This window comes from Schistocerca serialis, chromosome 10, assembly GCF_023864345.2.
Source record: "Schistocerca serialis cubense isolate TAMUIC-IGC-003099 chromosome 10, iqSchSeri2.2, whole genome shotgun sequence".
NCBI classification, from domain to species: Eukaryota; Metazoa; Arthropoda; class Insecta; order Orthoptera; family Acrididae; genus Schistocerca; species Schistocerca serialis.
The window spans coordinates 62,786,584-62,921,448 of NC_064647.1; the positions used below are offsets into that span (position 1 = coordinate 62,786,584).

General features: G+C 42.3%; 1 protein-coding gene and 1 non-coding gene across 2 annotated transcripts; both read right to left on the reverse strand.

The window, feature by feature from the left end:
* Positions 1-55,234: 55,234 nt before the first annotated feature.
* Positions 55,235-121,673, reverse strand: LOC126425190 (D-erythrulose reductase-like). The gene is made up of 5 exons (XM_050088144.1): positions 121,517-121,673; positions 104,246-104,510; positions 73,051-73,165; positions 72,753-72,963; positions 55,235-55,438 (listed from the first exon to the last, which is right to left on the reverse strand). Exons 1-5 carry the CDS (start codon positions 121,566-121,568, stop codon positions 55,335-55,337), a joined length of 747 nt encoding a protein of 248 aa, XP_049944101.1. The 5' UTR covers positions 121,569-121,673; the 3' UTR covers positions 55,235-55,334.
* On the reverse strand, positions 99,061-99,135 carry Trnat-ugu (transfer RNA threonine (anticodon UGU)). Its single transcript has one exon. It is a non-coding gene; the product is annotated as a tRNA-Thr (tRNA).
* Positions 121,674-134,865: the final 13,192 nt, after the last annotated feature.

Genomic DNA, 134,865 nt, shown 5'->3' on the forward strand with positions numbered 1-134,865 from the left:
ATAAATAACTACAAAATCAGGTTGTTTCACTTTTAAATTACACATATTACATAATGGAGTAATATATTTTCCAGTTAAATGATCATAATGAAATACTTTTTTATTCTTTCTCTATAAGGACATTTACTTACCGTACAAAATCTAGATTTACGAAATATTTTGTATTGATCAAGTGTAAGTGGTTTCATTTCTTCAATTTCAGAATAAATTTTCCTATTTCTTCAACCTCTTGTTTTATACATTTGATAAATTTTTTATGACAATTTGGTCCTCTATAAACAACAGAATCTTGGTAATTTCAGTATATATATTTAATACAATAACAAACAACAGGGAACGAAGCTGATTTTATACCCCACAGAAAACATTATTGATCATTAATTTTCACATTAACACATGCTCTTTTATTTTTAATATTATTTGGTAAATCAATATAAGATGGTCCTCTTAGAGGAACATATTTGTTAATCGCTAATTCTAAACCTATTATTCTATCTAATGACCATCCTGATCCTTATGCTTGAAAATTAGTTAATTTTTTTATAATATGTCATTTACCCTATTTCAATTTTTTATTAAAATCTTTTCCCGGTAAAATAGAATAGTTTGACGTTTGTTGTCAAAATTCTTGAACTTTTTCATTTATTTCATTTGTTTGTAGTTTATATTCACTACATAAATTAAAATTTATCTTTACACCATGATGTACTTTCAAATAGTCTTTAAGAATCTTAAAAATTTTTGTTTTTACTGCTTGTAAGAAATGATTAGGATCAAGTACATCTATATTATTTTCTAAATTTATAGTTTGTAATCTGTTTGCCTTTTCAACTAAGTAATCTTTAACTGTTGTTCTCTCTTTTTGTTTTACAAATATATTTGTAGAAAATGGGAAGATTCTTTTTAATGGTTTATCTTATTTAGTTACAAAAACATCATAAATATCGTAATACGGTAACTTTTTCCAAAGATTATCACCTACTTCGTATTTATTATTTTTAACACTATTTGTTTGATTATCACTTACTTCTTCAGATATATAAATATTAACAGTATTGTTATCTGTTTTACTTAGTTCAGTTGTATAATTTTTATGATTTTCAATTACTTCAGACATATTATTTTCAGCAATATTTGTATTATTTTCACTTAATTCACCAACAGCTGAAGCAGTCTCAGATGTACGATTGATTAGCAGTTGTTCTAGTTGAGCAGCGATGTTACTTTCCATTTGCTCTTCTATTTATTACCAAAAAAATTTATTAGATTTTAAAAAAATTTATTAATCAGTTATAATTATTTAATAGATGGGTAAGGATTATTATTTGATAAATAATTAATCAAAAAGAGAATTAGTTTAACTATCTATTAGTTTTTATAAGAATTAGTTTACTATTTAGTTTAACAATCAATTAATTTGTTCTTCTATTTATTACAAAAAATTTATTAGATTTAAAAAAATATTGTTATTAATAAGATAATAGTTATTTAATAGGTGAATAAGGATTATTATTTAACAACTAATTAATAAAATTAATTTAATCATCAATTAGTTTTACAAGAATCAATTTACAATTTAGTTTAACAATCAATTAGTTTGTTCTTCTACTTATTGCAAAAAAAATTTTAGATTTCAAAAAATATTTTTATTAATAAAATGATAATTATTTAAGGGATGGATAAGTAATATTATATAATAGCTAATTAATCATAAAGGGATATTATTTAAAGATAAAGTTTTCTTATTCTTAATATATTCTAATGTACATTTCTTACATTTATTATTATGGTTATCTTTATGTGATTGATTTATATAAAATCAATTTGAATCTTTAATTTCTTGACAAATATTACATTTCTTTTTTTCTTCACTTATAACTTCTTTGCTATTCATTGTAGATTCATTTTCCATTATCGTATGTTATTCGTTTTTATTTCGTCTTACATGTTCCTTGAAATCATATTTAGCAACGGTTTCTCCACATACACAAGGAATTCAATTTTTATTGTAATGTTCTACATGATATTTATTTAAACATGGGCTATATATAGTTCTATAACTATCTTTTGTGTATTTTTGTAAACTAAAATGAGCAGTTGATTTCTCTGTATTACAATATTTACAAAATTTAGTTTTCAAAGAACATATTGTTGAATTTAACATAGACTTAAGCCTGCTTCAGCTGGTGCTTGCTCCATTTATATAGAAAAAAATTTATTAGAATTCTAAAAAAGGTATTTTTTTAAATTTTTAATTATTCATATAAACTATTTTGAAAATGATCATCGCCAGTAATCATCATCATCATAATCACTATAATAAGCTGGTTTATCTTGAGCATCAAGAATAGTGTAAATATTAGTTATTTCAATTTTTTTTGGTACTTTATTTTTAATAATAGTTCTAAAAAGTGGACAATTTACTTTTTCCTTTAACCATTTATCAGTACATTCTTTATGAAAAATATGTTTGCAATTTGTTTTAATAAATTGATTATTATTTTCATCACTTAAACAAATAGGAAAATCAATATCTTTTTCCCATACCTCAATTAGTTCATAAGTATCTTTTTCTTTATCTTGCATTTCGTTTTGGTTCTCCATTTATAAGAAATAACTTTATTACATTTATAAAAAATAATCATTTAGCTACAATTTCAAAATCACATAATCACATTGATAACTCTATATCATGAAATTCATTATTTCTGTTTTTAAGTTTCTTCATTCCTTTATATTTTAATTTCATTTGTCCTCTTTTAATTATATCAAAATCAAAATCGTCAGTTAATTTAGAAAATCTATTTGGTAAAATAACTATGATATCATTATTAAGTTCTAGACAAAGTTGTTCTCCAAATCTAGTATTTAAATATTCACAGTCTGTAATATTATACAATACATTTATCTCTAGCTCATTTACTTTTCTAATTTCCTTAGAAATACTTAAATTATTTAGCTTCTTGATTAAATGAGTCTCCATTTATATAGAAAATTTTTTATTAGTTTACAAAAGTAAATTTGTAGTTGATGTTAAAAATATTTTTTAAAAATGTACTTTGTTAACTAATTTATTTTAATTAATTTACTTATGTTCACAAAGTAAAATTTGAAAAGTAATTTATTTTTGTATTTATTGATTTACTTACATTCAAAAAGTAGCTGAAATTAAAGTAAATTTCATACATGTCTGATTTAGATTTTTTTAAAAACCAGAGTAAAAGGGAAAGTAGAATCATTTTGTAGGTTCTGGATCTTTAGATCAATCTTATATTAAACAAAAAATACGAGTGTGAACGAGTAATTTCTTATTTTTTATAAGATTGGTCTAGTAGTCCGGAACCTACAAAATGATTCTACCATAGCTGTATTAAGTAATAGAATTTGTATTGGATTGAAAGGTTGAATTCCTATTGGAGATTATACCTGAAAGACTGTAGATTGATGTGCAAATCACTTTCCAAAGTCTAGGCAACTCACAAAATGTACATATACTGAACAGCATCAATTCCAGGTCCCAGTATGATAAAGAAATAACGATAACACCCAATCACAAGATTCAAAATTGACAGCTATGCAACGAAAAGACAAACACCAATGCTAAACGTGAACGATACACAAGCAGGCACCATGTGCTCGGACAAAAATCGACACCTCCACACTCCAAGGGAACACCTATTAGACTGCTCTCACTCTTACCATACTTACCATAGGAGGGGGAGTAAATTCCAAGGTTTGCAACTGAAAATTTCCATCTCTCTTCCTGGGTACAGGGAAAGCCTACAAAATTTTCTCATCCAGCATTTGTTGTATTCTCTGTTATCACAGCTTTGAAAGTCGCTGTTGTAGAACTCTGGATTAAGAGACACTCAAAGCAGCTTACTTGTATGACCGCTGCCAGAGAGAACATCTGTTGGGAAATCTTTTCCGCTGTTGTCAGGATCACAAGTTAATTGTAACTGCAAGGTAGGCCATCGTGGGATGGAGTTCCATTCCTGTTGCATTTGGTCACTTAATACAGGCACGCTTAATGCTGTTTGACTTTGACGCCGGAGTTGTCATCCGATGGTGTGCGAAATGTGCTGGACTGGAGACAGATTTGATGATCGAGTAGGCCAAATTAACATGTCGACACTCTGTAGAGCTATTTGGCTCACAACAGCTTGATGTGGGTGATCGTTATCCTGTTGGAAAAACATCTCCATGAATTCCAGTCCTGAAAGTAAGCACAACATGTCGAATCACCAGACTGAATTACAAAATTTCAGTCAGGGTTTGTTGGATAACATCGAGAGTGCTCCTGCTGCCATATGAAATTGTATGCCAGACCTGAATTCCAGGTGTCGGTCCAGCGTGTAACAGACACGCATATCGGTTGAAGACCCTCAACTTGCCTCCTTCTAACCAATACATGGCTGTCATTGGCACTCAGACTAAAGCAGCTTTCGTCAGAAAACTCAACAGACCTCTACTGAGCTCTTACTTGACACCACTGAAGTCACAGATGGCTGTGTTTTGGGGTTAATGGAATGCACGCTGCAGGCCGCCTGGCTCGGAGCTGTCCTTGAAGTGACTGATTTATAACAGTTCGTTTTGTAACAGTGGTGCCAACTGCTGCTCAAATTGTTGCTGCAGATGCGGTATGATGCTCCAGAGCCATATACTGCAGACAATGTTCTTCCCTCTCCGTGATGTAGCATGAGTGTTTGGAGCCCGGTCTTCTTGAGACAATACATTCTGTGACTATCGCTGCCAGCACTAATGTACAATGGCTACATTCGTGCCAAGCGTTTTTAGAACATCGCTGAACGAACGTCGAGATTCTCCTAGCCCTATTGCAAAACCTCGCAAGTCACCAAATTAAATCTCAAAGACTGCTCACAACACTGCAGCTTGTATTTCCAAACCCGATTTGTATCCTCATAGTAGCACTACTAGCGTCACTCTTATGCGACTGGCGCTAAACTGCAATAGATATCGTCTATCAGACATATGAGGGGCGTTTGAATGAAAAGTCCATGCAAAAAAAAAAAAATACTTACTTTGTTGGGGTAAACTTTTTTTATTTTTCGACATAGTCTCCTTTTAGACTTATACACTATGTCCAACACTGTTCTAATTTGCTGATCCCTTCCGAATAATAGGAATTGTCCAAGTCTGCAAAATAGCTATTAGTTGCTGCCATCATCTCTTCGTTTGAATAAAATCTTTGCCCCGCCAGCCATTTCTTCAAATTGGGGAACAAATAATAGTCCGACGGAGCCAAGCCACTAGAATAGGGGGGATGTGAAACGAGTTGAAATTCTGTTTCCATTATTTTGCGACCACAACTGCTGAGGTGTGTGCTGGTGCATTGTCGTGATCGAAAAGGACTTTTTTACAGTCCAATCTGTAGCGTTGCTCTTGGGGGACAAAAATAAAAAGAATTGTTACTTTTTTTTTTTAATGTCGAAAAAGTGAGTATTTTGGTGGGCCACTTGGCAACAGAATCAGGGATTTATTACGCTATTATAATAACATACGTTGACCATTAAATACCTGAATAAGAGCAGCATATTGATATATATATTTGAGATCGCTCGGAAGAAACATTATCATTTCTGTGCATTTTTATAGTCGCGATGTAGTCATACCCGGATCAACACTAAGGGACCAGAAGATTTATAGACTTTAAAAGAAATGCAACACTACACAATTAAAAAAAAGTTGGTTCAGAAATAATAGGAAAACGATAATGTTCCTTCTGCCTCATGCTGCGTTCGGCCCATCAGCGTGATCGTAATTTCTGATGAAGTAACACAAAAATAATTATCATTCAGTTAAATAAGGAGATGGAATCATCAAGGTTAATTTACGAAAATAAGCACACTTATCTTTAACACACGTTTTTTTTTAATGCTACGTACCTTTTCATATTAAATTACAATAGATGACCATTGTGGTTAAATACTTTATACATAACAGTCAAAATGTCCTCTTGACGCTGTCTGTTCGATATCAGTTACAAGAAACTACATGTTTTCTGATTGGAAAAAATAACAATTAGCATATTCACTAAATATTTTCACATAAAATATAAAATACAGTTGCGGAACGCAGCAAGTCCGCGTCCGCCTCTCATGGAATACAATCAGTAAAAGGTGAGGCGCCAAAAGCCTCATTTGTCTTGAAACAACAGAATTCTTTTTTATACCATTAATCGATACATGTACATAGAGATTTACTGGCACCGCGCAAGAACGGCAAAGATAAAGAATAATAGATTCTGTCGCTGCTATGCGATGATTCATTTCTTTTGCTTTACAATTGTTCGATAACTCTAGGCCATCAGGCGTTTACTATTGAGCGTATATTAATGTTTGTGAGGCGAAAATTACTAATATTACACTGCCTCCCATGAGGAGGGAAGGAATACCGAAGGTATTACTTTCATCCTCATGCCCATTGGAATATTTGTAATTTTCGAGTGTAACATACAGGTTATTAAAAGTTTCATTTTATATTCATTCCATAATAAAAGAATTAACGTTTCAATTTGTAATTACTGACGGTGGATCATTGTGAATTTGTTCTGTTTTCTATCAGTGTTTGCATGGATTCAGTCTTTCTTGGTGATTCTTAAAATTAAGGCTATAAGTACACATATTTACAAGATTTATAAGGAAATAGAGTCACACTTCATTTTTCATCGTTGCAAAAGTAATTTGACTATCACAACTGGTACACAACTTTCTGTTTTGACAGTATTCATTACATTGTCATCGTCTTGTCGATTGATTGCTTTGTCCGTCGTCGCACTTAATTATACATTTATTTTCGTCGCACATACACTATTTATGATAGACTTGGATTGCAGAGCGGCCACTGGTGATGGCTTCGACAAGGAAGTCCATATCTTTCACTTTCAGGGCTCGAGTGTGGCTCTCCGAATTATTTCACATATGAAACAGATAAAATGTCTTATATTAGAATAGCTTACAAAACTAATTTTATATACATGTGGGGTGGGATATAGGAAGGATCGGATCCTTTGACGTATTTTCGTGTGCTTATTTTCATTCGTATCGTGACCGTTCGTTAAAGTTTACATTTCAACAGTGTTCAGAGGTGACCTTGTGACTTGTCTCTGTGTACAATCAGTCATTATAATAATTACGTTAACTTCTCTATTTTAGAGTCTCTCGGAAGGTTTATGATACATACAAAATGTTTTCAGTACTGGGTGTGAATGTTTTTACTACAGAATGTAGCGCACAGCAACTGTGTTGGCGGTTGAACGTTTACATTATTTCGTCACGTGGTGGCTGTCCGCCTCCACTGTTGCGAGCAATCTTGAAATTCAGTCTGTGCGCGCGCACGTGACCGGAGCTTTCTTGCAGAGCGTTGATTTCGCGCTTGAGGTGCCGTGCGTCGCTTTTGTTCGGCGGATCGTGGCTTTGTGCTTTTTTTAGATTGCTGGAGGGAGCTTCTGCCACCGAAACTGCCTCACATCACTTCCTGTCCACTATCCAGTTACGGATTCACAGGTAAGTGGTAGCTACCGCTGCAACTGCATGTGTGGAATGACACTGATTATTACACACTGCACACATCAACGAAATTTTCACACATATGGTGCAGTAGAATACTGCCACTGAAAATCGTCGAACTTTAAAACTTCACTTGCACTGTGGTGAGCGTCTGCGTGAACGGTGTATTAACAGAAATTCTCGCGTCATAACATCACACGGTGTTTACAAGTTGATTTACATACTAATATTTACAAGAGTTAATTTAAATCGATAAATAATCTAATTGACCACTTTGAATCAAAACAATTGTTTCTTAATTAGTCTTTTTTTTTTATTTAAGCCTACGATCACAGGTAGGCTATTATAAGTACTTTTTCTTTGACCAACTCCATTCCAATCTCCTTTACAAATTAATTTCATTCATAGTAATCTTTATCACGCTTGCTTATTCATTTTGTAGGACCAATACATTTTTTTTAGTGCTCGTCTTATTTAATGACTTGTGAGGGGAGCTTCATTTATGTCAAAAGTTTTTCTCGTATGTGCTTGTACTTAAAGAAAGTTCGAGGACAGATTTGAAAATAGCAATTCCGCCTCTGAGTTTCGTGTAGAAATACAAACAGTCGAAAAAAGAAAGGTGGGAAAAGCGGGTCTACTCGCGGATCGTCGACAGAATCTAAATTACTCCTCAACCAGGTCGAAAATTTAATTTACATTGCGCATTACAAAAGCAATATGCGCGTCGCGAACCTACTCATTTTTATATGTAGTGCCTCACTTCCCAAGCACACGTGCATCTTTACAAGTTGATCCTGAGGAGTGGATAGGATCAAGGATCTTAAAGGATTTGCACTTAGGAAAGGGATTCAATAATCACATAATCACAGAGAAAACAATAAATATTGCAGTGCACACTTAAAATAAAATCTATCACTTCAAGCATGTATATCTAATATGTATCTTGCTGCAGCTTGCTTACTACTCTTTGCTCATTTCTTAGACTAAGTCAAGTTTATGCATTACGCATTTGGGTATTAATTATCATTTGTATATATAAGCCTCTCACTAGAGTGTTGTTTGCTGCTGTCGCTACCTGTGAAGCTTGGGCGAGATCCTTATTATATGTGCTGCTAGCTTGTGAATTTGCAGTATCGCTAATGCTCAATAGTACCGTGAAGTTGGCATAATAAACCATGTTACTCATATCTTCTTTGACTCAGCTTGTTTGTAGTCTAGACTCATCTTACTTTGCGTTATACAATAAACTTCCTTTTTATTCCATCACGCTTTTACTTAAGGTTAACGTCAGGCCTTTTTAGAACAATTGCACTGCGTCATCAATCTGTTCATGCTTAATCCTAGGTATCTGTTCACTTCAAAGAGATGTTATTTTATCGCTGGCACAGCACTGTGGTGGAATTTACAAGTTAAATCTACCGACTGTTTTACGCTAACAGGTGGCGCCTTATTTACGTCACATTTGAAAATAGGGAATAACCTCATGGAATCGAATCTTTTCTTACAACTTTCCTATTTTGTCTGGACGTTTAAGTATTTCCTTTTAAAACAGGTAATTAATTTGTCCTCGATTAAATTTCACTTACTAATACTAAGCACATATAATCATCATTTTCATATTACTATTTAGTGAGAGAAGTGCATTATTCGCTCCTTCCTGCTCATTCTCAAATTACTATTTAGCGAGAGAAGTGCATTATTCGCTCCTTCCTCTTTCCTCATTTTAGTACCTCGGGGCTAATTAATACCTCTCGAGTACATCATTTTCCTTACATACTAACTTATAACTAAAATTGAAAATCGCCTCTAGGACATGTCCTCCTGTTTACATAAAGATTATTCATGTAAATACTTGTCTGCAACTTATTCTGTATTTTATTTTCCAGACACGTTGTTTTGATACATAAGGTTTCCTTTCAGCACCGGTTAACGTCCGTAGTCAGTTCAGTTCCGTTCTTGTTACTCATTGGTTAATCCTGATCTCCAATACCTTAGAATTTTCTTACAGCTTAAATTAACTTAATTCCTGGCGTTATAAAATTTTCTTAAACCTTGATGGTGGAACAATCCTTTGATTTTATTCGTGGCAGGGTCAGATAACAAATAGCTACCAATGTGTGGTTTCCTCATTATCACAAAGGGACCTTCATAAATGTGTTGCCACTTACGATTCTTCTTTAACAACAGGGATGGTTTAAAGTGAGTCCTGACTAATAACTAACTCCAAGAAACTTCTGCAGATGCTCTTCAAGAGCCTCTGGTCTCGTTCTTATGGGTACTATAATTTTATTGATTAATGTTGCATCTAGGACTAGCCTTACGTTACCATCTGATTTTAGCACAGACAATAAAGGACTCGAATAAGGTGAATGAGATACTTCTATCACATTCCAGCGTAACATTTTCTTGATCTCACACTTGACAGCTTCGCGTCTCGCATATGGAATGGAATAGCTTGTTCTACAGTAGGTTGAATGGGGCAGGACATCCATTCGATATTCAAAGCCTTTTATTAGTCCAGGTTTCTTAGAAAATACTTGAACGTAATCTGTTAACAAATTGTAAAGCTCATTCTTCTGTTGTTTGGATAATTCAATGGACTCACTAGCTTTATCGTATAATTCATTCTGACCGGGAATTAGGTCTTTATACTCATCGTCATTAACACTTTCAAGATCTGTCATGTCTTCTGTCTGACTGTACTGTTGTCTTTTAGTCCATGGCCGTACTGCTGTTTGAAGCACCCCAAAGTTTGTCTTCACCTTACTTCTTAACAAATTTACAGTTACTTGTTGCTGGCTCGCTACTAGAGTACAGATTCCACACTCGATGTCAATTTTAGCTTTCGTCTGCCTCAAGAATTCCATACTCAGGATACATGGCACTGATAGGTTTTTAACAATAAGAAAAATGCACGTTACTGAAATAGACTCTATCTGGATTTGAAGCTGAGTCTGAAGATTTACACGTTGTGTTAGTGGACCAATTGCTCCCGATATGGTGCAACCTTGAATTGGAAGTGATAAAACTTTGCATACAGAGGATATTTGCTTAAATAAACATAAAGATAAGACATTTATATTAGCTCCTGTATCTACAATAGCTGTTACAGGTATGTTGGCAATTGATACCCTTATGGAAGCTTGAACTTGTTCGTCCCATACGTCATCATTGTCTTTCGTCTCAGTGTCTGCTACTAGATCATCCCGTAAGTTTGTCTCTTTGTCATACCTAATTGCTTTAATTTCGTGTGGACTAAGGGACAGGATGCCCCCATTCAAACCTGCAGCATCCTCTAGGAGGCTCAAAGGTGCAGCTTTTAATTTTCCGCTCAACGCTTACTTTCCTGCTGATTTATATTTCTTAATGTTTCTTCCGTCTGGAACTGGTGTTGGTTTTGTGGTACGAACTCGGTTGGAAACGGATCTTGTTGTCCTGGCGTATTCGCTTGCGCATAATAAATTTGCGTATTATGCGGGCGTTTAGGCTTCAGAGTTCCCGAAGGTCCGTTCGCTTGTTGCGTGAAGTGTATATTTTGTGGCTGAAAGGTATTTTGCTGTGGCTTGTGTTGATTGTAACCGTTACTGAAAGGTGTACATTGGTCTCCACCTTGATTATGCCATTTATTTCTTTTCCACTGACGATTTGAATCGTAAGACTGATCGTTTTGATAATTACCGTTGATCGGTTGCGTGTTTCCATATTGCTGGGGCTGTGTGCTATAATGTGTATTTTCGTACTGAGGTGGTGACGAATTATATATTGGATTGTATCTCTGGCCGTTATTGTACTTATTTTTGTATTTGCTGTTGGAGTACGTAGTGTGTTTATTTTTGAAACCGTTGTGGGGTTGGTACTGGCTGTCGCTGTGACGCGCTTTCGCTCGGCCACCATTGTTGCCTGCGTATTCTGTATTGTGCTGGCCGCCTGCACTGAAGTGGGCGTTGCCAACATCAACTCTAGCGTCCTCGTAAATCAGATCTAACGAGTCTAACACAGATAGGAAAGTGTCCGTATCGTCCTCAGACACGTTTACTAACTTTTCTCTGATCGCAATCGGTAGCTTAGTTTTTAGAATCATAATAACGTCTTTGGCGGTGATCGGCGAATCCCAGAACTTGATTTTCGCTAAATACTTTTCAAAATATCTTCTCAAACTACCGCGCTTACTGTTAAACACTTCGGCGTTGTAAACCTCTTTTCTCAGGCGCTGCTGCACACCAGAACTCCAGAATTTAGCTAAAAACATCTGTTCAAACTCTTTGTAACTTTTACAAGAGTCGACCATTTCGGTTCCCCATAAGGCAGCATCGCCTACGATAAATCCACTAACAAATTGAATTCGCTGGCGGTCACTCCAGCTACTCGGGAAAATTCCTGAAAAATTTCGGAGGAACACTATAGGATGAATTTCTCTTTTCTGTGGGTGAAAGGTCGGAAAAATACGATGTTTGATCACGCTTTCCTCCTGCATCAAACTGACAAAAGTGGATGGGCTGGTAGTCTGGTTAACTTGTGCTTCTATAGAACTATGAGTTTGAGCGTTATCAAATGGTGAACGGTAATGTACCTGCTGTTGTTCATTACTTCGTGGTGAATTATTCCAGTTTCCTGACACGGGAGGTGGGGAATTTTCAACTTGACATTTTAGTGTACGAACTTCATCAACTATCTGTTGACGCCATTCAGGTAAATCTTGAGCTAATGTTCGTCTTATCTGGCCTAATTCTGACATCACCGTGTCTCCTGTTTTTCCAGGGGCTGCCAATATTTCAAAGGTCATGTTTTTGACAGTTTCCCTGAGTTCGTTCTTGACCTTGTTTTCTATGAATCCGTCTTTGTTTTTAATCCACTCTTGGTAGTGATCAGACAATGCTTCAGCATGTGCCTTAACAGTATTCTTTATTTGGTCCTCTACATTAAGAGTCTCAATCTGTTTCGAAAGGTCATCAACAACATTCTCGATCGTGTCTACTGCGGTTTTAACTCCTTTGACCTCATCAGAGATTGCAGTATAATCTTCTTTTAAGGTCGCAGCTTGTTTTTGATATTCTATCACTTTTGAATTTATCTCCCCCTTGGCTGCTTCGATTTTTTCATCTAACCGTTTTGAAATATCTTCTATTTTTGACTCTACTTGTGTGTCAATTTCTAGCCTCATGATCGTGATCTGACTGCTGATTTGGCTTTGGACATTACCCAACAGGGTATTTAAATCAGCTGTTATGTCTGCCTTTAGTTCGGCCTTTACCGAATTTAACCGTGTATTTAGGTCATTTATCTCCGTTTGCAGATCTGTTTTTACTGAATTTATGTCTGTTTTTACCGAATTTATTTCTGTTTTTACTGAATTTATGTCTTCTTTTACTGAGTTGCACAGATTTGTAAGGACCTGATTTTTATTATGCCGTCTTTCGGCCTTCTCTTTTTCTTCGCGGGCCTTTTCATCTAATTTTTCCTGCTTTTCACGTTCCTGTCTTTGCGCCTCTCTCTGTCTTTGACTTTCGAACTTGCGTTCCATTATTGCTTCGATCATTGCAGCCAAGTCATTTTTTTCAAAAGCGGGAATAGTTTGCACACTAGGACCAGCTTCTAAAACTTCGGTCGAGGCTGCTTCTGCCTCCGCTCGTGTACCTATCGCGCGTGATCGTAATGGATAGTGAGGTCCATTCGCATCACCGCTGTCGTCTGGTTTTGTTTGTGTCCGCTGTTTACCGTCAGCCATGTTCATGAATTATTTGTCAAACGTCAAAATGCTACAGATATTGTTTGTCACTGCCGTCAGTCGTTTGTCTGTGACGTAGTGCTATGGCTTACTGGGACCTAAGATAAAATTTTATCTCTGTGTAACAACTGACGTTCATTTACGCCAAGAAGACAAGATGGTTCCTACTAATTACAAACAAATGAAATATCACACGTTTTACCGGTTTTGAGCGTAGTTATCCGCCATATCGTAATTTTTTTTTATGCACTGACAACAATGTTACACTTTCACTGAATTTAACTACGTAAGAATGGACTATGGACAAATTGAAATAAAGCTGTTTCAAGGCAAGGAAAGACAGGTTTACGTTCTGATCAACTCGAAAGATGCTACGTCACTACGAAAGCTTGGCTACTGCGTATAAAAATTTGACTTACTATGGCTGTCTTGATAATGATACAGCTGGATACTCGCGTTTTTTTGGTAATTTCATCAATGGTTCTTCTGAATTAATTAAAAGGTTTTCCCACTTCTCTTTCTCGGTTGAATTGTATCCACATGAAAAAATGAAACAGTTATTAGAACAAGCAAAGAAAATTTTTTTAAACACATACATGAAATGATTTTTTGATCAAGTCCCTGTTCGGGCGCCAAGTGTAGCGTTGCTCTTGGGGGACAAAAATAAAAAGAATTGTTACTTTTTTTTTTTAATGTCGAAAAAGTGAGTATTTTGGTGGGCCACTTGGCAACAGAATCAGGGATTTATTACGCTATTATAATAACATACGTTGACCATTAAATACCTGAATAAGAGCAGCATATTGATATATATATTTGAGATCGCTCGGAAGAAACATTATCATTTCTGTGCATTTTTATAGTCGCGATGTAGTCATACCCGGATCAACACTAAGGGACCAGAAGATTTATAGACTTTAAAAGAAATGCAACACTACACAATTAAAAAAAAGTTGGTTCAGAAATAATAGGAAAACGATAATGTTCCTTCTGCCTCATGCTGCGTTCGGCCCATCAGCGTGATCGTAATTTCTGATGAAGTAACACAAAAATAATTATCATTCAGTTAAATAAGGAGATGGAATCATCAAGGTTAATTTACGAAAATAAGCACACTTATCTTTAACACACGTTTTTTTTTAATGCTACGTACCTTTTCATATTAAATTACAATAGATGACCATTGTGGTTAAATACTTTATACATAACAGTCAAAATGTCCTCTTGACGCTGTCTGTTCGATATCAGTTACAAGAAACTACATGTTTTCTGATTGGAAAAAATAACAATTAGCATATTCACTAAATATTTTCACATAAAATATAAAATACAGTTGCGGAACGCAGCAAGTCCGCGTCCGCCTCTCATGGAATACAATCAGTAAAAGGTGAGGCGCCAAAAGCCTCATTTGTCTTGAAACAACAGAATTCTTTTTTATACCATTAATCGATACATGTACATAGAGATTTACTGGCACCGCGCAAGAACGGCAAAGATAAAGAATAATAGATTCTGTCGCTGCTATGCGATGATTCATTTCTTTTGCTTTACAATTGTTCGATAACTCTAGGCCATCAGGCGTTTACTATTGAGCGTATATTAATGTTTGTGAGGCGAAAATTACTAATATTACAAATCGCCGGCGTTTTTCTTACAGCTTGGTTGTCAAACGGTCCAATAACTATGAATAATATGCACCTGTAATAGTTTTAGCCATTTCTAGATAGTAGATGAGGATTATCCCTTGTGTAGCCCAAAAGACAGCCACCATAACCTTTCATGGAAGGACTGGCCTTCACCTTTTTGGGTGCAGATTCTCCCTTGGTAACCCATTGTTTAGATTGTTCTTTGGTCTCAGAAGTATAGTAATGTATCCATGTTTCATCCACAGTGACGAAACGAGCTTAAAGTCCTGCAGATTCTTCCTGAACAGCTGCAAACCATCCTTGCAACATTTGACACCATTCCGTTTTTGGTCAAGCGTGAGCAATCGCGGAACCCACCTTGCGGATAGCTTTCTCATGTCCAAACGTTTATGCAAAATATTATGTACGCATTCTTTCAAGATGCCCACAGTACTAGCAATCTCACGCACCTTAACTCTTCTGTCATCCATCAAAGAAATGGTTCAAATGGCTTTGAGCACTTTGGGACTTAACATCTGAGGTCATCAGTGCCCTAGAACTTAGAACTACTTAAAACCTAAATAAACTAAAGACATCACACACATCTGTGCCCGAGGCAGGATTCGAACCTGCGACTGTAGCAGTCACGCGGTTCCAGACTGAAGCACCTAGAACCGCTCGGTCACCGCGGCCGGCTGTCATGCATCACCATATCATGAATTTTATCAATGATTTCTGGAGTCGTAACCTCAACAGGGCGTCCAGAACGTTCAGCATTACTTCTGACCATATGGCCACTCTGAAAATTTTGAAACCACTTATAAACTGTAGTCATCGTAATGTTTATCAAGCTTCTCTTTAGTCTCTTGAGGCGTTTTGCCTCTGATAAAGAAATGTTTAATTACCACACGAAATTGTTCTTCGTCCAATTTTTGACAATCAGTCGACTTCCTTGATTCACACGAATGCCAAACACAAATAAATAGACCAATATGGCTGAAACTTGGTGTGCGTTCTTTCCATAGATGCTACTAACTAAACATGACCTCGACAGGCGACGGTGGTGCATCTCTCGGACTTTGCACGGAATTTTCAAATGCCCCTCGTAGAAACACGCTTACCAACTTTCGTTTATGTTCCACAACTCCTTTTTGTTTTTGAGATTTTTTTGCGATTTTTTTGCGAAGTGATATAGTCTCTTAGCTTATAAGCAGATGTCACAGGATGTTTTGTAGCAGTCGTTGGTTGCTTGGTAGCAATTGGCAGATGCCGCTTAGTAAGTGTCAGATGCTCCTTAGCAATTATCAACCAGTGTATAAACACATCTGCAGGTGTCATCCCTACCACATAAAGGGTGAAAAGTATTTAAACCGACAAACTCTGGTAGATTGTAGGGAACATCAAAACAAATATTTTTCCTTCATGTCATTTTTTCCTATGAGGAATATTTAAACCAGTGGAGGCCATAGTTGTTAGAGGCCGTAGTTGTTAAAGGCCGTATTACGATCTTCAGTTGTTAGAGGGCGTATTACGCTCTTTAGTTGTAGGCAACTGTTGTCCACCAGTGTAGTAGTGCATTGTCTCTGTTTACTAACGGAGCGATACGCTTGGAGTGAGTACACTGATATGGTTGGTGCATTCTACGTAGCGCACCACAATGGACGAGCTGCACAGCTGGTTTATCAACAACAATATCCTAATCGCCTACCTTTGCTGCTGTATTCCAACCTCTGCGTGGGACCAGGTCATTTAGCAGATTACCTGGACAGGGATGCCGTGGCACGGTAAGAACGCTGCAATCTGAGGAAGCTGTCTCGCAGCATGTGGAGCGAGATCCTTCAATCAGCTCTTGTGCAATTGAACGTAACATGGGGACGAATCAGACGAATGTAAGAACAGTACTTCGAGAGCAATTGTTAGTCCATTTCAATCACAGCGTGTCCACAACCTGGAACCAGTTGATTATCCACCCAGAGCACAGTTTTCGCAGTGATACCTGGAACAGTGTGAAATTGATCCTACATTTCCGTCCTCTGTGTTGTTTACCGATGAAGCAACGCTCGGGCGTAATGGAGTTTTCAACATGGACAATTCCCATCTTTGGAGTGAGGATAACCCACATGCCACAGTTACTAGCGCTCATCAAGTGCAGTTCTTCGTTAATGTGTGGGTCGGTGTCGTTGGGGATTGTTTAATTGGGCCATATCTGCTAACTAGGCCATTAAATGGGAGGCACCACTACAATTTTATCACCAGAGTATTGCCAGAATTGCTGGAAGACGTCCCACTCCCTACAAGACAACGCATGTGGTTCCAACATGACGGGGTGCCAGCACATTTCAGTCGTCGTGTGCGCATATTCCTGGACCGACGGTTCCCAGAAACGTGGATTGGCAGATGTGGTCCTGTACCATGGCCTGCTCGATCCCCAGATACGTCCCCTCTGGACTTTTTTGTGCAGGGAGGGATGCGCAACCTTGTTTACGCAACTCCTGTTGCATCAGAAGAGGATCTGGTTGCCCGGATAGTAGCAGCAGCAGGAACAATTCAGGATACTCCTGGGGTTTTTGCCCGTGTCAGACAGAACATGATCTGACGGTTTAATCTTTGTTTACGTGTCAATAGCGGTATTTTTGAAAATCTACTGTAATTGAAATTGCGTTGTGTTAATGTGGTGTCTCTTGGTCATAAAAAAATTGAAAAGTGGTTGTTGGTTTAATACATTAGCCGCCAGAGAAACATTCCTCTACCGGTTTAAATGCTCCTCATCGGAAAAAATGACATTAGGGAAAAATATTTGTTTTGATGCCCCCTACAACCTCCCAGAGTTTGTCGGTTTTAATACTTTTCACCCTGTACAGATAATCTTGATAATGTTGGAAGTTCCACGCCTGACTGTGTGCTTACTTGTGTGCCTGTGTGGTTTATGTGCAGGTCTGCAGACCTACATGCTGCACGTGGTGCTGTGTCTGCACACGGGACTCATGAAGGAGCGGCTGCTCCGCCGCCAGGTGGCGCAGCTGCACAGCCAGCTGAACCAGCTGGCTGTCAGCACGGGCTACACCCACCCCCTCACCTACGCCACGCTCAGCCTCAGCCCCCAGATTCTGAGGCCACCAGGCAAAGCGGGTCTCAACAACGGCGTTACCACGCCACCCGTCGGCGATACCGCGCAGTCACCACCTGTCGGTGACACCGGAGAGACACAACCTGCCGCCGAGGTTCTGCGACCGCTCGGCAAGGTGGATCTCGACAGCGGCGTCACCACACCGCCTCCTGCCGACACGAGGCAGTCACCACCTGTCGGTGACACCGGGCAGTCACCACCTGACTCCCCTAGTGCCACACTCCCTGTCTGACGCCATCAGGACTGTGGAATACCGGCTGATGTAGAGACCTCTAGAGTCTCAGCTTCCGCTACTGGCAACAACAGCGTTGGAAAATGGGGACCGCAAAAGGGCGAGATACGCTCTTGGGCTCCTACCTGATGACTCGACCTGACACCTGCTCCAATGACTGGTCATAAATGTAGCGCTCCTGGTGTCCTGTACTTTGCAAGGTTTCTGTTCCAGCTACGTAATGTTCCTCTCACTTTACAGTAACATCGGTGTCATCAGCCACTAAAGATGATGGTAAACATGATCTCAGTTTAACGGATCTGCAATGAAGAAGTAGCAAATGGGGGGAGCCATAATAGAAACTGCAGTGGAAGAATAATTTTGCACTATTCCTAATGAACTAATACTCCAGTGCTTCAAGGAAAGGCCTTAATAACTTGGGAAAGGGTTTCACAAGAACAACATTGGACTTTGTGAATTTCCTACCACCTTCATAGATCACTGAAGAGAATACAAGGACTGCTGAAGAAGACTGCTGAGCCCTTGTTCATGTCTGCAGCCTAGGTCTCTCGCCATCCTGACCATATATAAGACGCAATCTTCAGTATGAGACAACACCCCATGAGATACTAGTAGATGCACATGATATTTATAAGTACAAAGAAATAACAGCATAATTTGCGAATTAACAATTCGGCTACGTGTGGCATGATGGATAAGTGCAATTGCCAAACGAACCTCATAAAAATTTGTCTGATAAGTGGTTTCGAAAGATGAAGCGATGTAGTACAGTGGAAAGTGTTTTGAAATGGCAAAGACAATGTGAATTGCCCTGCTCACGTCGTTTTATATTGAAACTGCTGTACTAAGCAATGTGAAGCCAGATGCTTTCCACTCTGATAATCATTTGTATGAAGCAAGGCAGTACATTATCCCTACCTCTAAATGAGCACTTTGGTGCTGCTCTGTAAGAATCTGGAGATAGGGGGACGTAGTCCATTTAGTGCGAGCACGTTGTAAGTGATTCCTTATGGAGTACCCTGCACAATAAACTGTCCAGTAGTTTCTGGGAAACATTTCTAAATGTGGAATCTCAATCATACGATTTCGCTCGTCTGCTGCTATGTCGATAAATCACCCTGAAAATCACCGGGCGCTGTTAAAGAGTTGGGGTTTAGGTCTGTAGAACATTCAGAGCTACCACGAGGGGACGATAGAAGCTTTCAGAAAATACTTAGTTCTACTCCATACTGGAAATTTAGTTCTGGTGTAACTATTGAAACATCGACAGCCGAAGTACTATGTCAAGAACGGTATAGTGATCTGAAACACAAGGTCTTTCTGAATCGAGCCGTCAGTGCTGAGAGGTGTCTCTCTGATGCCAGCACTTACTACATTGTAGATCTGTCGCTGCTTTTGTGACCCGTTTGTGTATGTTGTACGATTTTCAGAGTAGATACAATCACAGTAAGGAATCGACATCCGCTTCCCTTACTTAGTATCCCCAAAAGAAATTTGGTAGATTGTGAGCTGGTTCCTGCCGTAGTTTAGCATGCTGGCAGAAGAACAGCTGCTGGAAACCAGTTACCAACCATTTTGCGGAAAAAAGGTTATTAGTAAGCGACGCCATCTTTCCTTTCTTGAGCTGTATATAACATGGCCATCTGACTTCGATCTCTGTAGCCATTGTCAAGTGACGATAAAGACCGATGAAACAGAAAGAGAGAAAAAAAAATTAACACCGGTGCTTGTTTGCATGACAATGTCATGGATAAGAAGATTAGCGATTGGAAGAGCACCCTTACATGTGCAGATAACATACGAATTCAGAGAGGACATATGGAGTGAATGCGCCGATGTATTATCGAAATGTCAAGTAAACTAACTGTCCGGAATAATACGAGAAAAGCACCTTTGTTTTTATCATATGAATATTTGTCATAGAGCCACCTACATAAGTAATTCATAATGAAGTCTAATTGGTATAGACACAAAAGAAATTGACAAAGACAAACATTAATGATGATGACATTAAACAAGATACAGAAGAAACTTCAAAAAACATTCTGAAATTAACAAAGTCATTTAGTTTACGTAAGTGGGTTCATATTTTTCTTTTCATTTCCGATGGAAAAAGAGTTAAAGTTCTGTGTTTACTGCAAAATCTGTGGTTGCCGATAATGATGGCATTTACAGTGGTAACTGATACTTCTTGCTCAAAACATTAAGCACTTCTCTTAGCTCACCCTTCCATGCGATATATGGGCGACTAATCTAAATAAATGCCCTGAGAGACAACGGTGGCTTTTGCAACAGTTGGATGTTCGGCACTGTGAAGACAAATTTATGAAAGAAATTCCTAGTCCCCCACCAGCGAGGCGGATAATAAAACTTGTAAGAGAGGGCACTAGGTGGGCTCCGAGAACCCACATGTCTGCATTTGCTTCCCTCAGAAAAACAGCAGTCTGTGTATGCATTGTCTTTATCGTCTGCACACACTTCACGTTCCCGGGTAACACGAATGCGCTGATAGGATTTTAATGCACTTGAGTCCCACTGCAGACTGTAAAACATGTCGCTTTCTGTGCTCTGATATTTTGAGAGTATGAGAGAAAAGTAAATTCTGTAAGGTTACCTTCATTTGTATCTTACTTATGGCTAAGACGAACTGAAAAGTCATATGTGTAAAACTTTTTTCTTTGCATTCACTTTCTTTCAATAAACTGGATATCTACTGCCTTGTTGTGAACAAAAATAGCTTTGTACAAATCTGAAAATTACTGTTGTGCTATTTTCCAAGTCTTAATACAGCATGTAGAACAGTTGGTACATCGATCACAGTATTTGTGCCATAATAAATGTTGTTCTTTTATTACTTATTGTAGATGAGTGATTTACATTTTTAACTGAAGTGTGTTTGCTTGTAAAATTGTGATGTGTAATCTCTTGCACTAACTTTTAAGTCAGTCTTCCCTTGGCCAAATAGATTCTATTTGGCTTGGTACTGCGAAAACCGAATGTCATTCTTCGCCGAATGTTTAATTACGACTAATAGTGGTGCATTTATTAGTGAAGTAGACACAGTCTGCAAGTTGCCGCACTGGACATCGCAACAGTCGATAATGTTTTTCTTTGTCGAAGATGAAAATTTTAACTTACAGGCTGTAAAAGCAGTAATTCTAAGTTCGCTCCATCCCTGGTTCAGAGGGTCAATAGAGAAGTGAGATAAATATATAGCGATAATATATGTTGATTTCACAGTGGGTACTTGATGGACCATTATTGTATGGTACAAGCATACACTTCTTTTTCATTTATTTCACTAAATTTTGTACATGGCTGCCCATTCAGGGACCGTGAATAGTTACAACTGAAAGAAAAACAGCCCTCGGTCACTGTTTTTAACAAATTAACCTGGTTTCAACACAGCTGGGAGTGTCTTCCTCAGAATTAAAATCAAAGAATGGTCTATATTCTATAATATGGTCACAGAATTCTGTGATCATGTTATAGAATATAAACCATTCTTTCATTTAAATTCTGAGGAAGACACTCCTTCTGTGACCATGTTATAGAATATAGACCATTCTTTGATTTAAGTTTTGAGGAAGACCAGGTTAATTTGTTAAAAATAGTGACCGAGGGCTGTTTTTCTTTCAGTTGTTATTTCACTAATTTTTTATTTTTTGCGACCTACTTTTAGGGTTATTAGCCAACACTCTGGCGTTTCCTAGCTGCACTAACCTGCTCCATGTGACTTCCCTTCGCCCGCACATCTTCCTGTTAACCTTCGTAACGGCCGCAGTAAAACTGCCTCATGCACACTAGGAATGAACAGTCTTACGAAAATTCGTAAGCGACATTTTGAAAGCAACTGATATATTGTTTAAATAAACACAGATCGTGTGGCTGTCTGCTCAGACTAACAACCGCTTACTGCTATTAATAGTTGTTGTGGGGCAGTCTGCTGTGCTGCATTCTCGACACTTTGTGTAATTTGCGGAAGTGTTTGGGAACGCTATATCCGTCCATACATACTGGAAATTAAAGTCCCCTGCCGCAGGTTTTCGTCTGTGACTTCAGGCTAATACCAGGAACTACTGTACAGATTTTGAAATGGCTTTCACTAATGGATAGACAGATTCACGCGGAAAGTTTGTGTATATATTTATTACTGGTAACAGGGAGAGGTCCCCAGCTGTGCGATAGACTTTTTGAAACTATCTGCACCGTTATCTAGGTTACTCGTTTGCGAGTAACTGACGAAAAAGAACTGGGAAATTTGTGTGACACTCAGTGACATTAAAAAGTTGCAGTGCATAGTCCGGTAGCGTGGTATATTGGATAGGATAACAGTTATGCATGTAGCAGGTTGTGGATTCAGATCTCATCAACTGTGCAATTTATTTTTTATTTTTAGATCGTTATTGAAATTACTTCGATTACTATTTTATTCAAGTAATTGGTTTAAATGTGCATAATTTTTTATTTCTATTCCTTTGTCACATCAGTTGAATCACAGTATGAACTTTTTCATTTGTTTCATTTTTTTGCTTTATATCTTTTTTTCCAATTGGAATTTTTGTGAATATGAATTTAATGATATTTATGTAGTATAATATTCAATTATTTGAAAATTCAGATCAATCAGTTAAAAAACAAAAGAAATAATCTATTTACGTTTGTGCAATAGTGTGAGGAATGTATTTTTGTCACCAGATGTGCAATTTTTTTGTACAGTAATTGTCAAACATACATTTAAAACATAACCTAAAAACCTATTACACTACAGACAAAATAAAGCATATGACAATTTAAAAGAAAGATGGAGTTGTAAGTAAAATTCAAACAAATGAGAAATAGATATAATGAATGCTATCATGTGGACGAAAAAACAGGATGATATAACAAAAGAAATTAAATCGCAATTAATACATAAAATTAATTAAAAACACACGAAGAAAGATTTCAAGTGGAGAAAGAATGATAAGAGGAAAAATGAGAACAAATGAAGAAGTTGGTATTGTGATTAAAATTGTGTGACAAAGGAATAGGAAAAAGTCAGTTATTTGAATAAAAAGATGATGACGCATTTCGATAGGGAAATAAAAATAAAAATAAACTTCTTTCACCGAATGAGATGTGAACACATGACTTGCTGCACGTAAGAAGCTCTTTTCTTATCCAATAGACTACGCAACCATACTGTATAACAGCGCCTTTTTAACGCTACTGAGTTCCACACAAATTTCCGAATTTTTTCCGTCAATTACTTGTAAATGAAGGCCGACTAGAGCAAATGACTGCAGTGTGTGGTACTTGGGGTCTTATCCTACATCACTGTATAGATAGTTCCAAAAAGTAGATCGCACCGCCGGGACCCTGTGCAGGTAATGAGTGTGTAATGTATCTGTCGCCGTCTGTTGCATATTAAATTGATGCTTGAAGTGACATCTCATGGGAAGTGATGAGCATTATGAGCTAGTCACTTAGAGAGGAGACGGTATCTGGAGGGAAAAGCAGTAAAGCAACAACTGTCACAGCTTGAAAGAGGGCGGAGGGGGGGGGGGAGGAGCAATGTTAGAGCAGCATCTATGTCGAGGCTCGTGAGCCAGCGGTAAATCGCTTGCTTGGACACAGATAGGTCGCATGGGTAAATCTCAGTTGGCACACGGCTGTTAATATATACAGTTTTCGGTTTACGGTACTCATATTCACAACATCATTATCAAAATACACTATTTGGTAGAAACCATCTGGACACCTATTGGTGGACATTTATCTCGGGTGTGTCCACTCTTTGTTGGTTTTATGACTACTTGAACTCTGATAAAGACACTTTCTTAAAATTTATGTATTTGTGTGGATCCACAGCCTCCACATGCTTAATAAAAGTAAACGGTGTCTGTAGTATGCTGTAACGCGATGTTATTTAATAGTGCGATTAGCTAATTTCGACTAAGCGTCATTGGCAACCACCTGTAAAACCAACACGGAAAAGCTTTACATTTTCTGCATTCATCACCATGTATAAATAACACTTTACACACCTCACATTAAGATGAAACATTATTGTACAAATTTCTTACTTACATTGTAACAGTACCCATATTCCGTCATTTTACTTCAGGAATCAGAGACACCTTTTAAGATCGTATTCTGTACCTTGCTTCATGTACAACAGCACAGTAATTGACAGCAGCTGGTAATTTGTTGTCACAGATAGACATTCATCCAAAGTGTGTAAGACTTTCGATAGCACATTACATATATTTCTGGCGTGCCAGACTTACTTGATATCATGTATAAAAACAGTCAGCGACCAAAGAATACATTAATGGCATACAAATGGAAATAAAATATTATTATAGTATATTGAATACAGTACATGGCGTATCACCGGACAAACTATTATTTTAAACACGTCCCCTTATGAAAAATTATACATGACTGTGCTTAAACTGACACACAATATTTTTAGCGCAACGCAATCTGACTTTCAATAATCCCTACAAAAGAATGGCCCTGACTAACATTAACCTATACCTTTCACAAATCGCTTACCTCACAAAAATCTTCGTTACTCGAACTACTGCAACACAGCGAGCGCCACTACTGCCAGCTAAATAAAAGATTCAGCTATGGAAGGCACTAACTACTGATAGGCATAGTTAGCAAATGAAAGATTTTAATAGAGAACAAACAATGTATTTACCTTAATAGTGTTGAAAAATCATAATATACATAGCAGTTCATGACATCCAGTCTTACAAATTTCAAAACTCCGCCATCTCTCTCCCCACATCCACCACTGCTGGCGGCTCACCTCCAACTGCGCAACGCTATGTGCTGTTAACATCCAGCTGCCCAACACTACAATGGCAGACAACAATGCAAACTAGCCACAGACTGCACACAGCACAGCCAGTGATTTTCATACAGAGCGCTACGTAGCGTTACCAATAAGAAAACCTAAACAGCCTACTTACATAGCCCCCATGCTCCCCACAAAAAATTTTACAAATTGTTTTGGGCAGTGGCCAATAATGATTTGATAAAATTTTTCATAATTACAATAACAAAGAAATCAAAGGCACACACTTATTGATACAATGTTGGTCAAAAGCTAAATTTTTTCTCACAGTCTATAAAGACAGTCCTGTTCGTTCATCACAGTAAAATAGCAGTGTTTTTCTCAAAGTCTGAGCAGTAGAAGAGAATGCACACGGAAGCAGTGGATTTCCATGCAGTCTTGAAGAAGTAGTTTTGTCCTTCCAACGGAAAGACAGTGCTGACTCTTGACATGCTGACAGGTAATGGGCCACAACAGAGCAAACCCACAGCAGAGTCATTCGACGTTTTTAAGAATATTGGTAGGTAGGTCATCACAGAGCAGACTCACTGTAGTCCTGGTAGAGAGTATGGTATTGGTGGGCCACCAGAGGTGCAGACCCACTGCAGTCCTTGTAGAAATAATGGTATTGATGGGTCATGAAAGGTGCAAACCCACTGCAGTCCTTGTAGAAATAATGGTACTGGTGGGTCATCAAAGGTTCAGACCCGCTGTAGTCCTTGTAAAGACGGCCAGCAGCCATCTGTTGCGACTGTGCAGGTACACAATCACCATCGAAGAGTCTTACGGAGAATATAGCAAGTCCATCAACCACCACTTGTGCACTCACAAAGTTTTTGGAATTGTCCTCAGAACCAGCAATGCTGCTATCCAGTCCCTTGCTGAATTATTAACACACGTGCAAACACTAACAGTCCCTACTTCTCACATATTGTCCATATACTATGACCAACAGAAAGGTGTGCAGTGAAATGGAACTTACAAGTTACTTAATTTGATGAACTGGTGTCAATTACAATTTTATAACATAAGAATACAATTACAAAGGTACAAAATACATCATTAAAGAACATAACAATACAGATCACATTTGTAGTAATACAGGCTTTACAAAAGAATCGAAATAACATAAACATCAGTGTTACAGGAATTATGACATAAGTTCATACATAAAAGATCAGAATAATTTTTGAAACATCAACTTCACACATGAGCATTAAAACAAAACAGAATAAATAATGTCTAAACATCTTTACAAGGTAAATAACATATTATTGGAAAAATTCTACAACATAAATCTTATTAGCTAGACACATACAGACAGGAAAAACACAAATTCACATAGTGTAATAACACAAAAATACAGGACAGGGTTTGTTTTCAGTGTAACATTCGGTACTGCAGTCCCACCCAAAACTTCATTCCATTGCTCTTTCGCCTTATTTCAACATTTGTTTCCACCAAAAAAATCCTATCCAAGCATGCTTTCTGTATTTATATGTTCACGTATTTCTTACCTCATTATTTATTTTCCATTATCTTACCCCATCATTTATTTTCAAGAAAATCCTACCTAAACCTGTTGTCCCTAAACCCTACTTTTTTGCTCATATCCTCTTTCAAAATACTTTTTTTTGGTCAAACCATTTTCTTATAGCTCCTCAATGCATTTCTTCCAATTCATCACAACTCGTTCTCTCATATAGCCTACCCCATCTTAAGCTAACTTAAATCTACTGAGCTCAGATGCTAAACTAAGGAACGAGGCAATGCAGCAGCACAAACCAATTAACACAAACAGCAATGACAAAAAAATGGAACATTGCAAAGCAAGCTACAGTAAATCTAAATTACCAAGCAATGCAACATTACAACTAATATGAGCCAATGTGCAGCAACAAGAAAAATAAATCAGTAGTAAAACTAGCTTAACAGAGTAATACAAAGTGAAATTTAGTAGCACTATGCCTGGCGTACAGCAGCAGCAAATGCAATAAATTATATCTGAACATGATATAGCTCAAGCAGAAAAAATATTACACTAAAGACAACAATGCAGACAAGGGAAATGTATATTCACATCTTAATGTCTATGTAATTAAAGTGGTGCACCACAAGAAGTTATTCTACCAAAAAAATTACCAAGTAGTTGATAAGAAAATTCCATATGCAATTCCTGTGAAGGGAAATGTTTTTTTAAGCTCCTTCGTTTTTTTGAATAGATCATAAAATTATTTACTGGATCTGTAGGCATAAAATATTTATATTAGTACATCTATTAAATTTTATTTTAACCAATGCTGCTGCAGCTAGAAACTTGATATTAAACAAAATGAGCAAACTCTCAACTAGAAAGACAATAAATGTAAAATGTTTCTCATCATTTCATTAGGCATTTTAGTAAATATCATAAATTAAAAGCTCCACAGTATAATCCTATGTTTTCAAGTTTGAGCGTGTCGAATTTGCGATGCTATCTACAAAGAAATGTCAATAGCGAGGATAATGGCCTCTTTTTTTTCCACCTGTGCCTCTGAAAGGCACACACTAATAGCTTTTTTCCAGGCGACTGTCACGCAGCTGCCCACGACGCATTACGTGCAGGTGGTCACTTAACTTTCTTACGGAAATATTTACGACAGCAGTTTCCGCTACAGTGACAGTCTCATATAAAAATATTTCACAGGTCAAGAATTTGCGTTACAAATCTGTAGAAACAAAATCCTATTGATATAACAGAGTCCAAAAAATTTTCATCGGCATTGTAATATATTCATGCATTTACATACATTTCATAAGTCTTGAAGTACGATTCTTTGTTTCCAACAACCTTTTTCACAAACCAGAGTCCCTAACCACTATTCATTATTCCTTACCTTATTCGTCGACACTTCTTCAATATTTCATCATAACAGATATGTAGCATACTCAAATAACTCATATAGCATCAACTTATTGATCATAAACATACCGCAACAGCATAATACACATAGTCATCGTAATAATAACATCATAACACCTCAGTCAACTCTCAAAATCGTCGTAGCTTCCTCCAATAATTTCAAAACCTAAAAAAAATTCTCTGCTCATGTCAAAAGTGTCATATGCCTCAAATGTACTTTAAAATGGGTCCAAAAAAATATGAACAGTTCACAAAGTACAGACAAAATACAATTTCGTAAGTGTGAAGTTATCCAACTGTGTAATTGTGTAAACATGTGTCACTGATGTAGTAAAAATATGTTTGTTTCTCTGTTAAATAATCAGTTAGCTGTGTAATTCTGTGTTGGAGAAATATGGTAACGATGTGTAAAGTTGTATAAGCAAATACCATATTAGCTAGGGCTCCTTGAGCTTGCCACACACATGGTACACAAAGTAAGCGTGTACCCCCCTGAGGATTAATGTAATTATACCCTCAGGTGTTACAGATTGTTGCAATGGAATGAAATGTACCACGGAAAACTTTCTTTTTAATTCAAAAACCTTTAAAAATAAATGTTTTAAGTATAAAATTAATCACTCAAATACGTGTACTGTAGCGCTAAACTGTGCATCTTGTTGTAAGATAATCTCTGTGGAAGTGTAGTAGTTGTCGTCCTCCGAAAGCTAAGTTCTGTAGAAGTCAATGTACTTACCTCATGATAAACAAAAGTGAAAAGCTTTGCGTATAGATATCTTAGTTATTACGCTTATTGCCATGATGAAGAAAGTACTGTGCTGTAACATATTGTTGTGCTACGGAAAAGGCAGTCTCATTGTAGCTATACCACAAAAGTTACTACTAAAACATGTTTTACTTTCCAGAATAATACAGAAAAACTGTGCAGATATAAAACAGAAACACTGAAAAAGCAACATTGTAAATTGTCACTCATTAGTAGTGTCGTGATAAAATCGTGTAGCTGTCACATAAACTAACCACTGTGTGATCTGGTATCTCACTGAAAGTACTTTATATCCAGAATTTATTTTCAGGTAAACCAAAATGTTGCATTAAAATCTCATTAGCAGTACTGGTATATGTTCTAAGTATGTAAGCCTTATAGTTGCTACATAATCGTACAACTAACAAGCAAGAATGTACACACACAATAACACTGTGTCGTCTGTTCACAATAACAATGCATTCGTAATTTCTGTTTAAAAATGTTCCCTAGGTTCAAGGGTGCATAGTTAACTTCAAAACATTGTTGCATGTTAACAGTTTCTCAGTGTGACAAATTGTACTAGTAACATGAAGTGAAAAAATTTTATAGCAAAGACTAAGTTAAAAAGCAGATTATCTCTCAATAAATGGTTTTACATGTGAAATGTGGTGTAAACCTTTACTCTTGCTAGTACGCAGTGTTTCAACTTCGACGCAATTATCATGTGGTACGCGTCGGTAAAGAATACTGGAATTTTTCTCAATGTTAGCATCCTGTTATTTTTCTCTGAGCCAGCCGGCGCACATGGCTACCTGCGGTGCGAATCATTGTCTGTTTCTTTGTTGGCGCACGTCGTTATTGGGATTTGGAGGTCTAACTTCTACAAATTCACCTTGCCCAGAGGGCCCAGCCCTGTTTAAATTCCGCCAGTTCTGATGAAATTCAGGTCTGTCGTTATGATTATATCGTCTGTCGTCATGTCGGTAGTTCCTGTAGTTTCTTTCTTGTCGGTTAAGTGGTGGAGAATTTCTCCCTGAATTATCACTGCACGGTGGACCGTTGCGTCTGAAGTTATTCTGTCTCCCATGACAATAATTGTTCTGGTTGCCATATTGTCTGTTTCTGTGATTGTCTCTGTCATATTACTACGGAAATGCGATCTTTCTCTGTAACTATTATTCTGCCAATGGTTGTCATACAGGTGGTGTCTGTTTTGGTCACGATTTACGTTGTAAGAATAGCCTTGTCGTGTATTATTTCTGTCATCGCGGAATTGTGACAGATGTGACCTGTAATTGTTGTGCTCCTGTTTTCGCGTTCCGCGATTGTCAGCGTCAATTTCCAGTTCTTGTAAGAGTCCCAGAAAAGCTTCAATGTCGTCTTTGCAACGTCCTGCTAAAATAATATGTCGTAAATGTTCAGGCAGTTTGATTAAGCAAATGCAGATGAGTTCTGAGGGGCTGTATGGGTTAGACAGGTACTGATTCTTGTGCAACATATCTTCGAAATATTTCACAAGACTGGAAAATTCAGATTGTTCAAAGTGTTTCATCATCATGCTGCTATGTTTTACTCGGTCTTGTGTAGCTTGACACCAATATGCTCAGTTGAAGGCATGATAAAATTCTCCTTCACTGTGACAATCGTGAATGACCGATCGCATTCTTACAGCTGGTTCATTCTCTAAGTAGCCACACATAAATTCTAATCTGTGTTCTAACGACCAGTTGGGATGAAAACAATGGGAGAATTGATGGAGCCATGCTTGTGGATGAATGTCGTTGTCAGAATTCTTAAATGTTTTGAATTTACGTGTAGTAATGAACAGCTTATAGCCAAAATCATCGTGTCGGCGAGTCGCACATCGCTCATTGTTACTTCGTTTCGGCGGTTCCATATCAAAATTCAATGCGCCTTGCCAATTTCTTTCATAATTTCCGAAGTTTCCTGTGTTATTATTTTGTGGTTGCTCCGTATTTCTATGTCCCTCTTCCCGTACTGGAGCGCGAGTGTCCTCTTAAATGTGTAATTCTTGTATTACTTGTGCCAACTGATCTTGTACTTCCCGGATTTTTCTTTTGTACTGTGTATTGATTTGATTTTGATTTTGTTTGAATTTTCTAATTTGTTCATACTCTTCAGTGTCAGTGAAGGCTACAGGTCTTGTCATTCAGATCATCATCTACCTTTGTAGATAAGTTAGTGAAGTGATCTGAAAGTTCGGCTGCTTTACCCGATAGTGAAATTATTTCCTCTGTGTGTTTTTCTGAACCAAGTTTCAGAGTGTCCATTAGCGTTGAAATTGTATCTACTGTGTCTTTTAAGTTTTCCTGAGTTTTTGCAAGTTGCGTAACCAAATGGGTAGATGCAACTGAGTCAATTTTAGCTTGCAAGATGTCACGATTTTCATGAGCAATAGTTTGCAGTTCTTTTATGGCTGCTTCATGATTCTGTAATGCATTTTCATGACGCGAAAAAATAGGTTGGAAATGCTCACAAATTTGTGTTTTTACGTCGTTACAGACTTTTTGACATTTCGATTCGATTTTATGTAACTCAGTAGTTAAATCTTCACGTGTTTGTTCAAGAGTTTGTTCCAATGAGTCTAACTTTTGAAGCTGTTGCTGTGTTTGTCTCTGGTGTTGTTCCATTGTGTCTAACTTTTGAAGATTTTGTTCCACTGTGTCTAACTGTTGCTGTGTTTGTCTCTGATTTTGTTTCATTTGCTGCATTAATTGCAATAATAATGCATTAGTGTCTGGAATGTGTTTCTCTATGCTTTTTGGCAGTGCATTTTCACCGGCAACATTCACGTTTTGACAAGCAGAAAATGTGTCTTGACTCATTTGAGAAAACGGTGAGAACCCAAAACCTGAGTCTACAGTATTTGGAATATTTTGTTCTGTCATTCCTGATTCCTAAGGCGAGCTGTTGCCGACCGATCGATCGATAATGCTTCCCTGTTCACTACCTGTTTCACTGTCCACACCATTATTTAATTCATTACACAGTGGTGCTGGTAAGCTACGCCTGTCGTCACTATTATTTCTCAGTTTACTTTGGAGCCTAGTGTTACGTTTTTCACACACCATTATTGTCACAATATTTCACACTATAACACAGAAAAGCACAATTTGAAGAGAAAAAATAAGAGAACACATTAACATAGCACTGAAAAAAATATCTAGTTAGTTGCAAGCGCAGCTGCGAAATACTTGGTGCAAATTTACATGCATGCCACAACTGTGTACAACAATGAAAGACTGCGACTACAAAGGAGATTCTCTCTACAATTACGCGCTAGCAATAAACTAAAGCTACACTAATTACACAAACTACAAGAAAAATCAGAAGATTCCAGTGAGGTATCCTCGGCTAAGGGTCGACATATGAAACGTCCCCTTATGAAAAATTGTACATGACTGTGCTTACACTGACCCACAACATTTTTAGCGCAACGCAATCTGACTTTCAATAATCCCTACAAAAGAATGGCCCTGACTAACATTAACCTATACCTTTCACAAATCACTTACCTCACAAAAATCTTCGTTACTCGAACTACTGCAACACAGCGAGCGCCACTACTGCCAGCTAAATAAAAGATTCAACTACGGAAGGCACTTACTATTGATAGGCATAGTTAGCAAATGAAAGATTTTAATAGAGAACAAACAATGTATTTACCTTAATAGTGTTGAAAAATCATAATATACATAGCAGTTCATGACATCCAGTCTTACAAATTTCAAAACTCCGCCATCTCTCTCCCCACATCCACCACTGCTGGCGGCTCACCTCCAACTGCGCAACGCTACGCGCTGTTGACATCCAGCTGCCCAACACTACAATGGTGGACAACAATGCAAACTAGCCACAGACTGCACACAGCACAGCCAGTGATTCTCATACAGAGCGCTACGTGGCGTTACCAATAAGAAAACGTAAACAGCCTACTTACACATCATATTAACAAAAGTATATATGAGGTATGTACGAAACATCACAAATAATTGAAACAGATTACTCCATCAATTGCTGGCGTACCAGTTATACCAATTGCCTTACATCCTATGTTATCAGTGACGAAAGCTATTTCTAGACACACCGAAGCCAGACCTGACTATTTGTACAGAAAGATAATCCGCAGAACTTTTTATTTTTTATTTTGAGTAACACCAACACTCAATGCGTGAAAGGGTGACAACCAGATGTCACTTGCGTTATAAAATTCATCAACAGATGAGCTAATACATACTACTTATGAAGAATAAAAAAGGTGTCAACAATTGTAAAACGTAGGGAGGACAACCATTGGGTATACAATATAACAGGTATTCTGTTGTTATGATATAAATTCCGTTATAAAATTGTAAAATACTGTAAAAACATTTTGGTCATTTCAATAAAATACATCGTATTGCAAAATGACGTGGGAAACTAGAAATGTTATGAGGCCACATAAATCCAGTTTCAGTGAGGTGTGTGGATTTCTGTGGAGGAATGGCAGTTCATTGTTCGTCAGGAACCAAAACCAGGGAAGATAGTGTTGTTGGATGCTCGGGACTGGCGCAAAGTCTACGTTTTAACTCATCCCAAAGGTGTTCCATTCGGTTCAGGTCTGGACTCTGGGCAGACCAGTCCACTGTAGGAACGTTACTGTCCACAAACCATTGCCTCAAAAATGCTGATTTCTAACGGGAGTTATTGTCATGCTGATACGATCAACCTCACCGAACTGTTCCTCTACTTTAAGCAGAACACAATGCTGTAACATGTGTCCTTATCCTTCCTCATTCAGAATTTTCTCAGCCCAACGAAGAACACCCCCATACTTTAACACCAGCTCCTCTGTTGGTTGGTTGGTTTATTTGGGGGAGGGTACCGATCAGCGAAGTCATCGGTCCCAGCATATTAGGCAACGATTGGGAAGGAAGTCGGCCATGCCTTTTCTAAAGGAACCATCCCACAAATTGCCTGAAGAGATTTAGGGAAATCAGGACGTGGCTTGGAACCGTCGTTCTCCCAAATGCTACTCCAGTGTGCTAGCCACTGCACCACCTCGCTCGGCACCTCCTACATACTTCACTGTTGGCACTACACACGATGGCAGGTAATATTCTCCAGGCGCCTGCCATCGGATTGCCAAAGCCTATAGCGTAATTCATGATTCCAGGCCAGTCCTTTCCAGTCATCCACTGACCAGTATCATTGCATACACTACATTAAGTGTCACTTGGCACTGCCTGCAGAAATGGGTGGATCTTTGGGAGCTGTTCTACAACTGTAACCCAGCGCATTTGTTTTACTCCATACGCACTGTCATTGTGCTAGCTGGACTGCTCGAAGCCAACTGGACCTCACGAGTGATTCCTTCCGCTGATTTCATGCGTCTTTTAACAACTGTCCTCTGCACTACTCAATATTCCCTGTCCGTCAGTACGTGAGGACTACCTGGTCTTCATTTGGCAGTGGTTGTTCCTTCGCGTTTCACAAACACATCATCGACAGCCGAACTGTGTAACTTTAGATGGATTCAAATGTCCCTGACGGATTTCTTACTCAGGTGACATCCAAAGACTGTTGCACAGTCGAAGTGACTGAGTTCTCCTGAACGACCCATGCTGTTGTTACTGCTTCCCCACTGACATCTACATCTATAGCTACATCGTACTCTGCAAGCCACCTAATGGTGTGTGGTGGAGGGTACTTCTGGTAGACAACACTAAACTTCCTGCCTCATTTCATACTAGCGGGCCCAGCCTCTTGCGACATCTAGCGGTCTATTCCGCATTACACAGCGGTGTTCGGGTACGTCTGATCGGCTTCTGTTTCTGTTTCACTCGATCCACAATCCAAAGCTGCCCGCACTGCGTGCTGTCGGCTCTAAGGTAGGCACGGGGGGAGTTCGGGACGAGTCTTGCGGCTTGCGATGTTGTGTTATCTGTTTCAGAAAACGAACCAACGTGAGGTAGTGGCGAGTGCTACTATTCAGGGAGCCGTTCGGAAACAGGTTATTGTCGCGTTTGGAAGTATTATCTGTTTCCACCTTAAGTGGGTGTTCCTAAATAGGCCAGGCTACTTTTACTAGCGAGTTCTTAGGGATACTTACTGATCATGTGACATGACCATCAGATATGACTATGTGAAATCAGCTCATTTCGGGGCCAGCATATTTTCCAATTGTTAAACTGGTAGTCTGTTTTGAAGTTTGAACTTATGTAGTTCGTGCAGCAACTATGTGCTTTGGTGGTGTAATGGTTAGCATTTCTGCCCAGCAAGCAAGAAGACCTGGGTTCCAGTCCCGGCCACAGGACAAATTATAATTCATTTCTTCTGCTTCAATAATTATCGTAGATATGAATGATAACCAGACTGCTCTGTTCTGGCGTCCTGAAGACCTACGCTCTTGCAGAGAACGTTGGAGCAGCGCCTCTGTTTTGCTCCAAAGTCATTATTCTGTCAATGAGTTAGCGTCAGTGCACCTAGCGGTTGTCGCGAACGAACCGGCCAGTTGAAAATAGTTTGGTATCTTCCAGTACCAACTTTGTAAAGGAAATAGTGCATGGTGTACACAGAAAGGGGGAAATTCGCTGTCTTTTCCCCTATTTTTTAGAAAATTTTGCGTAATCTCTCGGCCACCATCTCGGCAATAGTATAGAGTTAGACCCCACATGTGCGGGCAGAAGGAAGGAATTTTTTCAGGAGTCGGGGACTAAGATTCGAGCGGCTTGGATACTTATTATGAGAGACAGTAGCTGTCGGCCAACAATGGCTGTTTTGCACTACTCTTCTAACCTGGAGCCACGATGAGTTTTCGCAGTCCGAGGCAACTTGATCCGAAATGTGAGCAGTTTACTTTTCATATGTCTCAATGTGCAGTCTAAGTTGCTGCCGTAACTGTATTTGGAATTTAATTTCTTTAATGCTGCATTATCGAGCTGTGCAGATAACGATATACTTGTACTGCTGCTTCCCAGTCTTCTTTCCAGAGGCGCCCTCACACAGTGTTACCGTAATCCAGCTTGTTAAGCTAATTCGAAGGTCAATTGATTTATTTCTGTCATTGTAAAAGTTTGTTACATATTTGAGCAATTTAAGAGAAAAATCAGATCTTGCAAAAATTTAATTAACTGTAAATTACATTGCCAATGTTGATCTAATACTTGCTCAAAGTACGGGAAGAATTAGCTTCTGTTTACATGGGAAACACCCCATCGCACCCCTCCGCCCCCCACCCCCGCCCCCCACTGCCCCCAGATTTAGTGGCATGATGATCCAGTGAACAACCAGTCAAAAACTGAACACAGACCTAGCATGAAAAAAGGAAGAGCATCTACTGAAGTGCCAAAAAGAAGCAAAATAGCAACACTGAACGGTCCAAGCTTAAGTTGTGCAACATGGAGCGCATTGCAAGAACCCTGGCTTCGTAGTTATGTGGTCACGCTGTTGGACTGCCCACTTTTTTTTCAAAAATTTATGAAGTGTCCGTCCGGACATTGACGTGTCTGTCCTCCTCCTGTAGCCCTGGCAACTGTCATACTATACATTTGTTACAGAGCGTGAGCCATGTGATAAGAATATATTACCGTCGCAAGGTAATGTGGTGAATAGTGAGAGCAGGCGAGATGCCGCATAGACCTCTCACAGAAATGAAAACAACAAATAAATGGGTGCGAACCGTGTTACAACAAAGGAACTCAAGAGTCAAGACTTCCAAAACTATCAAATCGTGCTTTGCTGTGTTAGTGTTGCCTGTCGTGTACAGCGGCCAGACTGGAGGTTGGGACACTGTTGTCTCATCACCTGATGACGTCTGGTTCGTGTGAAGCTCAACTGCGCGGTCGTCAGCGCCCGTACAGAGTCCCAGTTTTTGCACAGTCCAATCTAGCCACTGTCACGAATGATGATGATGAGGATGAAATGGTGAGGACAAGACAAACACCAAGTCCCCAGGCAGAGAAAATCCCCAATCCGGCCGGGAATCAAACCCGGGACCCCGTGATCCAGAGGCAACAACGATAGCCACCAGACCACGAGCTGTAGACAGAAGCAGCTTGAGCACACGCGCTATACCAGAGCCGTAAATTTAGACGATCCCCCTTCAGTCATTATCTGTCACATCCCAACCAGCAAATGTCTCTTCCTTCAAACAATACAACCTATCTAAGTGCCATCGCTGTCTTACTAAAAATTGATGATTATAAACTGCGTGGACTTACACAAAAACAACATTACCCAAAAAATGCATACATGTATAATGGATAATACAATCTAACTTCCGCCAAATAAATAGTTATGCAAACTTTGTACTCATAAATTACAATCATATGATCTTCAGTTTAACCTTCTGTGCCGTACGGAGGATGGTGCACTGTTTCCGAGCAAATCACTGCAGTATAGCCTTCATCCAACTGTCATCGTGAGGATGGGCGTTATTCTTCTGCAGCTTATCTGAGCTTGCGTGAACAGCTTTGAATATCTTTGACAGGGGAGGGGGGGGGGGGGAGGTTACGTTGTATGTTTCCATAGTTGGCTTTGCTGTTTGCCCTTGGGCTCGAAATGCTGACACCAACGACTGCCCTTCTGCCTCCACTGCAGGGGCCCTCTGCCCGTCCAGTTCTTCCAGTGTGGAACAGCAATCAGTGTGCACCGCTATGAAGAAAGTTTCCAGAAACTGCGACGTGCCATAATGTCAAAATGCCCTGGACTGCTGTCGACAGTACCATTCTGTTGCACAATAATGCCCTCCCCCACACTGCTAATCTTTCAAAAGCTACGCTTTAGCGATATGTCGCTGACATAGAAGATCGCAAACCTTCTTTCCTTCCGGTCCGGGCGACCTGTGCAGTGACTAGGGTACATGTAAAGCTTGCTGGGACAGATTAAATGCTAGCTAGAATGAAGCCGATAATTCGATTGTAATACTGGCTTTTAATTTTTATATTTCCAATAACTGACAAAAATTACAAAAGTGTGTATATTTTTGCGACCACACACACACTACTGAGAATGGCACACTAACTAATTTGTAATAACGCACGCCAATTACCGGCAGCTACGTTGATGAATACTCGGCATCTCGCAAGGATAACTACAAGATCAAGAATACCAGAACAGTTGTTGGAAGTGGTTAAGCGTTGATGAAAATCTCGCTTCTGAGCACACGAAGAGTTCTAAGGGGAGAACTCTGCATGGAACGTGTGTTGGTGCAATGCTGCGATACAGACCGTTTATCTCCTGCACTGAACCTCGTCGTGTAAACCTAAAAAAATGCGCAATCCTAAATCTATAGTGAAGGCAATCACTCAAACTGGCCCTGTGGTAAAGACAGCGATTATTCGGATGGCTCTGCCGTCTCCGAATGACAGCACATCCAGTCTGAAGCAATCTGAATTGAAAGTTGCTTCTCAAACTTGCACCGGTCGGGACACCACAAATCCTGCAAGTTAGAAATCAGATGCCAACTTTTTTTTTGGCAAAAGCCGTAACTCGAATACGAGAAAAATCCCTCTCTGCACTATTCTGCACAGAGGAACAATTCGCGCCTTAGATCTCGCGGGATGCGTTCTACCTAGCCAACGTCCAAGTCGAAGTCCGCTCCCTTCGAAGACGTCTCCAAGTCTGTACCGCTCGATGGCTGAAGGCGAAGTCCTCTTTCTCCACAATTCTCCCGTCTCCCACGCGTACGAAAACGCGGCGGAAGAATCCTCAGTTTCGGCCAATGTCGACCGCTCTAACATCGCCGAAATCCCTCCGACGCCATTTTTGAGATTCTACCCAATGATCGTGTCGGTCATATAGGTAAACGAGATTCCCGCCTTCGCCACGTGCTGCCCGGCACAGGTGGCTCCGGAGGCCGGGCTTCCCCCAAAGGCGGCGTATTGACCCGCGTTTCCGGTGACCGCTACCAGCCGGCCACGGCGGCTCGGCTATATACGGCCAGCTGCAGACTTCGACACTTTGCACCAACGCTTTAAGTTGGTAATTTAATCACGTAGACATGCAGGGAATACTTCTCGATAGTGCCTCATATTCATTATAAGTCAATAAAGTCATGACCTGATGCCCTTGCTAATCCCTTTATTATTAATACTAACGTTGACAAGCTAACGTGTAAGTGCCCAAATCCTGGCACCTTACAAGTAAACACTGCAACATCCTCTGTTCAGTGCATATCTTGCACTGTGCGATTTTCACGTCTTTGGCGACCTGAAGAAAGACACACGCGGACGTCGGTTTCAGTTAGATGATTGGGTGTAGTAGTGGATCCATCAACGGCCAACTATACCCTACAAAACAGGAATTGACTGTCTCGTCTGCCTGTGGGATAAATGTCGTGCAGTGTGTGGTGATTATTTTGAATGTAACCATTCTGTGATCCTATTGTGGTGAGAGTTCAGTTTTCATTTGACCGGCCCTCACAGGACTGTAACATGCGGGGTGGTGCTGCACTGGCATGCCGCAGCAGAGACTCCAGACACAGTACACGGGACACAACGGAGCCCCTGGCACCTGGCATCCACCTGGCTACGGCAGCTCTGCCAGGGGAGCCACTGCTGTGAGATTCTGCCAGCCCGGCAGACACAGCACACGGGACACAACGGAGCCCCCGGCACCTGGCATCCACCTGGCTACGGCAGCTCTGCCAGGGGAGCCACTGCTGTGAGATTCTGCCAGCCCGGCAGACACAGCACACGGGACACAACGGAGCCCCCGGCACCTGGCATCCACCTGGCTACGGCAGCTCTGCCAGGGGAGCCACTGCTGTGAGATTCTGCCAGCCCGGCAGACACAGCACACGGGACACAACGGAGCCCCCGGCACCTGGCATCCACCTGGCTATGGCAGCTCTGCCAGGGGAGCCACTGCTGTGAGATTCTGCCAGCCTGGCAGACACAGCACACGGGACACAACGGAGCCCCCGGCACCTGGCATCCACCTGGCTACGGCAGCTCTGCCAGGGGAGCCACTGCTGTGAGATTCTGCCAGCCTGGCAGACACAGCACACGGGACACAACGGAGCCCCCGGCACCTGGCATCCACCTGGCTACGGCAGCTCTGCCAGGGGAGCCACTGCTGTGGGATTCTGGCAGCCCGGCAGCGCAGCCGGTGGAGTGCACAGCAGCTTACATGCCACAGCAGAGACTCCAGACACAGTACACGGGACACAACGGAGCCCCCGGCACCTGGCATCCACCTGGCTACGGCAGCTCTGCCAGGGGAGCCACTGCTGTGAGATTCTGCCAGCCCGGCAGACACAGCACACGGGACACAACGGAGCCGCCGGCACCTGGCATCCACCTGGCTACGGCAGCTCTGCCAGGGGAGCCACTGCTGTGAGATTCTGCCAGCCCGGCAGCGCAGCCGGTGGAGTGCACAGCAGCTTACAGCTGGTGGTGCACAGGGCGACGCCACAGCTGCCAAGCACTACATGCTACTCACCAGTATGTAGTTTTCTTTTCCCTCATGAGTGCAATGGATACTTTCGAAAGTGAATATTTCAACTGCTAGACTCAGATGAGACCATCAGTTTGGGACTCTTAATCTCGGAGCTCTTCAAACCACAAATTTAAAAAAAAAAGGAGTGTTTGGAATCATGAGCAACATAAATGAATCCCATTTCACATTTCAAAGAAGATGCCACACCACATTACAAGTGTATTTAAACTAGTTACAATAATACTTTTTCCAGGCACTGGCTGGTTGGAGAAACGGCACAATTATCGATCTTCAGTTTCCTCACAGGCTCTTCCTTATGTTCCACTCTAATCACAATTACTTTATTATCTGAGATGTATAAGTTTTCCTCAAAACCTACTTCCTGACCAAAATAGCACAGCTGCAACTCATGGTGCAGCAAGTGATTGGTCTGAGACATCATACACAGCTGTATTATTTTAAGAAATTATATGTAAGTAAATGAGGTTGGTTTCAACCTTATTGTCCAAAATATTTATTTTTAATACTGAATTTGCTTTTATAGTAAAGTACGGGGTGTTCAAAAAGCCTCTACACAGTGCCGTATGATTGTTCACCTGACGTAACGTTAGCGACAGCCCCAGGCGGTGCACAAGTCCCGCCCAATCACCCCCCTCCACACCAATCCATATCCTAAGCTCTGCCCATGGTCTGCCGCATGTTCCAACATAAAAGTTGTTCGTATCACAGATATGCAAGTCATAACAAGGGAGAAAATCAGTTGTTAGTACGAAATACAGTTTTTCCGGTACCATTGTGAAAAGAATTACAAGTATGTTCATTGAATATGCGAGTTGAAAAATCGTCAATAAGAAAGAAAAATAAAAATGGTATCCACACTGTCTTTTTTATTTCATGAGCATTCATCTGCACTGTATCAAAAAATCTGATATTTGTTAACTGCAGTGAGCGCAAATTTCCGTCACCTCGCGTAGTGTAAGAAATTCTGTTGGGAAATATTAATTGGTAGTATTGCCAAGGATGCTGTCCATTATCTCAATTGTCTAAAGTCAATGTTGTGCATAAACAAGGCAAAGTCGATGTCTTGATTTGTTTCTGATTACCTCATTAAGACTAAAGAATATAAGAGTAGGATAATGTAGAAATGCGTAACGCAAGCAGTCAGACATTTATACAGTGACATTCTTCATTAATATTTGCCTGTGTAATGGGTGAATTTTTACTTGTGAACTCTTATGACTGCTTGCTTATAGCAGAAATGAGATTACTTTGAGTTCTTTTTCAGTGTTTGAGAGCTTTAGAGCTGCCTATTGTTAAACATATGTACATAATTTCGTCAGTGTCATTCCAACACATCTTATCGCACTTTAATGTCTGTTAGATATCAGTTTTGACAGCAGTTGGCCACAACAGTCAAGATTAGGTACCTAGTGTATGATAACTTTATTGAGAGTGCATATCTATGTTTCATTTTGACAGTATTACACAAACTGCTAAGAAGTTCTAACAGCACAAAACTGCTAGTATGAACAACAGCGGTAAAACCGGTAAAACCAACGAACAAAAACACGACAGCGACAAGGACCACCAAAGATCATATTGATGCACTCTTGGTTGGTGTGGAGGGGGTAAATGGGCTGGCGGGGGGTAGGTGTGGAGGGGGGTAAATGGACAGGGCTTGTGCAAATGTCCGGGGCTGTCGCTAACGTTTCCTGTTCGCCTGCCTGGATTACTTCCCTTCAAGTGGACTCTCCCAACATTCCACTGTTTCGTTTATCTCAGCCAGCGTCAGTAGTATCGTTGGTGTGTGTCGCTACGTGTCGACGTGAACGTTCAAGTTAAGCTCCTTTGTTCGTTTGTTTCGTTTTTGTCACTGTTGCAATGCTAACCGTTGAAGAACGTATGTTTTTACTCGAACAAGTGTGCAAAGCTGGCGGTAAATACACAGTTTCAGTTCGTCAAACGTTTAATTCATTTTTCCGGAGACAACACTCCCACATCGCGATACTGTGCTCGATTTGATTAACAAATTTCGAAGTACGGGTTCAGTGACAGATGCACCGAGAAGTGGTCGTCCTAGCGTTTTGTCTGAGGATAAACTACTCGATATTTCCCATAAAATGTCCATCAGTCCGAACAAGTGAGTAAGAAAACTCGCCCAGGAAATCGATGTTAGTGTCGGAACGGCCCACACAGCTGTAAGGCAAAAATTAAAAGTTTTCCCATGCAAAGTGACAATCGTGCGAGAACTGAAAAATACTGATCATGGCAAGAGACTGCATTATTGTCAATGGTTCAAAAATTCCGCTCAACAAAATGGAACGTTTTTCACTGATGAGGCGTGGTTTCATTTATCCGGGTACATGAACTCGCAAAATTCTGATATGTAGACTACTGCAAATCCATTGTGTATTCGTGAGGAATCACTTCATTCTGTGAAAACAGAAGTTTGGATTGCAATTTCTAGACGTCGGATTGTGAGTCTCATATTTTTCAACGAAACAATAAACGCACAACGATACTGCAGTGATATTCTGTACCCATTCATAAGAGAACTTGTGTTAAGTGAAATACTGAACGGTTATTTCCAACAAGATGGTGCAACCGCGCATACAGCTCGTGTTCCAATGTCGCTGCTTGCTGATGTTTTTGGTGATCGCATGATTTCACAGGGACTTTGGCCTCCACGATCGCCTGACCTAACACCACCTGACTTTTTCTTCTGGGGTGCAGCGAAAGCAACTGTGTATAAAAACAGTCCAAAACCCATCGGTGAATTGGAAACTCCAATATCCACTTTCACTGTTTCTGTTACAGAAGAAATGTTACAGCTTGTGTTTGGAAACGTGATTAGACGAATTGAATTGTGTATTCAACAACAGGGGGGAGACTTTCAACATTTAATGTGAAAATCTGTAAGTAAAAATTAATATTCAGTAAATTAATAACTTGTATTTCACTGGGTTTCATTTCGGGTATTTTCACTGTGGCATACGGCGCGCGTGGCTAACAATCATAGGCACTGCGGAGAGACTTTTTGAACAGCCCACACTTTCAAACAGAAACTGAAAAATCACTTCTGCACATACATTACAGTTACAACTGATACTGTAAGTAAAACTGTAAACAAATAACGATAAGCTACTGATTAGACAGGCAGTTTGCTCAGCGTCATGAATATCTTTTCTTCTGGTTAGACGACCTGCCTAGAACTGTGTCATCTTTATGGAGTTCATCACATTAGATCTCCACCAAATTTGACAGTATCTCACAATTGAAAATTTGTCGCTATAATTTGTTAGATCATTGTATAAGGTGTGAAATAACCTGTTTATGTCATGATCATCAATAAATGGATGTACCCAGAAGAGCTACTGCTTCTTCTGCATTCTCTTTCTATTTTGACGTCACACACAAAGCGTAGCTACTAGCTCCTCTGCGTTGATTTCGATACTGCGTGGGAACTGAAGAAACTACGCTTGGGGCTCTGCTGCCAGATGTTGCATGGTTGCCACATGAGCTGCCTTGGAGTCCCAGTGCGGTATGGACCACGCCGCTGACCTGTGCGAGTAGCTATAACAGCCGTTTTTCTTGAGGCATTCCGTGCGTAGCGCGCTCCCGAACAGAACGTTTCATCTTTGATGTGCAACATGCACTATGTGGACAGCGAGGTCTTAAATGTGGGTACCAAAATACATAACTATTTTTGACAGAAGGTGCCCAACTATAATAGCAGGTGCAATGCATTGCTATCAATTGCAATAGCACTTAATACGACAGAGTGGGAGAAAATGAAACTACTAGACAGGAAGATGATAGACACAGACACAATGAATAAGTTCGATTTTTCTACTTCTCTTATATGTACAAGCACATTCGTCTTCATATTCAGGTTAGGAAAGCCATTTAAGATTTATTCCTTGCAGCAGTTTCTCCAAGGCACTGTTATGACTAGAACACAAACACTCTGCAAAATCATGTGACAAATTTTCCGTTATGTTGCCTCCAGTTCCACATGCAGACATACGTATACACATGTCAGGGTCTACTCAGATCAGTAACCATCAACAATCTTCACATAATTGCGAATCACACAACATATTTCAATTATGTAACATTTATCAGCTAGTGTTATATCCGCCACTTACTTGCTGAAATACCTTGAACAAAACTGCTAGACACTGATAATTAAAAAACAAAATTAAGGGACACATTTTTGTCTGTAAAATGTCTTGAGAGATTTTTGGTTGGGGCAAATGTCTCATCAGCCATAAATACAAACAGGGGTCCGGGAAGGACAGTTTGCAAAACTGACAGACCGACAGCGAAAAATTTCGTGTGTGTGTAAATTCTTTTCTCTCTACCAGATGCCTTGAAAAATTTGTGTCCCCTTCACGGCCATAGCCCCTCACAGTAATATATGTAAAAAAGTAACTAATATCACGCGTACTAGAATGATCGAAAAGAATAATCCGTAACCACTGTATTTGTTGTGGAAATGTCAGTTTTGGCGACAGATAATAGTGTTTTCGATTGAATTAACTGACATTCGATAATACTCAAAAAGATATCGAAATATTCCCTCAGTTTCTAGTTTATAGACTATATTCACCATTTCGTCCGCTATCTTTGACTTCGACATTGCGAATAATAAACGAAGTACCAGAGCTGAATTGCTATCCAACGGATCACTGTCAATTGCTATTCTCAAGACGTTGCTTCATGGCCCTAACAAGAAAATCACCGTACAATGGGTAAAGGGGCACCATACTATCAGAGGCAATGAACTCGTCTATGCTCTTGCTATGACTGCTGTCCACCATGGGGTAAAGAAGTGTGAACACATTCTTCACAATAACACTCTGCCTGAAAAGAAAAAAATTGAAATGAGCGTACTGCATTGTCTGCCGGGAGTCCCCCATTCGGGGAAGTTCGGCCGCCAAGAACTTACTGCATTCGACACCACATGGGCCAACTTGCATGTCGGGGATGGGGATGTAATGATGATGAGGACAACATAGCAACCAGTCCCTGAGCGAAGAAAATCTCCGGGAATCGAACCCGGGCCCCTTGGCGTGGCATTCCGCCGCGCTGACCACCCAGCTAACGGGGGCGGACTCAGCTTGACGTGTGGCAGCACGTAACTACCTTATGGAACAATACGTAGCACCTGTCGTATCAGCTAAGTGTACATTATTATGCAACACTACTAACGACCATAGCTGCGTGGCCGTCATACTGCCTTCATACATGCCACAAAAAGTTTGTGGTCATCATGTTCCATCTGCACTTCAACTATGGACTGTTCTGGTACTTCCTTCGTACATACCACAGAAAGTTTGTGGTCACCATGTTTCACCTGCACATGAACCATGGACGATACTGAGTGCATGTGTATTGCCTACACCAGTGTGATTGTGGCGTGGAGGAGGACATCGACCGCACTGTTTTCAGCTGTCCACTGAGAGAACAAGTGGTGACCATGCTCAAAACATCACACCTGAGCTTAAAAGGTTACGCACAACGTTTTTAGCCAATGGCTACAGCCATAAGTCGATAAACACAGACTTGTCGACGAACACAAGCAAGAAAGATAAGCAGGAAAAAGGCAAACTGCAGCCAACAGTACGCTTAACCTATGTGAAAAACGTTACTGACCGAATAGGCAAACACCTTCGCCGCGTTGGGCTGCAGCCTGTCTTCTATAGTGGTCGTAGGATCCAGGTCGTGCTAGGCTCTACAAAGGACAAGCTGGATGCATTACACACTGCAGGCGTTTACAAGGTGGAATGCGAATGTGGAGAGGCATACATCGGCGAGATTGGTAGGCCAATAACAACGCGCATTCGGGAGCACGAGCGTTATATTCGTCTAGGGCAATGCAACAAATCCGCAGTGGCAGAACACCAGCGAGACTGCGGAAAAGAAATAAAATTCAGCGAAGCCTGTGTGTCGGCCAAGCAGCCAATTATGACGAAACGCAAAATCAGAGAGGCCATCGAAATACTCAGACACCCTAACAACATGAACAGGGAGGATGGACTCAGGCTTGCCCCATCTTGGCTGCCAGCAATCAGAGCCCAACAGACCGCACTGTCAACACGAGGCACGAGCACCACCGGCGAGTAACTGCCGCCGCGCGGCCGACGTCCAGCAGTTGGTAAACAGCAGCAAACTTCTCATTCGACGGTGACCGCCAGTCGTGGCACATAACACAAGAGCCAACAGACAACGGAGGTCACGTTCTCCCTCCACCGCAATAACCTATCAAAATAAACTTCCCTCTCCTTCTTCCTTAAGTGACCGATGAAACCAACTACCTTTTCAAATTATGACGTAATGTCATGCGCAGTGAACACTAACAACAAAATATAAAGGACACTGCATAGCTAGAACGCACCATCAGACCCATAAGAAAGCCGCTGCAATCGTGGCCGAAACGTTGGCTTTTCTATAGCAGAAGTAGTTTTAACGTTATGACGCGGTACCAAACCCATAAAACATTTATGTCGACTGACTCTGGCCGCGGAAGCCTACGCAATTATGCGACCAGTTTCCTGCAGTGTTTAGTGCTTCAGGGGCAACAGCTCCCCAAGAGAATGACGACGCAACTCACAGCGCATGATGCGTGTCGCTGTACAAACATATATGCAGGGTGTCTCTCCTAACGGTTGTCATGCACACTTTCTCCAGTGTTTTGGGTGATATTCGCAATTTAGTTTCTGCGCTGTGCAGCTGGAACAACCCAGACAAAGGCTGGCCATCGAGTCTGTCGTGCATATCCCAATACCAGTGGAAAACGCCGGTTTGTTTCCCTTTACAAGCAACACGAGTTTTAAACAGGAATTTTATATGCTCATTTGACTGAGAGGTCCCAAATTAGTACTGTGCGATATTTGTTTTATCGATACGTATCAACAGGTACAGTGAGGCCCGAAGAATAACCAGTACTCCAGCAGCGCCCGGGCCCGTGCTGTCTGCGACCACCACGCAGCAGCTCTGCTTAGTCGCTGCTACAGTACTGGTTATTCTTCGGGCCTTACTGTACCTGTTGATAAGTATCGATAAAACAAATATCGCCCTACCGCTCAGTCGAATGGGCATGTAAAATTCCGCTTTACCGCTTTCGCAGGTGCATTTTTTGTAGCAAATCAGCGAAGACAACCTTTTGCTATCCTGTTAGAATTGTGATCAACTGACTGTATTTATTTTTTGATAATTTTATTTTTGTGATTTAGGACCAAAACCTATGGTGGTACATACATCACCACGGCGCCTTCTTGAGGTGTCGAAGCTGTGGTAGTAGATGGATTTCCGATACTAAATTTTACTTACGACAATGTGAAAACACTCCATGAAATTTTATCGCACAATAAAGGTATGAGCTGATACAGGTCACAATAATCTATATTGCAGAGGCAAAGCAATGTGTTCCAACAACAGTAGTGATCCAACGACAAGGAGAAACTGATTATTTTCGTAGTTTTCATACACCTGGTGCAGTGTAGCATCACAAGTTATAGACAGCTGTGGCAAGACGTATTCCCAAAAGCTTTGCGTTACCCCTAACTTGGTGGTAAGTATGGTTCCAAAGGACCACAAGCGACAGATTAATTTTGTGATAAGCCGCGCGGGATTAGCCGAGCAGTCTGAGGCGTCGCAGACATGGACCGTGCGGCTGGTCTCGGCGGAGGTTCGAGTCCTCCATCGGGCATGGATGTGTGTGTTTGTTCGTAGGATAAATTAGGTTAAGTAGTGTGTAAGATTAGGGAATGATGACCTTAGCAGTTCCATAAGATTTCACACGCAATTTTGTGGTAAGTATACTTCCCAAGCCCCTTCCTGAAACTACTTTGGTGGTAACCATACTTCCTAATAACCATTTAAACACCGTTGTTTGGTGGGATATATATTTCCCACAGTCCTGAAGGCAACAAACAGAAACTACAGCAGGTGCAGCGGAATCCCACTAGACGCCAGAAGCTCACAGAAGTGGTAACACATATTTCCTTAAAAGCTGTACAGAAATACATTTAGTGGTAAGTATATCCCCCAAGCCCTGCGAAAGGGCTAAACTCATTTTGCTTGTAAAGGGAAACAAAGCGACGTGTTCCATCAATGCGGGACGTCATGACCAGTATTTCTTCGAGTTTGTCCCAGCTGCCCACTGCAAAAACTAAACTGCAAATATCTACTGAAACACCAGAGAAGATACACCTGACGAGTCTTAGCAGAGACACGCTGTGTAACCTTTTAGTGGCTGAGTGTAGAGTATGCAAAGACCTGACATTCTAGACGTCCTAAGCATCATTTTTTTTTTTCAAAATGCACTGTTAAGGAGCCACATCGATGCGAGTATATTGTAGTAAAAGCGCTTCATCATATGACGAAGGTAACGAATCGTAACAGTGATGAACAGGTGTCATTGGTGCAACCTCCACGGCCTTCTTCATTCTAAGCGTGGTTCGGAATTGAATACATCAGTTTAACGCGCGAACGTATTGGCTGACATATTGTTTGTCGTATTGTGGAAGTAGCAGTTGTACATTTTCAATCAATTCCCAACACGTATTGTTTGTGCCGACCTTACACACTCGGATACGTTCTACTTACTCAAGCTTTCGTATTACAATTTCTGTATTCATGCTAAGGTCAGCTGTCATTGTGGCGTCAGGGTGAAATGTAACAGCAAAGCATCATGTCTATGCCATGTCCTGAACTGCGCTAAAAATACCATCAGTGCAATTGGTATCAAAAGGACACTTGTGATTGGGAGTGACAACTGTTGTGGACAAAACAGAAACCGTGTACTTACGTATGTGTGTACATGTTCACAGTGTCTTGCGGTCTATTGGGCTGCATATAACCCAAGTATCTGGTTGGTTGGTTTTGTTTGGGGAAGGAGACCAGACAACGAGGTCATCGGTCTCATCGGATTAGGGAAGGAAGTCGGCCGTGCCCTTTCAAAGGAACCATCCAGGCATTTGCCTGGAGCGATTTAGGGAAATCACGGAAAACCTAAATCAGGATGGCCGGACACGGGATTGAACCGTCATCCTCCCGAATGCGAGTCCAGTGAAGTATCTGGTTTCAGACCACAGTTTTCTATCTTGTGATATGTATTTTGCCATAATAGAAAAGCACGAGAAGATAGTCCAGTATTGTGTATCTGATGATTAGTAGGAAGTAATTACTTCAGCACGCCCTTCTTTACCATTCAGCACACTCAAGACGGACGAAAAGTACTTTACTGACTTCCAGACTGCTGCTGATAAAATCATCAACACAACAAAGCTAGACAACAGTCTTGGTGCACAAATTAAAGTCGCCCTACCTGAAATACTGCACATCGAAAGGCCGTTCCGTGACGTTGAACAGCGGGAAAGTGTAAACATCCTAATGAATTGCAAAGCTGTTAACGATTGCATTCACACATAACTTTCAGTAGTGTAAAATATTTCACGATTGTCTGCTGAAAAGACAGAGTTTTCTTGCTATGGTACCCCATTATGCCACATCACCATTGGCAATTTTTTACTCTTTTGTTTAACGGTGCGGCAAACTGATGATATTTGTTTAGTACTGTTTATATGTCTATATTGTCTAAAAGTGACATGATAAGACCGTGGCTGTGTACAGTTAATGTAGGTTGATTCTTGCAAAGAAGAAGACAGCAACCAACCACTATTAATAATGCTATTTACTTAAGTAAATAGCGCCGTAACCTGTTTCTAACTGGCAAGTCCATAATCAGACGTCTGTTCACAAGATTCACAAGATGCACTTTACATAACCATGAACCATGGACCTTGCCGTTGGTGGGGAGGCTTGCGTGCCTCAGCGATACAGATAGCCGTACCGTAGGTGCAACCACAACGGAGGGGTATCTGTTGAGAGGCCAGACAAACGTGTGGTTCCTGAAGAGGGGCAGCAGCCTTTTCAGTAGTTGCAAGGGCAACAGTCTGGATGATGGACTGATCTGGCCTTGTAACAATAACCAAAACGGCCTTGCTGTGCTGGTACTGCGAACGGCTGAAAGCAAGGGGAAACTACAGCCGTAATTTTTCCCGAGGGCATGCAGCTTTACTGTATGATTACATGATGATGGCGTCCTCTTGGGTAAAATATTCCGGAGGTAAAATAGTCCTCCATTCGGATCTCCGGGCGGGGACTACTCAAGAGGATGTCGTTATCAGGAGAAAGAAAACTGGCGTTCTACGGATCGGAGCGTGGAATGTCAGATCCCTTAATCGGGCAGGTAGGTTAGAAAATTTAAAAAGGGAAATGGATAGGTTGAAGTTAGATATAGTGGGAATTAGTGAAGTTCGGTGGCAGGAGGAACAAGACTTCTGGTCAGGTGACTACAGGGTTATAAACACAAAATCAAATAGGGGGAATGCAGGAGTAGGTTTAATAATGAATAGGAAAATAGGAATGCGGGTAAGCTACTACAAACAGCATAGTGAACGCATTATTGTGGCCAAGATAGATACGAAGCCCACACCTACTACAGTAGTACAAGTTTATATGCCAACTAGCTCTGCAGATGACGAAGAAATTGAAGAAATGTATGATGAAATAAAAGAAATTATTCAGATTGTGAAGGGAGACGAAAATTTAATAGTCATGGGCGACTGGAATTCGGGTGTAGGAAAAGGGAGAGAAGGAAACATAGTAGGTGAATATGGATTGGGGGACAGAAATGAAAGAGGAAGACGCCTGCTAGAATTTTGCACAGAGCACAACATAATCATAACTAACACTTGGTTTAAGAATCATGAAAGAAGGTTGTATACATGGAAGAACCCTGGAGATACTAAAAGGTATCAGATAGATTATATAATGGTAAGACAGAGATTTAGGAACCAGGTTTTAAATTTTAAGACATTTCCAGGGGCAGATGTGGACTCTGACCACAATCTATTGGTTATGACCTGTAGATTAAAACTGAAGAAACTGCAAAAAGGTGGGAATTTAAGGAGATGGGACCTGGATAAACTAAAAGAACCAGAGGTTGTACAGAGATTCAGGGAGAGCATAAGGGAGCAATTGACAGGAATGGGGGAAATAAATACAGTAGAAGAAGAATGGGTAGCTTTGAGGGATGAAGTAGTGAAGGCAGCAGAGGATCACGTAGGTAAAAAGACGAGGGCTAGTAGAATTCCTTGGGTAACAGAAGAAATATTGAATTTAATTGATGAAAGGAGAAAATATAAAAATGCAGTAAGTGAAACAGGCAAAAAGGAATACAAACGTCTCAAAAATGAGATCAACAGGAAGTGCAAAATGGCTAAGCAGGGATGGCTAGAGGACAAATGTAAGGATGTAGAGGCCTATCTCACTAGGGGTAAGATAGATACCGCCTACAGGAAAATTAAAGAGACCTTTGGAGATAAGAGAACGACTTGTATGAATATCAAGAGCTCAGATGGAAACCCAGTGCTAAGCAAAGAAGGGAAAGCAGAAAGGTGGAAGGAGTATATAGAGGGTCTATACAAGGGCGATGTACTTGAGGACAATATTATGGAAATGGAACAGGATGTAGATGAAGATGAAATGGGAGATACGATACTGCGTGAAGAGTTTGACAGAGCACTGAAAGACCTGAGTCGAAACAAGGCCCCCGGAGTAGACAATATTCCATTGGAACTACTGACGGCCATGGGAGAGCCAGTCCTGACAAAACTCTACCATCTGGTGAGCAAGATGTATGAAACAGGCGAAATACCCTCAGACTTCAAGAAGAATATAATAATTCCAATCCCAAAGAAAGCAGGTGTTGACAGATGTGAAAATTACCGAACTATCAGTTTAATAAGTCACAGCTGCAAAATACTAACACGAATTCTTTACAGACGAATGGAAAAACTAGTAGAAGCCAACCTCGGGGAAGATCAGTTTGGATTCCGTAGAAACACTGGAACACGTGAGGCAATACTGACCTTACGACTTATCTTAGAAGAAAGATTAAGGAAAGGCAAACCTACGTTTCTAGCATTTGTAGACTTAGAGAAAGCTTTTGACAATGTTGACTGGAATACTCTCTTTCAAATTCTAAAGGTGGCAGGGGTAAAATACAGGGAGCGAAAGGCTATTTACAATTTGTACAGAAACCAGATGGCAGTTATAAGAGTCGAGGGACATGAAAGGGAAGCAGTGGTTGGGAAGGGAGTAAGACAGGGTTGTAGCCTCTCCCCGATGTTGTTCAATCTGTATATTGAGCAAGCAGTAAAGGAAACAAAAGAAAAATTCGGAGTAGGTATTAAAATTCATGGAGAAGAAATAAAAACCTTGAGGTTCGCCGATGACATTGTAATTCTGTCAGAGACAGCAAAGGACTTGGAAGAGCAGTTGAATGGAATGGACAGTGTCTTGAAAGGAGGATATAAGATGAACATCAACAAAAGCAAAACAAGGATAATGGAATGTAGTCGAATTAAGTCGGGTGATGCTGAGGGAATTAGATTAGGAAATGAGGCACTTAAAGTAGTAAAGGAGTTTTGCTATTTGGGGAGCAAAATAACTGATGATGGTCGAAGTAGAGAGGATATAAAATGTAGGCTGGCAATGGCAAGGAAAGCGTTTCTGAAGAAGAGAAATTTGTTAACATCCAGTATTGATTTAAGTGTCAGGAAGTCATTTCTGAAAGTATTCGTATGGAGTGTAGCCATGTATGGATGTGAAACATGGACGATAAATAGTTTGGACAAGAAGAGAATAGAAGCTTTCGAAATGTGGTGCTACAGAAGAATGCTGAAGATTAGATGGGTAGATCACGTAACTAATGAGGAAGTATTGAATAGGATTGGGGAGAAGAGAAGTTTGTGGCACAACTTGACCAGAAGAAGGGATCGGTTGGTAGGACATGTTCTGAGGCATCAAGGGATCACCAATTTAGTATTGGAGGGCAGCGTGGAGGGTAAAAATCGTAGAGGGAGACCAAGAGATGAATACACTAAGCAGATTCAGAAGGATGTAGGTTGCAGTAGGTACTGGGAGATGAAAAAGCTTGCACAGGATAGAGTAGCATGGAGAGCTGCATCAAACCAGTCTCAGGACTGAAGACCACAACAACAACAACTTTACATAATCCTCAGTTTTCGATTTTTATTCTCCCACTGTAGAGAAATATTCTTGGTGTGTTGGTGCCATCGAAAATTACGCGAAATTTTGTTGCAAAGTTACAGGATTGATTTTAGAAATATTTCAAAGTATATGCAGCACTTCTATGATTTGCGTATCACCATATTGTGCAAAGCACCACACAGACACACACAAGCACACCAAAAAGTATTTGTCGCATCTCTCTGTCAACTTCACATGTGGCAAATAATTTTTAATGTGTGTGTGTGTGTGTGTGTGTGGTGTTTTGCACAATTTGGAGGTATGCAAATCATATAAGTGCTGCATATACTTTGCAATATTTAAAAAATACAATCCTGCAACTTTGCAACAAAATTTAGCGTAATTTTCGATGGCACCAACACGCAAAGAATATTTCACTACAGGGGGGGAATGAAAATCGAAAACTGACGATTATGTAAAGCACATCTTGTGAATCTTGTGAAGAGCCGTCTGATGATGAATTTGTCAGTTCGAAACAGGTTACGGCACTATTTACTTAAATAAATAGCAATATTAATAGTGGCTGGTTGCTGTCTTCTTCTTTGTAGGTATCAACCTACATTAATGTTTTGTCAACTATTATTGCATGATATCTCTATTCGACTTAGCTCATTTAGTCTGAATAAGGCAATAATTAAGACACTTTCTGCTCCCAAGGTTTTAATTTTCTTTTTTTGGGCAATTTAATGCAATATTCTCTCGCCTTGCAGCATAGTTTATATTTCAGGCTGATAATAAATGTTTAATTGTATAGAAACGTGCATGCTAATATTGCGTATCAGGCAATATTGTGTTTTTGTTATACCTTAAGAAATTAATCTTGGTCATTAGCATGTTTAGAAGTTAGGTCTTCAATTACTGTATACAACACATGTCAGTGTTCTACGTGATTCATGGGTGTATGTGACTTTATGATAGTTTTTATTGATGTCGTCTTCAGTCCTGAGACTGGTTTGATGCAGCTCTCCATGCTACTCTATCCTGTGCAAGCTTCTTCGTCTCTCAGTACCTACTGCAACCTACATCCTTCTGAATCTGCTTAGTGTGTTCATCTCTTGGTGTGCCTCTACGATTTTTACCCTCCACGCTGCCCTCCAATACTAAATTGGTGATCCCTTGATGCCTGAGAATATGTCCTACCAACCGATCCCTTCTTCTTGTTAAGTTGTGCCACAAACTCCTCCCCAATTCTATTCAATTTCTCCTCATTAGTTATGTGATATACCCATCAAATCTTCAGCTTTCTTCTGTAGCACCACATTTCGAAAGCTTCTATTCTCTTATTATCCAAACTGTTTATCGTCCATGCTCCACTTCCATACATGGCTACACTCCATACAAATACTTTCAGAAACGACTTAATTCGACTACATTCCATTATCCTCGTTTTGCTTTTGTTGATGTTCATCTTATATCCTCCTTTCAAGACACTATCCATTCTGTTCAACTGCTCTTCCAAGTACTTTGCTGTCTCTGACAGAACTACAGTGTCACCAGCGAATCTCAAAGTTATTATTTCTTCTCCATGGATTTTAATACCTACTCCGAATTTTTCTTTTGTTTCCTTTACTGCTTGCTCAATATACAGATTGAATAACATCGGGGAGAGGCTACAACCCTGTCTCAGTCACTTCCCAACCACTACTTCCCTTTCATGTCCCTCGACTGTTATGACTGCCGTGTGGTATAGTATATGTAGTTTAATTGGTTACATTTCATGTATCAAAGGCTGGCTGCTATAAATAAGGAAAAAAGAAAAATATTGCTTTTCCGATGCGTATGCCTGGCTGTCTCACTGCCAACGCCTTCCAATTTTTCCTGCTCTTTGTGACTGGGACACTTGCTAAAATTACGGCCGCGTTTTTTTGCAGCTCAGATTGCACTTGAAAAGACGACCACGGCCTCAGTCACGGGATGAAAGGATTCTCTTGACTTCAGACACCAAAATTTGCACGCAGCACCATTTATTTGCGTCACGCTACAGACGTGAGAGGCAGGACAGGAGAGACGAGTCACTCCTCGCCGCTGGCTGGTGTGGGTCGGAGCCTCAGGTGGCGGTGAAGCCGCCGTCGACCGGCAGAGACACGCCGTTGATCATGGCCGCCTTGTCGCTCAGCAGGAACAGCACCGCGTTCGCCACGTCCGTGGTTTCTGCAACACCACACCAAACCATAATCTACCAGTCTAGATTTCCTCCCCATACATCAATAGCTTCTTACACACCGTTACCCAACTGCGTATCTGTTAGCTCATGGGTTTGGCTTTAGGAAAGGTAAAGGCATCCAAACTCGATAAGTCAGTGTTGTATGAATTCATGTAAATGATACGCAAATAACTAATAAATCGCAAATGCGCTCCGAGATTGAAATACTCGAAGCTGGCGTACACACACACACATTCAAGACACGACAGTCGCAGGGGCTTTTAGTTCAGGAGACGCAAACCGCACAATGGGAGGCCGGTCCCTTCAGAGGACGAGTCAACGCCAAACGCCGAGGTGACCGATTGTGGAGCATACAGCGTTTGCCCGAGTGAAGGGAAGAACGACCCTGTGTTTGGCTTAAAAGCAAATTCCACTACATTGTGTGGGAGCGCCCAGTCTACGCATTCTTTACAAACAGACCGTGCAGTTTCAGTGGTTTTCACAGGGAGATAGCAAATGCCAAATGCCGATGTTACAGATTTCTGGATTGGTCGCCTTAATCGAAACGCCATTCTCCCATTTTAGAAGAGCAATGCTGATTGGCAGACGATATTTCTGACGCTCTGAGCTGAAGGAGTAATGGAAGAGACCAAAAGATATACCCCTTCACGTCTGGCGTGGAAAGGAGCCGTTCCGTTGTCACTCTTGGAGCGAGAACACGTAACGAGAGCGTGTGCGCTCGTACGTGTACTTAAAGAGCGAGGAACAAGTCTCTCCTCAGTACTTCACTGGGAGAGCACCTCTGTCGAGAGCGAATCGGAATGCGACTATATATTGAGTCCTTGCGATTAAGTGTTGTTCACTGTGTTGGCCACCACACTTATTGTGCAGTGTGAATGGACAGAGTTATAGTTAAACGCCTGCAAGCAAATTTTTGAGTGGCATCATGGTGGACTGGTTATCTGACCGGTGTACCACTCCAATAGTTAGACTACATGCAAATAGGAGTCCTTGACTTCATCAAAGCGTAGGGAGAGTTTGATTGGCTGAGGTCCATGCAGATAGAACGAGAGTTATCTTAATTATCAGCAGCAAGTGGCGCAGACAGCAGTCATCGCAGGTTACGGTTTTGTGCGCTACAACTCTTGCGAGCCCCATATTTCCTCCACAACAGTACACTTCACTCCATTTCACATGCGACAGCCTCGACCGTACCTAGCAACATTCTAAAGGATAATTCTTCAAGTTGAGTAGCTGTGGCTCTCAGCCATTCTGCCAAGTCAATAACAATCTTAAACTTTGTATAGAAATTTCGTTAGCGAATCCTATCCTTGAGAGGTAACTTCACATTCCGAAAAGAACCCGGAAATAACTTGTTCAGTTCATAACTGAAGGTGCCATTGTGATTTCTCAGAATTTTAGCAAAAATAAATACTAATGTTCATTAGTTTCATGTTTTTCTTACACTAACTAGCACCACTCCAGGACCCAAGTATCCCACTAGTAATGTAAGAAATTTTGTGTCATTTCCTTACAGTGGACGACTCCAGAAGATATTTATTGCTGAAAGTTTTTCAGGCATTTCTCTTTAGAACGTTAGGAGCGTCTGTCTGACTTCTGTAGTAGTGTGGGGGCTGGAAATTGCATTTCGCAGGAGCCACAGGGTAAAGGGTGCATCTCAGATTAATCCGTTGCGCAGAGTGACAGAATAGACCCACACACTCACAACGGGATGTATCTGGAACATCTTAGGTGATTAGAAATTAGTAGACAGGAATACCATTACATTCTTAGCTTTAATTCAGCGTGAGCGGTGAACGCCGATCTGCACTTTGTACAATAATTTACAAGTGCAGTTACAGACTGAACTGCGAATACTTCTTTACAATTCTGATTGCTTCAAACACATATAAATCAACTGTCAATGCATAAACTGTATGTGGCGCCTGGCTAGGTCGTAGCTTCTGACTTAGCTGAAGGCTATGCTAACTAGCGCCTCTGCAAATGAGATCTCTGAAGCCATGACAAGTGAACTATTGCTGTTAAAGTCGGCTGTAGGACTGGCCAGTGCGCCAGCTTGTCTCGAAGACCAGCCGAGTGGCGGCGCTCGGTCTGCTAGCGTCGACAGTGGCGACTCGCGGGTCCGATGTGTACTGACGGAACGCGGCTGATTTGAAGTCTACAACTTAGCAAGAGTGGTGCCTTGCGGTGACACCACAGTAACACCTTGTAGCATCAACCAAAATGGCCTTACTGTGTTGGCACTGCGAACAGCTGAAAGCAAAGGGGAAACTACAGCCCTAGCTTTTCCCGAGGTCCTGCAGCTCTCCTGTATGGTTAAATGATGATGGCATCCTCTTGGGTAAGATACTCCGGAGGTAAAATAGTTCCCCATTCGGATCTCTGGGTGAGTTCTACTCAGGAAGACATCGTAATCAGAAGAAATGAAACTGGCGTTCTATGAATTGGAGCATGGAATGTCAGATCCCTTAATTGTGCTGGTGGGTTAGAAAATTTAAAAAGTGAAATGTATAGGCTAAAGTTAGATATCGTTGGGGCTAGTGAAGTTCTGTGGTAGGAGGAACAGGACGTTTGATCAGGTGAATAAGGGGTTATAAATACAACATCAGATAGGGGTAATACAGGAGAAGTTTTAATAATAAATAAAAAATAAGAACGTGGGTAAGCTACTATGAACAGCATAGTGAACGCATTAGTCTAGTCAAGACAGACACGAAGCCCACACCCACCACAGTAGTATAAGTTTATATGCCAACTAGCTCAGCAGATTTAGAAAAGAGTGAAGAAATGTATGATGAAATAAAAAAATATTATTCAGATAGATAACGGAAACGAAAATTTAATAGCCATGGGTGATTGGAATTCGATTGTAGGAAAAGAAAGAGAAAAATGGTTCAAATAGCTCTGAGCACTATGGGACTAAACTTCTAAGGTCATTAGTCCCCCAGAACGTAGAACTACTTAAACCTAACAAACCTAAGGACATCACAAGCATCCATGCCCGAGGCAGGATTCGAACCACCGACCGTAGCGGTCGCACGGTTCCAGACTGTAGCGCCTAGAACCGCTCGGCCACCCCGGCCGGCAAAGAAAGAGAAGGAAGAATTATGGGTGAATATGGACTGGAGGAAAGGAATGAAAGAGGAAGCCGACTGGTAGAATTTTACACAGAGCGTAATTTAATCATAGCTAACACTTGGTTCAAGAATCATGAAAGAAGGTTGCATACGTGGAAGAGACCTGGAGACACCAGACTGATTATATGACAGTAAAGCAGAAATTTCGGAACTATATTTCAAATTCTAAGACATTTTCAGAGGCAGATTTGTACTCTGACCAGAATTTACTAGTTATGAACTACAGGTTAAAACTGAAGAAGCTGCAAAAAGGTGCGAATTTAGGGAGATGGGATCTGGATAAGCTGAAAGAACCAGAAGTTGTAGAGAGTTTCAGAGGGAGTATTAGAGAACAATTGACAAGAACAGGGGAAAGGAATACATTAGAAGAATAATGGGTAACTCTGAGAGATGAAATTTTGTGAAGGCAGCAGAGGATCAAGTATGTAAAGAACGAGTGCCAGTATTATTCCTTATGTAAGACAAGAGACACTGTATTTAATAGATGAAAGGGGAAATATAAAAATGCAATTCAGGAAGCAGGCAAAAAAGAATACAAACATTTCAAAAATGAGATTGATAGAAAGTGCAAAATGGCTAAGCAGGAATGAGTAGAGGACAAATGTAAGGATGCAGAAGCATGTATCATGAGGACATAGATAGATGCCGCCGACAGAAAAATTAAAAAGACCTGTGGATAAAAGAGAACCAGATCTATGAACAGCAAGAGCTCAGATGGAACGGCAGTCCCCTGATAAAAGAGGGAAAGCAGAAAGATGGAGGGACTATATAGAGGGTCTATACAAGGGCGATGTACTTGAGGGCAATATTAGGGAAATGGAAGTGGACGTAGATGAGGATGTGTTGGAGATAAAGCACTGCGTGAATAATTTGACAGAGTATTGAAAGCCCTAAGTCGAAGCAAGGCCCCGGAAGTAGACAACATTTCGTTTGAACTACTGATCGCCTTGGGAGAGCCAGCCATAGATGTAAGAGTCAGAGCAGTGTATTAACTCCAATATCAACCGACCAATCAGTGTAATTAATCACGGCCGCAAAATACGAGCACGAGTTCTTCTCATGAGAAATGGGTCGGGGAAGGGCGGTCCTTCATTTGGACCAATTATTATGGGGGATGGATTAAGGAGGGGCAGGCCTTCATTTAAACCACTTATATTATCATGGGGGATGGATTGGGGGGGGGCGGGCCTTATGGGGGATCGATTTGGGAGGGGCCGGCCTTCATTTGGACCACTTATAGAATTATAAGGATTCAATTATCGTGGGGGATGGATTGGGGAGGGACAGGCCTTCATTTGGAAGACTTATTGACTTATAAATTTATTTTTATAAAACCCAAGTAGCGTCTGCCAACTAGTGAATGTTACACTATCACTTCATAACCTGAATTACCCCTTTCGCCTGCGAGAGCGCAGCATTGTAAATAACATCGTTGGCTTGTTAGTGTTCTGTGATTTTTAACACACTTATGTATTCCGTGACCTTACTAATGATTTTTTTTCTGATAATAGACTGGACTACTGCAATAGTTGAGCACTGAGAAGAACATTTTTATGAAATAATAATTGTTATCTTAAAAGGTAGAATTTTTCTCATTTCTGAAGTGAATATTATGGTCATATTTCCTCTTCTAGTAATTATGATACCAAGTGCAAGCAAGCAGAAGACTGAGAATTTTGAATGCTGGTTAGTACTGTGCGATCCCTGTTTAATAACAAGGTCTTATGGAATGAACAGATTCTCTTTCGTGAAAAGCGAAAATTTGTAGAGCTAGCCCTACCGACACAGTCTATCATAGATCACAGAATCTCTTTTGTGAAAATCGAAAATTTGTGGATCTTGCCCTACCGACACAGACTATCGTAGTTGTTTAGAATCGTATCCGTCTGATTTGCTCTTCAATAACAGCGTCAAGAATTTTTCAGAGCTACATTACGACGCAGATCCTGCAAAGCTGTTTCTTACGCTGGCTGCTAAGAAGAACTTTAACCTTGGGTGCGCTCGATTGCACTCCGGAGACGCCATACATTACCGAAAAATTAATAATCTACTCTTTTTTCAGCCAAGAAGACAGTAATTAAGATCCCCACAGCACTAAATATTATATTTTTGATGAAAAGGTCAGTTTCAACATTCATATTCAAAAGTAACACCAAAGGAAATATTTATTTAAATCATTTAATACTAGGAAGGAAAGAGGACCCGGAAAGAATGGGGAACAGTAATTACAATTAATTTAGCAGCGGAAAGATTCGAGGCTGCCTGTCTGTTCTTTTTGCTGTTACCAGGAATACTTAATTTTTCTAGTGGCCAAGGAAGGGTCATTAGAAGGTGGCATGGGTAAGATACAAGGAACGAAAGGTTATTTACCATTTATACAGAAACCAGATGACAGGGGGACGAAAGTGAAGCAGTAGTTGAGAAGGGAGTGAGACAGAATCCTAACCTGTTCCGATGTTATTCAATCTGTATATTGAGCAAGCAGTAAAGGAAACAAAAGAAAAATTTGGAGTAGGAATTAAAATCCAGTGAGAAGAAATAAAAACCTTGAGGTTTGCCGATTACACTGTAGTTCTGTCAGAGACAGCAAAGGATTTGGAAGAGCAGTTGAAAAGAATGGACAGTGTCTTGAAAGGACGCTATAAGATGAACATCAACAAAAGCAAAACGAGGGTATTGGAATGTAGCTGAATTATACTGGACGATGCCGAGGGAATTAAATTAGGAAATGAGACACTTAAAGTAGTAAATGAGTTTTGCTGTTTGGGGAGCAAAATAACTGATGATGGCTGGAGGACATATAATGTATACTGGCTATGGCAAGAAAAGCGTTTCTGAAGAAGGGAATTTTGTTAGCATCGAGTATAGATTTAAATGTCAAGAAGACCTTTCTGAATGTATTTGTATGGAAGTGAAACATGTATGATAAACACTGTAGACAAAAAGGGATTAGAAGCTCTTGAAATGCGGTGCTGCTGAAGAATGATCAAGATTATGTAGGTAGATCACGTAGCTAAAGACGAGGTACTGGGGAGAAAAGAAGTTTGTGGCAAAACCTGACTAGAAGTAGGTATCGTTATTACGATTCATTCTGATACGTCATGAGATCACCAATTTCGTACTGGAGTGAAACGTGGGGGAAAAATCGTAGAGGCGACCAGGAGATGAGTACAGTAAGCAGATTCAGAAGGATGTAGGTTGCAGTAGGTACTGGGAGATGAAGAAGCTTGCACAGGATAGAGTAGCATGGAGAGCTGCATCAAACCAGTCTCTGGACTGAAGACCACAACAACAACAACAACAACAACAACAAAGGCAGCAAAGGAGCAGTTCTGATGTTGCACTTGATAATGAAAGCAAGAATGAAGAAGAAAAGTCGTTCGACAGTGTAAGTCGATGACAGACGCTCTAAACAGGTGTAAGTAAAGACGATCCACAGCTGCACGAAATAGTGCGAAATTTATTCGCTGACTGCATATTCTTTGACATCTACTGCGTTACGTATTCATGTACCACCTATTAGTAACATATGAAAATTTGTGCCCGACAGGGACTCCAACTCGGATCTCCTCCTTATCGCGAATGGTCGTCTAAACCGTTTCGGCTGTCCCTACACACTCCCATGATCGGTCCAAACTACCATAAGTCATATGTCTACATCTCTATGCCGCAGTCCACTAAATTTATGACCTAATGGTCGCCAACATTATTAATTGCATTCACGCGCCAGGAAGAATGAGGCTACGGGCATTCGAGACCATTGTTATCGTCGTGTGCTCGTCGAGGCTTGTGATACTTGCTTGCATTATTTTCTTGTAGAATGGGTCTACAGCTTTTATAAAATTTTTGAAAGATTTCATCTTGCTTTTAGCTGTTAGAACTTATTTCGCGATTGCTGTTTCGGCATTGAGCCATTTTCAAGCATCTGCAAAAATAATACAACGTAATGAGAACAATTTACAGTGGGATGAACAGTAGGTACAACCAGTTTTGTAATTTTTCGAGATTGATATAGCGAACTGACAGGATTTTAAAATATAGGCAGAGATAAGAACGTAATATGTACAACTGCACATCAGTGGACAACTAGTCAGCGATATTAGTCAATAGTCCATTTTATTTGCTGCGATTCTGAGTGGACTGTATATATTACAGAAGTACAAGTGTGCACTTACAATAGATTAGAGTAAATGTCTAAAATAGTTGAAGCAATTTTTATTTCTGAGGTATGCTTGTCCACTCAGTACATATTGAGGTTGTTCTTTGAAGGCCCTATAAATTCCCATTTCTTCTAGAGCGTCCATTAATCTGCCTTTCTCTACCCTGTGTAGTACCTTCAAAGATTGCTCAATGGTGTTGGTGTTATGACTATAGTTTCTTTAATGTGCAGTTGTACATATTACGTTGTTATCTCTCCTTATACGTCAAAATCTTGTAATTCCGGTATATCAATGTCGAAAAACTACAAGACTGGTTGTACCTACTGTTGATCCCACTGCAAATTGTTCTCATTACGTTGTATTACGTATTGTCGATGCTTCAAAATGGCTTAATGCCGAGACTGCAACCGCAAAACAAAATTCTGGCAACTGAAGGCAAGATGCAAGCCAGTCTTTAAAACTTACTTGCATGTCTGAAAACACAGATCTTGTTGACGAACCAGAGGTGTACGGTAACAACATTAGTCTGTATTCCTCCTAATCTAGCTGCCCTTGTAGTGGGAATCCAATTAATAATGTTGACAGGCATTACGTGAGGAGTATAGTGGACACTGGCTTAAGGGGACATTGTATGTCCTGTGCCGCCAATGTTAAATTATCGAATTTTGTGACCCATTATCTTGGAAACTCATTAAGACAGCAACTTACGATTTTCCATAATTATTCAATGCACCTTTCTAGATACACTGAACTAGAATTATTACCGACTTACAGCCTTTGAAATCCGAGCAGGAAGTTCTTGGTCATCCATTCTTATTGTTCTTATACGTATTGTATCAGCTGTATTAGGTATCGAAGCAGTGCACAGTAGTGACTTACTTTTTAGTTCCATATGTGTTGAATCTCACACTTGCCATGCTGTGAAAATTTCATGTCTCTACCATCAGTACTTTTTTAGAAAACGGGTCATTTACTGCAAAAAATGTAATTTCTTTTACACTTAGTCATTTTATTTACATAAAAGACAACAGAAGTTAGCTTACTACAGAAATAGCCGATAATCACACTACTTTCAACGAAAATTAGTATCAGAAACAGAGGACTGATTTGTTTATTCGTAATGCCAACTTCTGAGAAGTAGCATTAGGCTAAAAACAAAGTAATTCACAGCCTTCTAGACTGCGTAGTTCCCAAGATATGACTGCTCAACTGTGGCAGTATATGCGTAGCAGCGAAATTTGAGAGTCACACGTCAACGTTCAAAATATTATTTGAAGGTCTCACAATTGTCTGATTTTAATGCATTATATACCAAAATGTTCAATGTACATTATGAATTAGAAAACAGAAAAGTCAAATTTCAACGAATTTCATGTACAATGTCCCCTTAAGCATGTGACACGTGACATACAGAGGGTCAGATCGTTCCAGTGAGCGTGCACGGATAGCCAAAGTGGTCCTGGCGAACGCTCGTAATAAGCGGGAAATCCGGGAGCCAGTCGTGGGGCAGTACAATTTTTCGTAAGTCACTACTGTGCACTGCTTCGATACCTAATACAGCTGATACAATATGTATAAGAACAATAAGAATGGATGGCCAAGAACTTACTGCTCGGATTTAAAAGGCTGTAAGTCGGTGATGCACCATTGCTCCCCTACTGTTCTATATGTACAATGAAGAAACATTGGTGGGAATAAAGGATTGGTTCAGGAGTGAGATTAAATATGAGATAAGATTCGTTGATGACATTACTAACTGAAGCATTATATGGACAGACACACGTAATTTGTGCAAAAGTAGTGACGGAAAGTACAGAAATGCGCACTAGCCTCTTGTTTTACTGTATATAACTTCGCACCTAAGTAACTTATGTACATTAATTTTGTGAAATGTAATAATTTCATAAATAATATTTAAAAGATATAGCCGCAGTCAGCCTGTGGCTGATTGCGATCGATTATAATACGTTTCTTTGTTTTAGAAAGTAAGTGGAGAGCGTTCCTGCTCCGATCTCTCGCTCTTGTCTTTTAGCCTTTGTAGTTATAGGACGCACTATAGCTGCGTTCCTTGCGTACCAGTAACTAACCTTTCTTTTGTGTAGACAGATCTGATGTAAGCGTGCCTTTAGAACCATTTGTAATTAAATTAATGTAAATTAATTAAGTCTCAAAGCGTAGGTCAGGATTTGAATCCTTGTCCCAAGCAGCTGACCTGAAAGTGCCTTGACCTTTGGCATCAAACACTAGATGAAGATTATTCTCTTCAATCCATTCTGCAAGCATGCTCCCATTTTCATCATTTTGAGAGTACTTCCAAAGTTCGTGGTGACTATTGAAGTCTCGTATGTAAATTGCAGGATGTTCTGCTGTGTGTAGGACAAAATCTGGCCATGTTGTTTTGGGTGGTTTGTAAGGAAAGTGAGAGATGCCTTTCCTCACAGCCAACACAGACCTGTAATAATACAAACTGGTTGCACGGTTCATGTCATACGATCAACCCCACATGCCGGCCGCGGTGGTCTAGCGGTTCTAGGCGCGCAGACCGGAACCGCACGACAGCTACGGTCGCAGGTTCGAATCCTGTCTCGGGCATGGATGTGTGTGATGTCCTTAGGTTAGTTAGGTTTAAGTAGTTCTAAGTTCTAGGGGACTGATGACCACAGATGTTAAGTCCCATAGTGCTCAGAGCCATTTGAACCATTTTTTTGAATCAACCCCGCATGCTCGATGGAATTTCCAGAAAGCTGACTGGACGAAGTTTTCAACGGAACTGGACAAGCCACTCGCTGGATACCTCCATCACATAAGAACTATCAAAGCTTCATTGGTGCAGTAACAGCTAAAAAGTGTATGCCAAGAGGATACCGGAAAGAATATGTTCCAGGATGGAATGATGATAGTGAAACACTGTACCAACACTTCCAGCAAAGTGGTGACCCAGAGACAGCTACGGACCTCATGTCCAGCTTGGACTAGAAACAGTCGAAAATATGGACTTTACCCACTCGAGCAGGAAAGCATGGAGTCTTCTGAGAAAACTGGGAGGAAGTGCACCAGCATGCAGAAAAAATTCCGAAGTAACACTATACCAAATTGCTTCCCACATCATTACTACCTCAAGAGTGCCTCCTGACAAGAAACATACAAGACATATCAGACGACAGCTTTGTGATCTGAAAAAGATGGGATCTCCCTCATCTGAGTATACCCATCCCCCCATTAACTCTGGACTGAAGGACCTCAAACCTCTTACGGCGCCTGGATTCGATGTGATCCATCCAGAATTCCTGATCCATATGGGAGGAAAAGCTAAGAAATCGCTGGAAGAATTCTTCACTGACATCCTGCTACTGGTCAGCTTCCGTTGGAGTTTAAAAAGGCGAAGATAAAATCTGTTCTGAAACCTGGAAAACCCAGCAACATCATAGAAAGCTATCGCCCCACTGCCCTACTTAGCTGCTACTACACGCTTTTTGAAAGGCTGGTATATAACAGAATAAGTAGTGCTATCCTAGAGAAAGTTCCAGTTGATCAGACAGGCTTCAGACCAGGACGTAGCTGCTGCGACCAAGTATTGTCTCTCACATCCTTCATAGAGTCAGGACACCAAATGAAGCAGAAAACATCTGTGGCATTTGTTGATCTAACTGCCGCTTTCGACACTGTGTGGAGGGAAGGCCTTATCTACAAATTTCTCTGCATCATACCCTGCAGAACAATGACTCGACTGATTAACAGTATGCTAAACGATCAGAAGTTCCAGGTAATCACTGGAAGCAACATAAGTAAGGAGACAAAGCTGAGCAACGGATTGCCTCAAGGATCATTTCTCTCACCATTACTGTTCAACCATCTATCTGATCTACCTGACACTTCGTCCAGAAAATACTGCTATGCCGATGACCTGGCTCTAGCCGTAGGACACCAGGAAATGAAGACAAAAGAAGAGATTCTACCCGATGACCTGTATGCATTAGATAATTACTTCAAAATCTGGAGACTCCAACCCAGTATGAGTAAAACAGAAGTGTGTTGCTTTCATCTAAATAATCAGTAGGCGAACGTAAAATTGGAAGTAAGTTTCAGAGGCAGAATTCTTCGTCATAATTGGAACCCAAAATATCTTGGTGTCATCCTGTACCGTACACTATGCTTCAAACAACGCCTTCTTAACTTAGCTCAAAAGTTGAGGACTCGAAATAACATCCTCCATAAGCTATGCGCCACTACCTGGGGATTAATTTTATGATATGACTGTATTAGCCATACGCTAAATAATAAGTCTCTCGAGTTTTCATTTTAACAGTTCTCCTAATAGATATAAGAGGCATTAAATGTTTCATTGTTACAGTCGACGACCAATAGGAGCTTAACGGATCGTGGCGTGGAGACGCAATGCTCAAATACAATTAGTATTCTGACATTTATTGATTTGCAACTCGCTACAGCGTCCCTGAGGTTAACTGCCGATCATCACGAAGCGTTTTGCAAACTTGAATGCAAACGCGGAACCTTCAATGAACTGGCCACAGTTTCCAAGCTGCGATTCCATTTTGCCTGTAATTAACAGATACCGGCCCCGCAAAATTGATGGTGGTTTATAAGCTGCAATATCCTCTAAATTTTACAGCATTTATCTATAAGCCAATTTGGCCACTAACGGAAATGCATCTACCTTCAACAATGGCCGTCTGCTCCAGTTAATTTCAACAATTTTCTTTCCAGTGATGAATTCCAACTTTTGATTGAAATCAAATTTTAGGCCTCTTGCGTGTGCAGATGCGTCATAATGTAAGCGAAAACGAGAACGACTGACGGGAACAGTCTGGTGAGCACATTAGATGGACTCAGAGTACACCGAAGAAAGACGGAAGTGAGTAGGAAAAGCAGAAATGGAATTAGTAATCAAAGTGCAGCGAAATAGCGGTCTTCAGAGAAGACGAAGTGAACTGATTCTACTACCTTGAAAGCAAGATGGACACAAAAGGCAGACTGGCATAGATTTCTGACCAAAATAGATCTGACGAAGAAAGTTCTGAGAATTGGCGTCTGATGCACCAGCATTGTAAGACAATGGGTCGTAACCCGGCGGGGAAGCTGAGAAGAAGGAAAGCGAAGGGTGCTGAAAGTTGGGTTGGCTCATGAGAAATGAGGAGGTTCTCCGCAGAATCGGCCAGACTAGAAGTCTGATTAGAAGTAGGGACAGGATGATGGGACATGCATTACGAAAGCCAGGTGTAACTTTCCGGTACTGGAGGGAGCTATAGAGGGTAAGACCTGTAAGAGAAGGTAAGACCTGTAAGGGAAAGCCGAGATTCGAATAGATCCAGCAAATAATTGAGGACATAGTATGCACGGGCTGCTCTGAGATGAAGACTTTGGCACAGGAGAGGAACTAGTGGTGGGCAGCATCAGACCATTCGGGAAGCTGATTGAAGAAAAACGAAAAAAATCCGTTATGTATGTTGGAACTTCTTTCTTGTAAAATAAGCACACCAAACCCTACAAAGTTCTTAATACACCGCAACTAGTTTCGACTTGACTAGTCATATCCCAGCAATCAAGAAGCGGATTTCTATCATCGAGGACTTACTGAACGATTTATAGAACGTTCTAAACTTTCTGTAGAGAGACTTTGAGACTGTTGACAAATAGTGTCGTGTATCTGTTTCAAGTGCAGTGTAGAATTCAATATAAGTTATTTGGCCTGCCATGATAATGTGTTACTTACTCTTTGAGGTTCTCTCTTAGTTCTTAGTTCTTGAAATCATACAATACAAGGACTACTGCTGACATTGTTTGACAGTTTCTTCTAAATTTTATCCTGTACAAAGGTATGAAATTATTCCGTTCAGTAACGTTTCTCAGTAACAAATTACAATCACAGAGTTTGAAAAGTGATACTAACAGTTAAAAGTGACAACAGGGTGCCTTGAAGAGTTTAATTACTATGTCGGTTTATATCGACTGAAATTCCATAAAAAAAGAAAAAAACAGAAAAGTGAGTATTTGGGCCTCTGTGGACGAGCTCAACAAATCTGGAACGCTTGTAATAAAATGCGTATCTGCATAGCGAGAGGCATTTTCTCACAATCGCCGTTCGTAGCAGATTCGTGACGTTTCAGACTAAAAGTTGGGAAGTTGTTCTCCACTGTGAGATTTTCCTTAACTACTTGAACAGTCGAATCGTTGGAGCACTGTCTAGCGTGGCCGCGTGTATTTCAGCTGTTGACATTTGTTATTACCGATCTTGAAAAACGTAAGTTATCAACTTTAAATAAATATTACGTTCAAATGGCTCTGAGCACTATGGGACTTAACTTCTGAGGTCATCAGTCCCCTAGAACTTAGAACTACTTAAACCTAAGTAACCTAAGGACATCACACACATCCATGCCCGAGGCAGGATTCGAACCTGCGACCGTAGCAGTCGCGCGGCTCCGGACTGAGCGCCTAGAACCGCTAGACCACCGCGGCCGGCAACTATTACGTGATGGAGGTAACTTTGATGTGCACATGGACAAAAAATTATTGTAGTAGACATTATTCCTAGAATTTGTCATCGCATTTTTGAAACGTTACAAATTTTTCAACTTAGGAATTTGCAAGCAAATTGTGTCACGGAAGTTTAACGCTGGATAGCTGATACCAGTAAGAACCGAAATTACTAATGTTGTGTAAGTCGACAAGACACAATTATTAAACTACGGGAACCCCGAGATTGTCCTGTTGCCAGATGCTCTGGACAAAGCTTTGCCTGCCGCAGAGCGCGCTGTATCGAAGGCGGCGCGCCGGCGTTCCATTCTGGGGGGCGCGGGGGCGAATCCGCCAGCATCCCGACACATCCATTGTAGTTTCATCATAAGACGTACCGGGAACAAACCCGCCAACAGCTGTTGGTTCGCGTGCAGAAAGTCTTTTACAAATTGTGTCAGCCCTGAAAAGAGCCTTTTTTTGTAGCTAGGACATTGTTTACTTAAAGCAGCTGCTTGAACTGGCGACCCTCTGACGCGACAAAATCTCGATAATGTCGAACGGTGTTTTGCCAAACTCTTTCGAAGATCCCAGGCATTGCACTGATGTGATTGTCAGCACGTTGAATGCTATCCATTAATTCCTCTTCGTTTCTAGGTGGTTCGCATGCAGGTGGGTAAACTAGAGCCTTGAAGATTCCCCACAGGAAAAAATCCTGTGGCGTGAGGTCTGCTGGTCGCGGGGGCCATGTCCTACGAACATCTCTGCCAATTGCCCGGCCGTCGAAAAGTACATTTAAATATGCACGCACAGCACTGCAGGCGCCCCGTCACGCTGCAACCACACGCGTAGCCGTATGTCCAGGGGAACATCTTGCAACAGGCTGGGTAGAGTTTCTTAGAGAAAGTGAAGGTACTTTGCCCCAGCAAGTCGAGGAGGTAGACGGACCGGCCCAATCAGATGGTCTCCCGCAATGCCTGACCAAATGTCGAGCGAAAATCTCCTGATGTCCGTGGACGTACGTGACGTGAGGATGTCCCCTTGTCCAGCAATGACAGTTTCGTGTGCTGTAAAGGCCATCCCAATGGAAGGTGCAGTCGTCGGTAAACAACACAATGGCTGGGAAGTTGCGATTTCGTGTAATACGTCGTCAGAAACGACCGGCAAAACCGTAGCCTGTGTTCATAGTCCACGACAGGATTTACGTTTTGGACAGGTTGGAAAGTGAAAGAATGCTGGCTCCTTCGAAACCTCTCAGACTAATCGACCTGTGACCCCCCATGTCGTGTCCAACTGCTCGAGTACTTGTCGGAGGTGCTTCCTCGAAGCGCTCGAGAACAGTCCCTTCAAATGCGGCATCCCGCCGTGTTGGAGGTCTTACAGCATCGCCATCGTACCCCGCCTACGAGCCTGTTTCGCCAAGTCGCCGGTGAATTGCTGTAAACGTTTGCGGGTGTGGGTGGCATCTTTCTGGGTACCGATCCTCATACAACGGTCGAGCTTCATGCGCACTACCGTCGGCTAGTCCATAAACAAAAACCATATCTCGTTTTTCTTCAAACGAATACCGTGCCGCCATGTTTACGGTATGACTAAATCGCAGGTGACGTGTGTGTGCTCAGAAACGAAGCTTACGTGTGAATGCCTCTGACGTGAGGTGGAGATAAACAGCAAGGGCTATTCGACATGTGTGTGTACCATGTTCGGGCAGTGATGGGGCGAGGGACGTTTGTATGTCTGAACGGACAACCGTAGCGCTGCCCGTCAACAGACGAACGGCGTAGCGCGTAACGCCAAGTTTCCGTAGTTTAAAAATTGTGCGTTGTCGACTTACACAGCATCAGTAATTTTGGTTCCTGCTCGCATCAGGTATCCAGGGTTAAAATTTCGTGACACATTTTTTCTCCACCCTGTATATAGTGAATGCTGCAGTATATTATGAAAAGAAGAGGAGTGTGGTCGCTGACGAGATTGGTGGAGAGAATGACGACTGTCGCATGTGTGACCCCTCTAGTGATACCGCTAAGTAAGGTGAAACGATTGGATAAGAAGGCCAAAGTAAGACTTGAATTTGCTATCTAGCAATTAGATTTCTCTACAGCGAGTCAATGGGAAGAGTGGATAATTGAATTATACGGAATACAGATCAACGAAGTACTGCCATTGGCTTCTGATCCTTGCTATGATGATAGAAAATGCATGGCTATTGCACAGGAGAGACTGCGATTATTTTGGTGTACCCAAGAACAAGGCGAGGCCAGTTCAAAGTTAAGAGATGAAATAGCTCATGCCCTGTGCAAAATGAACAGAAATGCAAATGGAAGAAATAGGGGTAGACCTCCTTCAAGTGTAGATGCTGAATATGCAAAGAAGAAGAAAACAGGGCGTGTACCAAAGCCTGTTCGCCAGGAGGTTGTTCGTTAGACAGTGTTGGACATTGGTCAGTAGTGTCTGAGAAGAGAAGTAGATGCAAGATGTCAAACTGCAAAGGAAGTCCATCAGTTTTCCAAGCTTTCATAAGGAACAAAATCTATGAAATTATTAAATATTTCCATATGTTCAGAAAGGTACTGGTATACAAGAAATTACTCACAAGGCAAAATTTAATTCGTCTGAATCTTTAAATGCCTGACATAAAAGTATGTAACACTACAAGTTATATTATATAAAGATGACTTAATACATTTTTATCAACATATGTTTATTGTGATCGTCAAGTAACACAAATATAGCAATAATGATAGAAGCTGAAGTAATGAATTAAAATTTGTGCCATGGGCAGGACTTGAACCTGGGTCTCTTGCCTACTAGGCAAATGTGTTAGCCATTTCATTCACTGTAGTAGTATAGGTAACATAGCCAAATTCCCTTCCTAACACAAACCTAAAGTCAAGCAATTTTACAGTTTTGTATTAGGGAGGGCTTTGGACTAGAGTAGTCTGTTCATCTGTGTTATCTATGCTGCTATGATGGTGTAATGGCTAACTCATCTACCTTGTAAGCAAGAAAAAAAAAAGTAAGCAGGAGACCTGTGTTGAAGTGTTGACTGAGGTACAAATCTTAATTCATTTCTTCAGCTTCTATTACTATCGTAGATAAAGTTGAGATTTGTATGTCTCAAGGAAAATTTAGGTTATCAGATTTCCATTAAAACATTCAGAGTTTTTTATCTTTATCTTTTCATAATTCGGTTCATTGGTGGTTAAAATAAATAACTGCAAAGAGGTTAAAATGCTCTTAACGAAAGGTTCTGCTGAATTAATGCAGTTTCTAACTGGCCTTATTGAAAACCAGGAGCATGAGTAATTCAGTGGGATCATTCCATACTGGTCTCTCATTGGAAGACTCATTGCTGAAACCCCCAGCCAGTCATACTGACACAGCCTCATCTCTCCTCCTTCCACTCCTCATCTTCTCCCTCCCCCCCCCCACCCCCACCTCAGGATCCCCTGAAACAACTTGTTTCATTCGTGGGCAACGAAGCCTGGCTACGTTGCCCAATCAGAGTGGAGTGGACAGTGGTCTGGTACCTGCCAGCTTCCCGAGCGGTATCTTGGAGATCATGGCGGCGAGCTTGTCAGGGTCGGGCCAGCCCTTCTTGGTCATCTCGGTCCAGACGACGGTGGGGTTGACGCAGTTGGTGCGGATGTTGTGCGGGCCCAGCTCGAGCGCCATGGCCCGCGACAGCTGGTCCAGCCCGCCCTTGGTGGCCGAGTAGACGGCGTGGTTGGGGATGGCCACCTGCACAGAAGCACACGCCGGCGCTCAGCAGTGGCCAGGAGGAGACCCTGGGGATGGCGTCAAGGCGGCGCAGCTGGGGGCACCCACCATGGCGGTCTGGGACGACACGTTGACGATGCTGCCACCCTTCCCGCTCTTGATCATCCCGTCCGAGACGACCTGGCTGATGTTGATCACCGCCTTCAGGTTAACTTCGAAGCTCCTGTAAGCGACAAAACCTCTCGTTAGGGACCTAGAGCACACGTGGCAGAGTTGCAAGACAGTGAACATACTACCACCCAACGGAATAAACAGGCACAGGACTTACAGAAAAGTGGATGGTTCTAAACATGAGCATCTTCATCTGTACACTGAAAGCTACCATACGGAACGTGGCGGAGGGTGTATACTGTACCAGATACCTTTTACTCCACTTTCCTGTTGACATCTACCGCTACAGATACAACCACATCTCTTTCAGAATAAAATTCGGTCGTAAGTTGGAAATATATTTCTATTTCGTTTTACCAGTTTCGACATCTTCAGAAGCCTACAAAATTAGGGACTTCATAAATATTTAGAACTTGCAAAAAATGGTTCAAATGGCTCTGAGCACTATGGGACTCAACTTCTAAGGTCATCAGTCCCCTAGAACTTAGAACTACTTAAACCTAAGTAACCTAGAGCCATGACACACATCCATGCCCGAGGCAGGATGCGAACCTCCGACCGTAGCGTCGCGCGGTTCCAGCTTGTAGCGCCTAGAACCGCTCGGCTAGGACTTGCATAAAAATATATCTGAAAGGTAAGAAATCTACACTACTGGCCATTAAAATTGCTACACCACGAAGATGACGTGCTACAGACGCGAAATTTAACCGACAGGAAGAAGATGCTGTGATATGCAAATGATTAGCTTTCCAGAGCATTCACACAAGGTTGGCGCCGGTGGCGACACCTACAACATGCTGACATGAGGAAAGTTTCCAACCGATTTCTCACACACAAACAGCAGTTGACCGGCGTTGCCTGGTGAAACGTTGTTGTGATGCCTCGTGTAAGGAGGAGAAATGCGTACCATCACGTTTCCGACTTTGATAAAGGTCGGATTGTAGCCTATCGCAATTGCGGTTTATCGTATCGCGACATTGCTGCTCGCGTTGGTCGAGATCCAATGACTGTTAGCAGAATATGGAATCGGTGAGTTCAGGAGGGTAATACGGAACGCCGTGCTGGATCCCAACGGCCTCGTATCACTAGCAGTCGAGATGACAGGCATCTTATCTGCATGGCTGTAACGGATCGTGCAGCCGCGTCTCCATCCCTGAGTCAACAGATTCAGACTTTTGCAAGACAACAACTATCTTCACGAACAGTTCGACGACGTTTCCAGCAGCATTGACTATCAGCTCCGAGACCATGGCTGCGGTTACCCTTGACGCTGCATCACAGACACGAGCGCCTTCGATGGTGTACTCAACGACGAATCTGGGTGCGCGAATGGCAAAACGTCATTTTTTCGGATGGATCCAGGTTCTGTTTACAGCATCATGATGGTCGCATCCGTGTTTGGCGACATCGCGGTGAACGCACATTGTAAGCGTGTATTCGTCATCGCCATACTGGCGTATCACCCGGCGTGATGGTATGGGGTGCCATTGGTTACACGTCTCGGTCACCCCTTGTTCGCATTGACGGCACTTTGAACAGTGGACGTTACATTTCAGACGTGTTACGACCCGTGGCTCTACCCTTCATTCGATCCCTGCGAAACCCTACATTTCAGCAGGATAATGCACGACCGCATGTTGCAGGTCCTGTACGGGCCTTTCTGGATACAGAAAATGTTCGACTGTTGCCCTGGCCAGCAATTTCTCCAGATCTCTCACCAATTGAAAACGTCTGGTCAATGGTGGCAGAACAACTGGCTCGTCACAATACGCCAGTCACTACTCTTGATGAAGTGTGGTATCGTGTTGAAGCTGCATGGGCAGCTGTACCTGCACACGCCATCCTAGCTCTGTTTGACTCAACGCCCAGGCGTATCAAGGCCGTTATTACGGCCAGGGGTGGTTGTTCTGGGTACTGATTTCTCAAGATCTATGCACCCAAATTGCGTGAAAATGTAATCAGATGTGAGTTCTAGTATAATATACTTGTCCAATGAATACCCGTTTATCATCTGCATTTCTTCTTGGTGTAGCAATTTTAATGGCCAGTAGTGTATTACAGAAACTCACTCAGTATTGGTTTAGCAGGTGTTTCTTCACAAAAGCGCAGTGCCGTGATATGTCCAAAAATGTACATATTGTATATGATTACTGCAATCACAGATTGACACTTTGCAGTAAGTGAATCGCATCTACATACATGACAAGCTGTTGTGCTAGCTGCGACAAACATATATAAAAGCACATAAAATTATAATTAAGATATAAAAAGAAGTTATATATAATATATTTGAAAAAAAACATGGCACACAGATCTAATATATAAAAGGAATGTGATAATTTTCACATTTTAGGAGAGATACTATGCAATCAACACAGTGTCTATTTTTAATGGATGTTGATCATTCAACAAATCTTTCGAAGTTAAGTGGGAATATTTCTATAAAACTTCCTGGCAGATTAAAACTGTGTGCCTGACCGAGACTCGAACTCGAGACCTTTGCAAAGGTCCCGAGTTCGAGTTTCGGTCGGGCACACAGTTTCAATCTGTCAGGAAGTTTCATATGAGCGCACAGTCCGCTGCAGAGTGAAAATCTCATTCTGGAATATTTCTATACCTCAGATTCTTCATTTTATGCTGGGTTGAATCACTTCGTTTATGAGGAACAGTGATGAACAGAACACCGCCAGGGGCTCGACGCTAAGTATGTATTGCAGAGAATATTGAAAGAGTTCGGCAAGCTATATTCCGTAGTCCTGATTGATCTGCCAGGAGTCACCTGCTGAAGTGAGCGTCAGTGATCGCTCAGTAAGGCGTCTTTTGCATGCTGATCTAGCATTTCATCCCTACAAAATGGCCAAGGTGCAGCAATTGAACCCTAGAGATTATGTACAGCTTTTAAATTTTGCTCAAGAAATGGAGGACATACTTGAGCAAAATGACAGCATTATTTTGTTTAAGAGTGACGAAGCTCATGTTCATTCGAACACCATAGTAAATCATCAGAACTATCGTTACTGGGCCAGTGAAAATCCTAAACTAATGCATGAGAGACCATTACATAGTACCAAGTTGACTGTGGTGTGTTGTAACTAGTGCAGATGTTACTGGTCCTTACTTTTCAAGAGGATAATGAGAACACTGCAACTGTACCCTCAGAAAGTTATAGAGAGATGATCACTGAATTATTCCTACCTGAATTAAGAAGAAAACGTATTCCTATCCGGCGAGTCTGGTTTCAGCAGGACGGGGCCACAGCTCACGCAACAAGAATTTCAATGGAAGCTATTCGGACTATTATTCGTGGTCACGTCATTTACCAGCTTGGTGACAGTAGATGGCCTGGTCATTCCCCAACAAATGCCGGGATGGTTCCTTTGAAAGGGCAAGGCGAACTTTCTTCCCCATCCTTCCCTAATCCAATGAGACCGATGACCTCGCTGTGTGGTCTCCTCACCCAAACAACCCAACCTAACCCAACCCCTCATTCCCCAGATGTGTCCATGTGCGACTGTGCTTCATTGGCTTACCTCATGTCACATGTATATGAGCATGAACCACGTGCACATGAAGGACTGAAGGAAGCAGTTCTTGCGGAAGTCGTTTAAATTGACAGAGTAATGTTGGGCAGAGTGGAAGTCAATTTCTGAGAGCGCCTTGAGAAGTGCATCGCTGACAACGGCTGTCACCTGGGAGACCATGTTTTCAGGCATTAATTTTGTAAAACAGAAACATCATTTGAGTCTTATTTTGCTAATAAATGTTTTTGAAGCACAAGTAACAATATATATATATATATATTAAACGTCCGTCCTTTATCCCTCAGTCGATATAAGCACACCAGAATATTATCGCACTTGGGAGAAAGTGCGATCTCGTCGACTAATCGTGAGTCAGCGCATAGTCGCGTGTTTCAGACAGGTAATAATTTCGCGGTTAAGTGACAGAGTACGCTGAAAGTGGGTCTTAATCGCATGGCATTGTAAAGAACAGTCATTATCACAGAATGAATTTCTTTTATTTCCATCAGTGGTCACAAAAGTACCGGTTTCGGTTAGCAACGATCATCTTCAGATCTGCAGCAAAATATGGGAGAGGAAAGACAAACAATAAACACTTTACATCTTAAAAGAAAAAAAAAAACATACGCGATAATGAATATTATTATTTTCATAGAATTGGGAATATGTACTTAAAATACACTCCTGGAAATTGAAATAAGAACACCGTGAATTCATTGTCCCAGGAAGGGGAAACTTTATTGACACATTCCTGGGGTCAGATACATCACATGATCACACTGACAGAACCACAGGCACATAGACACAGGCAACAGAGCATGCACACTGTCGGCACTAGTACAGTGTATATCCACCTTTCGCAGCAATGCAGGCTGCTATTCTCCCATGGAGACGATCGTAGAGATGTTGGATGTAGTCCTGTGGAACGGCTTGCCATGCCATTTCCACCTGGCGCCTCAGTTGGACCAGCATTCGTGCTGGACGTGCAGACCGCGTGAGACGACGCTTCATCCAGTCCCAAACATGCTCAATGGGGGACAGATCCGGAGATCTTGCTGGCCAGGGTAGTTGACTTACACCTTCTAGAGCACGTTGGGTGGCACGGGATACATACGGACGTGCATTGTCCTGTTGGAACAGCAAGTTCCCTTGCCGGTCTAGGAATGGTAGAACGATGGGTTCGATGACGGTTTGGATGTACCGTGCACTATTCAGTGTCCCCTCGACGATCACCAGTGGTGTACGGCCAGTGTAGGAGATCGCTCCCCACACCATGATGCCGGGTGTTGGCCCTGTGTGCCTCGGTCGTATGCAGTCCTGATTGTGGCGCTCACCTGCACGGCGCCAAACACGCATACGACCATCATTGGCACCAAGGCAGAAGCGACTCTCATCGCTGAAGACGACACGTCTCCATTCGTCCCTCCATTCACGCCTGTCGCGACACCACTGGAGGCGGGCTGCACGATGTTGGGGCGTGAGCGGAAGACGGCCTAACGGTGTGCGGGACCGTAGCCCAGCTTCATGGAGACGGTTGCGAATGGTCCTCGCCGATACCCCAGGAGCAACAGTGTCCCTAATTTGCTGGGAAGTGGCGGTGCGGTCCCCTACGGCACTGCGTAGGATCGTACGGTCTTGGCGTGCATCCGTGCGTCGCTGCGGTCCGGTCCCAGGTCGACGGGCACGTGCACCTTCCGCCGACCACTGGCGACAACATCGATGTACTGTGGAGACCTCACGCCCCACGTGTTGAGCAATTCGGCGGTACGTCCACCCGGCCTTCACGTCCACGCTGTCGCGGCATGCTACCAGTGTTAAAGACTGCGATGGAGCTCCGTATGCCACGGCAAACTGGCTGACACTGACGGCGGCGGTGCACAAATGCTGCGCAGCTAGCGCCATTCGACGGCCAACACCGCGGTTCCTGGTGTGTCCGCTGTGCCGTGCGTGTGATCATTGCTTGTACAGCCCTCTCGCAGTGTCCGGAGCAAGTATGGTGGGTCTGACACACCGGTGTCAATGTGTTCTTTTTTCCATTTCCAGGAGTGTATATGGAGGCATACTTATTCTTCAATATGTCCTAATTAAAATGAAGCAAAATGGCATCGTCACAGATTACACGCAAAGTCAGCCTAGCTTCGTAGTGGATACATCGTGACGGCTGCCCACAGCAATGTTGGGTGCCAGCTGGTGGCGTTGCGGGCACGTGACGCGGCAACAAAAGTATGTAAGCGAGCAGACACGTAATAGTAAACACCCTAATTACGATATGGACTGAAAGCGGGGAAATTGATTGAGATAAGCGACTTTGACAAAGGGCAGATTATTGTTACACAGTGCCTGTGAAGGAGTATCTAGAAAATGGCGAAGCTGGGCGAATGTTCACGTGCTACTGTCGTGAGCGCCGGCCGGTGTGGCCGTGCGGTTCTAAGCGCTTCAGTTTGGAACCGCGTGATCGCTATGGCCGCAGGTTCGAATCCTGCCTCGGGCATCGATGTGTGTGAGGTCCTTAGGTTAGTTAGGTTTAAGTAGTTCTAAGTTCTAGGGGACTTATGACCTCCGTAGTTGAGTCCCATAGTGCTCAGAGCCATTTGAACCATTTTGTCGTGAGCACCTAGTGAAACTACCACTAGGTACTAAATGGCTGGATGTTCATGACTTCACGTGATGCGGCAACGAAAGTATGTAAGCGAAGATATGGACTGAAAATGGGGAAATCAATTGAGAAAAGCGACATTAACAAATAGCAGACTATTGTTACTCTGAGCCTGTGGAGGACTACCAAAAAAACGGCGAAGCTTGGCGAATGTTCATGTGCTACTGTCATGAGCATCTATGGAAAGAGGTAGAAGGACAGTGAAACTACCACTAGGTACTAAATGGTTGGACGTCCATGACTTCACAAAACGTGCCGTTTGGAGCCTTCTCCGCTCAATAGAGTAGGATAGATTGTGGCATCACCGCCAAAGGCGTACAACGCTAGTGCAGTCACACGTGTTTCGGAGCACACAATTCATCGTACACTGTCGAACATGGAGCTCTGCAGCAAACCATCCCTATGTTGACCCAACGGCATCGTCAATTGCGACTGCAGTGGGCACGGTAGCATCGGGATTCGACCGTCCAGCAATGGAAACGAGTCGGCTCTTCAGGTGAACCACACTTCCGCTACGATAGCTCGATGGTCTTCTTCACAAACGCCGTCAACGAGGTGGACGACGGCTCGGAACACACAGGCTGCTGGGGGCAGTATTATGCTATGAGAGACATTCTCCTGCAGTTGCATGGGATCTGTGGCAGAAATCGAAGACACGCTGACAGCTGCAAACCACCTGCATCACTTCATGCTTGATGCCTTCCAAGACGCCTATGTCATCTTTCAGCAGTACAAATGTCCATGTCTCGGAGCCCGAACGGTGGTACAGTGATTCGAGGAACATTATAGTGAAGTCATGTTGGTGTTTCGGACAAATTCGCCTGACGTAAATCCTGCTGAACCCATCTGGGTTGCTATCGGGCGCCATCACCGCGTACACAAATCAACGGTCCATGATTTACGCGAGTTACATGACCTATGCGTAGACATCTAATGCTACATAAATCCACAAATTTACCAACAAAACTGTCGGATTGCTGATGCGCAGAATCAGTGATATTTTTCGTTCCAGAGACATACGAACAAGCTATTAAGCAGATGGTGTTAATGGTTTGGCTCATCAGTGTATTTAAAATATGGGGTAAACTAGGCTGGTGGGATCGTACTGCTAATAGCGTTACCGCTCATATCAAGCTGTTGTACAGTACCCACAACGTATGTTTGAATCGTAAGCTCTTTAGATGTCGGTACTGTAAGTCTACACATATTACGCAATTATAAAATTGTTCAACACTCAATATAACGAAAAGGTGTAATAGGTAAAGTCATGGGAGTACCCAGCGAGGGGGGGGGGGGGGGGGGGGGCAGCTGCCCCCCTCGGAGAAATTCGCAGTTTTTCACTAGTTTACTGTTTTATTTAATAAGAAATGCTGCATGTTTTCTCGGATTGTACAAGTGCATTCTTGTATTTAAAATGTTTATTAAAAGCAGTTTTTCACTGGTTTACTGTTTTATTTAATAAGAAGTGCTGTATGTTGTCTCGAGTCCTTGTTTCCTGAGACTAGTATGACCTGCCCCCCCCCCCCTCCCATATCCTGGGTACGCCCCTCTGCGTAAAGACTGTTGTGAGCTTACTCAGTGTATAAGTTATTTCAGTGATAAAAAGCAGTAAATTAAAAACACGAATAAAGGTAGGTTTCAAATTGTTAAGAAGAAATTGGCTCTGAGATATTCTTGCGGTCATTTTAGATAAAAGTAATGACAAATACAAGAAAAAGATTATGTAGTTAATAAAGTAAATAAAACTGATAAAATAATTAGTGAAAGACGCGAAATGGATGACAATAAAAGACTCAAGCCAGACTCAGATCAACGCCATCTGTTGGTATAGCCATCAGAATGCAGTGTAGGCGAGAAGTCGGAGGAAATTAACCACCAGAGGGCCTCTCGTGCCATGAGATACACCGACCCAAGGAAAATATAATAAAATATTGAACACTCACTCAATAATGTTATTATATTGCTAATGAACTTCATTACATATACAGAGAAGGAACAATCGAACACGAAAGTAATATGTACAGTGTAAGAAAACTAATCCAACACGTGATGTACTCTATACTACCGAGTTAGGTGGCGCAGTGGTTAGACATTGGATTCGCATTCGGGAGGACGACGGTTCAATCCCGCGTCTGGCCTCCTGATTTAGGTTTTCCGTGATTTCCCTAAATCACTTCAGGCAAATGCTGGAATGGTTCCTGTGAAATGGCATGGTCGACTGCCTTCCCCATCCTTCCCTAATCCGATGGGACCGATGACCTCGCTGTCTGGTCTCCTTCCCCAAACAACCCGCCCCCCCAACCCTCAACTCTATACTAGGCAACGAAAGGCAAAATATACACAAGAGAGGTGTTCAATAATTGATCAGGTCGTACCGATCACTCCTTGATTTTTCCCTTGCCAGCTGCGCTCGTCTTGTCCGCCTCTCCCCCACCCTCACCTACCTTGGACTCGCCATTGACCGTCACCTCATCTGGATCCCTCATCTACGCTCTATCCAATCCAATGCCCACAACTGCCTCCATCTCCTTAAACTCCTCTCTGGCCGGACATGGGGTTTGAACCCCTCTACCATCCTCCACACCTAAAAATCCTTAATCTGTCCCGTCCTCTGTTATGCCAGTCCTGCTTGGATGTCCACCCTCCCACCCCACCCACCCCCAAAATTCTATAATTCCCCCCAGATTATTGAGCACCATGCATTCCACCTCGCCTTCCTTATATGCCTCCCTTCCCCCACGCGGATCCTCTATGAACTGATTCCTTTCCCCCATCTGCTCCTTTTGCTTGAACGTGTCTGTGTCCACTACACCTCCTGCCGACTTGATCCCCCTCATCCCCTGGTTACTCCTTCCCAACACCCACCAAAGTTGCACCTTCACCGCCGGCCGCGGTGGTCTAGCGGTTCTAGGCGCGCAGTCCGGAACCGCGCAACTGCTACGGTCGCAGGTTCGAATCCTGCCTCGGGCATGGATGTGTGTGATGTCCTTAGGTTAGTCAGGTTTAAGTAGTTCTAAGTTCTAGGGGACTGATGACCACAGATGTTAAGTCCCATAGTGCTCAGAGCCATTTGAACCATTTTTGCACCTTCACCATTGTGTCCCCCCCCCCCCCCCCAGCCTCCACCTTGACACCTTTCATCTCCTTACCCAAGGTGGCTCTCGTCAATTCCGCCTCCCAGATGATGCCCTCTCTCCCTCCATTTATTATCCCTCCGATCAACTATGATCCTCACCTCCTCCTCCGTCCCTCTGTCCTTTTCCTGGGATACCTCTCCCCTTCCATTCTTTCTCCCAATCCTTGGCTCCATTCTTTCCCCTCCACTATCTTCCCCACTCCTTTCTCATGTCCCCTCTGCTCCCCCCTTTTTCTGTTCCCTCTCCCTCCATCGCCTCCCCTCTCCCCCTCATCTGTCCGCGTCCTCCCCACCCCCACACCGATATGCCTTCGTACTCACTAGTGCAGTGTTTTCCGTGAGTGTTCAGTGTTGTGCGTCCCCTTTATAAAGTGCTGTGAACAGAAACCAGACTGTCGCCATGTTTTTTAATTGTTCCTGACTATTATGTTCTCTTCAGGACTTTTTCGCCATGTACCAGTCTTAAACAGTCACCGTTTTATCACCTTTTAATTGTTATATCCCCTCATTATGTTTTTTTTAACTTTATTTGTTGGCTACAGAGCGGCGTCTTACGGTGCTGCAAGCCCGCTCTAGGGGATCGGGGGGAGGAGGGGAATCAAATCACAATAAGAAAATAATTCATATGTACGGTTATAAAGTAAAGCAAAGTGGGCATTAGGTACAAAACAGCGTTACCCATTGAGTCTTTTGCTGGCTCCTGTTTTTTTGGCTCTGTCAATTTCATGCTCTTCCAGTAATCTGAGAGCATCTCCTTTTTGCGCTCTGTGAAGAATGAGCCTAATTGTGTCAATACTGCCTCTACTATGCCCGGTTTCTGCTAAATTCAACCCAAAGGCAGTTTTGTTACTTGGCTGTCAATGCTCAACTTAAACCTTATATTAAAAGAGCGGATGGTCTGGCCAACGTAATACTAAACACAAACATTGATCTCCTGTGTACACCACAACCGTCAAATTTGACATATGCGCTTCTCAACCTATGATTTACGTGAAGTTTTAGAGTTTATTAACTTGAAAACCAAATCCAAATTTAGATTTGATGAAACTTGTCTCTATTTGTTTGGCCACATTACTGTGAAATTGCAGTGGGATGGTTTTCATCTTTTCCTTATTAGTACTGTTTTATGGCTGAGCCAAGCGTTTGCCCACTACGATTTACACAATAACCATCGGCTATTGTAAACTGCTTTAAAATACTTAGTTATTTCCGTATTTCATTGTCGGTCAAGGGTGAACGAAAGAGGTCTAGAAGCCTGTTTTATATCGTGGACGAAGGAGTGAACTGACGTTGATGAGAAATACAGGATGATTCACCAAGATATACAAATATTTTAATGTTTTATTCTACAAGTAAAACGAAAGAAAAAGTTCTTATAAACATAGGTCCGCAAATGTTTAGTTACGGAGTTTCGGATAGTAAAAGATTTTTCCAGAAATTTAGCAACTTTGCTAATATCAAGGCATCGGAAAACTGTGTGAGGTTAAAGAAAACCACGATTTCCATTTTTTTATTGTTATTGGTTTGGTGAATCTAATAATACATTTCCCAGACGTGTATCTGGAGTAGTTTTCCAGAACATCCAGAGTAGCAAAGAAGTAATGTCGTAAAATTTTTAATTTATTAACTACTTGGCCCAACTTGTTTTTTTTTTTTTAAATTCCAGACAATTACACAAAGTTTTCCACAGAACGAGGTACTGGCAGAAGTGAAGCTGTGTGGACGGGACGTGAGTCGCGCTTGGGTAGCTCACGTGGTAGAGCACTTGCCCGCGAAAGGCAAAGGTCCCGAGTTCGAGTCTCGGTCCGGCACACAGTTTTAATCTGCCAGGAAGTTTCATATTAGCGCACACTCCGCTGCAGAGTGAAAATCTCATTCTTTTCCACAGCAGTTTTACAGAATTTAATTTAGTAAATATGATGATAATAACGTTAACTGAAACTGTATGAATGTGTCAGATAATCTGCTTTTATTAATACCACAGCACACGTGAATTCATGTTAAACCGGAAAAACAAAGCTCAATGTTAAGGAAGTTGTACAGTGTACATACAATTTTGCAACACATTCACAATAAATCTTCAAAAATGTCTCTACCGAGTTGAATGCATTTAGCTGCACATGATTGAACAGATGTTGTTGCTCGTATCAGTTTCACAGGGTTGTTCTTAATTTCGCCTATTGCATTCATAATGCCAGCAAGTAATGCCTCGCGTGTATTGACTTTGCCCTCATAAACTATGTCTTTCATCCGTTCCCATACACAAAAATCCATTGGTGTTAAATCGGGCGATCTGGATGGCCACAGATGTGTAGCACCACGACCAATTCATTTCTGGGGAAAATGTTCATTTAAATCTGTAGTAGCGGCGTTGGTGAAATGTGTAGGAGCGCCGTCATTTTGAAAATACGTTTGCAATCGCGTAGCAAGTGGAACATCTTCGAGCAAGCGGGGCATTTCTTCTTGAAGGAATTGTAAGTACGTCTCGCCAGTTAGACGTCCTAGGAAAATGAATGGTTCAATAATGTGTATGTTGATTATACCAGTCCATACATTTACACTAAATCGCTGCTGGAAATTGCGTTGCACTGTTGCATGTGGGTTTGCTTCAGACCATACGTGCTCGTTACGTACATTGTTTATGCCATCTCGAGTAAACTGCACATCATCAGTAAACAACATGTACTTGTGTAGCTGTCGATTAGTATTTAATCAGTTGTGTTGTGTCGGTAGCTGGGCCGACACCGTGAAGTTGAGATGGCTGAAAATGCACGCTAGACTAACGCAGACGGGCGTGAAGTACTGGAACAGGCTACGTTATTAATGTTAAGAAGAAAAGTACGTAGCTTGATTAATACTTATCTTTAATATCATTGTGGTACATCGATCTTGACGATACACAGGAGACTTTAAGTACAATCAATGTATGGCTAATGGCGCCTTGCTAGTTCGTAGCCATTAACTTAGCTGATGGCTATTCTGTCTCTCGGCTAATGAGAGAGAAAGGCTTCGTACATCTGGTCGGTAGCTAGGTTCTCGTACAACTGGTCGAGTGCTCTCTCGTATCACGAGACCTGCCTTGGTGGTGGCGCTAGGTCTGCGATTACACAGTGGCGACACGCGGGTCCGACATGTACTAAATGGACCGCGGCCGATTTAAGCTACCACCTAGCAAGTGTGGTGTCTGGCGGTGACACCACAAGTTGCACAACTCAAAGCGAAGGGCAGGATCTCCCGGATGTAAATAATGCACTTTTGGTTATGGTAAGGACACAGATTATTGTACTTCAGTGTAAACTTTACCTTAGATTGTGAAATGTCTACTCGTTGAGAGATACGTCGTGTACTGGTATCAGGGCTACGATGAACAGCATCCATAATATCCTCCTCATCGTCTTTACGTATCGAGCGCTCGTACTGGTTATGAACACTATGTAGAAAACCCGTCTCCCGAAACATTCTAAATACTCGAATAATGGTTCTAGCATTCGGAATCCTCCGAGTTGGATGACGTACGTGATATTCGTTAACTGGAGCAGTAGCATTACTATCACATTTGCCATATCGGCGCATTCCTCGTCGTAAATTTGAAAGGCATCCCTATTTCATAAATAGTCTACAAACTACAACAGTTACTATGTGGTTTCACTTAAATGCACTGTTGTTGTTATGGTATTTCACTGAACAATACACAAAACTAACTCGTTTCAAGGTTAGGAATCGACTGAATTAACTCACTAACGGTTGCCAACAATGACATAAAAGTTTCTACATTCTTAATGGAAAATAAACAAATTTACTTGTATAATAATCTTTGCTTCTCTGAACGTTCTGGAAAACTACTGCAGATACATGCCTCGGACATGTTTTATTATATTCACCAGACCAATAACAACAACATAAATGGAAATCGTGCTTTACTTTAACCTCGTACAGTTTTGCGATTGCTTCATATTAGCGAAGTTACTAAATTTCAGGCAAAATCTTTTATTAGCCGTTACTCCGTAACTAAACATTTGCGGACATACGTTTATATGAACTTTTGTATTTAGTTTTACTTGCAGAATAACATATTAAAATAATTGCGTATCTTCGTGAGACACCCTTGATACGTGCATGTGGGTTTTTTGAAAATGGAAAGTTTATGTCCTTTTTTTTTTTTTAATCTCATTTTGTTCGTTTTTGTTCGTTGTATCTGCTCTGGGCGGACGTCGAAAGACACCCGTTTCAGTTCGTTGTTGATCCATTAACTCAGTTTTTTTTATTACAGAGGGCACCTAGCCCTCTGACCGAACACGCTGAGCTACCGTGCCGGCTGATGTCCATTGAAACTTCCTGGCAGATTAAAACTGTGTGCCCGACCGAGACTCGAACTCGGGACCTTTGCCTTTCGCGGGCAAGTGCTCTACCATCTGAGCTACCGAAGCACGACTCACGCCCGGTACTCACAGCTTTCCTTCTGCCAGTATCTCGTCTCCTACCTTCTAAACTTTACAGAAGCTCTCCTGCGAAACTTTTATGTCCATTGTTTACTTTTTTAATGGTAAGGCCTAGGTAATTAGTAGAGTTCTCGTTTTGTACTTCTGCAGTAAAAGATAGTTTTGGATGCCTACTGCCTATTGTTTGGGCAAATGCGTTTATGTATTTGGTGTCACACTCTATAAGTAATAAGGAATCGTCGACATAATGTTTATCGTATATAGTTTTTTTCTTTTATCTGTGGAAACTTGGCAAAAAACTGTCATTATAAATCATTCAAAAATTATATCAAGGTGCCAGCGCATCTCAAAGCTATCTTATTCATAAATTCTAAAAATTAAATTATTCTGTACATTCTGCAGTAGTAATCTTATTATGGGTTATCAGATAACAACTGATAATTTCAATTACTTATTTTATTAGGATATTACTGGAGAGGTTTTTTATCTTCAGAAATGCTATTGTTGCATTATTTGGTATTAGCATATCCTTGATTGTCTTTGCTATCTCAGAACTTTTTTTAATCCTGTAAATAGGTACTAAACCCGTAAACAGATTTATATTTCTTATTACTTCTACCGCAGTAAAAACACTTATTCATAATGTTTACTGGTGCCCGTCATGGTCACATTCTGACCAAAACCTGTACCATTATAAAGACATTTTTTATTGCAGTTGAGACGGTTTTAATCCATTTTTAGCCAGACAGCTGTTACTCCAAGAGAAATGTTCTCAAAAATTATTGTTGCTGTTAAGAAAGTTATCTAGTTTACACCATGATAATGACATGTTGTTGAGGGTCCGGCGTATCATGTGTAGATTATGGGATCCGAGACAAAAGGCATTTTGGCGAAAATGTTCACATTAGTACCGTACCTACTGAAGTGAGTTGCTCTCGGTTAGTCTCTAAGTCGATAACAAGGGCACTCATCGAAAGATCCGTATCCATGCGTTTGGCATATGTTCCCCTTCAATTCTGTCAGTTATTGCCACACTTTAATATTACTTTCAACAGATGTATATACACAAAAGAACAAGCTGAACTAAACTAAACTCTGTCCGAAAGGGCCATGAAGGCCCAACGATACCGACCGGTCGCTGTGTGATCCTCAGCCCACAGGCGTCGCTGGATGCGGATATAGAGGGGCGCGTGATCAGCACGCCGCTCCCCCGACCGTATGTCGGTTTCCGAGACTGGAGCCGCCACTTCTGGATCAAGTAGCTCCTCTGTTTGCCTTACAAGGGCTGAGTGCAGCCCGCTTGCCAAGAGCGCTCGGCAGACCAGAGGGTCACCCATCCAAGTGCTAGCCCAGCCCGACAGTGCTTAACTTCGGTCATCTTACGGGAACCGTTGTTACCGTTGCCTGCAATGGAATAACGATTTTGCTTATTTGAGTGACACCATGTTCGTTTTTAGCTGACACTGAATTTACTTCACTGTTGCGATTTCGGCATTTGTGCCATTTTCAAGCATTTACACTATCTGATCAGAAGTGTCTGTACATCATGTGTATTTCAGAATTGACCAAAATGGCTCTGAGCACTATGGGACTCAACTGCTGAGGTCATTAGTCCCCTAGAACTCAGAACTAGTTAAACCTAACTAACCTAAGGACATCACACACATCCATGCCCGAGGCAGGATTCGAACCTGCGACCGTAGCGGTCTCGCGGTTCCAGACTGCAGCGCCAGAACCGCGCGGCCACTTCGGCCGGCCAGAATTGACCACCAGATGTCATGAGAGGTGGACACGCCAGTATAAAAGGATGCGGTGTAAGACGTCGTGGTCTCCTGACCTTCATTGCTTACATATTCCGCCCTCACAATCATATTCCGCACATCAGGACGCTTCATTCGAACCCAAACTCGGTAAGATAAAGTCAGTGTTGTATGAATTCATGTCAACGATATGCAATTAACTAATAAATCGCAAATGCGCTCCAAGATTGAAATACTCGAGGCTGGCGTACACACACACACATTAAAGACACGACGGTCACAGGGGCTTTTAGTTCGGGAGAGAAACTGCACAAAGGGACGCCGGTCCCTTCAGACGACGACCCAGCCTAGGTCGGCCGGTGACCGCCCATGTAGCGACAGGGTGGGCCCGAGTGAAAAGGGGGAACGACCCCGTGTTCGGCTTAAAAGCAAATTCCGCTACATTGTGTGGGAGCGGCGGGCCTATGCATTCTTTACACATAGCACGCAGTTTCAGAGATTTTCACAGGAAGCCAGCAAACGCCAAAAGCTACAGGTTTCCGCATTGGTCGCCTTAAACGAAACGTCATTCTCCAGTTTTAGAAGAGCAATGCTGATTGGCAGACGATATTTCTGACGCCTTGAGCTGAAGGAATAATGGGACTTTTATTATTGAACAAACGGAGAGTACATATATATATACACAAAGCAAAAGTTCTTCAAGGTACCAGTTAAACATATACAAATGAGTGTCAGGTAAACACATTATTAGAATAACATGAAATACAACAAATTAGAACATATCCTGTTTTCCTTTTTTTTGTTTTTGTTTTTGTTTAAATATTTGTATTGAACAAACTAAAAGTACATATATATTCACTATGCAAGAGTTCTTCAAGGTACCATTGAAAAATATACAAATGACTGTTAGTTAAACAAAAAAAAATATTAAAAAAGAAAAACATATTCTGTCTTCTTCCTTTTTTTTAAAAAAAAATGTGTTTGTTTTTGTTCGATGCATGAGACCGTGGATAAGGGTGTTGCATCATGTGACAGGTAGGCATGGTACACCCCAACTTTGAGGGGGGTCAAGGAAGACGCTGCGGAGATAACCGGCAAAAGTTTGTCGGTAAGATGGTTTTCGGGTGAGGGTGCTATGCGCGGTCACAACTTGGTACCAGAAGTCAAGGACTGTATGCGGACCACTCCGAAAGAGATATTCTAAAGCCTGTCCTCGAAACCAGATTAGGGTATGGTGCTTAGCAAGAGGGTAGTGAAATGTCTGGGGCAACAACAGGAAATCCGGGGTTACCGTCGTTGGCGGGGCACGGAGGTAAAAGCCCACGATTCGTTGGATGAGGAGCCATACGTTTTGTTTCAGGGCGCACGTAAGACGGTGCTCGTCGGTGTCTTCGAGCTGACAGTCAGGGCAGAGTGGGGAGGTGGCCAGTCCTATGCGATAAAGTCGACTATTAGTCGGGAATTTTCCATAGACTAAAACATACCAGAGTGCAGACACAGACGACGGTAAAAAGGGTGCATGCACACACTCCCAAACCGTGCGCCAGTTAATGTCAGGATGCTGTAGCACCATGGGGTCGCAAGGGTTGGACAGCATAAACAAACGATAATAATCTTTTGTACGGGGAGGACGGGTGACTGGAAGATCGGCCCGAACGTAGCTGAGTTCTATGAAACAATTGGCGACGTAGTACAATAATAGAGAAATAGGTGCCACATTGATCGGTGGATCGAGAGAAGCTGGTCGGAGGATATCTAAGAGACTGCGTGTTAAAGACGGGACCGGCCCCTGCCAGTGCCGCAACAGAGTGTGGACAAAGAGTGCAGAAGAGCGTGCCCGCACGTTGATGAGTCCGAGGCCACCTTTTGCAGGAGGCAGTGTTAGAGTGTTGTAGCGGACTTTGAAAAGTGCCCCTGCTGACACGAAATATCCAAAGGCTGATTGGATGCGGCGGCCAAGGAGTAACGGCATTGGGAGGATCTGGGCGACGTGTACCAATTTAGGGGCGACATAGATGTTGACATAGGACACACGTTGGAGTTGGTTTAAGTTACGGTGCACTTGACCGCGGACATGGTGCCGAATCGACTGCAAAAGCCGCCGGTAAGCCAGGGCCACTGTGCGGTGTGTGGAGCTCGTAAATTCGATACCCAAGTAACGAAGGGTGGCACTAACTGGGAGTGGGGTCGGCACCATAGCCGGGAGGCCGCGCCCAATGTGCATCATAGTCGATTTACGGACATTAAGAATGCTACCAGAAAGACGTCCATACTGGTGGATCCATTGGATGGCGTCATTGAGTTCCGTGGAGGAGCAGGTGAGAAAGAGGAGATCGTCCGCATAAGCCCTACAGTGAAAGGTGTGGTCACGCAAAGTGAGGCCCTGCAGTCTAGAGGTAAGTCCAGTAATGAGGGGCTCAAGTGCAATGGCATATAGTAAAGTAGACATAGGGCATCCTTGACGCACAGAGCGGCGTATAGGAATCGGTCCTACAAGCCTCCCATTGACTTGTACCATCGAGACCGCGGGAAGGAGTAACCGGCGAATGGCATCGATAAAAAGCAATGGGAACCCCATACGTGTCGCCACCATGATGAGGAATAGGTGTCGAACGCGATCAAAGGCACTCGTGAAATCGACGGATACCAGTGCTGCACGAAGGCGACAAACCGACGCCAGTGCAATGAGGTCACGGCATTCTCCTAGGGCTGTTTGTAAGGTGGCCCCACAACCACGTGCAGTCTGCTCAGGTGAAAGGACCGTAGGTAAGACGGTGCGTATGCGCGCTGCTAAGAGGCGTGCATAGATTTTATAGTCTGCATTCAGTAGTGTAAGGGGGCGATATGCAAAGACATGAGACGCTCCCTTCGGTTTAGACACAGGTAGAAGAATGCCAGTGACGAATTTAGGTGGAATTGGGAAGGACGGAGTAAAGAGTTCCTGAATCATTTCCGTCCAGCGAGGAAGCATTAACGTGGTGAACGCCCGGTAAAACTCCACTGGGAGACCATCTGGTCCGGGTGATTTGTTCTTGGCCCCTTTGTTGATCGCATCTACCACCTCTTCTGCGGTGATAGCAGACATCATGGAGGTTGACTCCGCTACGGTGAGGGTCCGATCAGGGGAAGGACGGAGATCATCAGGAATGGGCGTCGCCATCGGTTCATCATCATAAAATTGGCGATAATGTTCAGCAAAGGCGGACACGACCGCCGCCTGTGTTGTGTGGTGAACACCATCGGAGGTCGTGATGTTGGGGACGAAAAGCCGACGTCGACGACTATGATCGGATGCGGCATGGATTGTGGATGGGGTTTCGTCGTGGAGAAGGTCTTGTCGTCTGGAACGCACCACGACACCATGCAGTCGTGCACGTTGAAGAGAGAGGAGACGAGCTTTAGTACGTTGTCGTTCCCTGTGGGTGTCAGGTGATGGAGGGAGCGCATCGAGCTCACGGAGGACGGCGTAGTGAAAATTTGTGGTGTCTCGATGCCATGCTGCTGCTTCCTTGCCACATTGTATGAAGGCCTTTCTGATCGCAGGTTTGGCACATTTGAGCCACCAATGGAACGTGGATGTGTACTGCGGAAGGCGTCTTTCGCAAGACGCCCATGTAGTGGCAATACATTGTCGGCAGTGTGGATCATTAAGGAGGGAGGTATTAAGCTTCCAGTAACCTCTGCTGCGCCACACTGACTGAGGTGGCAGAGCCAGGGAGCAAATGACGGCGCAATGGTCCGAAAATGCAAGGGGCCATCGTTCAGCTTGGGGGACTTCATTGCCAAGGTGGGCAGAGACATAAAACCGGTCCAGTCTGCTCGCAGAATGTGCTGTATAATTGGTAAAACCGGGGGTATTGCCATGAATTTTCCCCCAAACGTCCACTAGATGAAAATCTTCGATTAAGGTGAGCAGCGCCGGGCATGGCGAATAACCAGGTACTTGGTCCTGCGGATGGAGGACACAGCTGAAATCGCCTCCCATGATAAGGCGATCATAGCGTCCAGAAAACAGGGGCGCCACGTCGTGTCCGAAGAAAGTGGACCGCTGCCGAGGGTTCGTGGAGCCAGACGGAGCGTAGATATTGATGACGCGCGTATCGAAGATGGTAACGGCCATGCCTCTTCCACAGGGAAGGATTGTCATGTCCGTGAGTGGGATTCCTTCGCGTATGTAGAAAGCCACTCCACGGCCTGATGGATCACATGTGGACGTGTATGAGTCGTAGCCGTAGACTGGTGGTAGTGTGGCAACGCGTACTTCCTGAAGAAGGGCGACGTCAACGTCAGAGGCCCGAAGCATGTCACATAGGAGTGCCGATCATGTTGATGTTCAGTGTGGCAAACCGGTACGTTTGTTTCAGTGGTGGTGGACGCGCATCTACCATCACCAAGGGAAGTAAGAGGAGGGCACCGACAGGAAGTCCCGTCCCATCAGCTGCAAAGCCTCGCTTTTGATGTTAACAGGCAGCCTCGTCCGGCGGAGGTAACTCATCCGGAGGAGGGGGCGTACCTTCCTCAATGTCGTCGGCCCATGCTCCTGGGCCGTGGGTCTGTCCAATGTCCATGGGAATTGCGTCGTGGTGAGAGAGATCTGTCGGCGGGGAGACAAGCGTCTCAACCGGCGCACCGATCGTTACATTGTGCGTGGCGACCTCCATAGTGGTCCCGTCCTGCGAAACGTCTTGTTCATCGTGAAAGTTGTCCGCCGACCTCTGCGTGGAAATGTCGGCTGCTTGGGTGTCGTCTTCGTCGTCGCGGGTGGCAACGCTCTGAGAGCCCGTGGGTGAACGGCGACGGCGTTTGCGCCTACGTGGCGAGCGTTGTTTGCGCACGTGTTCCTCAGTGTCGGACGACGGCAAGGAGGAGCGTCGACCTGGTTCGAAGGCGTCGGTGGGTACAATGAAATTGTCAAACAGGTGTTGTGAAGATGTACTGGTCTCCTCAGCGTCCGGTGCGGGAGCCTGTTCGGCGGCAAGGTTGTCAGGTGGGACGTCTGCACCGTCCGTTGGTGACTGGGACGGTGGGACGTGCCGATCGGAAGGACCGGGCGACGGACTGGACGAAACTGTAGACGTGGCAAGAGCCGCTGCGTAAGTGACCGGTAGGGCGGTCATCGTGGGTGTGACGGACGCTTCCGACAACGGGAGCTGCGCGACACGTCGTTGAATGCATTCAGACCGTAGGTGACCTTCTTTCCCGCAACCGGAACAGGTCCGAGGTTGGCCGTCGTACATTATAATGGCACGGCAGCCTCCGATACGTAGATAGGAAGGCACGTGTTTCTGCAACTCGATGCGGACCTGTCTAACACCGTTTAAAACTGGATAGATCTGAAATTGTACCCATCGTTCGGCAACATGTTCCAGAACGTTTCCATAGGGACGGAGCGCCTCGATGACGACGTCTGCAGGTAGTTCGAACGGCAGTTCGAAGATCCTTATCGTCCGTGTGCCGAGACCTGCGTGATCGACGGTAACGGGTCCGTCGTTGCCGTCGGAATGACAGAAGCGCAGTCCACGTTTTGCCTCTTGAAGCACCTTGTCGCACGCCGCATCGTTGATCATTTTGACGTAGACGGTACTGCTAACTATGGACAAGTGGATACCAATTAGATCCGTTGGTGGTATTTTAACTTCATCGCGTATAAATCGTTCTACCTCCAGGGCCTTGGGTCGGGCGAAGTCGGAACAAAAGTTGAAACGTAATGTCTTCTTCCGATAGTTGTGCGCCATGGTGGTCTAGAAGGAAAATGGCACTTACAGCGGCCGAAGTAAACACAAACACACCGTGCGAGCCTCGCCCGCAGCGCTCTGGCGCGTGACCGCCTCGCAGCACTGCCGGCGGCAGACTGTGCTCATTCTCCAGTTTTAGAAGAGCAATGCTGATTGGCAGACGATATTTCTGACGTCTTGAGCTGAAGGAATAATGGGAGAGACCGAAATATATCCCCCTTCATGTCTGGCGTGGAAAGGCGCCATTCCGTTGTCACTCTTGGAGTGAGGAACAAGTGTCTACTCTTTATTGAGTCCTTGCAATTAAGCGTTGTTCACTGTGTTGGCCGACACACTGATTGTGCGGTGTGAACAGACCGAGTTATACTGTAGTTAAACGCCTGCGAGCGAATTTTGAGTGGCATCGCGGTGGACTGGTTATCTGACCGGTGTACCACGCCAATAGTTTGACTAGCAGCGAATTGGAGTCCTTGACTTCATCAAGGCGTAGGGAGAGTTTGATTGGCGAAGGTCAATCCAGGAAGAATGAGAGTTATCTTATTTGTCAGCAGCGAGCGGCGCAGACAGCAGTCATCGCAGCTTACGCTATTGTCCGCTACAGCTATTGCGAGCCCCATATTTCCTCCACAACAGTACACTTAACTGCATTTCACACGCGACAGCCTCGACCGTACCTAGCAACATTCTGAAGGATAATTATTCAAGTTGAGTAGGCGCGCCTCTCAGCCATTCTGCCAAGTCAACAACCATCTTAAACTTTGTATAGAAATTTCATTAGCGAATCCTATCCTTGAGAGGTAACTTCACATTCCGAAAAGAACCAGGATATAACTTGTTCAGTTCATAACTAAAAGTGCCATTGTGATTTTTTCAGAATTTTTGCAAAATAAACAATAACTTTCGTTAGTTTCATGTTTTTCTTGCACTAACTAGCACTACTCCAGTACCCAAGAATCCCACCAGTTACGTAAGAAATTTTGTGAATTTTTGTGTCATTTCCTTACAGCGGACGACTCCAGAAGATATTTATTGCTGAAAGTTTTTCACGCATTTCTCTTTAGAACGTTAGGAGCGTCTGTCTGACTTCTGTAGTAGTGTGGGGGTGGAAATTGCATCTTGCAGGAGCCACAGGGTAAAGGGTACATCTCAGATTAATCCGTTGCGCAGAATGACAGAATAACAGATCAACCCCACACATCAGAGCGGGTATTGATGCTTTGACTGGGTTCTCTTCTGACTTGCCTTCCATCTCCCACCCCGTCCATCTCCCGCCTCTTCGTGCTCCCCTGACACCCTGTTTTTTCTTTTCCTCTCACCCTGGCGGATTGTGCCGCTGCCAGCCCTCCCCTGCTCATATGGGGCAAGGGAATGGAATCACAATAAAGAAAAAGAATGCGTTGTCAGTAGAGAAGCAGTGAGAACACAGAAGATCGGTCAGGACAGCTCAGTGCACTGGTCATTGGACGCCACCTGAGTAATCAATCCTTCAAGGATATTTCAATACTTGTAAAGCTGCCCAAGTCAGCTGTTGGTGGTGTGATCGTGAAGTGGAAACGGGATGGAACGACCACAGCTAAACCGAGATGAGGGAGACCTGATATACTGATGGGCAGAACCGTCTATCATCATGGTTGGTGGCTGTATAAAGTCGCGCGAAATCGGTGGAAAGAATTCCCTCATGAGTTCCAAACTGCTACCAGCAGTCCAGGTAATACAGTGACAGGAAGTTAAAAAAGAATCAGGTCCAACGGTCGAGCAGCTCCGCATAAGTCTCTCGTTTCTGCAGTCAGTGCTAAGCGATACTTGAGATGATGTAACGAACAGCGCCACTGGGCAGTGGATGATTGAAACGAATGATTTCGAGTCTCACGCTACACCTAAGAAAACGCTAAATGTGGAAAGATATGAACACATTTAACAGGCTTGTGTACTGCGTGTAGTAGATGAACTGTTTGGAGACGGCGATCGTTAGTGTCAGCATGACTCCCGTAAAGTAGCATCTGCGACGATATGGTTTGTGGACGATAACAATTTAGAAATGGACTGGCCCACCCAGGGCCCTGACTTGAACACAGTGGAATACCATTGCGATAAATTGGAAGATCGACTCAGCTCCAGGCACCAGTTTGCAACATCACTCTCTTCTCTCTTAATTAAGAATGGGCTACCATTTCTCCACACAGATTCAGACACTTCATTGAAAGCGCTCACAGCTGAGATTAAGCCTTTATGAGGGCAAAGAGTGAAAACAACCAACAATAATACCCACTAAGAGATCTTCGGATACTTTTGATGAGATAGTGCATAAAGCATGATGCAATATATTGAGAACCATACAGTATCAGGTTAACAGCAGGGGAAGGTAGAGTGAAGTGAGTTCTCCAAGAAAAATCCAATTTTCAACAACTCATGTTTGTTGGCAAATGCTTGCTACTTATACTATTTAAATCTGCATATAATTAGGTATCACACCAAGTATTTTTAATAGAAAATTAAAGGGTCGTGTGGCATTGCTGGGTAGGAGGCCCCATCTGGGGAAGTATGGCTGCCAGGTTGCAAGATTTATTGCAGGGACGCCAAATTGGGCGACTTGAGCGTCGGTGATGATGAAATGACGATGAGGGTAATACAACACGCAGTGCATGAGCAGAAAAAAATCTCCAATCCGGCTGGGAGTCGTACCCAGGCCCACGTTAGCACTTAGCTAAGTAGGCGGACGTTTTAATAGAAAAAATGATATATAGAAACAATACACATTTTTCTGAAGGCTTACACAGTTTCCCCACCCTAAGGGAGTAATGGCCAATGCAAGTGAAACAGGATCCCATGTTTGTTGTTCTCATTTACGGACATATTTTCTACGAATGTTTATACCTGAAAAAAATGCGAAGCAGCTGCAGTAAACCGTTTTCAGTCGAATTTTTGTATCAGACCGAACGTAAGAACAGATTTTAGACAATACAAATTAATCATCTGAAATTCGTCACAAGGGGGCAGAATGGCGGATGACAGCCCTACACACGAGAGAAGTCGATCTGATCTGGAGTATTAAGCGTGATGTAGGGCAGTAGCTAACTCTTACTGGGCCATATTTCCTGATCGGACGCCATGTCGGTATTAGTGGTTCACAAATGACTACCGAAACGGGGGAAAAAAACAACGAACTACATCTGTAGCGAAAAGGTGTTGTTTGAACACGGCAGTGACCTAGCTCCTTAACCGCTAATTTGCATTTGTCTTCAACGTCCCTTGCTCGCAATGTGTTGTTAGTGCCGTGCGTGTTCGAGTAATACAGTGAAACGAACGACCCAAGGGTGTCTATAGAAGTGCAGCCAGAAGAAGATACATCGGAGGTACAGGAGTTGAATAAACCATCAAGAGGTGAAATCACTAACGCCATCAACTACGCTAAAAATTTGCTTCGTAATTTAAATTTTCTAACAAATACGCCTCCCAGCACGAGCTCTGTTAATTCATTTGCAATTGGCAATGAGATATGTATCGCAATACAAGACCTGTTAGCCCAGAGACGGATCATCGATGGTGATGAATTAATACACATCGACGAACAGCACGAGGTGCACTAATATGAGGCGGTTAGTTTCACTTTTCTGTGGACGTTCTCTTTCTTGCGGACTATTCGACATAATATAAAGCTATTTACTTTGCAGTGTACGGTAGTAGAGGGAGATGGCGACTTCGCATGATGGCGACGAATTCGCACATGAACCAGCAGATTATGTGCCTCCATCCTACAAAGAACGAGCAGTCGCTCTTGCAGTAGCTCATCCGAAATGGGGCCTAAAGAGTTTGCAGTCCCGCGGTGTCTCTCGATTACAACATCAATCAATGCTATATCGATGGAAAGAGGATGTGAAACGAGGTGGAACTCGTCGTGATAAACGGAGTTATCATGAAACGTATGAACGGCTCGTCGAAGCGAGGCAGAATTTGGAACAGGCAAATCATATCAAAATATATGTCAAATACATTGTAAGAAAGAGACAGGCTTGCGAAGATAATACAATTTCTTCTGCGAGCGGGTGACAACCAGAACTTAACAGCAATGACCGATGAACGCTGCTGTTCCACTGTTATCGGATACCTTTCATTTCGTGGCCAGCTCGTCTTGGGTCGAACGACTTAAATAAAAGCATAAAATCAGACAAAGGAAGGTTAACAAGTTCATAAGTTCCAAAGAATGTTCAACGATGGAAGAAATGTTAGTAGCTGCGGAAGAATTCCGCACACAAGCGAAAATACTTATTGATAATTTTAACCTCGTCTACGTAATCAACACTATCAACGTACAATAGATCCCTCTCGGAGAAAGGGGCGAGGACCATTCTCGTGCAGAGAAAAGATTGAAACAAGATAACTCATTCGTACACAGCACACTACTCTCTAACAGCGTCAGGAAAGGTGATCCAGTAAATTTTTTTATGTATGCAGGAACCGTCGGGAAAATTTGGCCCCAATGTTTAGAAAAGAGTGGATGAATTAAACCTCGAACTTAAAAACGTAATTGTGTCCTCCACGAAATCAGGGAAGTTCACGAAACTGGTGTATGAAGACTTTTTAAATCTGTAACTCTCCCGTGCGTGGGACACGTAAAATTTCTATATAAATTACAATGAAATGAACACCCTTACCTGCTTACAGGCGTTGACATACGTCAACGGGGACATGTTGAAAATGTATGCCCCGACCGGGACTCGAACCCGGGATCTCCTGCTTACATGGCAGACGCTCTATCCATCTGAGCCACCGAAGGCACAGAGGATAGCGCGACTGCAGGGATTTATCTCTGGCATGCCTCCCGCGAAACCCACATTCTCAACGTATTATCTCGCACTACAGTCGTAGTGCCGTCGCCCATTAAGCAGGAGATCACGGGTTCGAGTCCCGGTCGGGGCACACATTTTCATCTGTCCCTGTTGACGTATGTCAACGCCTGTAAGCAGCTAAGGGTGTTCATTTCATTGTAATTTAATTCTAGCGAGCTGCTTGGTCACCGATGGTATCTGTTATTTCGGACATGTCGTAAAGAACAGATACCATCTTAGTATATATAAGGTTAAGGCTCACCCATCACTTGACCATCTTCTTCTTCTGTGCGAATGCACAAACAGTTGTGTCACCGCCAGACACCACACTTGCTAGGTGGTAGCCCTTAAATCAGCCGCGGTCCATTAGTATACCTCGGACCCGCGTGTCGCCACTATCAGTGATTGCAGACCGAGCGCCGCCATACGGCAGGTCTAAGCTAGCGAGACTCCCTAGCACTCGCCCCAGTTGTACAGCCGACTTTGCTAGCGATGGTTCACTGCCTACTTACGTTCTCATTTGCCGAGACGATAGTTTAGCATAGCCTTCAGCTACGTCATTTGCTACGACCTAGCAAGGCGCTATTGTCAGTTACTATTGATATTGTGAATCGTGTACCGTCAAGACCGACGTTCATCATTAATGGATTAGTTAAATATTCCACCAGCTACGTCCGGTTTTCTGAAATTCTGATTTCCTTGTCCTGTTCCAGACCTCACGCCAGCCTGCGGGAGCTAAAACGCGTGCCTTTCGGCATCCTCTAGTAACACGGTGTTGGCTCTCCTGCCAACCAAAACACAAACAGTGCCCGAACTCTTACGGGAATCGGTAACGCGCCGCGAGTAATGAGTATAATGGGCGGGGGCACTACGAATGTAGTGCGGGACAATACGTTGAGAATGTGGGTTTCGCGGGAGGCGTGCCAGAGATAAGTCCCTGCAGTCGCGCTGTCCTCTGTGTCCTCGGTGGCTCAGGTGGATAGAGCGTCTGCCATGTAAGTAGGAGATCCCGGGTTCGAGTCCCGGTCAGGGCACACATTTTGATCTGTCTCCGTTCTGTGTGTCAACGCCTGTAAGCAGCTAAGGGTGTTCATTTCATTGTAATTTAATTCTAGCGAGCTGCTTGGTCACCGATGGTATCTATTCTTTCGGACATGTCGGAAAGAACAGATACCATCTTAGTAAATAAATTTCTATATATCATTGATACGTGGGGAGCGCAAACCGATCTGGCCTGTACGATTACATCTTCGTGGGTGAGGGGAAAACGTGCACCTGTACCGTAAAAATTATCCCACCAAAGTGTACTCCACTTTTCTAGTCTTGTGGCGTACATTTTTACCGCCAGGTTACAATTTTCACGAAGAAAATTCAGAATGCTCCCGATTTGTTGAAGCCCAAGAGAGTGATAGCGTCCTGAGACGATTCAATAAACCTACAGTCATTAATTTCGCATCAATTCAGGGCACCCATTTTTTCGAATATAATCAAATACGCCTAGTACGCATCAAAGCTAAAGGATGAAAAATAAAACTTTTTGAACGTAAATGAACAATGTCTTCCGCTATCTCTCTTAATAACTCCGTGCTCAAGAAAGACAATAGCTTTTATGAAATGTGCTCGGTGCCGTATGACATTGTGTTTCGGTTGCTTTTACGACAAACATCATCCGGATGTCTGTTGTGGCATAGCAAGTGACGCAGGCGATAGCGAGTAAGAGTTCGTAATAATGACGTGAAAATTAAATTACTACGGCAAAATCGAATATTTCATAATAATTTCACACAATGTACACAGTTGATATTTTGTAAAATAAAATGGAAAAATGTCGGACTATTCTGATTTAAAAGAAAAAAAAACAAAACACAAAGGATCTAAACATGGTACCTTCAGCGCGGTAGCTGTAGACCTTAACCGATGCGCCACTCTCACTTCCTTGGGACGTGCCTAATGTGCATATTACAGCGCACAGTGAACTTCAAAATCAATTTTCTCTAAAACCAAGGACCGTCGCTAAACAAGCGCACAGCCTCGTACTCAGGGCATGTCCCTCTACAACATATCCGAGACCCATCAAAATATGTTATTTACACTTTTGATGGTCTCCTTGTTTTGATAGTGTAGATGACAGCACTGGAGACTGCTCAGCCTTTGTCTCGGGTTGGATCCTTCCTACCGACCCACGTCCAATTTTTGTACCGATCTGTTGTTCAGTTTCAGGACACGAAATGGAGAGTACATTTGGCGACACTGTCTCTGAATGGGCGCTTGAATTTGCATGCACAACGGCTTGGTTGGCTAACTTCAGTGCAAATTAACTCGGAAAGGATGCAGCGTATCCAATTCTTTTCTTAAAAATTATTTATCAGCATCGCCTATCCTCTAATACCCTTACAAGTTTTTCAGACTGGTTCTGACCACCATGTATAAGCAGCACACACTGCTGTACCAGAGAGAAGAAGGGAGCCAGCTGAAAATTCGTCCTGTCAGTGCGCAAGAAAAGGTGAATATGTTCTCTGCAAGGACTGACAGAAAAGTGGAGAGCCAGCTGCCTGAAACCTCATTCCATTTCTTCACCAAAAACTTTGAAAAGTGAACATATTCATGCTCTTTTGCGCTGAAAGAGACGCTGACGGTGGAAGAAAGAGCAGACAATGCCAGTGGGAGAGAAGCAGACAGTGAAGGATGGAGAGAGAAAGTGGCATTGGAAGAGAATCAGAGATGGATGAAGACAACAGCAGTGGAAGTGAAAAACTGAGGAGGTAATGATAGTCAGTGAGAGGCAGTGGCAGTAAAGGAGAAAGATATATGGATGGAGGCAGCAGCAGTGGGAGCAAAAGAAGGTCAGCAGAAACAAAAAAGAGACCATACATTGGCTTGGGGGTCGTGGGCTCCCCCACACTGGCGAACACGAACACGAACACTAACACGAACACGAAATCCAATGGAACCACAGGAAAGTCAGTGGAATTCTGGACTTATTTCGTGTCTAATATGCGTAGTAGCAATAAGTTAAATGCAACAACGGATCGTTTCTATTTAAGGGCGACTGCCATATTGGCTACAGACAGCTTGCTTAGAGCAATCACTAAAGAAGGATGGGCGTAGCAGCGGCAGCTTAACTGACTGAAAGTTTTCAGCCAACACTTTCACGGACTTGAGAAGTTTACTACAGAAAATCTTAAACTTAAAAAGTGTCGGTCGACTGGTAGCATGCTGAACTTTAAACAGAATTCTTCATTTGTGTCACCATTTGTCCACATTTGCAGTATAATTATCGAAGGTATTGTAATTGATTCTTTGTAACTACAAGGAAATACGTGCTTTGGTGAACAAATGGGTTCCGTATCATTGATATAAAACGTCATCTATGGCCTGTAAGGAGATTTAAAAACAGTTCGTTGCCCAAAAAATGTGCATCCTGGTAAGAGCAGAAACCAGGCATGAAACTCTGCAACTGAAATCAACATGGTTTTTAACGGACAGGATTCGATTTAGAAGGAAAGTCAATTTGTAAATACCTCTCATAACATATCACGGATATTTTTTTATTTCAATAACGCAAAATTTTTTGAGTGACAAAAACACAAATTTTCTTGTAGTTACAAAGATGGAATTAAAATACCTTCAATAACTAAACAGAATGGCGTTTGGACTTGTGAATTTTTCGAGATGTAGCTTCAGGAACTTTAAATGGCGTTTCGTTTGTATTTGTGACTTCTTCATTTAGCTTCATGAACTTTTAAGTCTTAACATTATGGTGGTGTGCCAGACTTAGCAACATGTGTGAACATATCAACACATAGCTTCGTGAACTTAAACTCTGAACAGTATTGTTGTGTCGTGAACTTTAGTAGTCTAGCTGCACTAAAGCACCAAATAAACTGGTATAGGCGTGCGCCTTCAAATACAGAGATACGGCAGAATACGGCGCTGCAGGCGGCAACGTCTGTATAAGACAACAAGTGTCTGGCGCAATTATTAAATCGGTTACTGCTGCTGTAGTGGTAGGTTATCAATATTTAAGTGAGTTTGAACGTGGTGTTATAGTCCGCGCACAAGCGATGGGACACAGCATCTCCGAGACAGTGATGATGTGGGGATTTTCCCGTACGACCATTTACACGAGTGTACCATGTATATCAGGAATCCGGTAAAACATCAAATCTCCGACGTCGCTATGACGGGAAAAAGATTCTGCAAGAACGGGACCAACGACGACTGAAGAGAATCATTCAACGTGACAGAAGTGCAACACTTCCACAATTTACTGCAAATTTTAATGCTGGGCCGTCAACTAGTGTCGCGTGCGAACCATTCAACGCAACATCATCAATATGGGCTTTCGGAACCGAAGGCCCACTTGTGTACCCTTGATGATTGCACGAGACAAAGCTTTACGCCTCGCCTGGTCTGTCAACGCCGACATTTGACTGTTAATGATTGGAAACATGTTGCCTGCTCGGACGAGTCTCGTTTCAAATTGTATCCAGTGGATGAACGTGTACCGGTATGTCGACAACGTCATGAATCCATGGACCCAGCATGTGGGCAGGGGACTGTTCAAGCTGGTGGAGGCTGTGTAATGGTGTGGGGCGTGTGCAGTTGAAGTGATATTTGACCCCAGATACGTCTAGATACGACTCTGACAGGTGAAATGTCCATTGTGCATTCCGACGGACTTGGGCAATTCCAGCAGGACAATGCTACACCACACACGTCCAGAATTGCTACAGAATAGCTCCAGGAATACACATCTGAGTTTAAACGCTTCCGCTGGCCACCAGACTCCCCAGACATGAACCTTATTGAGGGTATCTGGGATGCCTAGCAATGTGCTGTTGAGAAGACATCTCTACCCCCTTGTATGCTTACGGATTTATAGACAGCCCTGCAGCACTCCGTCAGACATTAGTGGAGTTCACGCCACAGCGTGCTGCAGCACTGCGTGCTCGCGGAAGCCCTACACGATATTAGGCAGGTGTGCCAGTTTCTTCACTGTAGTTGGTACACAGTCAGCATACACTGAACGACTAAAGCTGAGAGGCGAGCGCCCTACTTGTCGACGTCGTCCTTGGTGGCGTTGGCGAAGTGGTTGAGGCAGGCGATGCCCGCGTTGTTGACGAGCCCGTCGAAGGGCGGCTGCCGGCCCAGCAGCTCCCTGGTGCGCGCCCAGTCGGCCACGTCCACACACAGGGGGCTGATGGAGAAGCCCTCGGCCTTAGCCTCGGCCACCAGCGTGTCCAGGTGGTGCTGGGTGCGGGACAGCGCCACCACATGCGCGCCGCACCGAGCCAGCGACAGCGCCACCTCCCGGCCGATTCCTGCAAGGCACAGGTATTGGCCCATCACAGGTAAACGGTAACAACAGTGCCAGATCTGAAATGAGCAAGACGCCACCTCAGAACCATTCACCCCAGAGGCAGGAGTCCCACAAGGTGCAATATCACACCCGCAACTGTACGCGCTTTACACACACGACATACCGACCCCAACAGACCAACACGAAAAGATCGCCCTATATGCAGATGACACTGCATATTGGTGCGCAGAACTGACGTAATGCATAGAAAAGCCGCAAAATACCTGACCAAACTAGAGACATGGATGACCAAATGGAGAATCCGACCTAACCCGACCAAAACACAACTAGTCCTATTCCTAACACCGCAACCTGACGAGAAAACGACAGCAGAAACAAGAAGACATAACACTCCGACTATGGAACGAGCCCCTACAACTGACTGACAAGGCGAGATACCTCGGTGTCTACCTAGACAACGGCCTCAACTACCAAGCCCACCTGCAATATCTGCTCAACAAAACGACGAAACGACAACAGTTAATTCGACAAGTGCAAGGACGACTGTAAGGCTGCTCCACCAGGACAGCCATACACACATACAAGACATACATACGACCAATATACCAATACGCCGCTGCACCACTGGGCGGAACACCGAAGACAGTAGCAAACAGACTGTACGCGACAGAACGCCGACTACTACGCAGCATAGGAAAACTACCATACCGCACCCCTAGCGACGAGGTATACGAGACGACAGAAATAACCCCACTGCAAACAAGACTGGCAAAACTTAGGGCAAGATACGGCTCACACATCCTACACAAACGTCCCGATATGGAAGACATACTGACGACGAAGCCACACACAGCAAGACGCCCGAAAAAGAAATACATTTACCCGGCGCGTACAGTAGCACAAAATACATCAACTGAGTTCCCCGACTTAGCACCCACAATGACACAACTGACAGGAGGAGAAACCATCCTACCCCACCTAGACGAAAGACGATAATACAGCAACAAATGACCTAGTGCACCACGACAGCACCCCGCATTCAACACACAACACACCCCATAACACAAAGCACAGTAGCATCAAGGAAATCATACATAAGATGAGACCTATTGTAAAAACCAGCTCCAAGTACCACCAACGGGAAAGGAGAATATGTAAAACTAGATATAAGGCAAAAAAAAAAAAAAAAAAAAAAAAAGAAACGTTGTAGCAACCAGCTCCAAGTACTGCGAAACAGGAAAAGAGAAGTTGTAAACACTAGTATATCAACCACAACAACAACACTGTCCCACAACATTTTGCATTTCGTAGAATTATTACATAGGGAAAAATAAATGTAAACACTATAAGAATCCCCCATTAGGTTATGTGTCACTTCCAGTTATAATGTCATATCACCCCCACATACCTTATAAATCGCATCCTAGATTCAATTAAGTAAACAATTAGTCTTGTTAAGTTAGTTATATTGTTAAATAAGTTCAGTTTTTGCATAATTAACTCAATCAATTTTCTTCCACATTCTATGCACCAAAATGTAACGTAAAGTTAAAGATACCCGACATAAAATAATAGCATGTAATCAAATATATTAAGGAAATGGAAATAAATAAAATAAAAATTGTAACCTATGGCTGATAAAGGGCAAACAGATAAGCCCTAGAACAGCCCGCCTTCTCCCCTCAGGAGAGGGAACGAAAAAAAAAAACAAAAAAAAAAAAAAAAGAAAAAGCCTCCAATACGGCAGTCTCAGGTAACACCTGAAGAAGGCAACGAGTTACGTGGCCGAAATATTGTGCCAGAGCGACACAAACATCCGGCAGTAGACCCGATTATTCCACATGTCAATGTTAACATTGTTTACAGGTCTAGACATGCGATCAAATGAAATTCTGGATACACACAATCCAGAAGTTACAGATTTCCAGTAAATTTTGTTTGAAGACAGCGTTGACGAGGGCGAACATACTGCACACAGGGCTCCTATTCTCGATCTGGGAGACGAAGAAAAAAAAAAGTTCAAATGTGTGTGAAATCTTATGCGACCTAACTGCTAAGGTCATCAGTCCATAAGCTTACACACTACTTAACCTAAATTATCCCAAGGACAAAAACACACACCCATGCCCGAGGGAGGACTCGAACCTCCGCCGGGACCAGCCACACTGACCATGACTGCAGCGCCTGAGACTGCTCGGCTAATCCCGCGCGGCGGAGACGAAGAGATAGATACTGATGCCTAAGAAAGCATAGAAGAAAGAGACGACTCAGAGACTGAACAGAGTGACACAGACGTAAGTTCAGGTGAGGAAGATGGCCACGTGCATCGTTGTTATAGGAAGAGAGGAAAGAAAATAATCAAATCATTCGATTGGTAAAAGGCACAATACACAAACCGCAGGAAAAAAAGGCTTCCTGGTGTCACTGGGAAAACAAATAATATTGAAGGAATTTCAAAAACATGGGAATGCTTATTTGACCAGGAAATGCTGGAAATGATTGTAAAGAACACGAACCAATACATTAGAATTATTTGAAGCAAGTCCGTTGGGACTTAGTCGAGATAAATCCTTCATTGGACTTCTATACATAGCTAAACTGCAGAAGGCGGGAAGGAAAGGTCTTCAAGATCTGTGTGAATCCAAGGGGCTCAGAATCGAGATACTTCGGTTGACCATGAGTGAGTACAGGTTTCATTTTCTGTTACAAACTGTGCGCTTTTGATGGTAGACAATCACGTGGTAAATGCAGAATAGGGGACCACCTGGCGCCAATTAGAGATTTATTTCAAATGTTTGTGAAGAACTGCCAATCTTGTTACGTTGCAGGCCAAAACGTCATCATTGACGAGAAACGCGAGGCCTTCAGAGGCCGTTGTTCTTTTATCCAATATGTAGTGTCGAAGCCGGCAAAATATATAAAAAAAAAATAATTGCTAGAGTTGATTCCAAACTGTTTTACACCTGCAACATGGAGATCTATGCTGGCAGACAGCCAGATGGCCTTTTTAAGCTTGATAACAAAAGCAGTGACGTGGTTGAACGTTTGGTGGCCCCTCTCGCTAATTCAGGACGTAATGTCTATGCTGACAACTGGTTCAGCGATGTAAATCTGCTCCGTGATTTGTCAGAGAAGCACCGGCTGTCATATGTCGGAACCCTGGAAACAAATAAATGGCAATATCCAAAAGAAATGAAAGACGTGAAAACCAGGGCTGCAAATGTAGCATATTTGCTTACAGGGAAGAAGGTACGATCGTTTCTTACGTCCCACAAAATAAAAATAACAAAAAATGTATTATTGATTTTCAAGTATGCTTTATGACGCTGAAATTGACGAAAACACAGGAGATGAAAGAAAACCTATTATGATAACTTATTATAACATACACAAAATTGCAGCTGATGTTTTTCACAAATTGTGCTCTGCCCACAACGTTCAGAGGGGTACACGACGCTGGCCCATGGTCGTATTTTATATTCGATACTGAATGCTGCTGGTATAAATTCCCAGATAATTTATATGGAAAATGACAACGAAAGTCTCCTCCGACGGCTGTTCGTCAGCTCATATGGGAACTCTTGGAAGATCAATTGGTAAAACGAAGTCTGCTTTCCAATCTACCTCAGACCCTGACTAAGCGCAATATTGAAATTCTGCTGCAAAATCGCCGACCTTTAGTTCTTGTTGGTGAGTGAGCCGACAGTGCCGACACCAATCAAGGAAGACGGAAATGTTGCAAACCCTGCCTCACAACTAATACAAGAAGGCTGAGGAAATATTCGCGAAAATGGTGCAGACAATATCTGTGTCTTCAACACTGTGATTTTGTTTGCCGTGATGGATGTGAACTGGGTGCTCCTCCAGAAGATACATGAAAACGCCTCTAATTTGTTTTATTTTTAGTTGTAAGTAGGTTACTTTGTCGTACATACCATGTAAAACATTTTCTGAACATTATATTTTTTGAAGTGTAGTTCCTTACTTCTATGTTGTATGTTTATGAAAAATTCTCTAATAATATTATTAAAAATAAGTTTCGTACCTGTGAGGCCAATACTGGATTTCAGAAAATCCCCCACTTACAATATTGCAGGACACATGTTAAAATTACTAACTGAAAATTTCAAAGTACAAGAAGACAGAACCATTAAAACACTACACAGCTAAAACAACAAATAAAAGATATAAAAATCCCAGACACAGCAACACACTTCTCATTTGTTATAGAAAGCGCGTATTTTAACATACCAGTACCAGAAACAATAGAAATCATAGATAACAACCTGAAAACTTATAGTCTACTCGCCGATGAACAGATTAAGGAAATACGCACATTAATAAAGCTCATAACAGAACAAAATTACTTCCAGTTCAGTAATGAATTTTATTTATAAGAAGATGGATTACCAATGGGGCCCCCAGTTTCATGACCCTTAGCAAACATTTTTGTAAACCACATTGAAAAGGTAATTTTCACAAAAGCAGTAGCAAAAGAATACAACATATTATATTGGTTCAGGCATATGGATGACATCATTTGCTTAATAGATGAATCACAAAAAAATTGAGAAACTATATACTGTCATCAACAACATACATAAAAATATAAAATACACAGTTGAAAGAGAACAGCAGAACAACAGAAGAATAAAAAACAAAACAGTAAGCATACGTTTGAAATTTAGCGTAAACACACTGCAACGGACATTATCATTCCCAAATCCTCGAGCCACCCACACTCACAAAAGCAAGCAGCACTTCGACACATGCTCCATAGACTCAACACATTACCACTCACCAAAGAAAGTTACCAAAAATAGCTGGACATAGTAATGCAGATAGCACAAAATGATAGTTATAATAATAATACAGTGACAAAGCTAAACAACAAAATTAAAAGTAAGATAAAAGCAGAAAGCACCAAACCACAGACAAAAACACAACAGAACCAAACACAAACATGCAGTCCCATAACAACTACACACGATAATCAGAAAAAGCTGAAAGAAAACACAAGATCGTACACAATGACATACAAACACAAACTCACTCATAAAACCACCAACATTTTCAAAAGACGGGGAATAAACATAGCTTACACAACAGACAGTTCTGTACAAAAATACAGCCCAAAACTGACAAAAAACAGAGACATATACCAGAAAGCAGGTATATATCAATTACAGTGTAACACTTGTGAAGGCAGATACATAGGAAAATCAGGTAGAGCATTTAATGTCAGATACAAAGAACACATGAGAGCTGGAAATATGGGACAAACCACTCCAAATCTGCAGAACACCTAAGAAAAAATGACCACAAACCAACCACTAGAGAAGATGACATGAAAATAATTAGGATCAACAATAGAAAGCACCTAACCCTGAAAGAAAAGTACTACATACAGAAAACTAAAGTAGAAAGAAAAACCCTATTAAACGACCAAGTATACATGCCAAGCAATTCATTATTTACTCTAATAGATAAAATAGTAGAATAACGCGCCCAAAGAGGATTAATATAATAATTCTGAGCAATGTATTAATAATACCACCCAACATCTTTACACTCACTCATCCAGGAAGCCCTCCACAGAATGTTGAAACGGAAAGTCAAATCAGCTGTCACCAAAGTTCTCAATCACTAGCTGTTAAGCTAGTACAACAACATACAATTCAAACCACCAACCTAAAAACAAATTTCGAACTCGTCGGCTCTCTCTCTCTCTCTCTCTCTCTCTCTCTCTCTATCTATCTATCTCTCATACACACACACGGTATAAACGTAATGAATAGAAATTAGTCGTTAATATATAATTCGTACTTTGTTAGGTTGGCAACAAGTAGGTAATCGTGCCAAAGAGAAGGAAACACGTAACTGAGTCGTAATATTTACGTTGTGAAAAGCAGTGTCCGATGAAATAGTTACATCGAGTGGCAAAAGAACATAGTACACCACAGGAAAGAATGAGAAACGTGGTGAACAGTACGAAAAAGGTCAGAACGTAAACTTGTGCTTGTATGGCAGTAATAAAAGAGGTAGTGGGACCTCCAGACCGGATGTGAGGAAACGCAGATCAGCAAATCGTAAGTAATTACTTTTTTACAGAAGATTCGCGACGTGAACTATATCCTTATAGATCACTCTTATAGATGCCTTAGAACAAGACAAGGCGAAACGCGTATGGGATAAATTAATTAAGCAGCAGCAGGAAAAGGCAGTTTTATTTACAAAACAAATATTTATATGCTTGCTGCGGCGGATGGCCATGCAAACTTGTTACTATAGAAGATAATTACCACAAAACCAATTCCAACAACTACTACAAAATCTTACGGAAACAAATACAACATTAACCCCAACCCCCCGCCGCTCTCCACGTCAGTACTAAAAGATGAAGTTGAAAGAGCGGCACACAATAAGAAAGAAAATGCTAAAATCATGGCAAAGGCATTTAATAAACTTTTGAATCGTAAAGAACCCAAAGAATCTTTCAAATCAGTGCAAATATCCAAGTTAAAATGGAACCTAACAAATTAGACTCTCCAACTTTCCAAGAAATAGAAAGAGTCCTCAAAGGACACAAAAATTATAAGGCATGTGGAGAAGATCAGGTTTTTATTGAAACGTGGAAATGTTCAAGTGACACAGCCAAGGCCTTCATACACAAGGCTGCAACAAAAATTTTTGGTAATAGAACAATTCCTTGAACATTGGACGACAGCCAGCATAAAACCATTACAGAAGAAGGGGGATAAGAGCAGTTCAGAAAACTACAGCGGAAACTCTCTCCTAGACCGCACATACAAGATTTTATCCAAGATCCTACATGAATGATTAAAGAACAACTAGAACAGGAGTTAGGGGAATACCCGGGAGGTTTCAGACCGTGGAGAAGCCGTGCGGAGTGTATCACAAGTTTAAAATTGATTATTGCATACTACACGAAACGAAACAAACCTCTTGCAATGGGATTTGCAGGCATATGAGTGCCTCCATAGACCTTCAGTACTAAGAATGTTAGGGAATTTGCCGGCCTGGGTGGCCGAGTGGTTCTAGGCGCTATAGTCTGGAACCGCGCGACCGCTACGATCGCAGGTTCGAATCGTGGCTCGGGCATGGATGTGTGTGATGTCCTTAGGTTAGTTAGGTTTAAGTAGTTCTAAGTTCTAGGGGACTGATGACGTTAGTAGTTAAGTCCCATAGTGCTCAGAGCCATTTGAACCATTTTTGTTAGGGAATTTTGACTTCAAGCAAAACTAATTAAATTACTAGGACTTACTCTGACCAACACCAAATCGAGGGTTAAGTTTAGAGGAGAAATTTCTGAACAGTAGCTTAAGAAAACAGGCTTAAGATCAAGGTGACTGTCTATCACCGTTATTGGTCAACTGTGCCCTGGAATACACATTGAAAGAATAGTACAGGAATAACCTAAAGAACATAAGAATTGGTAGTGCTGAAACTAATATAAGTTTGAACTGCTTGGGATTTGCTGCTGATTTTGCTCTCCAACCAACAATGTTCAAGAAACCAGGAAAAAAGTTAAATCATTACAAGAAATTGCACAGAATATTGGCCTCAGAATACCATTTAAAAAGACAGATATTATGCAAACTGGCTCACCACTTGCGAACAAAATTACAACGCGAGTACGAGAAATCGAAAGTTTTGAAAAATTTAAATATTTGGGTAAAATCGTAACTTACAATCTAAGTGAGAAACCGTCTTGGCAAAACAGAACAGAAAAACTAAACAAAGGAAATTACATTTCCAATCCACCTATAACAAAAAAACTATCCACACATGCAAAATTAAAAAAATATGCAGTAGTTAAACAATCAGAAATAACTAAAGTAGCTGAAACCACCTTGAAAACAACAAAATTCTAAACACATAGAGGAGAATAATTAGGACATGCATAAATAAACAATATCGAGTAAATGGGCATTGGATAATATCTTCAAATGAAACAGCGTACAAGAAAATAGAACCAGAAAATTATATCTCATTGTTTGGAATCTGATGAGAACGCTAGAAAACAGAATTGGTAAGGGAATAATAGAAAATTGGGGAATAGTAAGAGCAACATCAAATGGACTACAGAAATTAATGAAGATGTAAGAGAACTCCAAATTACAGTAGACGACCTAAAAAGAAAACAGTAAAAAACACAATCCTGCATGACACACGAACCATGCTACAAACGAAGATCAGTAAAAGGGCGGCAGGAAGAGTGATCTCAGACGAAGAAAGAAAGAAAGTATCTGAAAGAATTAAGATTTATTGGGCAGACAGGAGAGTAAAATATACTTCATACAATAACAAATTATAACAATCCCTGTACAGCTAACGCTCTGTTGAATTTATTATTGAATTATTATTGAACTGCATTGTATTATTGAGTAGCAATACACTGTATAAACATTTGTATAAATCACTAGAGGCCATAAAACATGAATGGAAATGAGTATTTTATTATATTATGTTTATAAATATTTTCAGCACCAAGATTTTTATAAGATAAAAATATCTTCAATTAGAAAAAATATTTATAAGATAAAAAATCGATTTTTATGTTACAAATAATCTTTGTACCGAAAATTTCGTAATATATCATACTATAATTAATTTAATGAATTTGTAAAAAATATTGTGCATTAAAAACATGCCAGGTGGGCTCTGCGTTCCCAATCGCTACTTACAGGCCTCAGAACGCCAGTAGTATATAAAATACCGTGTAAAAGTGGACAGCTTTATGTCGGACATATTGTGCGTAATATTGAGCAGTTCTGTGTAGAACGAGAGAGATGCTTTCGTCTATGGCACCCAAAGAAATCCGTGGTGGCAGAGTATTCTCTGGAAAACGGACATTGTGCTGCATTCGACACCATAGCTGTTAGTAGACGGACTAATAGTTTCTGGATAGCGTAATAAATGAAGCGATCGAGATAAAAATGTGCGACAGTCAGTAAAGACGGAGGCCTGCAGGTAATAACGGCTTGGGACTTGCCGTCGGAAGATTGTTATGTGCGCTGCGGGCGCGCAAACAAAACATTAACTTATACAGCGGTGGAGCGACCACCAGGGACGTCACAGAAAGCAGCGTATTAGCTATAATCTAACGCAAAGAAAGTCGTGGAACACCTCCTAATATCGTGTCGATTCTCCTTTTTCCCGGCTTAGAGCAGCAACTCGACGTGACATGGACTCAAAAAGTCGTTTGAAGTCCCACGCGGAAAGGCCACACTGCCTCTATAGCCGTCCACAATTGAGAGAGTTTGCCGGTGCAGGAGTTTGTGCACGAACTGACTTTTCGATTATGTCCCACGAATGTTCGATTGGATTCATGTCGGACTATCCGGGTGGCCCAATCATTCTCTCGGATTGTCCAGAATGTTCTTCAAACCAGTCGCAAGCAGTTGTAGTCCGGTGCCAGGGCACAGTGTAATCCACAGAAAAATCCATCGTCGTTTGGAGACATGAAGTCCACGAATGGCTGTAAATGGTCTCTAAGTAGCCGAACATAATGATTTCCCGTCGGTGACTGGTTCAGTTGGGCCAGACGGTGCAGCCTATTCCACGTAAACACGGCCTGCACCATTGTGGACCCACCACCAGGCCGCCCAGTGCCTTGTTGACAACTTGGGCCCACGGCTTTGTGACGTCTCCCCAACACCCGTACCCTACCATCAGCTCTTATCAACTGAAATCGGGACTTATCCGAGCAGGCTACGGTTTTCCAGCCGTCGAGGGTCCAACCAACATGATCACGAGTCCAGGAGAGACGCTGCAGGCGGTGTCGTGCTGTTAGCAGAGGCATTCGCGTCATTCGTCTACTGCCGTACATAGTCCGTTAACGCTAAATTTCTCCGCACTGTCATAACGGATACGTTTGCCGCACGCCCACATTGACTTCTGCAGTTATTTCACGCAGTGCTGCTTGTCCCTTAGCGCTGACAACTCTACGCAAACGCCGCTGCTCTTCATACGTGGTGAGAGGTAACACCTGAAATTTGCTTGTGTGCGCACGCTCTTGTCACTGTAGATCTCGGGATACTGAAATCCCTAACGATTTCCCACATGGAATGTCCCATGCGTCTAGCTCCAACTACCATTCCGCGTTCAAAGTCTGTACATCCCGTCGTGGGGCCGTAATCACGACGGAAACATTTGCGCATGAATGACCTGAGTACAAATGATGATCACCTGAAAACTGTCTTGTGATTCTAAACATACAAACACACTCACATAAGCGGCCATAAAAAAGTTTCCGTTAGAAGGCCGTGCAGTCCAGAATCGGTATGCCAACCAGAAAAAATCACCGTGAGCAGTGGGGAAATCACCATCTTGCGGATGACATGTAAAAGATGAAGACAGAGGAAATCGCGACTTAAATACAGTTTTAAGCGCAATTTTCAGGAATTCCTTCACCAAATAACAAGAAGTAAATAATCCAGAATTCGTATCAAGAACAACTGCCAGTGTAGTAACTTAGAAGCGCAGCTTAAAGCACTAAATACGTGCAAGTGTTGTGGTCCACATAGCATACTAAATAGTTTCCTTACAGAGTATGCAGATACAACAGCTCCACACTTAGCAATCATATACAACCGCTAGCTCGGCGAAAATCCGTACCAAAAGACTGGAACGTCGCACAGGTCACTCCAATACTCAAAAAAGAAAATAGAAATAATTTACTGAATTACAGACCCAGATTACTGACGTTGATTTGCAGCAGCAATTCGGAATCGATACTGTGTTCTACCATTATGAATTACCCCGAAGGTGTCTATTGACACATAGTCAACACGGATTCGGAAAATATCGTTCCTGTAAAACACAACTAGCTTTTTATACGTGCGAAGTAATGAGTGCCATCGACAGGGGATATCAAACTGTTTGCATATTTCTAGATTTACAGTAGGCTTTTGACTCCGTTCCTCACAAGAGACTTTTAATGAAGTTGCGTGCCTACATCGTCAAAGTTATATGCGTGGCTTCGTGATTTGCTCTCAGAAAAGTCACACTACGACGGTAAGCCATTGAGCAAACAGAAGCGTTATCTCTCGTCCTCCGAGGGAGTGTCATAAACCCTCTGCTGTTCCTAAACTATATAAACCATTCAGGAGACAATATGAGCAGACTTCTTAGATTATTTCCAGACAATGCTGTGATTTACCGTCTATAAAAGTCATTAGAAGATGAAAACCAGTTGCAAAGTGACTCAGACACGATTTCTGTACGCTCCAAAAAGCGGCAGTTGTCCCTGAATGCCTTCCGGAGTGGCCGAGCGGTTCTGGGAGATACAGTCTAGAACCGCGCGACCGCTACGGTCGCAGGCTCGAATTCTGCCTCGGACATGGATGTGAGTTATGTCCTTAGGTTAGTTAGGTTTAAGTAGTTCTAAGTTCTAGGGGACTGATGACCACAGATGTTAAGTCCCATAGTGTTCGGAGCCATTCGAACCATTTTGAACAAAAATAAATCCGTTAAATTTCCGTTACACAATAAATCACACACATTTAGAACTGTCAGTTCGACTACATACCTAGGAACTACAATTACGGACAACTTCAATTGGATCGATCACACAATGTTGCTGGGAGGGCAAACCAAAGACCGCCTTTTTTTTTGCAGAAGAGTTACAAGATGCTACAGCTCTACTAAAGCGACTGCCTACACTATGCATGTCCGTCCTCTGGTAGCGTATCGCTGTGCAATACGGCATTCTTAACAGATAGGATTGGACATCGAAAAAATCCAAGTAGCAGCAGCTCGTCTTACTAATCGAGTTGGGGTGGTAATCGTTAAACCAAAGGCTATTTTTTTGCGGCGACATCTTTTCATGAAATTTGCAACACCTACTGTCTCTTCTGAATGTGAAAATATTTTATTGCCTCCAGTCTTCGTAGGGAGAAATGATTATCGTAATAAAACAAGAGAAATGAGAGCTCCTACAGCAAGATTTAAGAGTTCATTTTTCCCACGCACTGTCAGGGAGTGGAACGACAGAGAAACAGCCTAAAGGTTGTTTTACAAGGATGTTAATTTGTGAATCCGTGCTGACTATTTGTTAATACACTATTACCTTCGAGGTAACTCACAACATTCGAACACAGTATAGGATTTAAAATGCTACTGAAAATCCTCGCCAGTGATATGAGTGTAATTCAGTGAATTATTCCTATTTTCCACCCACCTTTTTAACATCTCTAGGCCTTTTATTTGAAAGGGGACTGTCCGATATGCCATGTCGATTTTCAACAAGTTTTGGCCATAATTGTTAATGAAGTTGTGAATCTGATAAATGTACTCAACATCTATGGTATCGATGCAAGTCTGTGTTTTCAGACCCAAGATATTAGAGTAACCAGAATGAGATTTTCACTCTGCAGCGGAGTGTGCGCTGATATGAAACTTCCTGGCAGATTAAAACTGTGTGCCCGACCGAGACTCGAACTCGGGACCTTTGCCTTTCGCGGGCAGTGCGTGGGAAAAATGAACTCTTAAATCTTTCTGTAGGAGTTCTCATTTCTATTGTTTTATTACGATAATCATTTCTCCCTACAAAGACTGGAGGCAATAAAATATTTTCACATTCAGAAGAGACAGTAGGTGTTGCAAATTTCATGAAAAGATGTCGCCGCAAAAAACTAGCCTTTGGTTTAACGATTACCACCCCAACTCGATTAGTAAGACGAGCTGCTGCTATTTGGATTTTTTCGATGTCCTCCATCAATCCTATCTGTGTAGAGCACTTGCCCGCAAAAGGCAAAGGTCCCGAGTTCGAGTCTCGGTCGGGCACACAGTTTTAATCTGCCAGGATGTTTCATATTAGAGTAAGTCAGAGAGTAGCAGTGTGTAGTGTGTGTTAGACAGTCTGGCGATATACTCGGTTTGTAAAGGATGTCAGCTGACCTGACGTGTAATGGAGGCAGCATTACCTAAAAAGAATTTTCTAATAATGTATTCTGACGAAAAACATTGTGGAACTCAGATGATACGAATGCAAGAATGTCAAAAGGGAGGTTTTCTACGGTAATTAGTTTTTATATTCGTTAATTGTGTAGTTTCTTATTGTTGGAACATTGTGTATGGTTAAAGTTTACTGTAGAAATTTTACAGTGACGTACATGGCTTGGTTTTATAATTGAAACAAGTGTCAAGGAAAGTAATTGTAGACAGGAAAATTATTAAGATATATTTTGCTAACTTGTCTTAATGAAAGGGTGTATATTTGTTATGATTTAACGAAGCATAGCTATACTTGGAGTCTTTATTCAACTTTATCAATCGTTAAGTTTAGTTCCTCATCTTTCATTTTTTAGCCTTAGGAATGTGTTTGTTTAGTCGCACTGGACATCGTATCGCCCCCATAGCTCAGTGTGTTCGGTCAGAGGGCTCCTCGGCCGCTGTAATAAAAAAAAACAAAAAAGAGAGAAAACTGAGTCAAGGAATCAACGATCAACTTGAACTGATGTCTTGTGACGTCCGCCCAGACCAAACGCAACGAACTATATCGAACAAAAAAAAGTGGTCAGCGTGACGGACTGCCGTGCTACGGGCCAGAGTTCGATTCCTGGCTGGTTCGGGGATTTTCTCCGCTCATGGACTGGGTGTTGTGTTGTCTTCGTCATCATTTCATACCCATCTGGTGCGCAGATTACCCAACGTGGCGCCGAATGTAGTAAGAGCTGCACCGAGGCGGCCGGACCTGCCCCGTAAGGGGCCTCCCGGCGAATGACGCCAAAGGCGCATTTCCATTTTACTGCGCATCGTGTGTGCTTTAAAAACATTTTTTGTGAAAATTTGTAAGATACCATCTTGCATTGCATATCTCAAGTACGGCAAATAATATTTGCGCACAGGTTGGCCAACAGATTTAATTATCATCAAAACCATGTGCACTGTAAAATACAGCGATTGTCGGAATGTACGTATTTGTGAAAATATCATAATAATTCAGAGGTTTCATATTAGTAAAAGATTTCAGCAAAGTGCTATGTTGTTAGTTTTCAAGCAGTTTATCAGAAAGTCAGATGCGTTTACCTACATGTTCATTTCCTCTGTAATTAGCGTAACGGTTCTGGTACAGTGATTGTTTTCAAGGCTAAAGATAAAGATTAATTGTATTCAGGGATAACATTCTAATCGGAATAATTTTGTTTTGCAGTCAGACAGCATAAGTAAATTCCATTGAAGACGGGTTACTTTCTTGCGGACGGGTTGTTTAATATACCGACTAGTCTGCATTTCACATCGTGTAGCGTGAGCTCCACATGTTTACATTCAAAAGTTTAATATTAACACTGTTCTATACATTTATCACATAGTAACTTGATACATACAGACACGTGTTTAGAAGTATTTCAGATTACCTTCATCCTGCCGGCCGGGGTGGCCGAGCGGTTCTGGGCGCTACAGCCTGGAACCGCGCGACCGCTACGATCGCAGGTTCGAATCCTGCCTCGGGCACGGATGTGTGTGCTGCCCTTAGGCTAGTTAGGTTTAAGTAGTTCTAAGTTCTAGGGGACTGATGACCTTAGAAGTTAAGTCCCATAGTGCTCAGAGCCATTTGAACCATTTTGAAACTTCATCCTGGAAGCCTGTGAAGTGATGTTGCACAGGGGTTTCTTCATAGGCTTGAGTATGTGGCAATCAAGAGGGCAAAAGTCAGGAGAATACGATGCGTGTGGCAGCACCTGGAGCCCCATTTCAGCTTTGGCAGCCGTAGTCTTCCGAATCGTAATCGTAAGGGGGCGGGCGTTGTCGCGTTGCTAGAACACCTTTTAATGACGGTGCACACTCTCCACAAATTGCCACCAGCCGCCTACGAATATCAGCGGTGTCTACACCCTCCTTCCACAGAAACCACGTCTTCCAGGGCTGTCTTTGATGATCACACCACATATTGCGCACTCATGTAATGACAGCATGTGGGACTTAGAGCGACTACCCTGCCACCTATGGTTTGACCAAAGTACTACATACTTGCAACTATAGCGATCAGTCACACGGCGCGCGCAGAATGATGGGAAAAAATACCGTGTAATTCAATATGGAACGCACCTCGTAAGTGAAGACATCAATGTCGTTGTTGTTGTTGTCTTCAGTCCTGAGACTGGTTTGATGCAGCTCTCCATGTTACTATATCCTGTGCAGGCTTCTTCATCTCCCAGTACTTACTGCAACCTACATCCTTCTGAATCTGCTTAGTGTATTCATTTCTTGGTCTACCTCTACGATTTTTACCCTCCACGCTGCCCTCCAATTCTAAATTTGTGATCCCTTGATGCCTCAGAACATGTCCTACCAACCGGTCCCTTCTTCTAGTCAAGTTGTGCCACAAACTCCTCTTCTCCCTAATACTATTCAATGCCTCCTCATTAGTTATGTGATCTACCCATCTAATCTTCATCATTCTTCTGTAGCACCACATTTCGAAAGCTTCTATTCTCTTCTTGTCCAGACTATTTATCGTCCATATTTCACTTCCATACATGGCTACAATCCATAAAAATACTTCCAGAAACGACTTCCTGACACTTAAATCTATACTCGATGTTAAATTTCTATTCTTCAGAAACGATTTCCTTGACATTGCCAGTCTACATTTTATATCTTCTCTACTTCGACCTTCATCAGTTATTTTGCTCCCCAAACAGCAAAACTCCTTTACTATTTTAAGTGTCTCATTTCCTAATCTAATTCCCTCAGCATCACCCGACTTAATTAGACTACATTCCATTATTCTCGTCTTGCTTTTGTTGATGTTCATCTTATACCCTCCTTTCAAGACACTGTCCATTCCGTTCAACTGCTCTTCCAAGTCCTTTGCTGTCTCTGACAGAATTACAATGTCATCGGCGAACCTCAAAGTTTTTATTTCTTCTCCATAGATTTTAATACCTACTACCGACATCACTGAGATGATTTAAACACACAACTCACTTAAGGTAGGCACTCAAGTAAATGAATTTTTCCGAACAAGGTTAAATTTTGATTATATAACCTCAGGGGCACACCCAGGAAATAAACATAAAACTTCGTGTTAATATCTAAGCGACAGTCAAATTAAAACCAGACAGATGTAAAAAAGAAAGTAAACTAATTATTATTTCACAAGTAATAAGCGTAAGTGTTGACAACATATACCCCACTGTGAGACAAGACAGTCAGCGCCTTCACGGACAAATATTTGCGGTTGCCTGCGGAACCGTGATTGCAGCCAGGTGTGTACGTCTTCGTCCGAAGCAAATCGACGCCCACGGATGTCTTTCGTTAGTGCTTAAAAATACAGACTGTCTGGAAGATGTGTAACGGCTGTCCAGAGATACTTCTGCAGCATAGTCGAAACATCAGGCACGCCAGCTACGAAAGGTCACGATGAACTTCTTCAATGATCGCCAGTGCCTGCTGCTCATTAACGTTCTGGAACACTGCGCCTCAATTACCGCACAGCAGTACGTGGACTTTCTGCGGACATTGAAGTCCAAACGCCCAGAAATGTTGACGGACGGCATCATTCTGTCGCAGGATATTGCCGGCTCTCATGTTGCCAAGGTTGCCTCGACTATGCCGCAGATGTTCCGCTGGGAAACCCTTACACATGCTCCACGCAGTCCCGATTCCTCTTCAAGTGGTTTACACATTTTTGCAGACCTAAAGAACGACAGACGTCGATGCGCTTCGGACGAAGAGGTGCGTTCCTGACGACCGTCACGGTTCCGTAAGCAACCACAAACATTTTTCCATTAAAGGGTTGACGCTCTTGTCTTACAGCGGGATAACTGTGTTATCAGTTATAGCGATTACTTTTGAAATAATACTTTATCTTTCTCCCACCTGTCTCTTTTTCATTTGGCTGCTCCTTATACACGTAACTGTAATGCAACTGATGATGGCAGCATGCTACCGAAACGCTTCGTGCTAATAAATACTAGAAAAAAGCGGTAGAAATTTTTAATAATGTATTGCACTGTTGTCGCTTTGGTGATGTACCTCGACCCGCTCCCGTCACCAGGACGCGTTGGTTCTTGAAGCTGATCTCCATGTCCGAAGCACAGAACACGTACACAGTGCGCCGGGCGCTATCGCTCCGGCGCTTAAATAACCGAAGCCGCAGCCTCTGCAGCCGTCATGCGAGAGGTCAACGTGAGGATCAGTCTGGTCTGGCGGCTGGGCGGGACGCAGAGGTCAGTCGGAGATGAGTCGCCTTTACGTAACCGCCACCTCTGTGGATCGGATCGACGGGTGTGTTTACTGACGGCTTATCTGTCCCATCCGGCAGCAGACAGCACCGAGTGAGGAGATTCCCACTGAGGCATGCAGTGCTGCGTAGATTGCGAGGGAAAGCTTGTTTATGTACCATATTTACTCGCTTTTACTAAAGCCTAGTTTACACGACGACACTAGGTTGCAGGCAAGTGCGCTACCGTCCACTGCGCATGCGCGCCGCGCGTTTGCGCATCTCGTTGGTGAAACAAAACACTTTAGGCGTGTTCCAACTTTGGCGGCACTAGTTGCGAGAGTTTCGACGTTATGTGTTTTCGTAGAGTGTAGACAAACGGAAATATGAAGTGGGGAACGGAGAATAATGTTCGCTTTCTAGATATCTATACTTTGCGTAGGTGTTAGTGGGATTTCAGTATTGCCGATTGCAAAAATAAGCAACATATTGTTGCCACTGAGACCGCTATGTGCGATCATAACATAGACAGTTTGACACTATCTGAACTGCAGGGCAAAATTTATTGAGTTAGGAGCACATGTACAACCGAATTAAGAAAAATACAAGCAAGTGTAATTCTAGCTGCGCCAATGCTCTCGTCTACAAGACTAAAATCCCATCGTTCGAGTTCTCCAACTCTTTGTTAAGGAATATTGTTGACAGGAGGGGAAGGCTATACAAATTCAAGAAGCTGCATTCTTCATTCAGTATTTAGCCATTTAAACGTCGCTGCAGTGCTCACCATTCACAAACGTTAGAATTTTGAAATATTGCCACTGTAAAGATCTCTCTTTAACAGAGTAGTTTGCAAACCATTCTCTTCTTAATGCGGCCCGTTTCGATTAATTATTATTGCTAATGTTAATAATTATTACTGTTAATAATTATTGGCGTTAATGAAATAGCGTCATCAGCAACTAAAACCGCATCTTATAGCATGCCGAGTGTTCTCGATTGTTATGCACGCAATATGATATGTAATTTCAGTTCTGGCGACAGCGCTTCATGCATTACACTACCTTTATTACTTATCGTATTATTAACTCTATTTAGAAGAAACGTGAACAGTTCTGGCCACATTATAATTAAAACAACTTCTTGGATCTCCCGTTATAAGTTATTTCAGCAAGGATGCTGAGCAGCCGAGCTAACGTCTTTTCTTTATCCAGTCACGAATCGAAACACGTTTCTTATTTTTTTCTTATGCAGCGATTCCATGCAACAAACTTTAACTCCATCACAACTCGTGCGACGTGCAGCTGCCAAAACTTTCATTTCAGAGACGACTCAGGGACCCACAAAACGACGAAACTGAAGTGTATACTGGCGTCACCGTGTCTACAGTCATATACCAAACAACTTGCGTGCAACTCATTCCACGCAACGAGTGGCGCAACCCAATGTCGCCGTGTAAACTAGGCTTTACACTGATGGCTGATAAAAATGCAACTCCATTAAGCCATAGCAACAAGCGTCAAAATGTCATGATCACCTTCTAACGATCACTGCAACGTCTTGTAATTGACAAAATTGCTATTGAAATGTGTGGTAACTACGTCTGTTGAGTTGCCTAGTAATTGTAGTTTGACTTACTTCGAGATAACGTTCAAAACTAAATAAGTGATGAATTTAATGGAAGGAGAGGGCTTCAGTTTTAACGTTTTGCTGATCAGTGAATTGCTTTGAAGTTATTAATCAGCCAGTTATTTTTGAGATATTATGCACGCCGGAACCAAAACTCAAATTGTTCCGATTTGCGAAAAAGTGGCTGGAGTGCTGAAGATCTTAACTTCCCTAAAGTGCTTTACAAACTGGACTCACGAGAAACGTGGAGCCAAGTGACGGAAGTAAAATCTCTAGAAACAAAAGAAAAAATAGCGCAACAAAAATTCAAGTATATAACAGGGAATATCGCTCAAACGCGTCCGCCTGCGAATGTAATATGTTGTTTTACACTGCAGACTATAATCATAATGACTAGTACACCCGTAAACGACGCAAACCGGCATTTTTCATCAAAACACACCCACCAGAAGCTAATGTTGCGAGCAAGTAACATGGCGAACGTCGTCTTTAAGTTTGAAACATTGTGACAACTTCCCTTACTATACCTCAGTGTTAAATATAGCGAAATAGTTTATGTAATTGCAGGATTCGAAACTTGATTTTCGTAGTAACTCAATAGTAATCTCAGAACCTTACGATTACGCGGACTATACTTCCCACTGAGGCATAGCAAGGGAAGTTGTCACAATGTTTCAAACTTGAAGACGACGTCCGCCATGATACTTTCGCCCAACATTAGCTTCTGGTGGAAGTGTTTTCTTGAAAAATGCCGGTTTTCGTTGTTTACGGGTGTACTAGTTATTCTGATTATAGTCTACAGTGTAAAGCAACATATCACATTCGCAGGCGGACTAGTTCGAGCGATATTCCATGTTATATATATGAATTTTTGTTGCGCTATTTTCTTTTGTTTCTAGTGATTTTACTTCCGCCATTTGGCTCCACGTTTCCCGTCAGTCCAACTTGTAAAGCTCTCTGGATGAACCGACAAAACACAGCAAAATATGTTCTCAGCATTTACGGAAAGAGCACATAGATCGAATGTATTTCAACAGTCCGTATTCAGGAAAACGTTGGATCACGAAAGCAACCTTTCCATGTCACATACTACACAAAACATGTAACAAAAACAAAGTTACGTCAACGTGGCGTAATGCGTCGCATTACCGGATCAAATATACACGTAAGACCACAAAAACGTCTGAAAGTGCTTTCCAGACGAATTGTTATCCATGGAAGAACTGTAACATTTACTCTCAGAAACAACTATTTGACTGTTACGTGTGCACAAAAGAAACAATCGTAAACAGTAGTCTGCTAATGTTTTCATGCACCTAAGTGGAAGCCCTGACTTCAAAACAACTTACAGCCTAAGTCTGTAGCACCATCTTCTCTTATTATTCCTCCAGAGACAGAATCTGTGTGGTCGACATTAAAATGGACAAACGAGTTTCAAAGACTAACAAATCTTGTATTCACACTGAAGAGATTAACTTCCATTGAGCGAAACAGATAAAAGCGATATATCTGGATTTTATACGCCGTTGCTACAATCCGTTCATCATAAGAATAAACCTAATGTAAAAAATCACAAACGCAATGATTGGTCAGAAGCCGTAGCACACGTACACTGGTGTTGTTACGCTTTTGGAAGTAGGTCCCACTTACGTATTAGATACAGTATTAGTAAGTTAATTTAAATGAAGCTTTAAGGGGATACGGAATCACCTATCCCCGCAATGTTAATATATGCCTACTATAGGGAACATTTTCTCACAAACTACTGGAGACAGAGAGGTAAAAATTTTACTGTATGTGCATTCATATGTTACAACAATACTGAAACAACAGTTTATTGTCAAAGTATTTTCTTACAGAGATATTGTACATTTATTTTTAAGTAAATTTTTTCCATCGCTTTTTACTAGACTATCACCCCTAAGTATTTTGTAAATCAAGTAATTAAAAAATCGTTGTTTCAGTATGTAATAGGGACCTATGTCACTACGTCATAAAAATTTCAGACTTCTAGGTTGACCAGTACCTGAGATAATGTTCCTAGATGAAGTAAAAAGTAAACTTACGGGAAACGGAGAAAGAAGATTAAAACATTCCTGATCCGTAGCTAATACCCCCTTCACAGTCTTCATAATCATCTTCAAGTCTTCTTTTGGCACCCCTCTGCACCTGTCTTGCTTTTTTCACTAATGTCTTGATTATATTATCAGCATGCCTTAGTCTGTGCTGATCTAAAAAGAACATAGCACGTACCGTACGGGAACCAACACACATACCCAACTTTTGAAGGACCTGGCATTTAGTTATATTTCCAAGATTGAAGGTTGCCACAGCATCATACACACCAAATTGCAGTGTATTAATTCCGACAAACACTGTTTTTGGGAGACGATGCCATATCACACTATTCAAGCACTCGTTGGGGTTCTGCGTTTTTCCGTGAAGACATTTCATCAGAAGACTTCTGTCAGCCAGATCTCTGAAAATGGGCTTTATTTCTGCCATGATGGCTGATGGTAGACTGTGGTGGTGAATGTATTTCTCTCCTGTTGTTAGTCCCCTATTGTATTTACACCAGCTGTTTTCACCTTTGGGGCACAAACCATGTTGTGGATGCTCATCCGTGGATGCGGTGTGGAAATATAAAGCCCATATAGCTCTCCTCATTTCTTCAAGATTGCCTGTATTTTGCCTGATTGCAAGGCCATAGCAGTTCTGAATGTGGTCTATTATGGAATCAGTCAATCTTCCTCTGCCATCCAAGGTTTTCCCATCATCTAGTTTTTTCCCTTTCATAACTGATTTTAACCTTCTCAGCCTGGCACCCATTCTCTTCTGCACATGACCTATACATTCAAGTTTGCTTATATTTACACTGTTCCCATATGGTTTGCTTTCCAAAACTTCTTTGAATGCTTTAGAGTCACCATCTCCCAGATATTTGACATAGCGAACATTATACCACTGTGAAGAGCGATGAAAAATTTTCTTCACCCCAGCAACCTCCATGCCACCAGTACTACCATAATAATTAGCAATACAGTCATCACTGTGTTCATTTTTCAGCCTGCCTGTGCACCTACAGTATTTAGACATTATTGCAACATCAATAACCTTGCCAGTATCAACACTAGTTGCTGTTACAACACCATTGTTGGAGGTGTGGCCCCTTTTCTGCCACGTGCCATCAAACGCCACTGTGAGGTCACGACTGCCGTCATTTTCTTCCACTGCTTCTTCCACAGCAACCTGCATTGACTTCTGTGCTACATCTTCAACTGCAGATCCTAGTACATAATTGTAAGCTTCAAACTTTGAAGGTGCACTTGGAAGATTTAGAACACCACATAGCATATCACCAGCTGCTTTGCCCTTACCAATTGCTCGCAATCCATAAACTAACCTAATATTTACACTATAAAGTTCAGTTTTCTTGTATCCATTATTTACAGTTACTGAAACCGAACTTGGAAACTTACAGCTGTATTTACAAACACTGCATATTAAATTAAACTGGGCAGCCAGGCCAACATGGGATTCTACTTTCAGAGAAACGTTTCCATGACATTTTTTGCAGCACAAACTGTTTTCAAGAGCTTCACACAATATATTCGTATCAATGAGTTCAAAAACTTCATTCCCTCTATCAAGTAAATTATATTTCTCTTCCAAATCTCTTAGTTTTTTATGAGAAGCACTGTTTTCATTTGGTGTAAGTTCGTTCGGCAAATCAGTAATAAGTGGATTCACATTTTCCAACAGTGATGATGATGAACTGCTTTGCTTTGCTAATGAATCATTATTTCTTTTCTTTTGCCAGTTCACACGCTTTTTAAATACTTTTGCTTTAGCTCTAGGCATTTTCACTGCGAAAAATGAAGCACTAAATACGAAATAACTCAACAACAACTACTTTCTTATATCACACTGTTTACAAAACAGTCCCGCCACAAAGTCAAAGAGTAACTTGAGGAAACCAGAGAGAAACATTTTCGGGCAACTAGTGTATAAATAGTCGCTGGAAACCGGGATATTTGAATTCATGTCACTTTAAAGGTACTGCCAAAAAGTTCATGGTCAGCCACGAGAGACGTGTATAACTAAAGCGCAATACCCGATCTCACAAATATATAAAAATAAAATAGTTATAATTGTAGTAGAGCTATGTATGATACGTCATTTTAAAGAGGAAACATGGCAGAATATAATACGCCAATAAAAAAAATTCGATTTTTTAACCCAAAATCCGATTCCGTATCCCCTTAAGATATTCAAATGTATTAACAGCCATCGAAGCTTTTATTAACCGCGCTTTAGCTAAGTAGTTTTTATTTCAAAAATCGTGTACAGTCACAGCCTCTGCAGTGTTGTGCTCTGATTGTCGCTCAGTTAATGCGCAATAGGAAAATGGCTGATGGTGCTTTCTATTCCGTAGTGAAAACACGCGTGTGTAATATGGTTAAAAGAAACTGGATGATTGTAATGTTTTTCATAAATTTACAGAGGTAGTAGGCTTTGAAGTTTCCCAGCCACTCTATGTAATGCAGTTGATGCACTATCGCACATGTAGCGCAATCGGTTCCGTAATGGAGTGCTAACAAAACACAGATAATTATTCGTTGGGTCATATTTTCCCACTGTCATTTTTTTCTCGTTCAGTTTGAAATACCTACATCTCTAATTATAAAGCGCATCACTATTTTTATGAATAATGCACTTCTTCTCGTTTCTGATTACATACTGGACGCGAATTCCTGTTTTCATTTCAAATATAAATTCTTAATTATCGATGTTTTATGAAAGACTGTTCATAAAAGTTGCTTACATTAAGAAAACATAACAATTTAATTTTTTAAGGCAAAGATGAGAACCCAAATCCTCTTTATTTGGACTATGTCCATCGTTTTATACCACAGAGGTAGATGTCATAGAAACATGAAAAACAATCATTTTCACAGCATCTAGCACGTCATACAAATGCTGCTTTTTTTACATTTGCTGCTGTACGAATACAAAATGAGTCCAGTAGAACTGAACTGGAGCCAAGTTGCGGGATTTGTCCCGAGAAGTAACAAGGCTGTCAAGCTGGCAGACGTACTGCAACTTACGCACGCAGTTTTTTCACGTAATTGCCGAACCCTGGCGGGATAGAGAACGGCCCGTCATAAAAGGAGAAGAGAAAATGCGGCGCCTGGTTGGCTTCGTGGATTCTGTTGTTGACAGACTCGTTATCAACGTCGCAGAACCGAAATTTATTTTCCTGTTTCGGATAAGGAAGGAGCTAAGAGATTATCAGATGACTGACGAATAACTTCAGTGGCTTCAGTGTTCAACAGTACGGTGAAATCCCTGCCGTATGCTTTTGCATCACACATAGCTCGCTCAGAAAAATTACCCTGTGTTTGAGTTAGGAATTTTCATCTCTCTTGTTTGTAATTAGAGTACTATGTCAGGTGAGAACGAGTGCATTTTATGCCTTCCGTCTGGTCACCTAAGAAGCGCGCGGTAACAGTAGAGTTTCTCCTAATATTATTTCATTCTCATTAAAAATTAAATGACATTCGAAGCTATATCGTATCTTTGCTCGTCTCTTTTTATGTCTGAACTGAAGCTGCTCACATCATTGCAGGTTAGTTGGACCGCTGGTTGATCTGTACTGTCCAACTTGAATGCGCCGGAAAGCTGTTGTCCCGCATTATCGCTCATTCTATGTGCGTGTAACACAGCATAAAACGTGTCCTTATGATCGCACTTGGCTGTACTGGTCACAGTGTCTGGAGCAGTATTTAGGTCGGTTACTGCTGCTACAATGGCACGTTATCAAGCTTTAAGTGGGCGCACGAGCGATACGGCACAGCATCTCCGAGGCAGCGATGAAGTGGGGCTTTTAACCGTACACGACATTTCATGAGTATACCGTGTGTGATGTCCTTAGGTTAGTTAGGTTTAGGTAGTTTTAAGTTCTAGGGGACTGATGACCTCAGAAGTTAAGTCCCATAGTGCTCAGAGCCATTTGAACCATTTAGTATACCGTGAGTATCAGGAATCCGGTAAAACATCAGATCTCCGACATCGCTGCGGCCGGAAAAAGGCCCTGCAAGAACGAGACCAACGACGACTAAAGAGAATGGTTCAATGTGACAGAAGTGCAACCATTCTGCAAATTGCTGCAGATTTCAGTGCTGGACAATCAACAAGTGTCAGCGTGCGAAACATTCAACGAAACATCACGGATGTAGGCTTTCGGAGCCGAAGGCCCACTCGTGTACCCTTGCTAACTGCACGACAAAAAGCTTTACGGATCGCCTGTGCCGTCAACACCGACATTAGACTGTTGATGACAGGAAACACGTTGCCTGGTCGGACGAGTCTCGTTTCAAATTGTATCGAGTAGATGGATGTATTCTAGAATGAAGACAACCTTGAAATGCCTGGGCTAGCAGAACAGAGCGGATAAGGTCGTTGGAAGGGGCACTCAGGATACAAACTTTATTTATCAACACACAATATTACAAGAAGGATGCAAAACACTCGAAATTTTAATCGACCTCCCTTGATTAACTTTTGATCGGCTAAAGGCCACACACAAAATCCAAGAAACAAGGCCTAAGCAAGAAATTGAAATACAAGGATCTTCTGGAGGTTTCACCCAAAAATATTTTCTAAATCTTCAATCTAAACAGGCTGAGGGCCTTAGCAATTTAATTTTAATGGAACTTGGCTGGAGGCCGCATATTAAGCAGTAAGAAGAAAAATGGTTCAAATGGCTCTGAGCACTATGGGACTCAACTGCTGAGGTTATTAGTCCCCTAGAACTTAGAACTACTTAAACCTAACTAACCTAAGGACATCACAGACATCCATGCCCGTGGCAAGCAGTAAGAAGAGTTACAATCAAAAGATAGAAGGCCTTATCTTAAAACATTTCATGCAAAATTCGGCTGAAGGCCCCATACAAAAGCATAACGATATTATGCCTTAAAGGCAAGACAAGAACATTAATTTAAGAGATATTGATACTGTGCCAAAGTCCACACATCAACCAAATAACTAAAACCCCAACAGGGAAATTACTATGTAACACACAAGGAAAGGTGCTCAGAAGTTTCCATGGGTCTGCCTGAGAATGTAACAGTAACGCCCGTTTAGGCGAGACAGGCAGCCTGTCCAACGACTTCTTAATCTGGAGGCAACCCAACCGACAAACAGCCGACAGGCCAATTAACAAAATCAGTTCCGCTCCACGCAACCAGCATAACGACTACAAGATTTCAATACAACGACACTTAGAATACCGGCGCTCACAACGAACAACAACACCTCAGCTGTCGAACCACACGCCAGGCTAGACAGCAACAACACCAAGAGGAAAATACACTGCCGAAAATTACGTCAACGACCAGGGCAGGTAGCCGGAACGTCAACGGGCACAAGGCAGAAGTACCGCTGGTCAACTTCAGTAACAGGGAATAATTTAAGTAAAACTCCATAGGAAGATGGCTGGAATCTTAGCTGACTCGAATAAAAAAAAAAAAATGTTCAAATGTGTGTGAAATCTTGTGGGACTTAACTGCTAAGGTCATCAGTCCCTAAGATTACACACTACTTAACCTAAATTATCCTAAAGATCAACAAAAACACACCCATGCCCGAGGGAGGACTCGAACCTCCGCCGGGACCAGCCGCACAGTCCGTGACTGCAGCGCCTAGACCGCTCGGCTAATCCCGCGCGGCGACTGGAATACACACAGTGTTGCTCGCGGGATTGTCCCAAAAGCGACAACCAGGATCAAACGAAGAAATGTAAACAGTTGAGGCTCGATAGTGGCTTAAGTGAGGACTCGCATTTCAGGTCCAAGATCGGTGGGCGGCGAACTCCGTAGCACCCGCAAGCAGCGCCTCACACTCCAACCGCGCGTGCACACCGCCAGCGGCCCCGACCAGAGTACGTGGGACGGAGACTTTCCTTGCTGCTCCACGCCAATAGACCAACTGCGCAGGCCCGGAAACGGTGAAAGGACCAAATATACGTCGGTCAATGAGACGACCAACCGAACGATCAACCAACGGTCGTCCCTCTCCAGTCTCCCTCGGTCGGTCAGTTGATGTGTGTCGCCAGCGGTCGGCGAGCACTGGCTGTCGGCGCCTCACCGGCGCTCCGTCCCCGGCTTCACTGCTGCTGCGTCCCGACTGCACTGCTGGTCCGTCTCCAACTCACTGCCAGCCACACGAGGACCCGGAAATACTATCGGTCGCTCCAGAGATGCGACGACAGTGCGCTTATCGATACACGCTGCTGCTGCCGCCCAAGGGCAAGTAAGGGATGAAGTTAGTGACGCCAGTAAATGGATTAAGAATACGAGGCGGCAGTACCGTAATAGAAGATGACAAACAATAGATGGCATGAACACGTGCCGTGCACAGCTCGAACCTCATGAGTCCACGGACTGTTCAAGCTGGTGGAGGCTCTGTAATGGTGTGAGGCGTGTGCAGTCGGAGTGATGTAGACCACTAATACGTGTAGATACGACTCTGACAGGTGGTACGTACGTAAGCGTACTGTCTGATCACCTGCACCCGTACACGTCCACTGTGCCTTCTAACGGGCAATTCCAGCAGGACAAGGCGACACCCCACACGTCCACAATTGCTGCAACGTGGCTCCAGGAACTCTCTCCTGAGTTTAAACACTTCCGCTGGCCACCGAACACCTCAGACATGAACATTATTGAGCATACCTAGGAAGCCTAGCAACGTGAGATCTCCATGTCCCCGTACTCTTACGTATTTATGGACAGCCCTGCAGGACTCATGGTGTCAATTCGCTCCAGAATTACTTCAGACATTAGTCGACGACATGCCACGTCGTATTGAGGAACTTCTGCGTGCTCGCGGGGGCCCTATACGATGTAAGGCAGGCGTACTAGTTTCCTTGGCTCTTCAGTGTATTTTCGCAATATTGCATCATCATAAGTATCATCCATACCACATGTCACTGCATCAGGAACTTGATGGCGCCTATTTTCATAACTGGGTAGTGTTTTGTGAATAGACTCGTCAACAAAATGCAAACGACCTCCACGTTCTTTGCTGACCTGCTATTTTTCGATGAGTCTACATGGTAGCATTATCCCGCATGAGGTGCATTACTGGACTGTGGACAATTCCAACTGGTTACGATAAGTTGACCATCAACGTCCTTGGTCGGTTAACGTATTGTGTGGCAAGCTAGGGAACAAACTTATTGGTACGTATTTTATCAACGTTGGATAGAAGCAAATATCGAAAGTTTTTGGAACTGCCAGTTCTACTGCAGGGTGTTCTTCTGGGCGTTCGACAACGTATGTAATTTCAGCGTGTCCGTTGCCCAGCGCTTTACACAATTGACGCACGGGTGGTATTAGACCATGGATCAGCAGGGGTGGCTCTATTAATTACCACGATAGGTCGCCAGATTTGATGTCGCAGGAGTTCTTCCTGTACAGATACTTAAAAGGTAAAATGTACCAGCAAGTGCCAACAGTCCATGAAGACATCATCGACCGCATCAGAAACCTGTGCTAAAATTCCCGCAGATATGCTTCATCTACATCTACATCTACATCCATACTCCGCAAGCCACCTGACGGTGTGTGGCGGAGGGTACCCTGAGTACCTCTATCGGTTCTCCCTCCTATTCCAGTCTCGTATTGTTCGTGGAAAGAAGGATTGTCGGTATGCTTCTGTGTGGGCTCTAATCTCTCTGATTTTATCCTCATGGTCTCTTCGCGAGATATGCGTAGGAGGGAGCAATATACTGCTTGACTCTTCGGTGAAGGTATGTTCTCGAAACTTTAACAAAAGCCCGTACCGAGCTACTGAGCGTCTCTCCTGCAGAGTCTTCCACTGGAGTTTATCTATCATCTCCGTAACGCTTTCGCGATTATTAAATGATCCTGTAACGAAGCGCGCTGCTCTCCGTTGGATCTTCTCTATCTCTTCTATCAATCCTATCTGGTACGGATCCCACACTATTGAGCAGTATTCAAGCAGTGGCCGAACAAGCGTACTACAACCTACTTCCTTTGTTTTCGGATTGCATTTCCTTAGGATTCTTCCAATGAATCTCAGTCTGGCATCCGCTTTACCGACGATCAACTTTATAGGATCATTCCATTTTAAATCACTCCTAATGTGTACTCCGAGATAATTTGTGGAATTAACTGCTCCCAGTTGCTGACTTGCTATTTTGTAGTTAAATGATAAGGGAACTATCTTTCTATGTATTCGCAGCACATTACACTTGTCTACATTGATATTCAATTGCCACTCCCTGCACCATGCGTCTATTCGCTGCGGATCCTCCTGCATTTCAGTATAATTTTCCATTGTTACAACCTCTCGATACACCACAGCATCATCTGCAAAAAGCTTCAGTGAACTTCCGATGTCATCCACAAGGTCATTTATGTATATTGTGAATAGCAACGGTGCTATGACACTCCCCTGCGGCACACCTGAAATCACTCTTACTTCGGAAGACTTCTCTCCATTGAGAATGAAATGCTAGGTTCTGTTACCTAGGAACTCTTCAATCCAATCACGCAATTGGTCTGATAGTCTATATGCTCTTACTTTGTTCATTAAACGACTGTGGGGAACTGTATCGAACGCCTTGCGGAAGTCAAGAAACACGGCATCTACCTGGGAACCCGTGTCTATGGCCCTCTGAGTCTCGTGGACGAATAGCGCGAGCTGGGTTTCACACGACCGTCTTTTTCGAAACCCATGCTGATTCCTACAGAGTAGATTTCTAGTCTCCAGAAAAGTCATTATACTCTAACATAATATGTGTTCCAAAATTCTACAGCTGATCGACGTTAGAGATATAGGTCTATAGTTCTGCACATCTGTTCGACGTCCCTTCTTGAAAACGGGGATGACCTGTGCCCTTTTCGAATCCTTTGGAACGCTACGCTCTTCTAGAGACCTACGGTACACCGCTGCAAGAAGAGGGGCAAGTTCCTTCGCGTACTCTGTGTAAAATCGAACTGGTATCCCATCAGGTCCAGCGGCCTTTCCTCTTATGAGCGATTTTAATTGTTTCTCTATCCCTCTGTCGTCTATTTCGATATCTACCATTTTGTCATCTGTGCGACAATCTAGAGAAGGAACTACAGTGCAGTCTTCCTCTGTGAAACAGCTTTGGAAAAAGATATTTAGTATTTCGGCCTTTAGTCTGTCATCCTCTGTTTCAGTACCATTTTGGTCACAGAGTGTCTGGCCATTTTGTTTTGAGCCACCTACCGCTTTGACATAAGACAAAAATTTCTTAGGATTTTCTGCCAAGTTAGTACATAGAACTTTACTTTCGAATTCATTGAACGCCTCTCGCATAATCCTCCTCACACTACATTTCGCTTCGCGTAATTTTTGTTTGTCTGCAAGGCTTTGGCTATGTTTATGTTTGCTGTGAAGTTCCCTTTGCTTCCGCAGCAGTTTCCTAACTCGGTTGTTGTACCACGGTGGCTCTTTTCCATCTCTTACGATCTTGCTT

Bases quoted from the DNA above. Each gene is read 5' to 3' on its own strand.
- LOC126425190 (XM_050088144.1), bottom strand. From the start codon at position 121,568: ATGGAGATCAGCTTCAAGAACCAACGCGTCCTGGTGACGGGAGCGGGT. The intron at 73,166-104,245 runs GTAGGGCGCTCG...TGTCGCTTACAG, and splicing joins ACCAAGGACGACGTCGACAA to GAGCTTCGAAGTTAACCTGA. The intron at 55,439-72,752 runs GTACCAGACCAC...GTGGTGTTGCAG, and splicing joins ACCGCTCGGGAAGCTGGCAG to AAACCACGGACGTGGCGAAC.